Genomic DNA, 136,103 nt, shown 5'->3' with positions numbered 1-136,103 from the left:
TGCATCCTGACTGTAAAAAGTACAAATGGAATTCCTTGATCCCAATCCTCTGGATAACTCTGACAATAGGTCCCCAACATGGTTTTTAAAGTTTGATGCCACAGTTCTAACACTCTAGTTTGGATAAAGGATTGGTTAGCCAGCAAGAAACAGAGGGTAGGCATCAGTGGGTGATTTTCAGGTTGGCAAGGTGTGGTGAGGAGAGTACAGGTGGAACTCATATCAATAAGGCTGGGGTCTCAGTGTTAACACTTTGCATGAATGAGTTTAATGGAGGGACTGATAGTCTGGTTGCTAATTTTGCTGACACAAAGATGGGTCAAAATGGAACTTGCAAAGGGAGATGGAATAGATTCATTGGGGGCGATTCCCCCATTCTGACCCACTTAAGGAGACAATCAGGGCCTCCCAGGGGGTGGGGAAGTGGGGGATAGTGTCTCTGGTTATGGGCACCCTGACAGTGACAGCCTGTGCCTGTGGCACTGCCCATTAGGCATTGATTAGTGCCAAGGGAGTGGCACTTACTGTCACCAGGGTCCAGGGGGTGATCGTTGGGAGTGGGGGTCCTGCTGCCATACTGCCTTGGGATTGGTCAGGGGAGGTGAGCAACCGGGGCAGGTTGGGGAGGGGGTGGTCTGCCTCCTGGGGGGCGGGAGGGGTCTGACACCAGGGGGTTTCAGTAGGGGCTGGTCTGCCGGGGTGAGGGTGGTTGAGTTATAGTCACTGCTGGGGGGGGCTGGTCTGGACATCAGGCCACTCTGCAGTGGGTGGGGGGGGGGGGGGGCGGTCAGGGCTGGTCTGGGAATTATTGTGGGGGCTGTGATTGGGCCGGGGGGCGGGGGGGGGGGGGGGGCGCGGCTGGAAGGGCAGCACTGCAGAGTCCTGGGCCAGCGAATGGGAGTCTGACAGATTAGGGGTACTGTGCATGTGCAGAGTTGCAGAACTGTCCAACTCTGGGTCAAATCGACCCCAGCCCCCCGGGTTTTTAATGAGATTCGCGATTGGGACGTCTGCACGGAGTGTGGGGATTCAGGTGAGAAGCCGAACTGACAGAACAGGCGGGATTTAGAACAGTTTTCCTGCCAATTCAGCACTTTGGGAGAAACCATCCCCCCCCCCCCCTTGGGAAAGTGTAAATTTTGGCAGGAAGAACAGAGAAGCAGAATATGATTGAAGCAGAGAGGGATTACAGAACTCCAAGATACAGAGGGATCTGGGAGTCCTGACATGAATCAGAAAATGTTATAGATAGCATTTTAAATAAGATACATGTGAGTGTTTGAAACAAGATAGAGCTTTCAATTTAGTTTATAATGTTTTATTTATGTGTCAGGAAGTGTGAAACCCAAGTTTGTTTTTTGTCGAGAGTTTGTTTCGAGATAGATCTGGGGAGTCTCTCGGCTCTGTCTATATCGTCTAAATCAATAAGGCTTTATAACTATTGAATTGGAGAGATGGGTTACCGAGGGGTCATAGTATAGGGAAATTAAATCAAACACAAAATGTAGAAAAACTGGGCTATTGCCTAGTAAAGACTTCAAAGAGAAACTCCACACAGAGACGGGAAGGGTTTGTGGTGATAGGTTCAGTTGGTATGGATAACTCCCAGAATGAAGATAACATTGTCTAAGGCTCTGAAAGTGAAAATGATGGAAGAGTGCTGTAGAAATTGCCAAAAGATCTCATACTGTTCTCTAAAGTTAAAATGATCTTGAATTTAAAGTGAATTTTCTGGATCTCGAGGAAGACACCAATTTGAAAGGAGTTGATGAATGTTCAGAAATTCATTGGGAAATAAACCTCTCTGCAGCATAAACCATATCATAAAATCCTGGCAGTGCAGGAGGAGGTCATTCAGCCCATCGAGTCTGCACCGACCACAATTCCACCCAAGCCCCATCCCCATTACCCCATGCATTTGCTGTAGCTAGTCCCCCTGACACTAAGGGACAATTTAGCATGGCCAGTCCACCTAACCTGCACACCTTTGGACTGTGGGAGGAAACCTATGCATCACTGGGAGAAGATGCAAACTCCACATAGGCAGTGACCCAAGCCAGGATTTGAACCCCGGACCCTGGTGCTGTGAGACAGCTAACCACTGTGCCACCATCCTGGCCAAAGTGTAAATTGGCAATAAGAAGATACATATCCCGACGTCAGCAGTCACAATTCAAGTCAGATTTTGGGGGATTTTAAATATTTAATTAAAACATTTATTAAGAAAGCTTAAACACACAAGACCACATTTACATAGCTAAAATTACGGAACATGCCTCTACAAAGCCTTATTACTTTGTCAGATTCATAAATAGCCACCCCTTTAGGCAACAATCCCCAATGGATATTTAATCTATAAAAGTCCAGTGACATTATCACAGGCTGAATCCATTGTAGCTGCAGGAAAAGTGTATCATGAGGCCTGTCACTCACTCCAGCAGGAAGGAATATTCAAAACAAACCCTGCTTTGTGAAAAACACGCATTTTGTGATAGGTTGGCTGAAGACTGCCTCACTTTGCCTCTTCTCAGTTCTGCACAGAGCAGTTCTTCAGGAGGTTTTACATGACCCAACACATCTCTTATATCTCTTTAAATTGTCTCTTCTCTCCTTCATCCATAGTCCTGATCCTTCTTTGAAACTTACCTTTCCCAGAATGTAAAGTTCTTCGATGTTCTCCCTACTGCCCCCATTTTCAGGTCAAATAAAATTTAATGGCTTTACCTTATTAATTTATGACTCTTTCCCGGTTATAAACTGTTTTTTAAACTTTCCTTTGAAAGTTAACAAACAAAGACAACAACTGTTCTTTATCTCCCAATGCAAATTTCTACCTGGTGGGCAGTGTCAAGGTGCCCCCTGGGCATGGGCACTTTGCCCCTTGGACAGTGCCAGAGGGCACACATTGGCACTGCTGGGGGTCCATGCCCAGGGGTCACCATTCCTCACCCCCTCTGTCCAACCCACTGTGAGGCCGTTAGTTCCCCGAAAGTGGAGAGCTAGTCTGAGCCCCGCTGGAGTGAACTTCTCCTGGTGGAGTGAGAGATACTGAAACCGCCCTGAAACTTCAGTCCCGGGCCCGATAATTACATTTAAATTGTATTTTAAAGGCTATTTAAACATCAGCCCCGCCTCGCTGCTGATTTTCGGCACTGCACAGACACCGCAGGAAATCTGAGCCTGGGAGGTGCAATCACGATGCAAAAACTCACGGGGATCCGGCGAATCAGCCGATACGCGATTCACACGGCTCTCCGCACTAAAACATTATGGTGGCAGAATGAGAGAATCGGCTGCCAGTAAAATCTCTTCACCGGAATGATGAATGATTTATAGATAAAAATGGAGAGTTTGAGATTGAATTTTTTTTAAGGGGTATCTGTTTTGAAATCTTCTAAAACCTTTTGTTGTTTTATTATAATAGTTAATGTTGCTCTTTGCTAAACAAGAACATAAGAAATAGGAGCAGGAGTAGGCCATCCAGCCCTTCGAGCCTGCCCCGCCATTCAATAAGATCATGGCTGATCTGAAGTGGATCAGTTCCGCTTTCTCCCCATAACCCTTAATTCCCGTATCTATCAGAAATCTATCGACCCGTGACTTAAATATATTCAATGAGGCAGCCTCCACCACTTCAATGGGTAGAGAATTCCAGAGACTCACCAACCTTTGAGGGAAGAAGTTCCTCCTCAACTCCGTTCTAAACCGCTCCCCCCTTATCTTGAGGCTGTGCCCTCTAGTCCTGCAATCCCTTCTGAGCGGGAAGAATCTCTCTACCTCTACCCTATCTATCCCCTTCCTTATCTTGTAAGTCTCTATAAGATCCCCCCTCAGCCTTCTAAACTCCAACAAGTACAGGTCCAGTCTATTCAATCTCTCCTCATAAGCTAACCCCCTCATCTCCCGTATCAGCCTGGTTAACCTTCTCTGTACTCCCTCCAAGGCCAATATATCCTCTCGCAAATAAGGGGACCAAAACTGCACACAGTACTCCAGCTGCAGCCTCACCAGTGCCCTGCACAGTTGCAAGACCTCCTTGCTTTTATATTCTATCCCCCTCGCTATAAAGGCCAGCATACCATTCGCCTTCTTGATCACCTGCTGCACCTGCAGACTGGGTTTTTGCGACTCATGCACAAGGACCCCCAGGTCCCTCTGCACCGTAGCATGCTGCAGCTTTTCGCCTTTTAAATAATAATCCCTCCTACTATTATTTCTACCAAAGTGGATAACCTCACATTTGCGAACATTATACTCCATCTGCCAGGTCCTCGCCCACTCACTCAGCCTATCCAGATCCCTCTGCAGACTTTCCACACCCTCCGCGCAATTCGCTTTTCCACTCATCTTAGTGTCATCAGCAAATTTTGTTACCCTACACTCAGCCCCCTCCTCCAGATCATCTAAATGGTAAACAGTTGAGACCCCAGCACCGATCCCTGCGGCACTCCACTCGTCACCAACTGCCAACGAGAATAGCACCCATTGATTCCAACTCTCTGCTTCCTGTTAGACAACCAATCCTCTACCCCCAACTCCATGCACCCTAACCTTTTGCAGCAACCTTTTATGAGGCACCTTATCAAACGCCTTTTGGAAATCTAAACACCACATCCACCGGTTCCCCTCTGTCTACCGCACTAGTCACATCCTCATAGAAATACAATAAATTCGTCAAACATGACTTCCCCTTAACGAATCTGTGCTGCGTCTGCTTGATCAAACCATTCTTTTCTAGGTGCCTCGCTATTTCTTCTTTGATGACGGATTCTAGCATTTTTCCAACTACAGATGTTAAACTAACCAGCCTATAATTCCCTGCCTTTTGTCTACTACCTTTTTTAAACAGCAGCATAACATGAGCCGTTTTCCAATCTTCTGGCACTTCCCTGGAATCCAGCGAATTTCGGTAGATGATCACTAAGGCATCCACTATCACCTCTGCCATTTCCTTCAGAACCCTGGGATGCATTCCATCCGGTCCTGGGGACTTGTCTACCTTCAGTCCCATTAGTCTATCAAGCACTACCTCTCCAGTGACAGTAATCGCATTTAGGCCCTCAGCTCCTACCATCCTTCTATCTTTAATATTCGGCAAACTATTCGCGTCCTCCTCCATGAAGACCGATGCAAAAAACATATTTAAAGTCTCAGCCATTTCCTCGTTACCGACTGTTAAATCCCCTCTCTCATCCTCTAAGGGTCCAACATTCATTCTAGCCAGCCTCCTCCTCTTTATATATTTGTAAAAACTTTTACTATCATTTTTTATATTTAGAGCTAGTTTAGCTTCATAGTCTATCCTTCCTTTCTTTATCACCTTCTTAGTCATTCTTTGTTTTTTTTTAAATGTTTAATCAGTTTGTCCACAACTCTGCAGCAGATTCCTATCAATGTTCTGGAAATCCCTTCCATAGAACTAAATGGGATGGAATTCTCCCACTTTCCCTCTCAGCGGTCCGGCCGGTATAAAAGTGGGAATGATTCCTGCTACCTCTGGGAACGTCTGTCAGGTAGATTCACCCACGTGATGGATGCAAATTGACAAACCTGCGATTGACTCCAGCCAGACCCGCTGTTCAGAGACCGCCATCTCTGTATTCCAGGACAGGTCCCCTTCCCCTCCAAAATCCTAAATGGTAACCTCCCACCCCCTCCCCCTCCCCCACCCACACCAACCAGGGGAGCACCACCAACCACTCAAAGAGGGGCATCTACTCCTCAAACAACAGGTGGCACCCCCACTACACAGCTGTGAGGGTGATCTAACCCCCTCTCAGTCCTTCCATTCAGCCCCCTTTCCCATAGAAACCATAGAAAATTACAGCTCAGAAACAGGCCTTTTGGCCCTTCTTGTCTGTGCTGAACCATTTTTTGCCTAGTCCCACTGACCTGCGCTTATCCCGATAGGCATTTGAACAAATGGGGAATAGAGGGATACAGACTGGTTGGTCTAGATAGGTAATCAAGATAGGCGCATCTTGAAGGGCTGAAGGGCCTGTTCCTGTGCTGTACTGTTCTTTGTTGGAGAAACCGGAGCACCCTGAGGAAATCCACGCAGACACAGGGAGAACTTCACACAGACAGTGACTCAAGCTTGGAATTGAACCTGGGTCCCTAGTGCTGTGAGGCAACAGTGCCAACCACTGTCACTGCGCTGCCCTGTTTTGTTTATGGGATTGGTTTCTTTGCAACAGTGTTTAGCTGTTTGATGCAATATCATGATTGCTCTGTTTTTGTTTGTAATTGGTAAAAGGTATTGCCAATTTACTTTCTACACATGTTAACCGTATTCTTAAATAAACTTTGTTCGATAAAAGCTCCCTAATGGATCAGTTGAATCATACCTGAAGTGAATGCTGATCCTAACCAATTCAAATCGTAAAACTTATGATCCAGGCAGACTTCATAAACCACTTTGGAGTTTCTAACTCGAATTATACCACTCTATTTTGATGTTCTATGTTTTGGTGATGGAAAAATGGCCCATAAACCAATTCCAAATATAAAATAAACTAAGACATTTCTTGGTAAAAATTTAATTGACATTATTTCGCATTGACTATCTCAATAATTGTCAAGATTAAAATAAGCGATAGATGCATAAAATACACAGTAAGCAGTTTTATTGCTGCCCATTGTTGCATTGTACAGGACAACAGAGCGAACGTCACCACATTGAACAAAATAACGTGTAAATATTCAATATTCAGGGATGCCATTATGATAGTTCTTGCCAGAATCAACAAAAACACACCTTGAACTGGGTTCTATGCAGTATATCCTCCCTGTGTCCTTTCCTCAGGTACTGGGCAGAATCACCATTTGGGACTCTCAATGACAGTTGCAGCCTGTGCCCTGATTTTCTGTAACCGCTGCATTTTCATACTTTGCCCAAACTCAATACCCCCAGCTCAACAAAACAGAGACTGGACACCCCCTGTTTGTTACCCTTTATCACCATGTCCCGCCTTGTCCTGCCTCTGGTGTGTCAGAGCCTCAGAGCGGCACTGTTACTAAAATGAGGAACTGTTACACTGAATACCCTTTAACTGCACAGAACTCCAGTATATTTGCACTTTTAAAACATTTCTCCATGACTATTTTGCACCTGTTGTGTTAAAACATTTTAATGAATTAGTTTTATCAGAGCATTCCAAGATGCAGATATGAAAACTTTAACCAGGTTAATGTGACATGTCTATCATTCTTATCACAAACTCCAGCTTTAATTGCTCAGTGTCTGCTTCTGATTACTCAAGATAGCAATCACTTTATAATCTATCAGCTTCATAATGAGTGTGATATTGTTAGAAATTTATCACTCACCTCCAATTGTCCTTGAGAAGTTGTGGTGAGCTGCCACAACAGTACACATACTGCATGTACACCCTCTGTGCTGTTAGGGAGGAAATTCCAGGTTTTGGACCCAGTGACAGTGATGGTCTGTGCCTTGGAGGGAACCTCCAGGTGATCATGCTCCCAGGTATCTGCTGACCTTGTCCTAGACAGTAGAGGTTGTGGGTTTGGAAGGTGCTGCCTAAGAAACTTTGGTGAATTCCTGCAGTGCATCTTGTAGCTGGTACACACAGCTGCCACTGTCTGTCAGTGGTGGAGGGGGTTAAATATTTGTGGAAGGGGCTGTTTTGCCCTGGATGGTGTTGAGCTTCTTGAGTGTGGTTGGAGTTGCATCCATCCAGGCAAGTGGAGAGTATTCCATCACCCTGCTGACTTGTGCCTTATAGATGGTGGACAGGCTTTGGGGAGACAGGAGATGTGTTACTTGCTACAGGATTCCCAGCCTCTGACCTGTTCTTGTAGGCAAGTTTTTATATGGCTGGGTTCAGTTTAATTTCTGATCAATGGTAACCCCCAGGACGTTGACAGTGGGGGATTCAATGATGGTTACACCATTGAATGTCAAGGGGCAGGGGTTAGAATGTCTCTTATTGGTGATGGTCACTGCCTGGCACTTGTGTGGTGCGAATGTTACTGTCACTTGTCAGCCCAAGCCTGGATATTGTCCAGATCTTGCTGCATTTGAACATGAACTGCTTCAGAATCTGAGTCATTGTGAATGGTGCTGAACATTGCACAGTGAACATCCCCACTCCTGACCTTATAAGAACATAAGAAATAGGAGCAGGAGTAGGCCATCCAGCCCTTCGAGCCTGCCCCGCCATTCAATAAGATCATGGCTGATCTGTCGCTGCTCAGTTCCACTTTCCCGCCCTCTCCCCATAACCCTTAATCCCCTCTCCTATCAAAAACCCATCAACCCGCGTCTTAAAAATATTTAGCGAGGCAGCCTCCACCACTTCAACGGGCAGAGAATTCCAGAGATTCACCACCCTTTGAGTGAAGAAGTTCCTCCTCAACTCCGTTCTAAACCGCCCCCCTTTTATCTTGAGGCTGTGCCCCCTAGTCCTATTGTCTTTTTTGAGAGGGAAGAGTCTTTCCACCTCTATCCTATCCATCCCATTCATCATCTTATACGTCTCAATGAGATCTCCCCTCATTCTTCTAAACTCTAACGAGTACAAGCCCAGTTTATTCAGCCTCTCCTCATAGCTCAACCCCCTCAACTCCGGTATCAGCCTAGTAAACCTCCTCTGCACTCCCTCCAAGGCCAAAATATCCTTGCGCAGGTGCGGCGCCCAAAACTGCACACAGTACTCCAGTTGCGGCCTCACCAATGCCCTATACAGCTGCAGCAAGACCTCCCTACTTTTATATTCAATCCCCTTCGCTATGAAGGCCAGCATCCCATTCGCCTTCCTGACCACCTGCTGCACCTGCAAGCTGGGTTTTTGCGACTCATGCACAAGGACCCCGAGGTCCCTCTGCACCGTCGCCTGCTGCAGTTTTTCGCCTCATAAGTAATAGTCCTTCCTACCATTTTTCCTACCAAAGTGGACCACCTCACACTTGCCAACATTAAATTCCATTTGCCATTTCCTGGCCCATTCGCCCAGCCTATCTAGATCCTTCTGCAGACTCTCCACACCCTCCGCACAATTTGCCGTTCCTCCAATCTTGGTGTCATCAGCAAATTTCGACACCATACACTCGGTTCCCTCCTCCAGATCATCTATATAAATGGTAAAAAGCTGAGGTCCCAGCACCGACCCCTGGGGCACTCCACTAGTCACCATCCGCCAATCCGAATAGCACCCGTTGACCCCCACTCTCTGCCTCCTATTTGACAACCAATCCTCTATCCACGCTAACACCCTACCCCCAACTCCATGTCCCTCGACCTTCTGCAATAACCTCTTGTGAGGCACTTTGTCAAACGCTTTCTGAAAATCTAGAAAGACCACATCCACCGGCTCTCCTCTATCCACCACCCTAGACACATCCTCATAGAACTCCAGTAAAAAGGAAAGGTTATAACAAAGGAAAGGTCATTGATGAAACAGCTGAAGATTGTTGGGTCAGGACGCTAACCCTGAGGATTCCTGCAGAGATGTCCTGGAGCTGAGATGACTGACCCTCCATAACCATCTTCCTATGTACCAGGTATGACTCCAACCAGCGGAGTGTTTGTCCCCAGTACCCATTGGTTCCAGTTTGGCTCAGGCTCCTTGCTGTCACACTTGGTCGAATGTGGCTTTGATGTCAGGGGCTGTCACTCACCTCTGGAATTCAGCTCTTTTGTCCGTGTTTGAGCCAAGGCCGAACAAAGAAAATTCCAGCACAGGAACAGGCCCTTCGGCCCTTCCAAGCCTGCGCCGACCATGCTACCCAACTGAACTAAAACCCCTGACCCTTCCGGGGATCATATCCCTCTATTCCCATCCTACTCATATATTTGTCAAGACGCCCCTTAAAGATCACAATCGTATCCGCTTCCGCTACCTCCCCCAGCAGTGAGTTCCAGGCACCCTCCACGCTCTAAAAGAAATTGCCTCGTACATCTCCTTTAAACCTTGCCCCTCGCACCTTAAACCTGTGCCCCCCCAGTAATTGACTCTTCCACCCTGGGAAAAAGCTTCTATCCACTCTGTCCACGCCTCTCATAATCTTGTAGACTTCTATCAGGTCTCCCCTCAACCTCCATCGCTCCACTGAGAACAAACCAAACTTTCTCCAAACTCTCCTCATATCTAATGTCCTCCATACCAGGGCAACATCCTGGTAAATCTTTTCTGTACCCTCTCCAAAGCCTCCACATCCTTCTGGTAGTGTGGCGACCAGAATTGAACACTATATTCCAAATGCGACCTAAGGTTCTATAAAGCTGCAACATGACTTGCCAATTTTTAAAACTCAATGCCCCGGCTGGTGAAGGCAAGCGTGCCGTATGCCTTGACGACCTTCTCCACCTGCATTGACCTGTATACCTGTACACCCAGATCCCTCTGCCTATCAATACTCTTAAAAGGTTCTGCCATTTACTGTATATTTCCTATCTATATTAGACCTTCCAAAATGCATTACCTCACATTTGTCCAGATTGAAATCCATCTGCCATCTCGCCACCCAAATCTCCAACTGATCTATATCTTGCTGTATCCTCTGATGGTCCTCATCGCTATCCACAAATCCATCAACCTTTGTGTCATCCGCAAATTTACTAATCAATCCAGTTATATTTTCCTCCAAATCATTTATATATATTACAAACAGCAAAGGACCCAGCACTGATCTGAGGAACACCACTTGTCACAGCATAAGAACATAAGAAATAGGAGCAGGAGTAGGCCATCTAGCCCTTCGAGCCTGCCCCGCCATTCAATAAGATCATGGCTGATCTGAAGTGGATCAGTTCCACTTTCCCGCCTTCTCCCCATAACCTTTAATTCCCTTGTCTATCAGAAACCTATCTACCTGAGACTTAAATATATTTAGCGACTGTTTATGTAAATGCTTCTAAAATGTTGTGAGGGTTCCCGCCTCTATCACCCTTTCAGACAGTGAGTCCCAGATTCCCACCAAGCTCTGGGTGATTACACTTGAATGTAATCACTTCCTTCTGATAGTGTACCCACCAGAACCGCGCACACTACTCCAACTTTGGCCGAACCAGCATTTTGTACATCATAACCTCCCTGTTCTTGTATTCCGTACCTCAGTTAATAAAAGCAAGTATCCCACTTCCCTTCTTAACCACCTTATCTACCTATCCTGCAGCCTTCAGTGACCTGTGGACATGCACTCCATTTTGGATTAAAGAAATTAGAATTAGAAATTGGAATTGTATGTCACCGCCACCCCCCCCGCCCCGCTCCCCTATACTAGACTTGCTATTGGGGAATGAGCTGGACTGGGTGATCAATGTTCAGTGAGGGAGCATTTTGAGTTGAGTGACCATAATTCCATAAGATTTCAGGTAGTGATGGATAAGGACAAGGGTGGCCCTCAGGTGAGCATGCTTAATTGGGCGAAAGCCAATTACAGCCAAATTAGACAGGAATTGGGAGCAGCTATTTGAGAGCAAGTCCGCACCTGGAATGTGGGAGGCTTTTAAAGGCTGGTTGATTGAAGTACAGGCCAGGCATGTCCCCACAAAAGGATAGAAATGGCAGGGTTCGGGAATCATGGATGAGAAGGGGAATTGTAATCTTAGTTAAAAGGAAAAGCAAGGTCTAGGCATCTAAAAACTGACAAAGCCCTGGAGTACAGTGAAAGTAGGAAGGAACTTAAATCTGGAATTAGGATGGCTAAAAGGGGCCATGAAATGTCTTTAACAAACAGGATCGAGGAGAATCTCAAGGCTTTTTATGCATATGTTAGGAGCAAGAAGGTAGCGAGAGATAGAATAGGCCCATTCAAGGACGATAGAGGGAAATTATGGGTGGAGCCACAGAAAACGGGTGAAATCCTGATGAGTGCTTTGTATCAGTATTCACCAAGGAAAAGGACATGACGGGTGTTGAGATCAGGGATAGGTGTGGGATTGCTCTAGAGAATGTCAATATATCAAAGGAGGAAGTGTTGAGTATCCTAAATTGCATTAAGGTAGACAAGTCCCCAGGGCCAGATGGGATTTAGAACATAGAACATAACAGCGCAGAACAGGCCCTTCGGCCCACGATGTTGCGCCGACCAGTTAAAAAACAATGACCCTCTAACCTAAACCAATCCCTTTCCATCCATAAACCTATCCACGGATCTCTTAAACACCCCCAAACAAGGCGCATTTACAACTGCAGCAGGCAGGGCATTCCAATCCCTCACCACCCTCTGGGTAAAGAACCTACCCCTGACATCCGTCCTATAACGACCCCCCCTTAATTTAAAGCCATGCCCCCTCGTGCTAGCTTTCTCCATCCGAGGAAAAAGGCTATCACTATCCACCCTATCTAAACCTCTAATCATCTTATATGTTTCAATAAGATCCCCTCTTGGCCGCCTTCTTTCTAACGAAAACAACCCCAAATCCCTCAGTCTCTCCTCATAGGACCTCCCCTCCATACCAGGCAACATCCTGGTAAACCTCCTCTGCACCCTCTCCAAAGCCTCCACATCCTTCCTATAACGTGGGGACCAGAACTGCACACAATACTCCAAGTGCGGCCGCACCAGAGTTGTGTACAGTTGCAACATGACGCTGCGACTCCTAAATTCAATCCCCCTACCAATAAACGCCAAGACACCGTATGCCTTCTTAACAACCTTATCTACTTGATTCCCAACTTTCAGGGATCTATGTACACATACACCTAGATCCCTCTGTTCATCCACACTATTCAGAGTCCTACCGTTAGCCCTATACTCGACACATCTGTTATTCCTACCAAAGTGAATTACCTCACGCTTCTCCGCATTAAACTCCATCCGCCACCTCTCGGTCCAGCTCTGCAACCTAAGTCTCCCTGCAAACTACGACACCCTTCCTCACAATCTACCACACCTCCGCCTTTGGTGTCATCAGCAAATTTACTAATCTACCCAACTATACCCTCATCCAGATCATTAATAAAAATTACAAACAGCAGTGGCCCCAAAACAGATCCCTGAGGCACACCACTCGTAACCGAACTCCATGACGAATATTTACCATCAACCACCACCCTCTGTCTCCTATCTGCTACCCAATTCCTGATCCAATTTCCTAGATTACCCTCAATCCCATACATCTGCAATTTCTGCAGAAGCCTACCATGGTGAACCTTATCAAACGCCTTACTAAAGTCCATATATACCACGTCAACTGCCTTACCCCCATCCACCTCTTTGGTCACTTTCTCAAAAAACTCAATAAGGTTAGTAAGGCACGACCTACCCGCTACAAAACCATGCTGACTATCTCCAATCAATTCATTACTCTCCGAATAACTATAAATCCTAGCCCTAATAATTTTTTCTAAAACCTTGCCCACAACAGAAGTAAGACTCACCGGTCTATAATTCCCGGGGAAGTCTCTGTTCCCCTTCTTAAACAATGGGACAACACTTGCTATCCTCCAATCTCCCGGTACTATACCTGAGATCAACGACGACCTGAAGATCAGAGCCAGAGGCTCTGCAATCACCTCTCTTGCCTCCCAGAGAATCGTAGGGTAAATCCCGTCCGGACCAGGGGACTTATCTATTTTCAAACCCTCAAGAATATCCAGCACATCCCCCTTATCAACTGCAATACTGTCTAGTTTACACCCCTGCAACCCAGTGTTCTCCTCAGCTACATTCATGTCCCCCTGCGTGAACACTGAAGAGAAATATTGGTTCAATGCCTCTCCAATCTCTTCCGGTTCCACACACAACTTCCCTCTGCTGTCTGTAACTGGCCCTAATCTTGCCCTGACCAACCTTCTGTTCTTAACATACCTATAGAACGCCTTAGGATTAAGGAGAATCCTATCAGCCAAAGTCTTCTCATGTCCTCTTTTAGCCCTTCTTAACTCACTCTTCAACTCCCTCCTAGCCAATCTAAAGCTTTCTAGTGCACTACCCGAGCCCTCAAGTCTCACCCGAACATAAGCCTCCTTTTTCTTTTTAACCAACGAATCAACTTTTTTAGTGCACCACGGTTCCCTAGCTCTACCAATTCCTCCTTGCCTGACAGGGACATACCTATCAAGGACTCGCAGTAGCTGCTCCTTGAAAAAACTCCACATTTCGGATGTTCCCAGTCCCTGTAGTCTCCTTGTCCAACCTATGCTTCCTAATTCTCTCCTAATAGCCTCATAATTACCCTTCCCCCAGCTAAAACTACTGATCCGAGGTTCCCAGGTTACTGGGGGAGGCAAGGAGAGAAATAGCTGGGGCCTTAACAGATATCTTCACATCCTCTTTGACTACAAGCGAAGTTGCAGGGGACTGGAGAATAGCCAATGTTGTTCCCTTGTTTAAGAAAGGAAGCAGGGATAATCCAGCAAATTATAGGCTGGTGAGCCGGACATCTGTGGTAGGAAAGCTTTTGGAGAAGATACTGAGGGACACGATATTTGAAGGAAAATAGACTAGTTCGTGACAGGCAGCATGGTTTTGTACAGGGAAGGTGACATCTCACCATGAACCTTAAGTAAGGCGTTTGACAAGGTCCCACATGGCAGACTGGTACAAAAACTAAAATCACAGGGGATTCGGGTGGACTGGCTAGATGGAAACAGAACTGGATATAGAAGACAGAGTAGCAGTGGAAGGGTTTGTTTCAGAATGGAGATCTGTAGCTTGTGGTGTTCCGTAGGGATCAGTGCTGAGATCTCTGTTGTTTGTAGTAGATATAAATGATCTGGAGGAAAATGTGGGGGGTCTGATTAGTAAATTTGTGGATGACGTGAAACTTGGTGGAGTTGCTGATTGTGCCGGAAATTGTCAGAGGCTACAACAGGATATCGATAGATTAGAGACTTGGGCACAGAAATGGCAGATGGAGTTTAATTCAGACAAACGTGAGGTGAAGCATTTTGGAGGATAAAATTTAGGTGTGAATTATACTGTAAACTTGATTGGATTTGATTTATTATTGTCAAATGTATTAACATACAGTGAAAAGTATTGTTTCTTCCGCGCTATACAGACAAAACATATCATTCATAGAGAAGGAAGTGAGAGAGTGCAGAATATAGTGTCACAGTCATAGCTAGGGCACAGAGAAAGATCAACTTAATGCAAGAAAAGTCTTTTCAAAAAGCCAAACAGTGTGCCTTAATGACTATCGACCAGTGGCTCTGACATCCATCATTGTGAAGTGCTTCAAAAGGTTAGTCATGGCACGAAAAGCTGTTCTTGAGTCGGTTGGTACGTAACCTCAGACATTTGTATCTTTTCCCTGACGGAAGAAGGTAGAAGAGAGAATGTCTGGGGTGCGTGGGATCCTTAATTATGCTGGCTGCTTTGCTGAGACAGTGGGAAGTGTAGACAGAGTCAATGGATGGGAGGCTGGTTTGTGTGATGGATTGGGCTACATTCACCTCCTTTAGTAGTTCCTCGCAGTCTTGGGCAGAGCAGGAGCCCATACCAAACTGTGATACAACCAGAAAGAATGATTTCTATGGGGCATCTATAAAAGTTGGTGAGAGTCGTAGCTGACATGCCAAATTTCCTTAGTCTTCTGAGAAAGTAGAGGCATTGGTGGGCTTTCTTAACTATAGTGTCAGCATGGGGGGGACCAGGGCAGGTTGTTGGTGATCTGGACACCTAAAGACATGAAGTTCTCGACCCTTTCTACTTTGTACCCGTTGATGTAGACAGGGGCATGTTCTCCTTTACGCTTCCCGAAGTCGATGACAATCTCCTTCGTTTTGTTGACAATGAGGGAGAGATTATTGTTGCTGTACCAGTTCACCAGATTCTCTATCTCATTCCTGTGCTCTGTCTCATCATTGTTTGAGATCCGACCCACTACGGTGGTGTCATCAGCAAACTTGAAAATTGAGTTGGCGGGGAATTTGGCCACACAGTCATAGATGTATAAGGAGTATAGTAGGGGTCTGAGAACACAGCCTTGTAAGGCACCAGTGTTGAGGATAATCATAGAACACTACAGCGCAGTACAGGCCCTTCGGCCCTCAATGTTGCGCCGACCAACGGAACCAATCTAATGACCCTCTAACTTAAACTATTCCAATGTTATCCATTTCCTATGCACTGACGATTTGAACGCCCTTATAGTTGGTGTGTCCACAACTGCTGCAGGCAGGGCATTCCACGCCCTTACTACCCTCTGAGTAAAGAACCTACCTCTGATAGACTTGGGCAGAGATAGCAGATGGAGTTTAATCCGGACAAATGTGAGGTAATGCATTTTTGGAAGGTCTAATACAGATAGGAAATATACAGTAAATGGCAGGACCCTTAAGAATATCGATAGGCAAAAGAGATCTGTGTGTCCAGGTACATAGGTCACAAAGTAGCAATGCAGGTGGAGAACATAGAACACTACAGCACAAACAGGCCCTTTGGCCCACGAGTTGCGCCGATCACATCAACACCTATCTATAACCCCCAATCCCATAAAACCCCATATACTCATCCAGAAGTCTTTTAAAAGACCCCAGCGAGTTCGCCTCCACCACCACTGACAGCAGCCGATTCCATTCACTCACCACCCTCTGAGTGAAAAACTTACCCCTAAGGTAGTCAAGAAGGCATACGGCATGCTTGCCTTCATTGGCCGGGGCACTGAGTTTAAAAATTGGCAAGTTATGACGCAGCTTTATAGAACCTTAGTTAGGCCGCACTTGGAATATAGTGTTCAATTCTGGTCGACACACTACCAGAAGGAATGTGGAGGCTTTGGAGAGGGTACAGAAAAGATTTACCAGGATGTTGCCTGGTATGGGGGGCATTAGCTATGAGGAGAGGTTGGAGAAACTTGGTTTGTTCTCACTGGAGCGATGGAGGCTGAGGGGAGACCTGACAGAAGTCTACAAGATTGAGAGGCATGGACAGAGTGGATAGTCAGAAGCTTTTTCCCAGGATGGAAGAGTCAATTACTGGGGGGCACAGGTTTAAGGTGCGAGGGACAAGGTTTAAAGGAGATGTATGAGATAGGTTTTTTTTTGTTTACACAGAGGGTGGTGGGTGCCTGGAACACGCTGCCGGGGGAGGGAATGGAAGCGGATACAATGGTGAGTTTTCAGGGGCGTCTTGACAAATACACGAATAGGATGGGAATAGAGGGAGGGTTAGGGAGTTTTAGTTCAGATGGGGGCAGCGTGAACGGTGCAGGCTTGGAGGGCCGAAGGGCCTGTTCCTGTGCTGTAACTTTTTGTTTTAAAATATTGAATTCATCTGAAGCTTTGTTCTTATCAGTTAAGAGGTTTACTCGCTATATTTTACAAATATCCTTGAAGTAAGGCGTTCAGATGGCAGCTGTGAAAATGTAAACAGAACAGAATGGAACATTGACCTTTATGGGAAAGGAGGCTGGAATACAATCCGGTGAATGTTTTATTCCAGTTCAGCTCTCTAAGAGCTCCATAAAACACACAAAATACAGAAGAGAATGATTACTGAAAATGTAACTAATAATAAGGATGAACTGATGACATTCTAGAACATTCCAGTTGAAATGCTCCTGTTTGTATTAGGAATGATATTATGAATGACTTGTGATGAAGTGGGTAAATGGTCACTTTTACTTATTTATGCATCAGGTTAATCAGATGGAATGCAATTTCAAAAACCTAAAGAATGACTTTCTATTATTTGCAAATATGTAATGTTGAAATGAAGTGTGAGCCAGATAATCAAATCCCAGCTTGGAATCAGTCACAGCTGAACAAAAGAAAGGGAAATAATTCCCCAGTTCCTTTAAAAACATCATTACAACTGGGGGAAATTTTATTACCCGTTTAACTCGTTGTTTAGGTCAACTAACAATTACTGCCTCAGGTAAAACCTCCCTTGGAAACTGCATCCCTGAAGTAACTCTGCCCCCCCCCTCGCCAGGGATAACCCACCACCCCCCCCACCACCTCGCCAGGGATAACCCACCACCCCCCCCACCACCTCGCCAGGGATAACACCCACCTGGCTTTACTCACAACACCCCCCCCCCACCAGGTAAGACCAGTACCTCCTGCCTCAACTCCACCTTTTAAACTGATTCACCAAAACAAATTCCACTAGACTCGAAAGCTCACCATTCCAGCAGCTTCTCTGTGTATTTTTAAATAGTCACCCAGGTTCTGCAAAGTCCTGGTAAAGAAAGTTATGCCATTTGTTACAGAACAGGATGAGAAACCCCAGTGTTTGTTATGAAGCCAGACTCGACTCCAACTATTTTCTATTTTGACATTAGTCTGAAGATACGATGTTTTACTCCAGGCATGATTCTACTGACACACTGAGAAGCTTTTATTAAAACAAACTTTATTTAACAACAGAATTTAACTATAAAAGTTAACATTTACCAATTAAATAATACTTAAACATGACAAGATAGAGTGCTTAACTGCCAATCACCTCAATTGGTTGTAATTCAAGCAATATTCATCTGATAGACAAACTCCTTTTCAAATTCAGTTAGTGCTGGTCATTGTTAACAGTCCTACAAGCTCTTTGAACACTCTGGAGACAGAGAGAAACAGAGAGACATCTGTCTTCTGACAACCCCAAACAGCAGCCTCGAGGGAGGGAGGGAGGGAGGGAGGGAGAGAGAGAAAGAGAGAGAGAGAGAGAGAGAGAGAGAGAGAGACAGACGAGAGAGAGAGACAGACGAGAGAGAGAGAGACAGACGAGAGAGATACTTGCTTCTTTCAGGCTCAGGTAGAAACTAACCATTTCAACAAAAACTAAGTTTAGCTCTGCCCATTAACACATGACCATCTGTGCCAACCAATCTAACCAAAACCCTATTCTGAAATCCCTGCGGAAAACACAAAAAAAATTAATGCAGCTTTAAACAAATGCATCCCTCGCTAGATCAATCATTAGCCTGTTTCAGTACGTGATCTGCCTAGTGCAGACAAATGGGCACCATATAAAACAGAGCTGAATTTTAAACATGCCTCTTACAATACACATGATATAAAAACATTTCAAGGCACAATCTCATCATACATTCGACAGTCCATTTGTATAGATATAAATGTGCAGTAGCCATCAACTCAACAGATGTGATTTGACACCAGTGAAGTATGAAAACGAACACTGAAGAATATTTTTACATTACCTAACACACAGAATCAAACAGTAGCAATCCAGATCGAAATTCCTCTTCTCTAAAGGGACACAACCAAATGGTTAATCTGAATTTCACATGCTCCTTTCCTGAATATTTGAATTTGAGGTTTGATTTCTAGTTTTTAATTGCAGTTTATATTAGCAGAATCCCTATTACTAAATTACCATGTACCAAATTTAAGGAAAATACAGTATTTAGAAAAATACAATTTGATAAAATGTTATAAAAGTGTGCGTTAGAGCGTGTAACTGCACTAATCAAATACTAACAAATGAATTCATGCTTCAAACATCTCCAAAACACTCAACTAACTAAATATACGAATACCCAATCCACCAAGGCAGTTCTCTTTACATCTTGAATTGTAATTTGGAATACTGGAATGTCTGGTGTCGTTTTTATATTGAAAGATTGTACAGAAAGATCCCACAAACCGCAGTGAGGTGAATGACGGATTTGTTACAAGGATTAAATATGGGAAGAATATGACTGATGTGGCTGTAAAACACCCACCTGGAGAATCATCACTTCATCCATCAAATCAGGCAGATAGTTTCCTTCAGCTGTATTAACTCCGTCAAAGTGTTAACTACCTGTGTGTGATCAATGACTCTTGTGGAGAGCCACAAACAGCAGATCCGGTTGTAGGTGTCGGGATGGTGAACACTGATCAGAATGAAGCTTTGAACAAAGTCTTTGAGTGGAATTTAAACCCGTACTCTACAAATCAAAGGGTTAAATGTTATCAGTTAATATGTGATAATTACACAAATGAAACTTGTAACTAAATAGAACACAATAATAAACAGTGGCTGCAATAAGCTTTGCGTAACATTTCTCCTCAAATTAATATCTGTATTTATCTGGAAGGATACTGTAAATATTTACGCTGGCATGTGGAGAGGTTTTAGCTAACATAAGTACGTATTCAGTGCGAATTTGAGAAGGAGAATTAATGGAACATAAAGGAACAGTCCTTGCAGTTAAAAACTGTTCATTTTCTATCCAGATATTCAAAGGTTCTGTCCAGTAGATATCAAGGCTGTTGAAGCGATTGATTATTTGATTCACCGAGCAGCAGCGATGAGTCGCCAGAAGATCTTCGACTGACAGGAATCTCACTGACAGGAATCTGAGTAAAAATAAAGTTCTCTGTCAAATGGTAAACATGTTTTAAAAAGGAACATTAATTAATGCATTGAATGCCAAACAAGATGCACAAATATTTCATCATAAACTTCAAACGTGCATGGAAATATCAGAGTAAGCAAACACATGACATTTTATAAAGATTTATTGGAAGTTGCTCAGTAGATTAGTTATGGACCCGGCAGTAAAACATTGATTGGTGGGATTTGCAAACCTCGAGATATTATTGCAGTAAAAAGTCTCAACAATTGATCAAATGTAATTAAATGCTTGGATAATGAACAAGGGGCCAGTTAAAGGTGTTACATGCTTTGAGCTGGTGTTTTAAAATATAAGTATTGCAGATTTAATTGTTGAGTTGCTGGAGCTAAATAAACTTGCAGAGCCTTGGGGATAGAGTAGGGGATTAGAACAGAATGAAGAGCTGGCAAAAGCCCGATGGGATGAATGGCCTCCTTGGGTTTTGTAATGACTATGAGCTTATTTTGTAGCTCACAATTTCAAAAGAGTTTTACAGGAAAAGTGAGTGAGAATTTGGGCTAAAGTGCATTGTCAAGCTGTAAACCTCTCAAAGATAGTTATTCAGACGGGCAAAGGATAGGAAGTGTCCGTGTTGGAGCAGAGTTTTCACATAACTTCTGGATTCTGAAAACCCAGAAACCATTTAAAACGTGGCATCAGAATAGAATCATTGGACACAGCCCCACCGCGGCTGCACCGTGACCCCCAGCCCCACCGCGGCTGCACCGTGACCCCCAGCCCCACCGCGGCTGCACCGTGACCCCCAGCCCCACCGCGGCTGCACCGTGACCCCCAGCCCCACCGCGGCTGCACCGTGACCAGTAAATGAAGCAGTGTGTCATTCTCACTGCTGCCTGTTGGTCACAGTCAGTGTGACATTTTCACAAGTGTTTCTCGCTGCTTGAAGTTTAATTTCTCTTTCTCACTCTCAGTGAAGCAATATTACATTAGAGAAAGTCATCGTGCATCACGTCATCAAGGAACGGTGGATTTAAGGCACTCAAACGCTCCTTTAGTCTGTGTTTCTCGTTAATATTTTTACTCTATTTATTTCCCCTCGACTGCAATTATTTGAATTTCTCACCAGCCCCAGCCCAATGTTTTGGACAGTTTGCAGAGGGCAATGCTTTGCTCTTCAATCTCGCTAAGGACAGAAACAACAATAGAGAGACAGCCATCAATAACTAACCTCACTACACTTTCCCCACTCTGTCACAGTAAACATTGTTCCAAGGAGATTGCTTCAAATTCATCCAAGGAAATTATTTTGGATAAATTCCCATTTGGAATGTAATTTTCCTGTCTCCAATTGACGCCCTCAATCTCCTGAATTCAATTATACAAAAACACAGCAATCTTTCTTGTTAATAACTTTACAGGCCAATGATTTAAAGATTATAAACTGTTTAAACATTCTCATCTGCTTCCAGTTAACAAAACGTCTTTATTTTCGAGGATCTTTCTTGTGCCCAAGTCCAATTTCAGTTCAAAATGGTCTCAAATCGGAAAGAACGCCCTTTTTGAACTGGGAAAGTCCTGTCAATTTTCTGTTTTATTTTTCCATTTTATTGAGGCAACACAGTGGCGTGGGTGTCACACTGACACAGTGGGTTAGCACTGCTGCCTCACAGCGCCAGGGACCTGGATTCGATTCCCAGCTTGGGTCACTGTTGGTGTGGAGACTGCACGTTCTCCCCGTGTCTGCGTGGGTTTCCTCCAGGTGCTCCAGTCTGAAAGACATGTTGGTTAGGGTGCATTGGCTAAATTCTCCCTCAGTGTACCCGAACAAGTACCAGGGTGTGGCGACCAGGGGATTTTCACAGTAACTTCATTGCAGTATTAATGTCAGCCTGCTTGAGACACTAATAAATAAACTTTAAGGGGAGCGAATTCTGGTCCAGGGATATTATCAGCCATTTCCAAACACCCACTTATTTGTATTTCCTGAACCTGGGAGTGTGACAGAGTTTAATGGGCAGCAATTTACAACACAAGTCTACACGAAAACACTTTTAAACCTTTACCTACCTACAGAGACTTCAACCTCCAGCTTCTCGTTAAAAGTCACACGATTTGACTTTTCAGAACTGAATGATTTGTCTTCAGTGCATAGTTTATTAGTCGAAAATAAAATGTTTTTGTCCTATAAAGCAATCACTCAGACTTTATAGTAACATGTCAAATTGTTTTAAATCAAGAATATGAGTTATGAACAGTTAGCTTGTGGTGTGTTTTAGTTTTGTTTGTTTAAAGTGCAGCATTTAAGAATCACGCACAGGATTACTTTATCAAGCTGCCATTATTTAATCATATTTAAAACCTATCAAATGTTTTATTGATTTTATTCATTGTTACGCTTCTTTAAACCACTATTAGAATGCAGCCATTCGGTCCACCATCGCTGCACTGGCTCTTTTAACAAGCAACCTAATTATTAGCACACCCTTGCACACTCCGTGTTGTCTTGTAGAAGCGTATCTTTACCAGTATTTAGAACATAGAACATTCCAGCGCAGTACAGGCCCTTCGGCCCTCGATGTTGCGCCGACCAGTGGAACCAATCTAATGACCCTCTAACCCAAACTATTCCAATATTATCCATATGCCTATCCACTGACCATTTGAACGCCCTTAAAGTTGGCGAGTCCACAACTGCTGCAGGCAGGGCATTCCACACCCTTACTACCCTCTGACATCCATCCTATAACTACCATCCCTTAATTTAAAGCTACATCCCCACGTGTTAGCCGTCACCGTCCGAGGAAATAGGCTCTCACTATTCACCCTATCTAACCCTCTGATCATCTTGTATGCCTCAATTAGGTCACCTCTTAACCTTCTTCTTTCTAACCAAAATAACCTCAAGTCCCTCAGCCTTTCCTCATAAGACCTTCCCACCATACCAGGCAACATCCCGGTAAACCTCCTCTGCACCCTTTCCAATGCCTCCACATCTTTCTTATAATGCAGCGACCAGAACTGTACGCAATACTCCAAGTGCGGCCACACCAGAGTTTTGTACAGTTGCAACATGCAATTTATCCAATGCCCCTTTGAAAGCCGACACTGAATCTCTCACTATCAAACTGTGAATAGCAGGTAACTACTTTCTAAAACATTTTTTATCTCCTTGGTATCTGTTTTGCCAATTATCTGAAATCTGCATTTTCCAGTTACAGACCCTCCAGAAACTGTTTCTCCCTATATAATTTATTGTGCTCACCCCAGTCCAACACCGGCATCTCTACATCATATCTAATCTAGCAAACCTCTCTTAATTCCAAACACTTCTATTAAATCCATCTTTAATTATCTATTTTCTCTGGAAAGACATCATCAAATGCACAATTTTCAGGAGCCTTAACTATAGATTCCCTTGTGCGTCTTATTGTTTTAAACAGACAGAGTGTGATTATTGAATGCGGAACTGCAGGCTTGTTCTGCGCATCTCTGTAAATAAATGCTATTGAACATTGTAGCGATTCTCTCTAGTTTGATTCTTTAACACTTGGCTCTCTAGATTATAACATGGTGGCAGAGAACAATTAACTAAAAGTGATAAGTTCAGAAGCATGGTTTTTTTGACAGAAAATGAAAATTCCTAATGGAAAATGTCAGAATGTAAATAATCAGGGTGAGGTTCTCCTCTCAGTGTTTGAACATAAAGACTGAGCTGGGTACATGCAGATGTGATATGTCCCTAGCAAAGAGAAACCTCAGAATCTTGCAGTGCACAAGGAGGCCATTCGGCCCATCATTTCTCTCCATGTCTGCAACTCCTTTGGTGCCATCCTTCCTCATCTCTCTGCACATCATTCCTTTGCAAACTCTCAAGCCTTATTGAAGACCTTGACTGAATCTGCCTCCACAACCCTCTCAGGTATAGTCTGTCACTCAGAAGATTCACTTGGCTAACCCTGGAATGAAGAGGTTGGCCTCTGAGGGTAGGCCCACCTCCCTTGAGTTTAGGAGAATGAGAGGTGACTTTGCAGAAATATACAAGATTGAGGGGGGATTGGTAGGGTCGGTGCTCAGGGAATCTAGAACTGCTACGGTGGGTGGGGTGGGGGAGAGGCACCTTTTAAAGCTGAGGGGCCTCCTAGAAACAAGAGGAATTCCACCTTTCAGAGTGCGGTTGGCCTTTGGAATTTCCCATTCAAAACACCTGTTCAGCTAGGAAATTGTACATTTGAGTCTTAAACGAAGCAGCACCCATCCCCATGTTGATACTGGAGATGTTTGTCTCAGGTTTATAGATTTGTTTAACTGAGCAGCAGATGCTCAAACTGGCTGTCTGAGATACATTCTCATCCAATAACCTTCAACTGTCCAGGGCCAAGGATTCTCAGCTCCTCACTTTTAGGTGAATGCAAGTTAAAGAGCTGGCACAGTGGGTTAGCGCTGCTGCCTCACGGCGCCAGGGACCTGGGTTCAATTCCCACCTTGGGTCACTATCTGTGTGGACTCTGCATGTTCTCCCCATGTCTGCATGGGTTTCCTTTCGCAGTCTGAAAGGCGTGCTGGTTAAGTGGATTGACCCAAACAGGCGCTGGAGTGTGGTGACGAGGGCATTTTCACAGTAACTTCATTGCAGTGTTAATGCAAGCCTACTTGTGACACTAATAAATAAACTTTAACTTAGAAATTAAAAGCAAAGAAAGATTGGAAAAGTAGGACAACATTGTAAAACTAAATAACACTGAACTAAAGGTGTTGGATCAGCAGGTTTCTCACTCCCAGGAGGACAGAGAAGAGAAGAGAGGACAGAGAAGAGAAGAGAAGACAGAGAAGAGAGGAGAAGAGGAGAGAAGAGAAGAGGAGAGGAGAGGAGAGGAGAAGAGAAGAGAAGAGAGAACAGAAGAGAAAAAGAGAAGAGGAGAGAAAAAGAAGAGAAGAACTGCCGGAGAGTTGGTGTGGTACCGAGAGAGGCCGGTGAGATCAGGACAGAGCGTCACGGTGGACACAATGGCAGCTGGGTACAGAGGCAGGATGTGGGAAATCCCAGCCCACTCCCCCATTCTTAGAAAGGCTTCCTCATCCCTACATATCCCCCTTACTCCTATACACCCCCTCAGCCCCTAAAACACTCCCCACAAGACCCTGCACCCCCCTCAGCCCCTACATGCCCCCCCCCCCAACCCTTCAGGGAGGCTTTGGGAGAGGGTACAGGCTGTGGAGAGGGTACAGAAAAGATTTACCACAGTGTTGCCTGGTATAGAGGGTATTAGATATGAGGAGAGGTTGGAGAAACTTGGTTTGTTTTCATTGGAGTGACAGAAGTTGAGGGGAGACCTGATAGAAGTCTACAAGATTATGAGAGGCATGGACAGAGTGGATAGTCAGAAGCTTTTCCCAGGATGGAAGAGTCAATTACTAGGGGGCACAGATTTAAGCTGAGGGGGGCAAGTTTTAAAAGAGATGCTGTTTCTGTGTCTAAGTCTCCAATCTATCTCTATCCTGTTGTATCCTCTGACAATCCCTGGCACTATCAACAACTCCACCAATCTTCATGTCATCCATAAACTTACCGATCAACTACACTTTCCTCCAGATCATTTATATATACTACAAACAACAGAGGTCCCAGCACTGATTCCTGCGGGATGCCACTAGCTACAGATCTCTATTCTGAAAAGCACCCTTCCACCATTACTCTGTCTTCTATATCCAATCCAATTCTGTATCCATCTAGCCAGTCCACCTGAATCCCCTGTGATTTTACTTTTTTTTAACCAGCCTGCAATGTGGGACCTTGTCAAGTACCTTACTAAAGTCCATATAAACTACATCCACTGCCCTTCCCTCATCAATTATCTTTGTCACACCTTCAAAAAACTCAATCAACTCGATGAGATATCACCTTCCCCGTACAAAACCTGTCACTAACTAGTCTATTTTCCTTCAAGTATCCTGTCCCTCAGTATCTTCTCCAAAAGCTTTCCTACCGCTGATGACCGGCTCACCGGCCTATAATTTGCTGGATTATCCCTGCTTCCTTTCTCAAACAAGGGAAAAACATTGGCTATTCTCCAGTCCTCTGGAACTTCACCTGTGGTCAATAAGGATGTGAAGATACCTGTTAAGGTCCCAACTATTTCTCTCTTTGCCTCCCCCAGTGACCTGGGATAAATCCCATCCGGCCCCAGGGACTTGTCTACTTAATGCAATTTAGGATACTCAACACTTCCACCTTTGATATATTGACATTTTCTGGAGCATTCACACAGCTATCTGACCTCAACGTCCGTCATGTCCTTCCCCTTGGTAAATACCGATACACAGCATTCATCAAGGACTTCACCCACTTCCTGTGGTTCTACACATAACTTCCTGTCTAAAGCTTTTCCCAACATTATCACAACAGTTTGGTGGTCTGTATCCCACCTCCACCAGTGTTTTTTGCTCCTTGTTGTTCCTTAATTTGATCCACACAGATTCCACATCATCTATGCTAATATATTTCCTCAATATCATCTCTGATCAACAATGCAACTCTCCCACCTTTTCCTTTGTCTGTCTCTCCTAAACACGGAATAACCTTTATTTATTTCCTATTCTTGGTCACCACGTCTCCGTAATGCCAACTATAGCACACCCCTTTAACAATTTGCCCCTCTCCCCAAATCATTTCAGCCCTATCACCATCTTCAATGAAACTCAGCAACATTAATCCTTTCTATAGCCCAGGAAATGAAGCAGAGCCTGACCAGTCACTAAATCACTCAGTTCAGAAGGAATTACGTCATTTGGCTTTAGTGTTGCACATTTGAGAAATGCACAACAATGGATAAAGTCACTTTTATTAATTTAACACAAGAGCAGAAGCCACAGATTCTGGATTTATGGAATCATAGACACCTTACAGTGCAGAAGGCAGCCATTCGGCCCATCGAGTCTGCACTGAAGTTAAAAACAGAAAATGCTGGTCATGCGACATCTGTGGAGAGAACAAAGCTGCAGTTTGATGATCGATCTTTCATTTGAACTGGGAAAAGTTCAAGTTGTAACAGGGTGTTGGCAAGCAGAGACAGGGAAAGGATGGAAGGGAGGAAAGAACAAAAGGGGAATGTCTGCAATGGAAGCCAGGAAAGATTAAATAACAAAAGGGATATTGGCACAAGGAAATGGGACAAATAAAACAACAAAAGATGGATCTAGAGGAGGTGTAAATGGTAACAGCAGAATCATCACTAACACCCACTGTCCAAAACACTGGGGAGGAGTGGTTATGATGTGAAACTGTTGAGCTCAGAGTTGAGTTGGGATGGAAGAGTCTCTGAGCTTCCTTTGATCTTTCTTTCTTGTTCCTCAGTCAAGGACCAACATAATGGACAAGATCCTCTTCCCATTTTTTGCTCCCCCATTCCCCAATTAATGTTTGATAAAAACATAATTATGAGCAGGAATAGACCATTCGGCCTCTTGAGTGTGCTCTGTTATTTGATGAGATTATTCCCTGTCTCTTCCACATCTCTCTCAATTCCCTGAAAAACTTCCTCTCTCAGCCCTGAATATGCTTAACGACTAATCATCCACAACCATCTAGGGGCAGGGAGCTTCAAAGATTCACAACCTTTGATCGAGGAAATGAATCCGCATCTCAGTCCGAAATGATTCCTTATCCTGAGGTTGTGACCCCATGTTCAAGACTTCCCATTAGTGGAAACAATCTCTCAGTGTCCACCCTACCAAATCCTTCAGAACTTTGTCTCCTTCTAAATTCTACAGACATAACTCCAGTTTTCTCGGCCTCTCATTATAGGCAACCCCTCATCCCAGGAACCAACTGATCGATCCTTTGCTCCACTGCTTCCAATACAAGTGTTGCTTCCCGAAATATGGCAACAAAATCTGCATATAGTATTCCAGATCACCAAATGCCTTTACACCTGCAGCATGATTTCCTTATTTTGCATTCCAATCCTGTGTAAAAAAGGCCAACATGTAAATGCCTGTAGATTCTGTCTCTCAGAATACCTTCTAACAATTTACCTACTACAGATGTGAGGCTCACTGGCCTATAGGTCCCAGCTGAGGATAAAGACGTCAAAGTGGGATGGAGAATTAAAATTACAGAATATTCTGGTCAGCCTATTGTAGAAAGGATATTATTAAACTAGAAAGAGTGCACAAAAGATTTACTAGGATGCTACCAGGACTTGATGGATTGAGTTATAAGGAGAGGCTGAATAGACTGGGACTTTTTTCTCTGGGCCCTAGAAGGCTGAGGGGTGATCTTATAGAGAGCTGAAAGATAATGAGGGGCACAGATCAGCTAGATAGTCAATATCTTTTCCCAAAGGTATGGGGAGTCTAAAACTAGAGGGCATAGGTTTGGGGGTGGGGGGTGGGGATACAAAAGTGTCCAGAGGGGCAATTTTTTCACACAGAAGGTGGTGAGTGTCTGGAACAAGCTGCCAGAGATTAGTAGTAGAGGTGGGTATAATTTTGTCTTTTAAAAAGCGTTTAGATAGTTACATGGGTAAGATGGGTGTAGAGGGATATGGGCCAAATGCAGGCAATTGGGACTAGCTTCGGGGTTAAAAAAGGGGTAGCATAGACAAGTCGGGCCGAAGGGCCTGTTTCCGTGCTGTAAACCTCTATGACACCAGCATGGATTCAGAGTTAGCATCACATCTTTCCATTAGCCACATGCAACTTTCCCAACTCTACACCAAGCTCAACAATTTCAATCATAACCACTCCTCCCAGCATTCTGGCCATTGGGTGTTGGTGATGATTCTGCTATTCTGAATCCATGTTGGTGTCAAAGAAGAAATAGCGAGGCACCTAGAAAAGAATGGTTTGACCGAGCAGACGCAGCACAGATTCGTTAAGGGGAAGTCGTGTTTGACGAATTTATTGGATTTCTATGAGGATGTGACTAGTGCGGTAGACAGAGGGGAACCGGTGGATGTGGTGTTTTTAAGATTTCCAAAAGGCGTTTGATAAGGTGCCTCACAAAAGGTTGCTACAGAAGGTTAAGGTACACGGAGTTGGGGGTAAGGTGTTAACATGGATAGAGGATTGGTTGTCTAATAGGAAGCAGACAGTTGGTATCAATGGGTGCTATTCTGGTTGGCAGTTGGTGACTAGTGGAGTGCTGCAGGGATCAGTGCTGGGGCCTCAACTGTTTACCATTTACATAGATGATCTGGAGGAGGAGACTGAGTGTAGGGTAACGAAATTTGCTGATGACACGAAGATGAGTGGAAAAGCAAATTGCGTGGAGGATGTGGAAAGTCTGCAGAGGGATCTGGATAGGCTGAGCGAGTGGGCGAGGACCTGGCAGATGGAGTATAATGTTAGCAAATGTGAGGTTATCCACTTTGGCAGAAATAATAGGAGGAAGGATTAATATTTAAAAGGCAAAAAGCTGCAGCATGCTACGGTGCAGAGGGACCTCGGGGTCCTTGTGCATGAGTCGCAAAAACCCAGCCTACAGGTGCAGCAGGTGATCAAGAAGGCGAATGGGATGCTGGCCTTTTATAGCGAGGGGGATAGAATATAAAAGCAGGGGAGGTCTTGCTGCAACCGTACAGGGCACTGGTGAGGCCGCAGCTGGAGTAGTGTGCAGTTTTGGTCACCGCACTTGCGGAAGGATATATCGGCCTTGGAGGGAGTGCAGAGGAGGTTCGCTAGGCTGACACCAGAGATGAGGGGGTTGGACTATGAAGAAAGACTAAATAGACTGGGTCTGTACTTGGAGTTTAGAAGGATGAGGGGGGATCTTATAGAGACGTATAAGATAATGAAAGGGATGGATAGAGTAGAGGTAGAGAGATTCTTCCTGCTTAGAAAGGATAGCAGGACTAGAGGGCACAGCTCCAAGGGGTGGGGGGGCCGTTTAGATCAGAGTTGAGCAGGAACTTCTTCACTCAAAAGGGTACTGAATCTCTGGAATTCTCTGCCCGTTGAAGTGGTGGAGGCTGTCTCACTAAATATATTTAAGTCACGGGTAGATAGGTTTTTGATAGACAAGGGAATTAAGGGTTATGGGGAGAAAGCGGGAAAGTGGAACTGATCCACTTCAGATCAGCCATGATCTTATTGAATGGCAGGGCAGGCTCAAGGGGCTAGATGGCCGACTCCTGCTCCTATTTCTTATGTTCTTATTACCATTTACACCTTCTCCAGATCCATCTTTTATTTCTTTATTTACTGCATCACCATGCACCACTATTCCAACAGGACTAGACAGGATAGATTCAGGAAGGATGTTCCTGATAGTGGGGATGCCCAGAACCAGGGGCCACAGTCTGAGGATACTGTTTAGAATAAAGATGAGGAAAAATTTCTTCACGCAAAGAGTCAGTGGAATTCACTACCACAGAAAGTAGTGAGGCCAAAACATTGAATGCTTTACAAAATCAAAGGTAAATGAGAGGGTAGGAGTGCAGGTTCAGAAGTGATGTTAGGGGTAAGTTTTTCACTCAGAGGGTGGTGAGTGAATGGAATCGGCTGCCGTCAGTGGTGGTGGAGGCGAACTCGCTGGGGTCTTTTAAAAGACTTCTGGATGAGTATATGGGGTTTAATGAGATTGAGGGTTATAGATAGGTCTGTAGGTTGGTAGGTGATGTGGTCGGCGCAACTTGTGGGCCGAAGGGCCTGTTTGTGCTGTAGTGTTCTATGTTCTATGTTCTATGTTAATGATGAGGACATTCAACTAGTTAAAAGAGTCGAGGGCTCGGAGAGGTTAGTAACATTTCCAGACCATGTAGTAGGACAGAGAGTATAGAAGGTGGCAAGAATCTAACCTCAGATAGAGTAGAGTAAAAAAAGGTGACAAGCACAAGAAGGGAGATGGTCAACGCAGTGCAGGGAGATGGTCTGGGGATGGATAACCAGTCTGTGACAGGAAGGGACAGAGCATGCAATCACAAGAACGCACTAACAAATCAGGTCCAGATAAGAAAGACTAAAAGACATTTTACCTGAATGTACATAGCATTTGAAACAAAGTGAATGGCACAAATCAAAACAAATGGGTATGAGATCTAGTGGCCATTACAGAAACGTGGTTGCAGGGTGTCAGGGACTGGGAGCTGAATGTCCAGGGGCATCAGGTGTTTAGGAAGGATAGACAGGAAGGAAAAAGGGGGTGGGGTAGCTCTGTTAATTAAGGATAATATCAGGGCGGTAGTAAGGGAAGATATAAGCTCCAAAGAGCAAAATGTGGAATCGTTGTGGGTGGAGATAAGGAACAGTAAGGGGAGGAAGACCCTGGTGGATGTGGTCTATAGGCCCCCAAATAATAACTTAAAGGTGGGGCAGGCTATAAACAAACAAATAACAGATGCGTGTAAAAACGGAACAGCACTAATCATGGGGGATTTTAACCTGCATATTGATTGGTCAACTCAAGTCGGACGCGGTGGACTTGAGGAAGAGTTCTTAGAATGCTGTCAGGATAGTTTCCTTGAGCAGTATGTTACAGAACCTACGAGGGAGTGAGTTATCTTGGATCTGGTCCTCTGTAATGAGACAGGTAAAAATAATAATCTTGTGAGGGATCCTCTTGGAATGAGTGATCACAATATGGTTGAATTTCTAATACAGATGGGGGGTGAGAAAGTAGGGTCCCAAACCAGTGTCTTCTGCTTGAACAAAAGGGAGTATGATAGGATGAGGGCCGAGTTGGCTAATATAGACTGGGAGCGTAGACTAGTTGGTGGGACAGTTGAGGAACAGTGGAGGATTTTTAAGGAGATTTTTCTCAGTACTCAGCAAAAATATATTCCGGTGATAAAGAAGGAATGTAAGAAAAGGGAAAACCAGCCGTGGATAACTAAAGAAAAAGGAGAGTATCAAATTAAAAACCAATGCGTACAGAGTGGCCAAAATTAGTGGGGAATTAGAAGATTGGGAAAGCTCTAAAAAAAACAAAGAACTACTAAGAAAGCAATAAAGTAAAGATAGATTATGAAAGTAAACTAGCACAAAATATAAAAACTGATAGTAAAAGTTTTTACAAATATATAAAAGGGAAAAAAAGAGTGGCTAAAGTAAACGTTGGGCCCTTAGAAGGTGAGAAGGGGGATTTAATAATGGGAAACGAGGAAATGGCCGAGGCCTTAAACAAGTTTTTTGTGTCGGTCTTCACGGTAGAGGACACAAATGGCTTACGGAAAATTGGCGGTCGTGGGACTGGAGGGGGTGAGGTCCTTAAACCGATTAGTATTACTAAAGAGGTAGTGCTGGGTAGGCTAATGGGACTAAAGGTAGACAAGTCCCCGGGTCCGGATGGAATGCATCCCAGGGTACTAAAAAAAAGGCAGAATAGCAGATGCGTCAGTTGCAATTTATCAAAATACGCTGGACTCTGGGGAGGTGCCAGCTGATTGGAAAACAGCTAATGTGATGCCACTGTTTAAAAAAGGAGGTAGACAAAAGGCAGGTAACTGCAAGCTGGTTAGCTTAACATCTGTAGTTGGGAAAATGCTGGAATCCATCATTAAGAAAGAAATAGGACACCTGGGAAAGAATGGTTCAATCAAGCAGATACAGCATAGATTCATGAAGGGAAAGTCACATTTGACAAATTTATTGGATTTTTATCAAGATGTGACTAGTGCGGTTGACACAGGGGAACTGGTGGATGTGGTGTTTTTAGATTTCCAGAAGGCGCTCGATAAGGTGCCTCACAAAAGGTTGCTGCAGAAGATTAAGGGACATGGAGTTGGGGGTAAAGTGTTAATGTGGATTGAGGATTGACTGTCTAACAGGAAGCAGAGAGATGGAATAAATGGGTGCTATCCTGGTTGGCAGTTGGTGACTAGTGGTGTGCCGCAGGGATCGGTGCTGGCGCCTCAACTGTTTACAATTTACATAGATGATCTGGAGGAGGGGGCTGAATGTAGGGTAATAAAGTTTGTGGATGACACCAAGATGAGTGGGACAGCGAATTGCGTGGAGGACACGGAAAGTCTGCAGACAGATTTGGATAGGCTGTGAGGATCTGGCAGATGGAGTATAACGTTGGCAAGTGTGAGGTTATTCACTTTGGAAGGAATAATAGTAAAATGGACTATTATTTAAGTGGTGAAAAATTACAACATGCTACACTGCAGAGGGACCTGGGGGTCCTTGTGCACGAATCACAAAAACCCAGTCTGCAGGTGCAGCAGGTGATCAAGAAAGCGAATGGAATGTTGGCCTTTATAGCGAGGGGGATTGAATATAAAAGTAGGGAGGTCTTGCTGCAACTTAGATTCCCGCTTAGAAAGGATAGCGGGACTAGAGGGCACAGCCTCAAGATAAGAGGGTGGGGGCAGTTTAGATTGGAGTTGAGGAGGAACTTCTTCACTCAAAGGGTGGTGAATCTCTGGAATTCTCTGCCCATGTGTTAATCAACACTCTCAACCCATATATTTAAGTCACGGGTAGATAGGTTTTTGACAGACAAGGGAATTAAGGGTTATGGGGAGAAAGCAGAAAAGTGAAACTGATCCACTTCAGATCAGCCATGATCTTATTGAATGGCAGGGCAGGCTCGAAGGGCTAGATGGCCTACTCCTGCTCCTATTTCTTATGTTCTTATGTTCTGTACAGGGAACAAATAGGAGGCAGAGAGTGGGGGTCAACGGGTGCTATTCGGATTGGCGGATGGTGACTAGTGGAGTGCCCCAGGGGTCGGTGCTGGGGCCTCAGCTTTTTACCATTTATATAGATGATCTGGAGGAGGGAACCGAGTGTAGGGTGTCGAAATTTGCTGATGACACCAAGATTGGTGGAACGGCAAATTGTGCGGAGGGTGTGGAGAGTCTGCAGAAGGATCCAGATAGGCTGGGCGAATGGACCAGGAAATGGCAAATGGAATTTAATGTTGGCAAGTGTGAGGTGGTCCACTTTGGTAGGAAGAATGGTAGGAAGGACTATTACTTACGGGGTGAAAAACTGCAGCAGGCGACGGTGCAGAGGAACCTCAGGGTGCTTGTGCATGAGTCGCAAAAACCCAGCTTGCAGGTGCAGCAGGTGGTCAGGAAGGCGAATGGGATGCTGGCCTTCATAGCGAGGAGGATTGAATATAAAAGTAGGGAGGTCTTGCTGCAGCTGTATAGGGCATTGGTGAGGCCACAGCTGGAGTACTGTGTGCAGTTTTGGGCGCCGCACCTGCGCAAAGATATTTTGGCCTTGGAGGGAGTGCAGAGGAGGTTTACTAGGCTGATACCAGAGTTGAGGGGGTTGAACTATGAGGAGAGGCTGAATAAACTAGGCTTGTACTCGTTGGAGCTTAGAAGAATGAGGGGAGATCTCATTGAGACGTATAAGATGATGAATGGGATGGATAGGATAGAGGTGGAGAGACTCTTCCCACTGAAAAAAGACAGTAGGACTAGGGGGCACAGCCTCAAGATAAAGGGGGGCGGTTTAGAACGGAGTTGAGGAGGAACTTCTTCACTCAAAGGGTGGTGAATCTCTGGAATTCTCTACCCGTTGAAGTGGTGGAGGCTGCCTCGCTAAATATTTTCAAGAAGCTGGTTGATGGGTTTTTGATAAGAGAGGGGATTAAGGGTTATGGGGAGAGGGCCGGAAAGTGGAACTGATGATCTTATTGAATGGAGGGGCAGGCTCGAAGGGCCAGATGGCCTACTCCTGCTCCTATTTCTTATGTTCTTATGAACTGGTGAGGCCACAACTGGAGTACTGTTTGCAATTTTGGTCTCCTTATTTGCAAAAGGATATATTAGCTTTGGAGGGAGTACAGAGAAGGTTCACCAAGTTGATTGCAGAGATGAGGGGGTTAACTTATGAGGAGAGATTGAATAGACTGGGCCTGTACTCAGAGTTTAGAAGGCAGGGGGGTGATCTGAAAGAGATATATAAGACAATGAAGGGGCTAACAGGGTAGAAGCAGAGAGATTATTTCCACTTAGAAAGGAAACAAGAACTAGAGGGTACAGCCTCAAAATAAGGGGGAGTTAGTTGAGAACAGAGTTGAGGGGGAACTTCTTCTCCCAGAAGGTATTGAACCTTTGGAATTCTCTGCCCATTGAAACAGTGGAGGCTACCTCCATAGATGATCTGGAGGAGGGGGCTGAGTGTAGGGTAACAAAATTTGCTGATGACACGAAGATGAGTGGAAAAGCAAATTGCATGGAAGGTGTGGAAAGTCTGCAGAGAGATCTGGATAGGCTGAGTGAGTGGGCGAGGACCTGGCAGATGGAATATAATGTTAGCAAGTGTGAGGTTATCCACTTTGGTAGAAATAATAGTAGGAGGGATTACTATTTAAAGGGCGAAAAGCTGCAGCATGCTACGGTGCAGAGGGACCTGGGAGTCCTTGTGCACGAATCGCAAAAGCCCAGTCTGCAGGTGCAGCAGGTGATCAAGAAGGCGAATGGGATGCTGGCCTTTATAGCGAGGGGGATAGAATACAAAAGTAGGGAGGTCTTGCTGCAACTGTACAGGGCACTGGTGAGGCCGCAGCTGGAGTACTGTGTGCAGTTTTGGTCGCCGCACTTATGCAAGGATATTTTGGCCTTGGAGGGAGTACAGAGAAGATTCACTAGGCTGATACCAGAGATGAGGGGGTTGGACTATGAAGAGAGACTGAATAGACTGAGTTTGTACTTGGAGTTTAGAAGGCTGAGGGGGGATCTTATGGAGACATAAGATAATGAAGGGGATGGATAGGGTAGAGGTAGAGAGATTCTTCCCGCTTACAAAGGACAGCAGGACGAGAGGGCACAGCCTCAAGATAAGGGGGGGAGCAGTTTAGATCAGAGTTGAGGAGGAACTTCTTCACTCAAAGGGTGGCGAATCTCTGGAATTCTCTGCCCGTTGAAGTGGTGGAGGCTACCTCGCTGAATATATTTAAGTCACGGGTCGATAGGTTTCTGATAGACAAGGGAATTAAGGGTTATGGGGAGAAAGCGGGAAAGTGGAACTGATCCATTTCAGATCAGCCATGATCTTACTGAATGGCGGGGCAGGCTCGAAGGGCCAGATGGCCTACTCCTGCTCCTATTTCTTACGTTCTTATATTCAAGGAGGAGTTAGATATAGCACTTGGAGTGAAGGAGATCAAAGGGTATTGTGCAAGGGAGGGGGATTGGGAGAAAGGAGGATTAGGCTATTGAGTTGGATGATTAGCCATGATCATATTGAATGGTGGAGCAGGCTCAAAAGGGCCAAATAGCCTCCTCCTGCTCCTATTTTCAATGTTTCTGTATCCCTTTTGTCATTAAACCATCCTCAATCCTAACTCAGACCTTCCCTTTGGTTCTTTACTCCTCTGCTGCCTTACCTTGCCTCTGTACTTGCTTAAAAACATACAATCCCAATGAATTACAAATAGGAAAAAGCCATTTGGCCCCTCGAGGCTGCACTGCCATTCAATAAGACCATGACTGATCTGATTTAAACCCCGCTTTCAGCTGACCCCCAATAACCTTTCTCACCTTTGTTAATCAGGAATCTATCGAGCTCTACCTTAAAACTATTCAAAGACTCTGCTCTCATTGCCTTTTGAGGAAGGGAGTTACAAAGACTCTCCACCCTTTGATAAAAAGGTCTGTCAAACTTTTGCAGCGTTGATGTAAGGTCATTGAGCTGAAATGTGAGCTCTGTTTCACTCCATAGACACCGCTTGGCTTCCAGAAATTTCTGTTCATTCATTTTAATTCATTTAGTACGGGGCAAAACATAATGGATTATTTTTAGATTTACTGGTTGTTTCTAATTTAACATTTATTTAAAACACTGCACTATTTACAGAGTATCATTTTGCTGTTGTTTTATACTTTCATTAATGATTGAATGATCTTACCTGCCACTTCCAGCTCACGGTTCCAAGAACTGCAGCAATTAGTATGAGCAGGCAGCCCAGAGACATCAGGCTGTACTGCAGATATTCAAAAACATCTGGCACCAACACCAGGAACTTGTAGAAATTGTGTAAAAGTGGGCCATCGATATATCCCATCTGCAAACAGGAAAGCAAAGTTCAATTTGCATGGTTCGCTAGCTGAGGGGAGGGGATTATCTTTTATTTGTCTCGGGGTGTGTGTAACTGGCTGGGCCATCATATACCGTGTGAGTGGTTACCTAGGCCATTTTCAGAGGGCAGTTTAGAGTGAGTTTGGAGTCACTCGGAGGACAGGCCTAATGGACATTACTGAGCCAGATGAGTTTTAATGACAATGGTTTCATGGTCATCATTTGACTTAATTCCAGAGTTCAGATTTCACCATCTGCCATGGTGGGATTTGAACTTGGGTCCCCGGGTCACTAATCCAGTGATAATACTGCCACCTTGATCTACATTCCAAACGTGTAACCAGCTGTATCTTTTTTTTACAACATAGCTCAAAACCTTTTAGAATTTTACAGTTTCAGGTTTATTTATAGAAGAAATGTTTTACAAACAGTTCATTAAAGTTTGTTTTTTCCCCTCAAACCCAGTGAATATCCCACAGCAACAGTGATTCCCCGAGCCTGCATCAGGAGGATCAGCACAGGGTGAGAATTTGAAGCAATTGAGAGTGAATTTGATGTGAAAGGCTGGATATAATCCGTTTCTCGTGCCCCCCAACAGACCCCAATAAAATCCTGAAACATTCCTATACATCCTATACTTAAGTGGAATTGTTTTTATCATCTCACCTCATCAAACCAAAGTAACGGCAGCAACACGGGCTGAATATTCCCCGTTTCCCTTTCAACATAAAATACAAAAAACATCATTAGTACAAAACCTACTGTACCTCTTGCAATCCCAACACCATCCTGAGTTCAACAGCCAACAAGTCCTGGTCAGGACAAGGAGGAACTTGACCTTACATCCTGTAGGCTGCCCCTAGCTGAAGTGTAACACAGCCAGTGGTTCGGATCTGGAATGGGTGTGGATTTAACACTAAGAATGGGAAAGGGTTTTGACGTTGACAGTGTTTCTTCACATTGAGATTGATCAGGAATTGAACCTGTCACCCATGGAGACTCTGTTGCAATGTAATCAGCAGAAAACGATTCAATGGTGATGAGAAATACTCACGTTATTCCACGCACCGCTTTCACAAACAAATTCAGCTGTAATTTGATGGAGACATTTAAAGGAATTCCAGTTAACTGAAAGGAAGAAATAATACAAATTTTACCTAAAGACTACAACAGCAGGGCCACGTGATCTTTGCAAATAGGAACCACACTTTTTCTGCTCAGGCTAGAAATATGCTCCAACTGTATAAAACACCACAAATAGGCCATTCTCCAAGAGTGCCAGTCCATCCATGGCTACAAGAGCCCTAACAAAATGGTAATATCACTGAATTAGTAACCCAGAGATCCAGACTAAAGGTTCAGTGACACAAGCTCAAACCCACAGCAACAGGAAGGTGTAAAATCTGGAATTAAAAGCAAGTGTCGCGAATAGTGTTTGTGGATTTTTGTAAAAGCAGCGTATGGGGATTTCCACTTCTGCTCACATTGTCAACAGAAGCAGAAAATATCACTAAGTGCAAAGTGGTGTTACACACCAGCAACAAACAAGGCAACTGTCCCTCCCTCGTCCCTGACGAAACGTGCTGAATGTTGGAGCTTCATTTGAATACATTAACATGTCATAAGAACATAAGAAATAGGAGCAGGAGTAGGCCATCTAGCCCTTCGAGCCTGCCCCGCCATTCAATAAGATCATGGCTGATCTGTTGTGGCTCAGTTCCACTTTCCCGTCCTCTCCCCATAACCCTTAATCCCCTCTCTTATCAAGAACCCATCAACCCGCTTCTTAAAAATATTTAGCGAGGCAGCCTCCACCACTTCAACGGGCAGAGAATTCCAGAGATTCACCGCCCTTTGAGTGAAGAAGTTCCTCCTCAACTCCGTTCTAAACCGCCTCCCTTTTATCTTGAGGCTGTGCCCCCTAGTCCTACTGTCTTTTTTGAGCGGGAAGAGTCTCTCCACCTCTATCCTATCCATCCCATTCATCATCTTATACGTCTCAATGAGATCTCCCCTCATTCTTCTAAACTCTAACGAGTACAAGCCTAGTTTATTCAGCCTCTCCTCATAGCTCAATCCCCTCAACTCTGGTATCAGCCTAGTAAACCTCCTCTGCACTCCCTCCAGGGCCAAAATATCCTTGCGCAGGTGCGGCGCCCAAAACTGCACACAGTACTCCAGCTGCGGCCTCACCAATGCCCTATACAGCTGCAGCAAGACCTCCCTACTTTTATATTCAATCCCCCTCGCTATGAAGGCCAGCATCCCATTATGAGGCCCAATCAATCCTCCCCAACCACGATAGTTTGAGGACACAGAACAATGCATGATTAGTTTCCGAAGGTGCAGCTTTCCCACTGATCTCCGGGAAAACCCCAGCCAACATCTTTTGTGGGAAATCTGTTATTTTAGAACATAGAACACTACAGCACAAACAGGCCCTTCAGCCCACAAGTTGCGATCACATCCATACCGACCAAGCCATAGAACTATCTGTAACTTCCAATCCTATTAGATCCCACATACTCATCCAGAAGTCTTTTAAAAGACCCCAGTGAGTTCGCCTCTACCACCATCGATGGCAGCCGATTCCACTCACTCACCACCCTCTGACTGAAAAACTTACCCCTAACATCTCCTCTGTACTTGCTCCCCAGCACCTTAAACCTGTGTCCTCTCGTAGCGACCATTTCAGCCCTGGGAAATAGCCTCCGAGAATCTATACGTCTCAACATCTTATAAACCTCTATCAAGTCGCCTCTCAACCTTCGTTTCTCCAGGGAGAAGAGACCTAGCTCCCTCAGCCTATCTCCATAAGGCATGCCTCCCAATCCAGGCAACATCCTTGTAAATCTCCTCTGCACCCTCTCAATAGCTTCCACATCCTTCCTGCAGTGAGGCGACCAGAACTGCGCACAGTACTCCAAGTGGGGTCTGACAAGGGTCCTATAAAGTTGCAGCATTACCTCCCGACTCCTCAACTCAATCCCTCGATTAATGAAGGCCAGTACACCGTACGCCTTCTTGACCACATCCTCCACCTGCGAGGCCGATTTAAGAGTCCTGTGGACCCGGACCCCAAGATCCTTCTGCTCTTCAACCCAGCTAAGACTCCTACCCTTGATATTGTACTCCTGCATCCCGTTGGTCCTGCCAAAATGGACCACTACACATTTATCCGCGTTGAAGTCCATCTGCCACTTCTCCGCCCAGTCTTGCATCCTATCTAGGTCACGCTGCAACTTCTGACATTCCTTCAGACTATCCACAACACCACCAACCTTTGTTTCTTACTAACCCATCCCTTCACTTCCTCATCTAGGTCATTTATGAAAATGACAAACAGCAAAAGGTCCTAGAACACTGTACACTGCTGTCAAGTATCTTGGTCCATACAGACGTTATGACAACCAATGAACGAACACCGCTCGACAATCACCAAGACTGTTCCTTTCCTGTTGAGGAACACTTCAGTGGTCACTCCCAGCCTTGTGATTGCCCTCTTTTTGTTTCAAGTTCCATGCATATGGCCTCAGTTGAGGATCCTGCTAAAATATCATCCCTCCTCACAGCAGTAATGGATTCCTTGATCAATATCGTGACACCACCTCCTGCCTCATCTGAGGGTTCTATACCTCAGAATATTGAGCTGCCAGTAATGCCCCACCCTCAGCAATGTCTGTGTCAGCAATAATGTCACACGCCCATGTGTTAATCAACACTCTCAACCCATCTGCCTTACCTCACGGCAAAATAAACGCCATCCAGCCTTGCCATATTCCCATGTGCCTTTCAGATGGACTTGCTTTTCCTGCTGGAGCATCACCCCCTACTGTACCCCCACACTATGACCCAAGCCTGCCTAAACCGCCTCCCCAACAACACTAGCAAACTTTCTCACAGGATGTTGGTCACTTGTTGGTTCAGGTAAAACCCGTCTGACTTCTACAGGTCCCATCTTCCCCAGAAATAAAGCAAGTGATCTGGAAAATTAAAGCATCAGCTCTTCAGCCACACATTCATCTGCTCCATCTGCCTATTCCTGTATTCACTGGCATGTGGCACCATCTAATCCAGAAATCAAAACCTTTGAGATCCTGCTTTTCAATCTGCTATCCAGCTCCCCAGTTCCTGTTGCAGGATCCTCATCCTTTTTACCAATGCAAACCATGACCTCTGACCATTCGCCCTTCCCCTTCAGGATGCCCTGCAGCCAGTGACATTCCTGATCCTTGTACCTGGTAAGCAACACACCATCCTAGAGTCCTGTCTGCAGTAGTAGAAACACCAATCGGCACTCCTCACTATCAAGCCTCCGATCACTATTGCTCTTACTCCTCCTTCATTGCACATCTAAGCCCCCCTCCCCGGGTGCCATGGGCGTGGCTCTGGCTGCCCTCTCCAGAGGACCTGTCACTCTCACTGTTTCAAACACAGAGAATGAAAAGGTATTTATTGATAGAGACAAACAAGGTATAGGACAATTAGCCGAAAAACCGTTGGAGAAAATGTTTGGAATTTGTCCCACAAAGTAGTTGAGGCCAAAACACCAAATGTTTTCAAGACGGAGTTAAACACATAGCACTTGGGACGAAGAGAATCAAAGAATATGGTGGGGATGTGCGGGGAAGGCGTGATCAGGCTGTTGAGTTGAATGATTAGCCATGATCATAATGAATGATGGCGCAGGTTCGAAGGGCTGAATGGTCTCCTTCTGCTCCTATTTTCTTTCTTTCTGTGTTACAGCCTTTATAAAAGATGTTACAACACGGTACTTCGATAATCTCAACGTAATCAGGCATGGTTTTGTGAAATGGAAATCATGTTTAACCAACTTATTGGGGTTTTTTGAGGAAGTAGAACGTCCCAACTATGTTAGGGGTTGTGGATTTTAACCAAAAGAAGAAAGATGTGGTTTGCTTGCATAGATTCAACGTAACAGTTTATTGAAAGAGGTGTTCTCTGCACAGAACAGAAAATGAAACGAAGAAGAAGCCTGTGAAACACCATAACGGCCTCATGATCAATTCATCTGATCTGCTCGGAAAACAATCATGCAATCGCTTAAATATATAACTGGAAGCAACATGTGTGTGGATAAAAGGGAATGGGTGATGTACTGTACTTTGATTTCCAGAACATATTTGACAAAGTGCCACATCAAAGGTTATTTTGGAAAATAAAAGTTCATGGTGTAGGGGTAACATATTGTTTGAAGTTTATGTATTATTGTCACAAGTAGGCTTACATTAACACTGCAATGAAGTTACTGTGAGAATCCACCCGTCACCATAGTGTACTTGAACAGGCACGAGAGTAAGGGAGAATTTAGCATGGCCAATGCACCTAACCAGCGCATCTTACAGACTGTGGGATGAAACCAGAGCACCTGGTGGAAACTCACGCAGACACGAAGAGAACATGTGAACTCCGCACAGACAGTGACCCAAGTCGGGAATTGAACCCAGGTCCCTGGCTCTGTGAGGAAGCAGTGCTAACCATTGTGCCACCCATGTGGCACAGATAGGAGATTGGCTAGCTAACAGGAAATAAAGTTAACATGAAAGGATCTTTTTTCTGGTTGGCAGGATGTGGTAAGTGGAGGGCCATGGGGATCAATGCTAGGACCTCAACTGTTTATAATTTATATAAATGACCGGATGAAGGGATTAGATATATTTTTGTGAATTTGTTGATGACAAAAAGGTAGCAAAGTAATTTGTGAAGAAGGCAAAGAAGCTACAAAAAGATATAGATAGGTTCACTGAGAAGGCAAAGATCTGGAAAATAGAGTCTAATGTGGAAAAATGTGAAATTGTTCATTTTGGCAGGAAGAATAAAAAAAGTTCATTATCTAAACGGTGAGAGATTGCAGAACTCAGATGTAGAGGGATCTGGGTGTCCTAGTGTATGAATCACAAAAGACTATTATACAGGTACAACAAGTAATCAGAAAAGCTAATAGAATGTAGTTGTTCATTGTGAGGGAAATTGAATAGAAATGTAGGGAGCTTATGTCTCATTCGTATAGGGTATCAGTGAGACCACAGGCGGAGTATTGTGAACAGTATTGGTCTCATTTAAGGAAAGAAGTTAATTGTTGGAAACAGTTTAGAGAAGGTTTACTACACTAATAACAGGAGTGTGCAGGTTGTGTTATAAGGAAAGGTTTGACAGGCCAGGCTTGTATCCGCTGGAGTTTTGAAGAATATGAGATGACTTGATTGAAACTTTCAGATCCTGAGGGATATTGACAGGGTGGATGTGGAGAGGATGTTTCCTCTTGTGGGAGGATTGGAACTAGGGGGTCACTGTCTAAAAATAAGGGGTCGCTCATTCAAGATGGAGAGGAGGAGAATTGTTTCCACTCACCAGGGCAGGGAATATCTGGAACTCTCCTCCCGAAAAGGTGTGGGAGGATTCGAATATTTTACGGTAGAGCTGGATAGATGTTTTATAAGGGGCTGGGGATGCAGTTACTATCAGCCATGATCTTACTAAATCGTGGAGCAGGCACGAGGGGCCGAATGGCCTACTCCTGCTTCAAGTTCATATGTTTGTAATTAATGATCATGAATCATTTGGCTTCAATAACCAGTTCCATGGCACTGGCTCGAAACAGACTCTTTCTTCTCCTCTGTAGCCAGTCGCTTTAATGTGGTTGAAAGATTTCTGTGCTCTGATGATTCTTAGGCAATGCTGTCAGGAGCTACCTGCTCCTGGGAGACCCACTGATGTCAAGATTGCGGAAATACTGAACAAAGTGCGGTCCAAACACTTCACTGACAAAACAGACGATATCTGACTGAGTGCCCGGGATGGGAAAGAGGCTCCAGTGGAACCAAGCACCTGGCCATTTTACTTTGACACCTCACTGAAATCCTTCCGTATCGTGTGGATCAATGACGCCATCACAAGGCCCCTACATTAAAGTCCCATTTGCCAAGTGCTATGGTGTTGGAGGATCAGTAATCAGGTCAGAGCTGTGAATCTGGAAGTTTCTGATCATGAATCTGCACAGACATGAAGGCGCTTGGACACACATGTTGAGACCAGGGTGCCTGCACGCAGCAAGTCCTGGAGAACATTCACATTTAGGCTAATAAGTGACAAGTAACCTTTGTACCACACACATGCCGGATACGAGACAATCTAATTGTCTCCCCTTGACATTCAATGTCATTATCCATGGGAACACCACCAGCAGGTTCCCCTCTAGGGAACACCACTATCTGGAGGTTCCTCTCCAAGCCACTCACCATTCTGACTTGGAAGTATATCACCATTCCTTCACTGTCACTGGGTCAAAATCCTGGAACTCCCTCCCTGACAGTGGGTGTAGCTACACCACACAGCCTGCAGCAGCTCAAGGTGGCAGCTCATCACCACCTTCTCAAGCACAATGAACAAAAAAATATGGTGATGTCTACGTCCATATGGGCAGAAAGTTATTCAAAATCACAAGGGATCGGGACAGAGTAGATGGGGAGAACTGTCCCACTTGTGAAAGGGTCAAGATTGAGAGGGAACTGATTTAAAATAATTAAAGGAAGCAGTAGTGATATGAAGAAAAATATTCTCCTCCAGCGAGCAGTTAAAGTGTGGAATTCACTGCCCGACAGCTGGAGGCAGGCTCAGTGGAAACATTCAAGATGGAATTAAACTGATTGGAAAAGGAAGGTGTGCAGGGTTAAGGGGTGAAGTAGGGGGAGTGGAAGTTGGCAAGTTGCTCCTTTGGAGAGCCAGTGCAAAAACAATGGGTCAAAGGGTCTCCTTCTGCATCGTAAAAATTCTGAGATTTAATCTTTCTTGCAACAATAACGCAAACTTTCTATTGGCAGATTCCCTCAGGTGCGGTAATAACTAATCACACCGAACTCTTCAACCCCAACCGGCTGAAGGTCAAATCAAGGCAAGTGCCACTTCTGAATAGAAAGATGTTCAAGTCAGTGTTCCAGCTGAAGTACTACAATGAGCGCCTCAGACTTGTCCGGAACACCAGGAAGACGAAAGTCCTCCATCAACTCACACGAACTGTATCAAATCCATGCCTTCAACTGAGATTCATAATGAAATGGTAAAGATGTTCCTCAGTTCCCACATCTTGGGAGTTGTCTATCTCAAAAAGCTGACTTTGTGAATTGAAGTCAGTAATGTTTCTCTTCATCAAAAGTAGTCAGGATGTGGAGATGCCGGCATTGGACTGGGGTAAACACAGTAAGAAGTCTGACAACACCAGGTTAAAGTCCAACCAATTTGGACTTAAACCTGGTGTTGTCAGACTTCTTACTGTGTTCAATTCACAAACTTAGCCTATGGTAATCTACGATATCAGACCTGACATTGAATTCAGTTTATTGGTAAGTGGTTCTCCAAGTTTCCTCAATGTGCAGGAGTTTGCACATCACAGTCACTGAACATCGTGTCTTTGCAGGATCTTGCAAATTGAGTGAGAGAACAAGAACAAATAACTTCTCCCAAGATACAAACATGCCAAATGTAGAAGGCAAAAGAAAATCTCCCATCAGCTGAGATGAATGAGACATGTTGTTATCAGAATGCCTAACTCAATACTACCCAGAAACCTGGTCTATATTTACAGAACACTGCAGATCTTTTGCAATCTGCAATAAGAAGCAAGTGAAAGATGTAAAATTAATGCCCAATAAGGACATCTAAACATTGCTGGCCTACAACACTTACAGGATGAATGTCAATGAAGAGTGCGTGGTCTTCCTCATTTGGATTTAATCCATCAACAGCTTCCCACAGGACTGGGTCAGCATTGTAAAAATGTGGGTGAGAGATAAAAACTTGAGAATCTGAAAAACAGATGAAATAACCAGAAGTCCCAGTTACACAAAGTTTGTGAAGCTTTTCAATGAATAAAAGCTGGTGACTGAAGCAGAGATCATTGCAAGTGTTAACAGGTTAAAAAGATCACAAAAGATAATGGGTGAAGGAGACCTGTTCTGATCAGTAGCACTCAGATATACAAGTACCAGACAATGAGCATCAGCACGAAGAGAACGTGACCAGTGCTGAACCATCAGCATTCGGGAGACAGGAGTGCCTTCACTGACAAGAAGATGGCTCATCACTAGCTCTCAAGGGCAATTAGGAACAGACAATAAATTCTGGTCTAGCCAGTGAAGTCCACAACCCTTGAATTAATAAGGAAACTGAACTGGATTAGCCACATAAATACTGTGGCTGCAAGAACTGGTTAAAGATTGGAAACCCCTCCTGACTTGTCAAAGCCTATCCACCATCTATAAAGCATAAATCAGGAGTGTGATGGAATACTGGCCACTTGCCTGGACGAGTGCACTCCAACAACACTCAAAAAGCTCAATACCATCCAGGATAAAACAGCCCACCTGATCGACAGCCCATTATAAACATTCACTACCCCCCACCACCGACGCAGCCATGTGTATGATCTACAAGATGCACTGCAGCAACCCATCAGGGTCCCTTGGGCAGCAACTGCCATGCGTGTTATTTCTACCACCTAGAAGAATAAGAGTAACAGATAGCTGGGAACGCCGCTACCTGAGGTTCTCCTCCAAGCAACTCATCATCCTGACTTTGAAAAATATCACCGTTCCTTCACTGTCACTGGCTCAAAATCCTGGAATTCTCTCCCTAACAGCACTGTGGGTCTACCTACACCACAGAACTGCAGTGATTCAAGAAGACAGTTCACCATCACCTTCTCAAGGGCAATTAGGGATGGACAATAAATGCTGTTCTGCCCAGTGACACCCACATCCCCTAATGGACAATAAAAAAAAGACATCTCACTTCAAAATGTAAGTCATTGAAAATAAAGCACTTTGAGGACTCAGAAACACAAATAAATCCAAACCTTTATTACTGTGTCACATGTAAAGAGGCTTATATACTCACTGTATCTACACGTGCTGACGTTCAGCACTCCGGACTGTCTACATGGACAGAAGCCTTCATTGGGGGGGTACACTGTCCCATTCGCAAACATCGTCTTTGGAGCAATGTATCGGTAAGAAGGTACGTCAAAAGTCCAACCAGATTTCTGATAAATTAGTTCCAAAGTTCTGTTTATTAAAAAAAACATTCAATAATTTTGTGACTAAATTTCCTTTTATACTCAGGAAATGACCCTTTGCAAACTCTCAACTCAAAGCTAAGTGAATAGAAAGACCCAACATAAACATTCAGTCCATCAGATCTTCAGTGATTTTATCCAACTGATCTGCAAAGGGAAATCTCATCTTTCTCACGCATCATCTAGTTCTACACACGCCCAGCACTGTCCAACTTATAAAACATGTAGGATGTAAGGACTAGTATGAGGACCCTAACCCTATCATTAACTTGAGTCCATGACCCTAACCCTGAACCACAATCCTAACCCAAATGCACAGCCCTAGCCCCTCAAGTCTGCTCCAATACTCAATAAAAATGTAACTGTTCTTTACCTCTTTCCACTTCCTCATCCATATTTTTTGATGCCTTGAGACCAAAAATCTGTTTTTTTCACCTTAAATATATTCAGTGGTGGATCATCCACTACCCCTCCAGGGTAGAGAACTCCAAAGATTCACAACCCTGTGAATAAATAAATTTCTCTTCATTTCAGTCCTAGATGATTGAGTTGAGAATATGACCCTTTGCTGTAGATTCCCCAGGCACACAGTCTGCCTCTCAGTGTCTACTGAGAGCTCCTTCACAATCTCACATATTTGAAATGTGATCACTTCTCATTCTTCTAACTTCCAGAGAATAGAAGCCCAGTTTTCTCAGCCTCTCACAGGAACAGAGAAATTCGGAGTGAGAATGGGCCATGCAGCCCTTCTAACCCATTCTACATGATCATGGCTCATCTCCATTTCGTCCTAACTTCAATTTCCTGCTTTTTTCCCCTAAAGCCCTTTATCCACTTTAATCAAATATTTATCTATCTCTTCCTTGAATCCACTGACTGATTCTGCATCCACTGCACTCTGGGTTCCATAAATTCACAGATTCTCTGTGAGAAGTTGCTTCTCCTTATGTGTCTTGAACCTCTTCCCTCTTATGCTACAACTATGACCTCTTGTCCTACAACTATGACCTCATGTCCTAGACTGTTCTAGAAGGGAGAACATTTGATTAATATTTATTTTATCAATCCTGTTGAGTATTTTTTATACCTCAATCAAATCCCCCCTCATTCTTCTGTACTCCGGCAAGTACAAGCCCAAGTTACTCAACCAGCCCTCATATACCAATCTCTTCACCCCTGGAATGAATTGAGTGAAGCTCCTCTGAACCACCTCCAGTGCCACCACATCCATCCTTAAAGAAGGTGACCAAAATTGAACACAATATTCCAAGTGTGATCTCATCAACACCTTATACAGTTGTAACAACACTTCTCTACTTATAAACTTCAGACCCTTTGCAATAAATGCCAAGATTCCATTTGCCTTCCTTATCACATTCTGCACCTGTATACCCACTTTCAGACTCATGCACAAGGACACCTAGATCCCTCTGCACAGACGCCTTTTGAATCTGTTTCCCATTTAAATAGTAATTTGCCCTTTTATTTTTCTGGCCAAAAGGATAACCTCGCATTTATTCACATTAAACTCCATTTGCCAGATTCTGGCCCATTCCCCTAGCCTGACAATAGCCATTTGTAAACTTTTTATTTCCTCATCACAGCTTGCTTCCCCACCTATTTAACGCCTCATTGTTCCAGAGGAGCAGTTGAAGGGGTGATTCAGTGAAGAGAGCTGGTAGGTAAGAGGGATTTTTAACTTTTTTTTCCAGAGTTTTTTCTAAGGCAGCTGGGAATGCAAAACCGGAAGTAGATCCCAGTGAGACCTGGAAAGTTTCTGTTTCGCCCAATAAATTTGAATGGGGCGAAAACCGAGTCACCCACTCTCCCCCCTCCTCTAATCTAAAAAAAGACTTGGAGTGAGAGCAGGTAAGCTTTCCTCTTTTTTTTTTAGCTTATTCCTCCAACCTAAGGGAGTGAGGGAATATCAGGCAAGATCTTTCTTTTTATCGAGAGGGAATGGCAGTGAAAGCAGTGAAATGTTCCTCCTGCAGAATGTTTGAGGTGAGAGATGCCGTCAGTGTCCCTGCTGATTTCACCTGTGAGAAGTGCACCCATCTCCAGCTCCTCAAAAACCACGTTAGGGAACTGGAGCTGGAGCTGGATGAACTTCAGATCATTCAGGAGGCAGAGGTGATCATAAATAAAAGCTTCAGGGATTTGGATACTCCGAAGAATGAAAATAGATGGGTAATGGTGAGAGAAGCTGGGAGGAAGCAGCCAGTGTGGGGATCCCCTCTGATTGTTCCCTTCAGCAACAAATATACCACGTTGGATACTGTTGAGGGAGATGACCTACTAGTGGTAAACCAGGGTGACCAGATCTTCAGCACTGAGTCCGTCCCTGTGCCTTAGGAGGGAACATAAGAACATAATAGGAGCAGGAGTAGGCCATCTAGCCCTTCGAGCCTGCCCCGCCATTCAATAAGATCATGGCTGATCTGTCGTGGCTCAGTTCCACATTCCCGCCCTCTCCCCATAACCCTTAATCCCCTCGCTTCTCAAAAACCCATCAACCCGCGTCTTAAAAATATTTAGCGAGGCAGCCTCCACCACTTCAACGGGCAGAGAATTCCAGAGATTCATCACCCTTTGAGTGAAGAAGTTCCTCCTCAACTCCGTTCTAAACCGCCCCCCCTTTATCTTGAGGCTGTGCCCTCTAGTCCTACTGTCCTTTCTGAGCGGGAAGAGTCTCTCCACCTCTATCCTATCCATCCCATTCATCATCTTATACGTCTCAATGAGATCTCCCCTCATTCTTCTAAACTCTAACGAGTACAAGCCTAGTTTATTCAGCCTCTCCTCATAGCTCAACCCCCTCAACTCCGGTATCAGCCAAGTAAACCTCCTCTGCACTCCCTCCAAGGCCAAAATATCCTTGCGTAAGTGCGGCGACCAAAAGGAAGGAGGAGAGTAGGAGAGTAATAGTAATTGGGGATGCGATGGTTAGAGGGATAGATAGGAGGTTCTGCGGCAGCAAAAAAGAGACTCACGGATGTTACGTAGCCTCCTGGGTGCAAGGGTCCGTGATGTCTCGGACCGTGTTTTCAAGATCCTTAAGGGGGAGGGGGATCAGTCGCAGGTCGTGGTGCACATCGGTACCAATGATGTAGGGAGCTAGGATGGAAGCTGAGATCCAGGACAAAGCATGTTGTCATCTCTGGTTTGTTGCCAGTGCCACATGCTAGGTGAGTTGAGGAACAGTGAGAGAGTGCAGATTAACATGTGGCTGCAGGGATGGTGTAGGAGAGAGGGTTTCATCTACATGGATAACTGGAGCACATTCTGGGGAAGGTGGGACCTGTACAAACAGGACGGTTTGTACCTGAACCAGAGGGGCACTGATACCTTGGGAAGGAAATTTGCTATGGCTCTTTGGGGTGGGGGGGGGGGAGCGGAGGAGAAGACAGCGGTTTAAACTAATTTGTCAGGGGGATGGGAAAACGAGCTGGAGCCCAGAAGCCAGTGTTGAGGGTCCTGAGGAAGGTATCAAGGTCGCAGGAGTGTACTGGCAGACAGGATGGTGGGTTGAAGTGTATCTACTTCAAATGCAAGGAGCATCAGGAATAAGGTAGGTGAACTTGGAGCGTGGATTGGTACTTGGGACTATGATGTTGTTATTACGGAGACATGGTTAGGACAAGGACAGGAATGGTTGTTGGCAGTTCCGGGATATAGATGTTTCAGTAAGAGTAGGGAAGGTGGTAAAAGAGGTGGAGGAGTAACATTGTTAATCAAAGACAGTTTAACGGCTGCTGAAAGGCATTTCGAGGGGGATCTGCCGACTGAGGTAATATGGGCTGAAGTTAGAAATAGGAAAGGATCGGTCACGTCATTAGGAGTTTTCTATAGGCCCCCAAATAATAATAGAGATGTGGAGGAGGAAATGGCAAAGCAGATTATGGATAGGTGTGGAGGCCACAGGGTAGTTATCATGGGTGACTTTAACTTTCCAAATATTGATTGGAACCTTTATAGGTCAAATAATTCAGATGGGACACTTTTTGTACAGTGTGTGCAGGAGGGTTTCCTGACACAATATGTGGATAAGCCAACAAGAGGTGGGGCCACGTTGGACTTGGTACTGGGTAATGAACTGGGCCAAGTGTTAGATTTGTCTGGGGGAGAGCACTTTGGAGATAGTGATCATAATTCGGCGTCCTTCATTATTGCAATGGAGAGGGATAGGGTCACACAACAGGGCAAGGTTTATAATTGGGGGAGGGGTAATTATGATGTGATCAGACAAGAATTAGGGAGTGTAAGATGGGAACAGAAACTGTCAGGTATGGACACAAAACGAAAAGTGGAGCTTGTTCAAGGAACAAATACTGCGTGTCCTTGATAGGTATGTTCCTGTCAGGCAGGGAGGAAATGGCCGAGTGAGGGAACCATGGTTTACAAAGGAGGTTGAATGTCTTGTCAAGGGGAGAAAGGAAGTGTATGTAAGGATGAGAAAACAAGGTTCAGTTGGGTCGCTTGAGTGTTACAAGGTAGCTAGGAATGAGTTAAGAAGAAAGGGCTTAGGAGAGCTAGGAGGGGGGCATGAGAAGTCCTTGGTGGGTCAGATCAAGGAAAACCCCCAAGGCTTTTTACTCTTATGTGAGAAGTAAAAGAATGACCAGGGTGAGGTTAGGGCCGGTCAAGGATAGTAGTGGGATCTTAGAACATAGAAAACTACAGCACAAACAGACCCTTCGGCCCACAAGTTGCACTGATCATATCCCTATCTACTAGGCCTACCTATAACCCTCAATCCCATTAAATCCCATGTACTCATCCAGAAGTCTCTTAAAAGACCCCAACAAGTTTGCCTCCACCACCACCGACGGCAGCCGATTCCATTCACCCACCACCCTCTGGTGCATGGAGTTAGTAGAGATAGGTGAGGCGTTGAATGAATACTTTTCTTCAGTGTTCACAAAGGAGAGGGGCCATGCTTTTGAGGATGAGTACGTGATGCAGGCTGATAGGATGGAGGAGGTAGATGTTCTGAGGAAAGGTGTATTAGCAATTTTGAAAAACTTGAGGGTGGATAAGTCCCCTGGGCTAGATGGGATACATCCTAGGATACTCTGGGAGGCAAGGGATGAGATTGCAGAACCTTTAGCTTTGATCTTTGGGTCCTCACTGTCTACAGGGATTGTGCCAGAGGACTGGCGATTGGCGAATGTTATTCCTCTGTTCAAGAAAGGAAATAGGAATGACCCTGGTAATTATAGGCCAATTAGTCTTACTTTGGTGGTCAGTAAGTTAATAGACAGGGTCCTAAGGGATAGGACGTATGACCATTTGAAAAGGTGCAGTTTAATCCGGGATAGTCAGCACGGTTTTGTCAGAGGTAAGTCTTGCCTCACAAATTTGATTGAATTCTTTGAGGAGGTAACTAAGTGTGTAGACAAAGGTAGAGCAGTTGATGTCATATACATGAATTTTAGTAAGGCTGTTGATAAGGTTCCCCATGGTAGGCTCAAAGTAAGGAAGGAGGTGTGGGATAGAAGGAAATTTGGCCGATTGGATAAGGAACTGGCTGTCTTATAGAAACAGAAAGAAGTTTCACAACACTAGCTTAACAGGTTTAAACCTGCTGGACTTTAAGCTGCTGTTGAGAGACTTCTTTCTGTTCTTACCCCAGTCCAATGCCAGCATCTCCACATCTCATAGAAGACAGAGGGCGGTGGTGGAGGGAAAATTTTCAGACTACAGGGGTCAGTGTTGGGTGCTCTGTTATTTGTGATTTTTATCAATGACTTGGAAGAGGGGGCTGAAGGGTGGGTTAGTAAATTTGCTGATGACACCAAGATTGGTGGAGTAGTGAATGAGATGGAGGGCTCTTGTAGGCTGCAAAGAGACACTGATAGGATGCAGAGCTGGGCCGAAAAGTGGCAAATGGAGCTTAACCCTGATAAGTGCGAGGGGAAGTCATTTTGGGAGGACAAACTTGAATGCGGATTACAGGGTCAACGGCAGGGTTCTGAGGAATGTGGAGGAACAGAGAGATCTTGGGGTTCATCTCCACAGATCTCTGAATGTTGCCACTCAAGTGGATAGAGCTGTGAAGAAGGCTTATAGTGTGTTAGCATTTATTAATAGGGAGTTGGAGTTTAAGAGCTGTGGGGTTATGCTGCAACTGTACAGGACCTTCCAAATGAGACCTCATTTGGAATATTGTGTGCCGTTCTGGTCACCTCACTATAAGAGGGATGTGGAAGCATTGGAAAGAGTGCAGAGGAGAAAAAGGAAGCATTTGTCAAAGCTAGGAGGCTGGGAACGCAAGGAAAGTAGAAAGGAACTTAAGCAAGGAGTAAGAAGAGCTAAAAGGCTTCATGAAAAAGCATTGGCCAGCAGGATTAAGGAAAATCCCAAGGCTTTTTTTATACATGTATAAAGAGCAAGAGGGTGGCCAGGGAGAGGGTTGGCCCACTCAAGGACAAGGGAGGAAATGTGTGTGTGGAGCCAGAGGAAATGAGCAAGGTATTAAATGAGTACTTTGTCAGTATTCACCAAAGAGAAGGACTTGGTGGATGACGAGTCTGGGAAAGGATGTGTAGATAGTTTGAGTCATGTTGAGATCAAAAAGCTGGTATTGGGGTTCTTGAGAAACATCAAGGTAGACATGTCTTCAGGGCCTGATGGGATATACTCCAGAATACTGAGGGAGGCAAGAGAGGAAATTGCTGGGGCCTTGAGAGAAATCTTTCTATCCTCACTGGCCACAGGGGAGGTCACGATCTTCATCATTTGCTACCAAAAAACCAGTTGGACTTTAACCTGGTGTTGTGAGACTTCTTACAGGGAGATCCCAGACAATTGGCGAATAGCCAATGTTGTTCCTTTGTTTAACGAGAGTATCAAGAATAATCCAGGTAATTACAGGCCGGTGAGCCTTACATCAGTGGTAGGGAAATTATTGGAGAGGATTTTTCAAGACAGGATTTACTCCCACTTGGAAATAAGTGGGTGTATTAGTGACAGGCAACATGGTTTTGTGAGGGGGAGGTCGTGTCTCACTAACTTGATCGAGTTTTTCGAGGAAGTGACAAAAATGATTGATGAGGGTAGGGCAGTGGATGTTGTCTTTATGGACTCCAGTAAGGCCTTTGACAAGGTCCCTCACGGCAGACTGGTGCAGAAGGTGAAGTCGCATGGAATCAGAGGTGAGGGGGCAAAGTGGATACAAAACTGGCTCGGTCAAAGAAGACAGAGGGTAGCAGTGGAAGGGTGTGTTTCTGAATGGAGGGCTGTGACAAGTGGTGTTCCTCAGGGATCAGTGCTGGGACCTTTGCTGTTTGTAATATATATAAATGATTTGGAGGAAAATGTAACTGGATTGATTAGTAAGTTTGTGGATGACACAAAGGTTGGTGGATTTGTGGATAGCAATGAGGACCATCAGAGGATACAGCAGGATATAGATCAGTTGGAGACTTGGGTGGAGAGATGGCAGATGGAGTTTAATCCAGACAAATGTGAGGTAATGCATTTTGGAAGGTCTAACACAGATAGGAAATATACAGTAAATGGCAGAACCCTTAAGAGTATTGATAGGCAGAGGGATCTGGGTGTCCAGGTACACAGGTCACTGAAAGTGGCAATGCAGGTGGGGGAGGTAGTCAAGAAAGCATACGGCATGCTTGCCTTCATCGGCCAGGGCACCGAGTTTAAAAATTGGCAAGTCATGTTGCAGCTTTGTAGAACCTTAGCGAAGCCGCACTTGGAATATAGTGTTCAATTCTGGTCACCACACTGCCAGAAGGATGTGGAGGCTTTGGAGAGGGGACAGAAAAGATTTACCAGGATGTTGCCTGGTATGGAGGGCATTAGATGTGATGAGAGATTTGAGAAAATTGGTTTGTTCTCACTGGAGCGACGGAGGTTGAGGGGAGACCTGATAGAAGTCTGCAAGATTATGAGAGGCACGGACAGAGTGGATAGTCTGAAGCTTTTCCCCAGGGTGGAAGAGTCAATTATTCGGGGGCACAGGTTTAAGGTGCGAGGGGCAAGGTTTAAAAGAGATGTACGAGGCAGATATTTTACACAGAGGGTGGTGGGTGCCTGGAACTCGCTGCCGGGGGGAAGGAGTGGAAGCGGATACGGTAGTGACTTTTAAGGGGTGTCTTGACAAATACACGAATAAGGGATACGGTACCCAGAAGTGTTGGGCAGCATGGTCAGTACAGGCTTGGAGGGGCCGAAGGGCCTGTTCCTGTGCTGTAATTTTCTTTGTTCTCTTTATTGTCTCCTTGGCTTCCCTCTATTTCTGTTACATAATTCATTTATTCTCTGTGAATTCTACCCATGCATTTGGGTTGAGAGAGATGACAATTGTCACCGAACGTGAGGTCAGTGCATCGCACATCCAGATACTGAAATGTGGCAACTTTGCTTCTTGGATCAACATAATTGCAGCACAGCAGCAGGAGCAAATCCAAGTGGATAATTAACCCAATGCTGTGCTTCACCCCACACATCTCCAAACACAAGCATTCTATCCAGCCTGCAGTTGTATTGGTTTTAAATCGGCCAAATCTTGCGACAAGAAACGTGAACTTGTGCTTTGGATCATTGGTTGCTACCTGCAGGTGTCGGGACTGTAAAACGTTAATGAGTCAGATGGATCCATGAAGGGTGGCCACATTTCGCCTGCTGTCCCATTGATCATATTGCACTGTTCAGAATGCCAATAGTTCACCTGGATTTACAAAGAAAAGGATAACAAATTGGCGTCGAGTAGGTGCTGCATCGCCGTATATAATATAAAGTGTCTTATCTCCTACGTTATCCCAGTCAGTAGAAGATTCACCCGAGTTCAATAAACATGACACGTCCCTCAGTTCCGTGTGGAAACACGGTCTGGCCAATACTTCCCTCATTAACACAGATGACCTACACAAAAAGAGCTGACCTGACCTCAAAGATAGCCAGAGTTCAAAGGGCAATTGACCAATTGTTGGCCCAACTGTGGAACAACTGCTCAAGCAACATCGTTCAAATCATTAAGCACTGAACGTTCTGGCTAAAGGTCATTGACCTTAACCTTAACACAGTTGCTCTCTTCACAGAAACTACTTAATCTGACGGATTTGAACATTTTTCGGTTTTTATTTCCTATTCCCACAGTATTTCATTTTTGTATTGAACAGTAATATTTTATTTCATTGCACTTTCAGAACCATAATCAAGTCATAATTGTCAATTGAGTTGTGCAAGGCTCCTTAGGGATGAATGACCAGAATAGAATTCTTCATCAATATGGAGAGTGACAGAGTTAATTCTGAGGCAAGGCTCCGGGATCTAAATAAAGGAAACTACAATAGTATGAGGCATGAATCGGCTACGTTGGATTAGGGAACGTAACTTAAAGGTTACCTAAAAGTATTATCTCCAAATTTACAGATGACACAAAGTTGGGTGTGAGGGTGAGCTGTGAGGAGGATACAGAGATGCTTCAGTGTGATTTGGACAGGCTGAGTGTGTGGGTATCGGCATGGCAGGTGGAGTATAATGTGGAGAAATGTGAGGTTATCCACTTTGGAAGCAGTGATAGGAAAATAGATTATCTGAATGGGTGAAGATTGAAAGGAGGGTGTGCACCAGTTGCTGAAAGTAAGCGTGCAGGTGCAGCAGGCAGTAAAAAACTCAAATGGTACGTTGGCCTTCATAGTGAGAGGATTCAAATACAGAAGCAGGGATGTCTTGCTGTTACATATACAGCTTTTTGGAGTAGTGTGCGCAGTTTTGCTCTCGTAATCTGAGGAAGGATGCCCTTGCTATGGGGGGAGTGCAGAGAAGGCTTACTTGGCTGATTCCTGGGGTGGCAGGACTGACGTAAGAGGGGAGACTGAGTTGATTAGGATTGTATTGCTGGAGTGTAGAAGAGCGAGAGGGGATCTCATAGAAACTTAGTAAATTCTGTCAGGACTAGACAGAGTAGATGCAGAATGTGCCAGATGGTTGGGATGTCCTGAACCAGGGGTCATAGTCTAAGATACGGGTAACAATTTAGGACCGAGGAGAAATTTCGTCCAGAGAACCGTAGAATTTTTACATTGCAGAAGGAGGCCATTTGGTCCATCAAGTTCGCACCAATTCTCTGTAAGAGCATCCCACCTAGGCCCTCCCCTCTCTCTCCTTTCTCCTCTTCCATCTCCCATACTGATGCAGGGTAATCAAAAGCTTGGTCAAAGAAATCAGTTTTAAGGAATCACATAAGGCAGGAAAGCAAGGGAGAGATGAAGAGATTTGTGAAAGGGAGTGCATGGGTGTGAACAACATTGCACCAAAGCAGCTAAAGGCTGCCAGCAATGTTGGATGATTCAAATTGGGGGACGTGCAAGTGGCCAGATTAGAAGAGACTCGATGTCTCAGAGGGTTGTGGCAAAGGAGTTCTAATCACAAACATGGCATATAAAGACACAAACTCAATTTACAGAATAATGATTGGAATGTAAATCTTTACAGCTAATCAAGTCTTACAGGTACAGACAATGTGAGTGGAGAAAGGGTAAAGCACAGGTTAAAGAGATGTGTATTGTCTCCAGACAGGACAGTGAGTGAGATTTTACAAATCCAGGCAAGTCATGGGGGTTACAGATAGTGTGAGATGAATCCAAGATCCGCATTCCAACCATTATTCTGTAAATTGAGTTTGTCTCTTTATATGCCCTGTTTGTGATTAGAACCCCCACTCACCTGACGAAGGAGCAGCGCTCCGAAAGCTAGTGGTTTTTGCTACCAAATAAACCTGTTGGACTTTAACCTGGTGCTGTGAGACTTCTTACTGTTTACACCCCAGTCCAACACCGGCATCTCCACATCATGACAGCGGAGTTTAACAGAGGTGGGAAAGGATGAGACCAGGGAGGGTTTTGAAAACCCAAGGAGGAGAAATCTTTCATTCAAGACGCTATTTAACTTAGAACTGGGGAGACAGTAGTAATCGATTAGTAGGGTTTGGTGCAATTTAGCAGACAGATAGCAGAGTTTTATTTGAGCTAGAGTGTGCCAGGGGAACACCGAAATAGTCAATACTGTTAACTGAACGTTGGTAGGGGGATTGAATTTAAGAGCCGCAGCGTCATGTTGCAACTGTACAAAACTCTGGTGCGTCCGCACTTGGAGTATGGTGTGCAGTTCTGGTCCCCACATTATAGGAAGGATGTGGAGGCTTTGGAGAGGGTGCAGAGGAGGTTTACCAGGATGTTGCCTGGTATGGAGGGGAGGTCCTATGAGGAGAGACTGAGGGATTTGAGGTTGTTTTCATTAGAAAGAAGGCGGCTGCGAGGGGACCTTATTGAAACATAAGATGATCAGAGGTTTGGATAGGACAGTGATAGCCTTCTTCCTCGGATGGAGAAAGCTAGCACGAGGGGACATAGCTTTAAATTAAGGGGTGGTAGTTATAGGACGGATGTCAGGGGTAGGTTCTTTACCCAGAGGGTGGTGAGGGATTGGAATGCCCTGCCTGCTGCGGTTGTGGATGCGCCTAGTTTGGGGGCGTTTAAGAGATCTGTGGATAGGTTTATGGATGGAAAGGATTTGGTTTAGATTAGTGGGTCATTGTTTTTTTAACTGGTCGGCGCAACATCGTGGGCCGAAGGGCCTGTTCTGTGCTGTAATATTCTATGTTCTATGAACGTGGACTTCACTGGAAAGGCCAACAATTATTTATAATTCTTGACATTAGCAAAGTTCTCAAGTTTCATCACAATTTAACAGACTGATGATTATTCTTATTGAAATCAGCTTTGCTTCAAAACAAATTTAGTGTTTTGGGCTGGAGATGTGAGAGATTAAATATCATTGGATATTATGGAGATGCCATATCATTGGATGGGTATGAACGCACTGGAAGAGGTTGCAGAGGAGATTCACCAGGACGTTCCCTGGGATTTAAATTATAAACAGAGGTTGGATAGGTTTTCTCTGGAGCAGAGGAGACTGAGGGATGACCTGATCAAAGTCATAGGAGGTTAACAGCAAGGAAACAGGCCCTTCGGCCCAACTTGTCCATGCCATCTTTTTTTCTTAAATCCCTAAACTAATCCCAATTACCCGCATTTGGCCGATATCACTGTATACCCATCGTACCCATGTAACTGTCTAAATGCTTTTGAAAAGATAAATTGTACCCACCTCTACTATCATCTCTGGCAGCTTGTTCCAGACACTCACCACTCTGAAAAATTGCCCCTCTGGACCCTTTTGTATCTCCCCCCTCTCACCTTAAACCTATGCCTTCTAGTTTTAGACTCCTCTACCTTTGGGAGAAGATATTGACTATCTATCTGATCTATGCCCCTCATTATTTTATAGACCTCTAAGATCATCTTGCAGCCTCCTACGCTCCAAAGAAAAAAGTCCCAGTTATCCAACCTCTGCTTCTAACTCCTGGTCCTGGTAGCATCCTAGTAAATCTTTTCTGCACTCTTTCTATAAGAGGGTGACCAGAATGGCACACACTATTCCAAGTGTGGCCTCACCAATGTCTTGTACAACTTCAACAACTCCTGTATTCAGTGTTGACTGATGAAACCAAGCATGCCAAATGCCTTCGTCACCACTCTGTCCACCTGTGACTCCACTTTCAAGGAGCTATGAACATGTACCCCTAGATCTCTTTGTTCTGTAATTCTCCCCAATGCCCTACCATTAACTGAGTAAGGTGTACAAGATTGTAAGGGGCATGGACAGGATGAATAGGGAGCTGCTGTTCCCCTCAGTTGAAGGTTCAGTCATGAGGGACACAACTTAAAAGTGAGGGATGGGAGGTTTAGAGGGGGATTTGAGGAAAAGCTTTTTTACCCAGAGGGTGGTGAGGGTCGGCAATGCGCTGCCTGGGAGGGCGGTGGAGGTGGGATGCCTCACGTCCTTTAAGAAGCATCTGGATGAGTACTGGGCACATTGTAACATTCAAGGCTATGGGTCAAGGGCTGGCAAGTGGGATTAGTTTAGGGGTTAAAAGAAAGGTGGCATGGACAAGTTGGGCTGAAGGGCCTGTTTCCTTGCTGTTAACCTCTATGACTTTATGACTCTATGATCTTGATCAGGTCATCCCTCAGTCTTCTCTGCTCCAGAGAAAACAAGCCCACCTATCCAACATCTGCTTATAATTTCAATCCCAGGGAACATTCTGGTGAATCTCCTCTGCAACCTCTTCCAGTGCATTCACACCCATCCAATGATGTGGCAACAAGAACTGCACACTACTTTAGCTGCAACCTCACCAAAGTTCTGTAAACTCCCACATGGCTTCCCTGCTTTTGTAGTCTGTGCCTCGATTGATAAAGGCAGCTGTCCCAGATGCCTTTTGAAAGGGTCTGCAGTGGTGGAGATTCATTGGGCCGAAGGGCCTCTTCGATTCAACTCCAAGTTTATGTTGTGCATTCTCCTGGTTGAAATGCAACCAATTATTCAAGTGTCTCACTTTTCCTTTTGCGTGTTCCCAGAAAATGGGAGGGAAATGCATTTTTGTCACTTTCCCAACCCTAGGATTGGCCAAATAGACTTCCAAAGTGACACCGTTTCCTCCTAAGAGATCAGTCTCAGTTCCAGTGTAACCAGCGAGAAACAAGCTTCAAGTGTTTACAAGGTAGGAATTGTTTCTTTGACATCCAATGACCCCAGCCTCGGTCTGTGAATTTTTTAAAACCCAGATTCAATGCTTGAAAACATTTTTCCCAAAACAAAACAATTCCTGCAACTTGACATTTGCAATGTATGTCCTGGAGGGGAGTTAAAGCAAGTCAAATGGACAGAAACCACTGAGTAAAAGTACATCTGGAATCATCTCAATCTCAAAAATAACTCTTCCTCTGAAGCAAAAGACTTTGAGGAACATCTTTAAAAGCACTTTCTTTATTGAAAAGCATTTTAAGGTTAATGTGACTAAATAGAAAGCCGATTGAAAAGACAAATGTCTTTAGTCAAAAATGAAAAAAAAAACTTAGCCTGAGTAAATAACAATTCTTAATTCACAAACCTCTTTAATACCGTTCCAGTTGTCTACAAGATGAACTTTAGTAATATTATCGACTCCTGTATAAACCGTGAATAACCCAGTATTTGAGTTGTTCATCTGAAAATAGGAAAGTCAGCATCAACTATAACTTTCTTACAATACAAACATCTACAATTATGTTGTTCTGGGCTTCACGGTGGAACTTACAAATTGCAACATAAAAAGCCTATTCAGTTCAGTCAGTTCATGTTGGGGTCTCATCTTCAATCTCAATAGTAATCTTCTTCCAAAAGTCTCATTTAACCAACCTTGTTGAATTATTTGAAGTACTATCAAAAGGAGCAGATAATGGCACTCCAGGGACATGTTTCTTGGTTTTGGGTTTAGTTCTGTGATTTATCAGAGGTAGACAGACAGTGAGCTATCAGAAACCAAGGATGTTTCCTGATTTGGAGTCATGATAAGAGAGGGGATTAAGGGTTATGGGGAGAGGGCGGGAAAGTGGAACTGAGCCACGACAGATCAGCCATGATCTTATTGAATGGCGGGGCAGGCTTGAAGGGCCTGATGGCCTACTCCTGCTCCTATTTCTTATGTTCTTATGAAAGCTGTGAGGCCCATGCTTGAGCTAAAGCGTCCACAATCACGAGATGTTGAAAAGTTAGACGGTTCACCAAACAAAATTATATATAGTGGAAGGACCCAAAAAATGTCAGAGACAGCTGTGCCACACCCTGACTTGGTTCCAAAGTGAAAAAAACGCTCAAGATCCTGAAGTGTAGAACTCTCTGGTGGAACTAAAAGCAGACCAGGTAGTGTGCTGTTGAGATTTTCTGGTGTAAAATATAAATGTTTGCAAAAAAAAATACAGCTGAATTTTCCTGCAATTTGACAGACTGTGAAAGCAGGCTGGAAAATTGCCATTTAACCAGCTGGCAGGCAGGTTTTTATGCTGTAGTTTTAGGTTCGCTAAGAAGCAGGTTCTCCACCAGGCCAGGGCTTTTATCCTGCTGCCATAGGTGGCCTCCGATTCCTCCATCCTATTGCTGGCAGCGTGTGCATTGGCAGCACTGCTCAGATACTTCAAGGTCCAAAGCAGCGGACAGCTGATAAGCAGTCTGCCCCCTCAGCAGGCTGTTGGATGCCATGGAGCAATCTTGTGAGGTCCTCTACCCGCAAACAAGGAGGATACCAGCAAGCAAGGAGACAAACCTAGATGGGAGGCAGTGGCAGGTGTACTCAGTGCCAACTCCCTGAAGGAGGACAGGTGTCCAAAGGATGAACGGTCTTCTCCGTTCCTCCGCAGGAACTCTCCGTTCCTCCTTCCTCCTCTACAGAGGAGATGTTAGGAGTAAGTTTTTCACTCAGAGGGTGGTGAGTGAATGGAATTGGCTGCCGTCGGTGGTGGTAGAGGTGAACTCGCTGGGGTCTTTTAAAAGATGTCTGGATGAGTATATGGGATCTAATTGTTCCTTGGGAGCAAATCAGAGAGGGAGAGACTGGTGAGAGGAGAGCTGGTGAGTAAGCTACTGTGTGTCTTTTTTTTAAACTAACGTCTCTAGCTTTTTTTAAAATTTAAATCGGATACAGAAAGTGGTCATAGGGAGGTCTAGGAAGTAGTTTTTTTCTTCTCCCTCTGGACCCCCATAAATTGGAAAGGTGAAGTAACCCGATACTCCACACTTGTAGAGTATCCCATCCTACCCCCTCCTCTAACCTAAAAAAAAAAGTGACTTGGAGTGAGAGCAGGTAAGTTTAAGTTTATTTTTGTTTCTTGGTAAGGGAAGTAATAGGGATGGCAGTGCGATGTTCCACCTGTGGGATGTTTGAGGTGAGGGACACTGGTAGTGTCCCAGCTGATTACACCTGCAGGAGGTGCATCCACTTGCAGCTCCTTGAGGACCGTGTTAGGGACCCGGAGCTGGAACTGGAGGAACTAAGAATTATTCGGGAAGCAGAGGCAGCTATTGACAAAAGTTACAGGGAGATAGTTACTCTTAAAAGTGATGAATGGGTGACTGCTAGAAGGGGTAAGAAGCAGTCAGAGCAGTGATCCCCTGAGGCTGTTCCTCCCCAAAATAAGTCCTCTGTTTTGGACGTTGTGGGGGAGGAAGACTCAACCGGGGTAAGCCATGGACTACAGGTCTCAGGGGTAGAGCCTGTCCCTGATGCTCAGGTGGGAAGGGGGAAAGAAAAGAACAGGATTAGTGATTGGGGATCCATAGTTAAGGGGATAGATAGGAGAGTCTGTGGGAAAGAGAGAGACTCGCGGTTGGTATGTTGCCTCCCAGGTGCCAGGGTCCATGATATCTCTGAGCGAGTGTTTGAGATCCTTAAGGGGGAGGGGAACCAGCCCCGAGTTGTGGTTCATGTAGGCACCCATGACATAGGTAGGAAAAGGGACGGGGATATAAAACAAAAATTCAGAGAGTTAGGGTGGAAGCTCAGGGCTAAAACAAGCAGAGTGGTTATCTCTGCTTTGCTACCTGTGCCGTGGGATAGCATGGAGAAGAATAGAGAGACAGAACATTTGAACTTGTGGCTAAAGGGATGGTGCAGGAGGGAACGGTTCAGATACTTGGACAATTGGGGCTCATTCTGGGGTAGGTGGGACCTCTACAAGAGGGATGGCCTGCACCTGAACCAGAGGGGAACTAATATCTTGGGGGGAAAATTTGCCAATGCTATTCAGGGGGGTTTAAATTGATTGAGGGGGGGATGGGAACCTGAACTGTAGCTCCCACGTTCAGGAGGATGAGAACAGGGAGGTCATGGATAAGGTTTCTAGGTCACAGCAGTGTATTGGCAGGCGGGAGGGTGGTTTGAAGTGCGTATACTTTAATGCGAGGAGCATACGCAATAAAGGTGGATGAGCTTGCAACCTGGATTGGTGCCTGGGACTTCGATGTTGTGGCCATTACAGAGGCATGGATAGAGCAGGGACAGGAATAGTTGTTGCAGGTTCCAGGGTTCAGATGTTTCAGTCAGAGCAGAGAAGGTGGTAGAAGAGGGGGAGGCGTGGCATTGTTAGTCAAGGACAGTATTACGGTGGCAGAAAGGACGTTTGACGTGGACCTGTCTATTGAGGTAGCATGGGCTGAGATTAGAAACAGGAAAAGGAGAGATCACACTGTTGGGAGTTTTTTTTAAATAGGCCTCCAAAAAGTCCCAGAGATGTAGAAGAAAGGATTGCAAAGATGATCCTGGATAGGTGTGAAAATAACAGGGTAGTTGTTATGGGGGACTTCAGCTTTTCCAATCAATATTTGTAAAGTTATAGTTCAAGCACGTTAGAGGGGTCAGTTTTTGTCCAATGTGTGCAGGAAGATTTCATGACACAGTATGTAGATAGGCCAACAAGAGGTGAGGCTACATTGGATTTGGTACTGGGTAATGAACCAGATCAGGTGTTAGACTTGAAGGTAGGTGAGCACTTTGGTGACAGTCACCACAATTTGGTCACGTTTATCTTAGTAATGGAAAGGGATAGGCATATACCGAAGGGCAGAAGTTACAGCTGGGGGAAAGGTAATTATGAGGCTATTAGGTGAGATTTAGGATACATAGGGTGGAGTAGGAGCTGGGAACATCTGAAATATAGAGCTTATTCAAGGAGCAGCTACTGCGAGTCCTTGATAAATACGTACCTGTCAGGCAGGGAGGAAGTGGTCGAGCGAGGGAACCGTGGTGCACTAAGGAAGTTGAATCTCTGGTGAAGAGGAAGGAGGAGGCTTATGTAAAGATGAGACGTGAAGGCTCAGTTAGGGCACTGGAGAGTTATGAAATAGCCAGGAAGGAGCTAAAGAAAGAGTTAAGAAGAGCTAGAAGAGGACATGAGAAGACTTTGGCGGATAGGATCAAGGAAAATCCTAAAGCTGTCTACAGGTATGTTAAGAATAAAAGATTGGTTAGGGCAAGATTAGGGCCAGTCAGAGACAGCAGTGGGAAGTTGTGCGTGGAGCCTGAAGAGATAGGAGAGGCACTGAATGAGTATTTTTCGACAGTATTCACGCAGGAAAAAGTCAGTGTAGTCGAGGAGAATACTGCGATACCAGGTAGTAGACTAGACGGGATTGAGGTACATAAGGAGAAGGTATCGGCAATTCTTGAGAGTGTGAAAATAGGTAAGTCCCCCGGGCTGGATGGGATTTACCCTAGGATTCTCTGGGAGGCTAGGGAGGAGATTGCAGAGCCTTTGGCTTCGATCTTCATGTCGTCATTGGCTTCAGGTATAGTGCCGGAAGACTGGAGGATAGCAAATGTTGTCCCCTTGTTCAAGAAGGGGAGTAGAGACCGTCCTGGGAATTATAGACCAGTGAGCCTTACTTCTGTTGTGGGCAAAGTTTTGGAAAGAATTATAAGGGATAGGATTTATAATCATCTAGAGGGAAATAAATTGATTAGGGATAGTCAACACGGTTTTGTGAAGGGTAGGTCGTGCCTCACAAACCTTAGAGTTTTTTGAAAAGGTGACCAAAAAGGTGGATAAGGGTAAGGCAGTTGATGTGGTGTATATGGATTTTAGCAAAGCGTTTGATAAGGTTCCCCATGGTAGGCTACTGCAGAAAATACAGATGCATGGGATTGAGGGTGATTTAGCAGTTTGGATCAGGAATTGGCTAGCTGATAGAAGACAGAGGGTGGTGGTTGATGGGAAATATTCAACCTGGAGTGCCGTTACAAGTGGTGTACCTCAAGGATCTGTTCTGGGGCCACTGCTGTTTGTCATTTTCATAAATGACCTAGATGAGGGTGTAGAAGGATGGATTAGTAAATTTGCTGACGATACCAAAGTCGGAGGAGTTGTAGACAGTGAGGATGGATGTTACAGTTTGCAGAGGGACATAGATAAGCTGCAGAGCTGGGCTGAGAGGTGGCAGATGGAGTTTAATGCGGAAAAGTGTGAGGTGATTCACTTTGATAAGAGTAACAGGCGTACAGAACATAGGGCTAATGGAAGGACTCAGTAGTGTGGACAAGCAGAGGGATCTTGGGGTACATGTGCATAGCTCCCTGAAAGTTGGCAACCAGGTTGATAAGAAGTGGTACGGCGTGTTAGCTTTTATTGGTAGAGGGACTGAATTTCGGAGCCGTGAGGTCATGTTACAACTGTACAAAACTCTGGTGCGGCCGCACTTGGAGTATTGTGTACAGTTCTGGTCGCCACATTATAAGGGTGTGGAGGCACTGGAAAGGGTGCAGAGAAGGTTTACCAGGATGTTGCCTGGTATGGTGGGAAGGTCTTATGAGGAAAGGCTGAGGGACTTGAGGTTATTTTCATTGGAGAGAAGAAGGTTACGAGGTGACCTGATTGAGGCATACAAGATGATCAAAGGATTGGATAGGGTGGACAATGAGAGCCTTTTACCTCAGATGGTGATGGCTAACACAAGGGGACATAGCTTTAAATTAAGGGGTAGTAATTATAGGACGGATGTCAGAGGTAGGTTCTTTACTCAGAGGGTAGTAAGGGTGTGGAATGCCTTGCCTGCAGCAGTTGTGGACTCGCCAACTTTAAGGGCATTCAAATGTTCTGTGGATAGGCATATGGACAACATTGGAATAGTTTAGGTTACAGGGTCATTGGATTGGTTCCACTGGTCGGCGCAACATCGAGGGCTGAAGGGCCTGTACTGCGCTGTAATGTTCTATGTTCTAATGGGATTGGGGGTTATAGATAGGTCAATGGCTTAGTAGGTATAGATGTGATCAGCGCAACTTGTGGGCCAAAGGGCCTGTTTGTGCTGTAGTGTTCTATGTTCTATTTTGCCCGAAAACCACTCTTCCCATCACTCTCAACTCTCACACTCACCCATTACACCTCCACCAGGATCTCACTCACAGCTGGTTTAAGACACTCCAGCACTCTCTCTCCCACACACAGCTTCATCTTCCCTGCAGGTCACGTCCTCATTGTGCCCACACACCATCCACATGGTGAGGCCGCAGCTGGAGTACTGTGTGCAGTTTTGGGCGCCGCACCTGCGCAAGGATATTTTGGCCCTGGAGGGAGTGCAGAGGAGGTTTACTAGGCTGATACCGGAGTTGAGGGGATTGAGCTATGAGGAGAGGCTGAATAAACTAGGCTTGTACTCGTTAGAGTTTAGAAGAATGAGGGGAGATCTCATTGAGACGTATAAGATGATGAATGGGATGGATAGGATAGAGGTGGAGAGACTCTTCCCGCTCAAAAAAGACAGTAGGACTAGGGGGCACAGCCTCAAGATAAAGGGGAGGCGGTTTAGAACGGAGTTGAGGAGGAACTTCTTCACTCAAAGGGTGGTGAATCTCTGGAATTCTCTGCCCGTTGAAGTGGTGGAGGCTGCCTCGCTAAATATTTTTAAGAAGCGGGTTGATGGGTTCTTGATAAGAGAGGGGATTAAGGGTTATGGGGAGAGGGCGGGAAAGTGGAACTGAGCCACAACAGATCAGCCATGATCTTATTGAATGGCGGGGCAGGCTCGAAGGGCTAGATGGCCTACTCCTGCTCCTATTTCTTATGTTCTTATGTTCTTACATGTGCCAGGCATCCTCAGCATCTGCCCTAGCACGCGCCCTGCGTATGCTCTCTCCAGCTGTATTCACGCAGGGAAAGCTGAGATACAACAAGAGGAAGAGATTCTAGAGGGACGCCAACATTGGAAGTCCTCTCAGAATTTGAGAAGAGAGCACTCCAGCTGGCTGGAGAGGAAATTGGCCACTCCTGCACCAATAAACCATCCGTCTCAGCAAACTAAGCTGAATGCTCATCAGGGGAGCTGGCATCCACCAGTCACATGCGATTCCACCCCTGAGACCAGCTGAGGGGGTTTCTGGGGAGTGAAGATTGAGGGACATCACAGCTTTTACCTCTACCCTCCAACCAGCACAGAGACGCACACCTTAGTATTAAAGAGACCTCTGGGTCAAAATCTGTGAACAACTGATTCTCTCTGATCCACAGCAACCAGCCAGGCAGGGATAATCCAGGGTGCTGGTACTCGTAGCATTGCTGGAGGACAAGAATCTGCTGAGGTCCAGTCAAACAATGTGCCTGTGGACTCGACCAAGCCTCAAAACAAAGTTGGAAACGTAAGGAAAGGACATCAATGACACTGCTCTGATTGAAAGACAGCATGGAGGACTCTGTCCAAGGAGATAGTGCCAACAGCCTAAGACAGCCAGATCAATACACCAAGAACAGCAGCCACAGTGGAGAACTTGGTGCAAGAGTTCTGTTCTGTACTGGTGCAGGACATGCACTTGACAGCTAGGCACATATGAGCATCCACAAGTGCCAACTCCAGAGATGTAAATAGGAATAAAGGAACCTTGGTTCTCGAGGGGGATTGCAACATTGATTAAGAGGAAGAGAGAGTTGTATGAAATGTACAAGCAGCAAGGAAAAGATCAGATGCTCGAGGAGTATAAAAAATGCAATAAGCTTCTTAAGAGGGAAATCAGGAGGGCTAAAAGTAAGCATGAGGTTGCTTTGGCAGACAGAGTGAAGGAAAATCCAAAGAGCTTCTATAGGTATGTTAGGAGCAAAAGGACAGTGAGGGATAAAATTGGTCTTCTTGAAGACCAGAGTGGTAGACTGTGTATGGAACCAAGAGAGATGGGGGAAGATACTAAATGGGTTTTTTGCTTCCATATTTACTGAGGAATCTGCCATGGAGTGTATGGAAATAGGGTAAACAGGTAGGGAGGTCGTGGAACCTTTACAGATTAAAGAGGAGGTGGTGCTGGCAGTCTTGAGACAAATCAGAGTGGATAAATCCCCAGGACCGGACAGGGTATTCCCACGGACCTTAAGGAGGCTATTAGTGAGCTTGCAGGGGCCCTGGCAGACATATTTAAAATGTCAGCATTCACAGGGGAGGTGCCAGATGATTGGAGGGTGGCTCATGTTGTTCCATTGTTTAAAAAAGGTTTCAAAAGAAATCCGGGAAATTATAGGCCAGTAAGTTTGACGTCGGTGGTTGGCAAGTTATTGGAAGGTGTGATAAGGGGTAGGATCTACAAATATTTGGATAGACAGGGACTTAAGGAGAGTCAACATGGCTTTGTGTGTGGTAGCTCATGTTTGAGCAATCTATTAGAGTTTTTTGAGGAGGTCACCAGGAAATGGATGAAGGGAAGGCGGTGGATGTTGCCTACCTGGATTTCAGCAAGGCCTTTGATAAGGTCCCTCATGGGAGGTTAGTTAGGAAGGTTCAGTCGCTAGGTATAGATAGGGAGTTGTAAATTGGATTAGACACTGGCTCAATGGAAGAATGATGTGGAGATGCCGGCATTGGACTGGGGTAACGCCGGCATCTCCACATCATGACAACTATTGACACCGCAAACTGCCGGATCCAAGTGGAGAGGATCTCCAAGAAGATTGCGCATATTGACACAGACATCAAGTTTTCAGAGATTCAAGAAAGCAGACAAGATACTTGAATAGCAGGTTAGGTGTAAAGATTCGCATTCTAATCAGTAATCTGTAAACTGTCTGTGCTTTATATGCTCTGTCTGAGGCCAGAACTCTCCATTCACCTGACGAAGAGTTTAACCTCGAAAGCTTGTGAGTTTACTATCAAATCAATGGAAGGAGCCAGAGAGTGGTTGTGGAGGATTGCTTCTCTGAGTGGAGGCCTGTGACTAGTGGTGTGCCACAGGGATCAGTGTTGGGTCCGTTGTTGTTTGTCATCTACATCAATGATCTGGATGATAATTGTGGTAAATTGGATCAGCAAATTTGCTGATGATACGAAGATTGGAGGTGTAGTGGACAGTGAGGAAGGTTTTCAAAGCTTGCAGAGGGATTTGGACCAACTAGAAAAATGGGCTGAAAAATGGCAAATGGAATTTAACGCAGACAAGTGTGAGGTATTGCACTTTGGAAGGACAAACCAAGGTAGAACATACAGGCTAAATGGTAGGAGTCAGAGTGCAGATGAACAGAGGGATCTGGGAATACAGATACAGAATTCCCTAAAAGTGACGTCACAGGTGGATAGGGTCGTAAAGAGTGCTTTTGGAACACGGGCCTTTATAAATTGGAGTATAGAGTGTTATGCTAAGATTATATAAGGCATTAGTGAGGCCGAATTTAGAGTATTGTGTATAGTTTTGGTCACCTAGTTACAGGAGGGAAATAAATAAGGTTGAAAGAGCGCAGAGGTTACAAGGATGTTGCCAGTACTTGAGAAACTGAGTTACAGAGAGAGATTGAATAGGTTAGGACTTTATTCCCTGGAGTGTAGAAAAATGAGGGGAGATTTGATAGAGGTGTATAAAATTATGATGGGTATGATAGAGTGAACGCAAGCAGGCTTTTTCCACTGAGGCTAGGGGAGAAAAAAACCAGAGGGCATGGGTTAAGGGTGAAAGGAGAAAAGTTTAAAGGGAATATTAGGGGGGGATTCTTCACACAGAGTGGTGGGAGTGTGGAATGAGCTGCCAGATAAAGTGGTAAATGTGGGGTCACTTTTAACATTGAAGAAAAACTTGGACAGGTTCATGGATGAGAGGGGTGTGGAGGGATATGGTCCAAGTGCAGGTCAGTGGGACTAGGCAAAAATGGTTCGGCACAGACAAGAAGGGCCAAAAGGCCTGTTTCTGAGCTGTAAATTTTCTACATGCAAGTTAGGTGAACTGACCATGATAAATTGCCTCTTAATATTTGGGGGATTAGCAAGGTAAATGTGTGGGGTTACAAGGATGAGGCCTGGGTGAAATTGTTGCCAGTGCAGATTCAATGACCCAAATGGCCTCTTTCTGCACTGTAGAGATTCCATGATTCCAGGAGGATGACAGGGATTCTCAATCTCAGTCCACCTATCCCTTTCCCCCAACGAGAAAGCCAGAGGCCTCAGGCACTGATAGAATCCCGACAGTGCAAAAGGAAGACATCGAGTCTGCACTGTCTCTCCACCTGGCCAGTTTGTTCCCTCTATCCTATCCCTGTAACCCCACCTTCAACATGGCCAATCCACCTAACCTGCACATCTTTGGACTGTGAGAGGAAGCCAGAGCACCTGGAGGAAACCCACGCAGATACAGGGAGAACATGCAAACTCCACAAAACAGTGACCCAAGGCCAGAAATGAACCCAGGTCCTTGGCACTGTGAGGCAGCGGTGGTGGTGTACAGCCTGGGACCTACCATCCTGGTGACTCAGTGTCCAGCCCAACTGAATTCCGATTCTGCTCCAGCACCACAGACACTGCCATATAAAAGGAACCTGAAACAAGGCTGAAACTTGGAAGGTTCCAGCCATTTGGAAGAGAACTGCCAAAGTCGTCACAGAGAACAGGGCGTGGCAGACAGCAGTCTGATTCCATCTCGCTGTGGATCCTGGGGATGCACCAATGCGTGGCAGGGTTAGAAAGGTTAAAGGTCTAGTCAGGTAACATGGGCAATTACACAGGTAATAATCACCTATGTAAATAAGCACACACTCCGCCAACACACTCAGTTATTGTGCCCTTTCCAAGTTTCAGTGTCACAAGTAGGGTTATGTTAACACTGCAATGAAGTTACTGTGACAATCACAGTACATGCCCATGGTCAAGGATTGGATTCAATCTACTGGGATTCTCAAGTGACTTTTGATAAGGCCCTGAGTGAGAGGATGGTAGTTGGGAGCTGAAAGGGGTAAGAGATATTAAACAGACTGAATCGTACAGCTCCAGGCAGGCAACTATGAAAATTAATTCGATAGGCTCACTGAGGAATAAGAGCAATCTTTGACCAATTCTAAACTGGTTATAGGATTAATTTTAAACTTTTCTACAACGCATGAGGAAAGGTTTAAATCCAATTTAAGTTACACTTTGGACAGGATTTGCCTGGAACACAAACAGTTGCTTATTTTAGATTTATATTCTCCGATTACAAAAAACTTACCTCAACAAACCAACCAAACTTTCCCTTAAATGGAATAATGCCGGGAAATATTCTGTTGAGGAAGTCAACAAGTGGATCATCATATCCCCACATTATCTCCTTCACAGATTTTGTAATGAACGGCATCTCATTGAAAGTCTTCAAGGCCGTGCTGAAGATAAGTTTCAAAGCGTAGGGCAAATCTTCCACCATTAAAGCTGCACCCTGCAATTAAACCATAAAAAAAGCATCAAACTAAGATGTGACCAGTGTTCCTGGATTAATAGCCCCTTTCTAATAACCCTAACCCCTAATAGCCCCTTTCTTTAGGGGTCTCTGGCTTGGTTTTTACCACTAGGATAATCTGATCAGGTCAGCGAAATGATTTCTGGTTTCTCCTAACAAATGACAACAGCTCAGCACGGGGTTTGGCAGGGTTAAACATTGCAGACCTTACTGCAACCTTTACCCATCATAAGAGTTAAAATGTCAGAGAAGTGGTGAAAGTTGCTGCTCTGACAAACATTATCTTAATTTTCCAAGTACGGCACCAAGTAACTTTCATAAAACTGTATCAATGGTTGTTGTGGGGTGTTCGGAGGAAACCCTACTTTAGGTGCCATTATCAGAGGGAGAGAGAGAAACAGTGGCCGCTGAAGGTGTCACTCCTCAGGCTAGTGTTAGAACCAAAAGATCTTATGCTGCTGATAGATATTCCTTCTGTCATTATCCAGGAGCATGAGGGTTCCAATATTGATGTCTATTCACTATTCTGATAATACAGTAAATATTTAGAACATGACATTCATCGTTCCTCGGAAGCACTGAAGAGAGGCAGTGATTTGTAAGAGGAGAGCCTGTGGGTAACTTAAGGCGATTTTTAAAATTAACTTTGCCAGTTTTTAAAAAAATTTTATTCTGGAAACTGGAAGTAGTTTGCAAAGGGACTTGGGTAGTTTTTTTTCCCTTACTATAAATTGGACTGGTGAGGAATCCCGATACTCTACACAGGTAGAATACCCCACCCTCCCACCTCCTCTAACCTAAAAAAGAGAGGGGCTCGGAGTGAGAACAGGTAAGTTTGTTTTTGTTTTTTTTGTGTGTGAGCTGGAAGGGCTTTGGCTGACAGGGCCTAAACAAAAAGGGTGAGGCAAGGTAAGTTTATAAGTTTTTATTACTTTTTTCTCTGTATTTCTAAAAAGGGCAAGTATGAGTGTGAGGCCAGTATGTTGTTGCCAATGCAATATGTGGGAGGTCCTGGAGGCTCCTGGTTTCCCAGACATCCATATCTGTGCTGGGTGTGTGGAGCTGCAGTCCCTAAGGGACCGGGTTAAGGAACTGGAACTGCAGCTCGAGGACCTTCGTCTCATTAGAGAGAACGAGGAGGTAATTGACAGGAGCTACCGGCAAGTGGTCACACCGGGGCAATGGGAAAAAGGCAAGTGGGTAACAGTTAGGAAGGGGAAAGCTCACGTGATGGAGAGCACACCGGTAGATGTCCCCCTTCAAAATAAGTACTCCTGTCTGAGTACTGCTGGGGGGCGACAGCTCACCTGGGGGAGGAAACGGTGGCCAGGTCTCTGGAGTGGAGCCTGACACAGTACTTCAAAAAAGAAAGAAAAAGAGCAGCAAGGCAGTGTTAATAGGGGACTCCATAGTGAGGGGATCAGACAGGCATTTTTGCAGACGCAGACAGGAGTCGCAGATGGTGGTTTGCCTCCTTGGAGCTGGGATCCGGATGTCTCTGGACGCGTCCCAGTCATCCTGAAAGGGGAGGGTGAGGAGCCGGAGGGTGTGGTACACATAGGTACTACTGACATAGGCAGGAAGAGGGAAGGGGTCATGAAAAGGGATTATAGGGAATTAGGTAGACAGCTGAGAAAGGGGAACGCGAAGGTAGTAATCTCAGGATTGCTGCCTGCGCCGCGGGAGAGTGAGAGCAGGAATGGAATGAGGTGGAGGGTGAATGCGTGGCTGAGGGACTGGAGCAGGGGGCAGGGATTCTGGTTCCAGGATCATTGGGACCTCTTTAGGGGCAGGTGTGACCTGTACAGTAAAGACAGGTGGCACTTGAATCCCAGGGGGACCAATATTGTGGCGGGAAGATTGGCTAGGGCTACTGGGAGGGCTTTAAACTAGAAAGGTTGGGGGGAGGGAATAGCGATGAGGAGACAGAACGAGGAGGTTAGCTCCCAGGTAGAGAAGGACTATAGACAGTACGAGAGGGAGGTTAGATGGGTGATGGAGAAGGGAAGCGCCCAGACCGAGGGTCTGAGGTGTGTCTATTTTAAACGCCAGGAGTGTAGTGAATAAAGTAGATGAGCTTAGGGTGTGGACTGCTGCTTGGGAACGTGATGTGGTGGCCATTACAGAGACTTGGATATCTCAGGGACAGGACTGGGTACTTCAAGTGCCGGGATTCAGATGCTTCAGGAAGGACAGGGAGGGGGGCACTGTTGATCAGGGACAGTGTCATGGCTGCAGAGAAGGTGGATGCCGTGGAATCTGTCTACGGAGTGTCTGTGGGTGGAAGTTAGGAACAGCAAAGGGTCGATAACTTTGCTGGGTGTTTTCTATAGGCCGCCCAATAGTGACAGGGAAGCTGAGGTGCAGATAGGGAAACAGATCCTAGAGGGATGTAGTAATAACAGTTATCGTGATGGGAGACTTTAATTTCCCAAACATAGAACATTACAGCGCAGAACAGGCCCTTCAGCCCACGATGTTGCGCCGACCAATTAAAAGCAATGACCCTCTAACCTAAACCAATCCCTTTCCATCCATAAACCTATCCACGGATCTCTTAAACGCCCCCAAACTGGGCGCATTCACAACTGCAGCAGGCAGGGCATTCCAATCCCTCACCACCCTCTGGGTAAAGAACCTACCTCTGACATCCGTCCTATAACTACCACCCCTTAATTTAAAGCTATGCCCCCTCGTGCTAGCTTTCTCCATCCAAGGAAAAAGGCCATCACTGACCACCCTATCTAAACCTCTAATCATCTTGTACGTTTCAATAAGGTCCCCTCTTATCCGCCTTCTTTCTAACGAAAACAACCGTAAATCCCTCAGTCTTTCCTCATAGGACCTCCCCTCCATACCAGGCAACATCCTGGTAAACCTCCTCTGCACCCTCTCCAATGCCTCCACATCCTTCCTATAATGTGGGGACCAGAACTGCACACAATACTCCAAGTGCGGCCGCACCAGAGTTTTGTACAGTTGCAACATGACGTTGCGGCTCCTAAATTCAATCCCCCTACCAATAAACATCGACTGGAATATCCCAAGGGTAAGGGGTTTGGATGGGGAGGAGTTTGTTAGGTGTGTTCAGGAGGGTTTCCTGACACAGTATGTGGATAAGCCTACGAGAGGAGAGGCTGTACTTGACCTGGTGCTGGCTAACGAACCTGGACAGGTGACGGATCTCTCGGTAGGAGAGCATCTCGGGGATGGAGATCATAATTCTATCTCCTTCACGATAGCACTGGAAAGAGATAGGATCAGGCAGGCTAGGAAGGTGTTTGTCCGGAATAAGGGGAAATATGAAGACATCAGGCAAATAATTGGATGAATAAACTGGATGGAGGCGTTCTTGGGGAAAAGTACAGAAGGAAGGTGGCGCATTTTCAAGGAATGTTTGACTGGACCCCTGCACGACAACGTTCCGATGAGACAGGGAGGTTTTGGTAGGTCGCGGGAACCATGGTGCACGAAGGTTGTGGTGAACCTGGTCAGGAAGAAAAGAAAGGCGTACAAAAGGTTCAGAGAGCTAAGAGATGCTAAGGAACTAGAGGAGTATAAGGCTTGTAGAAAGGAGCTTAAAAAGGAAATTAGGAGAGCCAGAAGGGGTCACGAGAAGGCCTTGGCGGGTAAGATTAAGGAGAATCCCAAGGCGTTCTACAAATATGTGAAGAGTAAAAGGATGAGAAGTGAAGGGATAGGACCTATAAAAGGTGAAGGGGGAAAAGTCTATGTGGAACCGGAAGAAATGGCAGAGGTGCTTAATGAGTACTTTGCCTCGGTATTCACAGTGGAAAGTGATCTGGGAGGTCCTACTGCAGGTTTGCGGCAGACTGAAAAGTTTGAGTATGTGGATGTTAAGGAAGAGGATGTGTTGGAACTTTTAAATTCTGTCAAGATAGATAAGTCGCCAGGACCGGATGGGATGTACCCCAGATTACTGTGGGAGGTGAGGCAAGTGATTGCAGAGCCCCTGGCGATGATCTTTGCATTGTCGATGGAGACGGGAGAGGTTCCGGAGGATTGCGGATGTGGTTCCTATTTTCAAGAAAGGGAACAGGGATAGCACGGGAAATTAGCGACCGGTGAGTTTGACCTCAGTGATTGGTAAGTTGGTGGAGAGGATTCTGAGGGACAAGATTTATGAGCATTTAGAGAAGTTTAGCATGATCAGAAATAGTCAGCACGACTTTGTCAAGGGCAGGTCGTGCCTTATGAGCCTAGTTGAGTTCTTCGAAAATGTGACTGAACACATTGACGAAGGAAGAGCGGTGGATGTGGTTTACATGGACTTCAGCAGGGTGTTTGATAAGGTCCCCCATGCAAGACCTCTTGAGAAGGTGAGAGGGCATGGGATCCAAGGGGCTTTGGCTTTGTGGATCCAGAACTGGCTTGCCTGCAGAAGGCAGAGAGTGGTTGTGGATGGGTCTTTTTCTGCATGGAGGTCAGTCACCAGTGGAGTGCCCCAGGGATCTGTTCTGGGACCCTTGCTGTTTGCCATTTTCATAAATGACCTGGATGAGGAAGTGGAGGGATGGGTTAGTAAGTTGGCTGACAATACGAAGGTTGGTGGTGTTGTGGATAGTCTGGAGGGATGTCAGAAGTTGCAGCGTGACATAGGTAGGATGCAAGACTGGGCGGAGAAGTGGCAGATGGACTTCAACGCGGATAAATGTGCAGTGGTCCATTTTGGCAGGACCAACGGGATGCAAGAGTACAATATTAAGGGTAGGAGTCTTAGCTGGGTTGAAGAGCAGAAGGATCTTGGGGTCCGGGTCCATAGGACTCTTAAATCAGCCTTGCAGGTGGAGGATGTGGTCAAGAAGGCATATGGTGTACTAGCCTTCATTAATCGAGGGATTGAGTTTCGGAGTCGGGGGGTAACGCTGCAACTTTATAAGACCCTTGTCAGACCCCACTTGGAGTACTGTGCGCAGTTCTGGTCGCCTCACTACAGGAAGGATGTGGAAGCTATTGAGAGGGTGCAGAGGAGATTTACAAGGATGTTGCCTGGATTGGGAGGCATGCCTTATGAAGATAGGTTGAGGGAGCTAGGTCTCTTCTCCCTGAAGAGACGAAGGTTGAGAGACGACCTGATAGAGGTTTATAAAATGTCGAGAGGGATAGATAGGGTGGATACTCGGAGGCTATTTCCCAGGGCTGAAATGGTCGCTACGAGAGGACACAGGTTTAAGGTGCTGGGAAGCAAGTACACAGGAGATGTCAAGGGAAAGTTTTTCAGTCAGAGGGTGGTGAGTGAGTGGAATCGGCTGCCGGTGGTGGTAGAGGCGAACTCACTGGGGTCTTTTAAAAGACTTCAGGATGAGTATATGGGATTTAATGGCATTGGAAGTTACAGATAGTTCTATGGCTTGGTAGGTATAGATGTGATCGGCGCAACTTGTGGGCTGAAGGGCCTGTTTGTGCTATAATGTTCTATGACCTGGATAATGTCCAATAATCGGTTAGCTAATGGCAGGTAACATTAGTCCATGTCCAAGTGACACATTCATCATCTGTCAATGACCATCAACATGTTGAATGTAACCTGGATAAGAAGCCAAAGTGATCCAACAGCATTAATGCCGTGGGCCTCCTCCTGAGCTGTAACAATTCTATGATTTTGTGAAGAGCTAGTCAGAGCTTGGGTTCTCTGGACAAATGGCCCATATCCTGACTCTCCAAAGGCTCATGATGTGGATGTGCTGTCCGAGGCCAGAAATCTCCATTCACCTGACGAAGAGGGAGTCCCCTCGGAAGCTTGTGAGTTTACTATCAAATAAATCGGTTGGACTAAAACCTGGTGTTGTCAGACTTTTTACTCCAAAGGCTCATCATCATCGTCAAGCCTTTTGGGCAGGAGTTGAAAGCAACTGGAGGTCACAGGTTCAAGCCCCACTCCTGCTCCACAGTGGGAGGTCAGTGCTGTTGGAAGGCAGGACGGAGGATGCACTGTGGTATGGGAGCTGCCATTTTTCAAATCAGTTGTTAAACACAGGTCCCAACTGCCGTGTTGAATAGGCACAAAGCATAATATTATATTCAAAGCTGGAGAGAGTATTTTTCCAAGTGTCCTGACTAACATTTGCCCAGTAGAAAGTCTGACAACACCTGGTTTCAGTCCAACCGTTTTATTAGATAGTAAATTCACAAGCTTTCGGGTTAGCCCCTTCGTCAGGTGAATGGAGAGTTCTGGCCTCGGACAGAGCATATAAAGCACAGACAGTTTACAGATTACTGATTAGAATGCAAATCTTTACACCTGACCTGCTGTTCAGGTCTTAAAAGTGGCTAACAATGTGCGTGGAAGGAGCACTGATCACAGGTTAAAGAGATGTGTATTGTCTCCAGACAGTACAGCGAGTGAGGTTTTGCAAACCCAGGCAAGTCACAGGGGTTACAGATTAAGATTTGCATTCCAATCAGTAATCTGTAAACTGTCTGTGCTTTACATGCTCTGTCTGAGGCCAGAACTCTCCATTCACCTGATGAAGGGGCTAACCCGAAAGCTAGTGAATTTACTATCAAATAAATCGGTTGGACTGAAACCTGGTGTTGTCAGACTTTTTACTGTGTTTACTTCGGTCTAACGTCGGCATATCCACATCATAACATTTGCCCCTCAAACATCAAAGTTGATGACTTTTACAAACTAAATCATTCAGTCTATTTAAACATGATTCCAACATTAACAGATGCTCTTCTTTCTTTGAGAAAATTTTTAAAAAGTGCTTTAAGTAAATAAACCGAGGAAAGTAAATCTCACATTTTCAACACAATCTGACTAATAGGAATTTTAGAAAAATCATGAATCCCTCAATAGAAACACCCCTTTGGTGGAAGAATCTGGGAATTGAAGTGTTGTTTCTACCCAGCTGAGCTTAGAGATTTCCTTTCTCTCCACTGTTGCTGCATCAATTTGCAATCTCTTTTCACTCACACTCTATGGAGTGAATGTTATCCTAACGAGAAAGGCTGTCAATATAACATTCTGCTGGAACGTTTCCATCAGCACTTCCTCCTGTCAGATCTCTCCTCATGTTTTTGATTCTAAAGAACATAAGAAATAGGAGCAGGAGTAGGCCATCTAGCCCTTCGAGCCTGCCCCGCCATTCAATAAGATCATGGCTGATCTGTCGCGGCTCAGTTCCGCTTTCCCGCCCTCTCCCCATAACCCTTAATCCCCTCTCTTATCAAAAACCCATCAACCCGCGTCTTAAAAATATTTAGCGAGGCAGCCTCCACCACTTCAACGGGCAGAGAATTCCAGAGATTCACCACCCTTTGAGTGAAGAAGTTCCTCCTCAACTCCGTTCTAAACCGCCCCCCTTTTATCTTGAGGCTGTGCCCCCTAGTCCTACTGTCTTTTTTGAGCGGGAAGAGTCTCTCCACCTCTATCCTATCCATCCCATTCATCATCTTATACGTCTCAATGGAGATCTCCCCTCATTCTTCTAAACTCTAACGAGTACAAGCCTAGTTTATTCAGCCTCTCCTCATAGCTCAACCCCCTCAACTCCGGTATCAGCCTAGTAAACCTCCTCTGCACTCCCTCCAAGGCCAAAATATCTTTGCGCAGGTGCGGCGCCCAAAACTGCACACAGTACTCCAGCTGCGGCCTCACCAATGCCCTATACAGCCGCAGCAAGACCTCCCTACTTTTATATTCAATCCCCCTCGCTATGAAGGCCAGCATCCCATTCGCCTTCCTGACCACCTGCTGCACCTGCAAGCTGGGTTTTTGCGACTCATGCACAAGGACCCCGAGGTCCCTCTGCACCGTCGCCTGCTGCAGTTTTTCACCCCGTAAGTAATAGTCCTTCCTACCATTCTTCCTACCAAAGTGGACCACCTCACACTTGCCAACATTAAATTCCATTTGCCAGTTCCTGGCCCATTCGCCCAGCCTATCTAGATCCTTCTGCAGACTCTCCACACCGTCCGCACAATTTGCTGTTCCCCCAATCTTGGTGTCATCAGCAAATTTCGACACTGAGCATTTATCTCCACCTGGAGAGGTAAAGCTTGACCAGGGATAGTCAGCATGGCTTCATCAGAGAGAGATCACATCCAAATTTGATTGAATTCTTTGGAGTTGACCAGGTGTGTAGAGGAGGGCGGTGCAGTCATTGTAATTCACATGGATTTCAGCAAAGCCTTTGACAAGGTCCCACATGGGAGCCTTGTGAAGAAGGTAAATTCACAGGATACAGTATAATTTGATAAAGTGGATTCAGAATTGGATCAGTTGTAGGAGACAGAGTTTAATGACAGAAGGCTGCTTTACTGACTGGAAGCCAGGTCCAGTGGCATACCACAGGGACCTGTACTGGGCTCCCAACTATTCATCATTTCTATAAATGACATTGATGACTACGTGGGGGGGGTAGGATTAGTAAATTAGCTGATGACACAAAGATTGGACGAGTGGTTAACAGTGAGATGAAGTGTCTTGGGCTACAAGAAGATACAGACGGAATTAGTCAAATGGGCAGATAAGTGACAGATGGAATTTAACCCTGAAAAGTGTGAACAGGTCACTTTGGAAGGAATAATTTGACAAGAAAGTACTCAATGAATGGTAGGACACTAGGAAGTTCTGTGGAACAAAGAGACCTTGGTGTATTTGTCCACAGGTCTCTGAAAGCAGAAGGGCATGTTAGTCGGGTGGTAAAAAAGGCACACGGGACATTGTCTTTATCAATCGAGGCACAGATTATAAAAGCAGGGAAGTCATGTTGGAATTGCATGGAACTTTGGTAGGACCACAACTAGAGTACTGTGTACAGTTCTGGTCACCACATTATCAGAAGGATGTGATTGCACTGGAGGGAGTGCAGAGGAGATTCACCAGGATGCTGCCTGGGATGGAACATTTAAGTTATGATGAGAGCAGAGAAGACCGAGGGGTGATCAGATCGAGGTACACAATATAATGAGAGACATGGACAGAACGGGTAAGGAGTAGCTGTTTCCCTTTAATTGAAGGGTCAGTCGCGAGGGGACATAGGTTCAAGGTGAGGGGCAGGAGGTTTAGGGGGGGATGTGAGGAAAACCTTTTTTACCCAGAGGGTGGTGAGGGTCTGGAATGTGCTGCCTGGGAGGGTGGTGGAGGCACGATGCCTCACGTACTTTGAAAAGGATCTGGAGGATCACTCGGCACATTATTACATTCAGGGCTACGAGCCAAGTGCTGGCAGATGGGATTAGGCGGGAGTTCAGGTGTTTCTAATATATCAGTGTGGACTTGATGGGCTGAACGTCTCCTGTATTTTCTTGGCTGCCCAGGCCAAAGGGTAATATTTTTCTTTTTCTCCCCACAAGAAATATTAAAAAGTGTGTTGCACTTTAAATACCACAGAAGGTACGTCACAACACCAGGTTAAAGTCCAACAGGTTTATTCAGTAACACAAGCTTTTGCACTCACCTGATGAAGGAGCAGCACTCTGAAAGCTCGTGCTACCAAATAAACCTGTTGCACTTTAACCTGGTATTGTGAGGCTTCTTACTAAGATTTTGCAAGCTCAGGCCAAACGGTGGGGGTTACAGATAGTGTGACATAAACCAAAGATCTCGGTTGAGATCGTCCTCATGCATGCAAAACTTGACTATCAGTTTCTGCTCAGCAATTCTGCGCTGTCGTATGTCGTGAAGGTCGCCTTGGAGAACGCTTACCCAAAGATCAGAGGGTGAATGCCTGTGACTGCTGTAGTGTTCCGACTGGTGACTGTCGATTTTGGTTTGTGTGAGAGGCGTCACTGAAATCAATTTTATATTCTTAGGATCAAGCAAAGACAGGTTTCTTCAGTTCCCTCATCTTTGGAAGCATCCGCATCTTTTGGTGAGGACCCAGCCTGGTTGACTGAAGCACTTTCTAAATCGGATTGCTGGTGCAAAGTAATGTCAGAACGACACTACGGTGCAGCGTTTGCACCCCGCTGTGTAGGTCAATAGTGTGGCAGGGCAGGGTGGGAAATGTTAGAAGGATGTTATGAATGGGAATCGGCCTAGTATCGGGTTGGTGCAATTGTCCCAGGCCATTTACTGACATAACCAGCCTTGTACCCACGAAGCAGTCCCTGCAGAAATGCAGCTTTCACGTCGACTGTCTCACACTCCTCAAAACATTGCCAAAGAGCCAAACAATATTTCAGATTAACCTTCCCAGCTGTGGATCAGCACTTTCCAAATTTTTTTAATCTGCTGAAGATTCTTCAAAACCCTAGGCCACAAACCAAGCTTTGGCCATTGGTGGGACCCAACACTGGCTAATCCCTGTTTGGGATTTCTGAATAAACCCTTCCACCCATCCTGCTGCCTGTGTTTTGCCTCCCATTTAGCTTCATCTCCTAACTTGGTGACCGTTACAAAATGCTCTTGGTCATGGGAACTATTTTGGGGGTGGTGGTTCTCCATTCTACATTGTCACCCAGCCACACTGAGAAACCCTACTCAATGCTCAAAGTCTTTACAGGCTGTTGCTGCCAGATCCCTGACCAAAGTGCACGAACACTTCCTTAGACAAGATTCGTCACCTGAACCCAGCATCAGTTTCTGCTCTCAGACTGCGTCATCCAACTCCGCTGCCTTCACTGTCCTGGACCTGCATCCAATTCTTGCATTTCCCAATGGATTCTCCTGACATTCCACTCTTGTTACATTGCCTCCAGTTAGTTGGAAAATCAGATTGACAGGATGCCCAGGAAATGGCCCCTTCCTCTTCACCACAATCAACCTCTTAATGTCTAACTCCTATCTATCGCACTCCTTTCTTCTGGCTCTGCACCACAAAATACATCAGGATGCAGTGCACTTGGTGCTTTGTCATCTTCTATCACACTGTCAGTATTTGAAAATTATTCATTCCAAAGGTGCGAGAGGAACAGGCTTTTATGGTTTTGATTGACATGTTGAATAATCACAGCTTCCCCCTGCTGTCTTATAACCTTCCCCGAGCCTCTCCAATCCCTTTGCCCCTCTCTCTTATAACAAACCAGATCAAATTAGTGTCAGACGGGCTAATGCAATGTGGTAATGCTCCTCTAACTCTGCAAAACACCAGCCTTGTTGAAAGCTTTCCTGTCAGTGGGCAAGGCATTCACACGGACAAAGCAGACCATGCGACTGGTCATTACTTCAGGAGCAGGGGAAGCATCTGACAGCCAATCATACCAACTGGTACAGGTTACAGTGCCCCATCCATTTGCAGAGAATTTCTAGAATGTGCTGCCCATGCCAATGTTGCGATTCAGTTGATTGGCCAGTACCTTGTGCAACACATCATCAATTACTGAGAATTCCTCCACAGGAACGGTCACTCAACAAACTCTTAGACAGTGTTCATGATTAAAATATTCCAATTCTCTCACATCCCAGAATGAATCATTTGCAAATTCTCCCCCATTATCCATCAAAAATTTCACTACTTTCCTAATCCAATACCTATCCATTTGCCCATCACCTTGTCAACATCAGTATGTTTGTCTTTGCCACTGATTATCACAGGTTGAATATAGTGACAAGCTTTAAACTAAGAATATAATAAAACAGGACCTCAATCCTGGTCCCACAGCTTTATGTCCATTGTAATGACATCATTAAAAACTCTGGCCAGCGGAACAAGGTGCACCGAGTCCTCCGATATTTCACACAACTTCCCCACCCACTACTCAAGCGTCCCGCAAAAACCATTTTCAATTTCTGTGACAAATGGTGAGATTTGTCTATGCAATTTCAAAATAATTCTTCTCATCAACTAAACCCTTATCCCTGAAGTCAACAATACAAACTGAACTTTTCAATAAGGAATACCTGACTTCCTCAATGGAATGCAGTAATAAGCTAATCAAAAATGAAAAGCACGCTTTCCAGAATGCGCTGTTGCTGTGGTGTATATAGATTCTCAAAAGATATTTGATAAAGCGCCATACATTCATTCATGGGACATGGGCATCATTGGCTGGCCAACATTTATTGCCCTTCCCTAGACACCAACAGGCAGTTAAGAATCAACCACATTGCTGTGGCTCTGGAGTCACGTGTAGGCCAGACCAGGTGAGGATGGCAGATTTCCTTCCCTAAAAGACATTAGGGAACCAGATGGATTTTTCTGACAATTGACAATGGTTTCATGGCCATCCGTAGATTTTTAATTCCAAAATTTTTTAAAATGGAATTCAGATTCCACCATCTGTTGTAGCGAGATTCGAACCCAAGTCCCCAGGACATTAGCTGAGTTACCTCAGTCAAAGCAGATTTAATTGAATTTTTCAAAAGGAGATTGGGTCATTATCTGAAAAGGGAAATTTACAAGGTTATGTGAAAAAGGCAAGGCAGGGGGATGAGGTGAATGGCGCTGTCAGAGAGCCAGTACAAGCATGATGGGTCAAAGAGCCTCCATTCTCTGATTTCAAAGACAAAGTCTATCTGAGAATATGAATAAATCACTGAAAACTCGCAACAGGAGTTAAGATCAGAGAGCTGAAACAAAGTACAGGATTCAAGAGGAACAATAAAAAGTGGCAAGACTTAGGATTTGAGCTAGCCTCTCCAAGGAGTGAGGAGCCAAAAACTCTGGGGCTGAACCTTTCCAGACTATAGATTCAGACAGATTGGAGCGTATAGTGTCTCCATATTTCAAAATCAATCACAAGAATGCCAATGTCAGAGGAAATGATATTATACTGTATGGGAAGAAAGTGCTGAATGTTTGGAAACTGGATCCTGGTAGCGATGTTACCAGAGAATGCACCAGTTGATGGTGACTGACAGTTAACTTCCAAGTGCATTGCGCCTGTTTCAGCTGAACAAAATAAGTGACAGCCATTTACCGGTTCATTCCTGAGGGTAATGCTGTAACAAGAATCATGTTGTCTGCTTTAAATTCTAAACAATGTTTGACAGTTAACTGTCAGTTACTATTGATGGTACATTCCCCATGGCAATGTCTCTAACAGACTCCTATTTTTTTTAAGGATACATTATGGGCATCGATGACTGGGCCAGCATTTATTTCCCCATCCCTAACTGCCCCTCTTTTCACGGGGTTCCTTTCATTGTCTGCTGTACCTGCGTGCTTACTTTCAGTGACTGGTGTATGAGGACACCAAGGTCTTGTTGAGTATCCACCTCCCTCAATTTACAGCCATTCAGGTAATAATCTGCCTTCCTATTATTGCTACCAAAGTGGATAACCTCATTCATCCACATTATACTGCATCTGCCATGCAGATACCCACTCACTCAGCCTGTCCAAATCACACTGAAGCTCAAGAACATCACACTCTGGTTTCTCTTGATCCTATAAATTTAAATGTTTCACAAGCAAAACGTGGAGGAGAGGGTGAATAAGCAAGTTGAAGTTTGAACATTTCCACCAGTTGGTGTTGCCTGTCCAGGGGAAGCTCTGAAAGATGGTTCAGTGCCGTCTACAAGGTAATGAAGAGTTGGTAAAGTAAATTGACAAACACTTCAGGGAAAACGATCAGCTGTGGCACAGCAACGTGTTAAAACAATCCCATTGTGAGGAGGAGCAGCTGCTATGTGAAGGGCATTAGCGATTGAGAAAGGCAGTAAGAGCGAAGGCGGCGATTTACACTGTTGATAAACTGAACCTCCTACTGTCCCATCAGCTAACACTTAGAGTTAGGGCAATGAGGAGGCTTAGTCAATGAATTGGTACAGATAAATTTTTAGTTAAGAAGAGAGGCTGGATAGATTGGGGTTGTCTTCCTTAGAGCAGAGGAGGCTGAACAAGGACCTGACTGAGGCCATAGATAAAGGTGGTTGGAATAAACTTCTCCCCTTAGAACATAGAACATTACAGCGCAGAACAGGCCCTTCGGCCCACGATATTGCGCCGACCAGTTAAAAAACAATGACCCTCTAACCTAAACCAAACCCTTTCCATCCATAAACCTATCCACGGATCTCTTAAACATCCCCAAACTAGGCGCATCCACAACTGCAGCAGGCAGGGCATTCCAATCCCTCTGGGTAAAGAACCTACCCCTGACATCCGTCCTATAACTACCACCCCTTAATTTAAAGCTATGCCCCCTCGTGCTAGCTTTCTCCATCCGAGGAAAAAGGCTATCACTGTCCACCCTATCCAAACCTCTGATCATCTTATATGTTTCAATAAAGTCCCCTCGCAGCCGCCTTCTTTCTAATGAAAACAACCTCAAATCCCTCAGTCTCTCCTCATAGGACCTCCCCTCCATACCAGGCAACATCCTGGTAAACCTCCTCTGCACCCTCTCTAAAGCCTCCACATCCTTCCTATAATGTGGGGACCAGAACTGTACACAATACTCCAAGTGCAGACGCACCAGAGTTTTGTACAGTTGCAACATGACGCTGCGGCTCTTAAATTCAATCCCCCTATCAATAAACGCCAAGACACCGTATGCCTTCCTAACAACCCTATCTACTTGATTCCCAACTTTCAGGGATCTATCTACACATACACCTAGATCCCTCTGTTCATCCACACTATTCAGAGTCCTACTGTTAGCCCTATACTCTACACATCCATTATTCCTGCCAAAGTGAATTACCTCACTTTTCCACATTAAACTCCATCCTCCACCTCTCGGCCCAGCTCTGCAACTTGTCTAAGTCTCCCTGTAGGCTAAGACACCCTTCCTCACTATCTACCACACCTCCGACTTTGGTGTCATCAGCAAATTTACTAATCCACCCAACTATACCCTCATCCAGATCATTTATAAAAATTACAAACAGCAGTGGCCCCAAAACAGATCCCTGAGGCACACCACTCGTAACTGAACTCCATGTCGAATACTTACCATCAACCACCACCCTCTGTCTCCTATCCGCCAGCCAATTCCTAATCCAATTTCCTAAATCACCCTCAATCCCATACATCTGCAATTTCTGCAGAAGGCTTCCATGGTGAACCTTATCAAACGCCTTACTAAAGTCCAAATACACACGTCAACTGCCTTACCCCCATGCACCTCTTTGGTCACTTTCTCAAAAAACTCAATAAGGTTAATAAGGCACGACCTACCCTCCACAAAACCATGCTGACTATCTCTAATCATTTCATTACTCTCCAAATAACTATAAATCCTATCCCTAATAATTTTTTCTAAAACCTTGCCCACAACAGAAGTAAGACTCACCGGTCTATAATTCCCGGGGAAGTCTCTGTTCCCCTTCTTAAACAATGGGACAACATTCGCTAACCTCCAATCTTCTGGCACTATACCGGTGACCAACGACGACCTGAAGATCAGAGTCAGAGGCTCTACAATCTCCTCCCTTGCCTCCCAGAGAATCCTAGGGTAAATCCCGTCCGGCCCAGGGGACTTATCTATTTTCAAACCCTCAAGAATAACTAGCACATCCTCCTTGTCAACTGCAATACTGTCCAGTTTACAACCCTGTAACCCAGTGTTCTCCACAGCTACATTTATGTCCCCCTGCGTGAACACCGGAGAAATATTGGCCCCTTAGAGGTGTCAATAACCAGGGGGGCATAGATGTAAAGGTAAGGGATAGCTAATTTAGAGGAAAAACTTTTTCACCCAGAGTGTGGTGGGAATCTGGAACTCGGTGCCTCAAAAGGTGGTAAAGGAGGGAACCCTCACACCATTTAAATGAGCTCTTGAAACACCATAGCAGACATAGCTATGGACCAATGGAAAACGAGATTGGAATAGACAGATAATTGATGGCCAGGATGGGCCAAAAGCCCTCTTTCTGTGCTGTAAAACTATATGTCTCTCTGGCACTGCGGACGTACCCAGGCCACATGATTTAAGGGGGAGATTCACTCCCAAGTTCTCTAGGGCAAAGGGAGATGGGCAATAAATTCTGGTCTGGGTGCAGTGCCCAGATCCTATGAAAGAACTTTTTAATTTTTTTAATGGGAAGGTGGTTTTCACTTGTTTTCCTGAATAAGAGTCGTCAATACAAGGTGGCCAATTAACATAGCAAATTAAGGAATTGGGATACTTGTGTTTCTAGAGTTGAGAGAATGTGGGATTGGCAGCCACACAGTATCACGGACCGTTGATATGTTTGCATTAGCAGCAAGTGGAGTGTAAACATGAGGGAGAAATCAATGGGAAAAGATCATTAGCTGATAAACCAGTTAGAGTTCTGTAAACTCTAATCCATCATACATCTCTGCAGAACAAGTTAAAAGTGAGTGGTGGGAGGATTGGGGGTGGGGGGGTTGGTGGGGATGTGAAGAAATGCTTTTATTACCCAGAGGGTGATGATGGTCTGGAATGCGCTGCCTGGGAGGGTGGTGGAAGCAGGATGCCTCACATTCTTTAAAAAGTATCTGGATGAGCACTTGGCACGTCAGAACATTCAGGGCTATGGGCCAAATGCTGGCAAGTGGGGTTAGAGGACAAGTCTGGACATTTTATCGGTGCAGACCCGATAAGCCTCTTCTGCACTGTGATTTTGTGAAAACTTAAGCCACTGATATTTAACCTTGTTATTCATCCCAATTAACTCTTACTAGCATCAGAGAACTTGAGTAAAGCACTTACCAGAGCAAGCATGTTTGGCAAGACAATCTCATCACTCTCGTTGCCAATTGACCGTTCAGGACAGAAATAGTAGCGCCGATACTCGCGGTACGAGACAGTGTAATTATTGTGAAAGGTTATGTTGTTTTTCTGTCTGTATTCTCTGGAAATCAGGATGGATAATCATTACACTGAAAGCAAAACATGTCCAAACAGTTAAAGAACTAAATACACAAACATCAAACATGAATTCAGCCGGACTGTAACAATGCAGTTGTTTCCTTTAGGTACTAGATGACTTGCAGTTAATCCCACTCCAGTGAGTCCGTTTAGCTCAATGGGCTGAGTGGCTGGTTCGTGATGCAGAGAGATAATAACATGTAGATTCAATTCCTGTACTGGCAGAGGTTATTGACAGAGACCCCGCCTTCTCAACCTTGCCCCTTGCCTGAGATGAGCTAATCCTCAGGTTAAATCATCATCAGTCAGCTCTTCTCCTCAAAAGGAGGACCGCCCATGGTCATCTGGGACTGCGGAGACTTTTGCATTCATCATACTGGTGTGGGAAAGTCGCCACTTTGGAGTCAGACTTGGAGGAGGTTCAAACAGTTTTATTCAGACAAAGCTTTGGGAGAAGCGCTGGCACTCCGCAATACAAGCAGTCACCTTCTCAAATACACAAAAGGTAGTTGAGCATCTTTTATACTTTTTAGATAATAGACAGTACGGACATTAGCCATTAGCACATTGTTACACGTCGAGGAGACAAGTACGGATATTGACAGTTATCACATTGACGTACATAGAGTAGATACATTTATGTCCCCCCATCAGTGGCTGATCTTGTTATCAAACTCATTGTTCTGGGTCTGCTCTTATCTCAGGTTTAAGGTGCCTCAAGGTCTGACCTATTTCCTGCAGTAATTTAAACACTATAGATTTTAACTCTGTACTGTCTGTGCCCAAAGTCAGTGTCTCTTAATGTCTTTTCCCAAAGTCCATTTTGTGCCAGGTAACCATGTTGTGTCCTTTAACTTTGATTTCACTCCAACAATACAAAGAAATTAAGATTCAACATTAAGTCACATAGAAGCCCAGAATGGTTTGGTTATGCGTAGCAGGATTCCCTCACTTTAGGGTGCTTATAAAAATCCAAAAACTTCACAGTTACTTTTACTGAAAACATCTTTTTATTCCCAACTTATTTAATTTTGAACAGAATACTAAGTTCTCAAACTACCACAGCAGGACTCAAACTTGCATCTTGTGGATTATAAACGCATTCCAATTCCTTAACCAAATCCGTTTTCTTCCTCGTAAAACAGAAAGTCAGTCGCCCATAACAGAGATGCTTGCAACAAGATATAACCGTAATCATGTTAATTTAAACACAGATTGGACAAAATAAATCAAGAAAGAGGAGCTCCTAGAGTGTGAACATGGTGGTGTTTTTAGATCAGTGTATTGAAGAATCAACCAGGCTTTTCGCGACTGCGTACTGGGCAAAGATAAGGATTAATAAACAAACTTGGGCAAGAGTGACCATAATATGATAGAATTTTCATTAAAATGGAGAGTGAAGTAGTTGAATTTGAAAATATGGTCCTGGATTTAGTCATGGCAGAAGTGCCTGTTGCTCAAAGCTGTGGTTTGCTCCTCCTGCTTGATGTGGGAAATCAGGAAATGTGTTCAACTGCAGCTCCTGAAGCTTGGGTTTCAGAGCCGTGAAGTCAGCAGGGGACACTGAAATAGCAATAGAGAGGTGGTCACACCACAGCTGAAGAGGATTTGAGGAAGGAAGGAAAGCATGACAACCAGGCACTTTGAGATTTAGGTTTGATTCCAGCCTTGGTTGACTGTGTGGAGTTTGCACGGGACTTCCTCTGGGTGCTCCAGTTACCTCCCACAGTCCAAAGATATATAGACTAGATGGATTGGCCATGTTAAAAATGCAATGGGTTGCATGGAAAGTGACGTGAAGCTGATTTAAGACACCTGGGCTCACTCACACTTACCCCCTCACTGTTTGAGCTTCACACTGGTGAGAATCACAGCTGGTCTCCATCACCCGACCACATTCTGCATGCCATCCTTTTCTTTTTCACTTGTGTACTCTAGGAAAAGCATGTTTTCTCTCTACAGCTCGCAAGAAACAATACTTTTCACTGTATCTCAGCATAAGTGACAACAATAAATCCAATCATATTACTGGAGACCAGATGTGATGATCTCACTGGGTGCACTGGAGGTCACTGAAGCCCCTGGGTTAGGGGCCAGTGCCTACAGGGCACCCTGGCATCATAACTGTGCAAAGAACAGTGCCAAGGGGGTGGAGCCTGAGTTAAGGGTAGAGCAATGACAGGGGAAGCTCTGCAAGGGGTGGTGATCAGCTGGTAGGAGGATAATTCTGCAGACGGTGGTGGGGGTATTGGGGGGTGGGGGGGGGGGGGGGCGGCGGTGGAACTGAGATAGGATCAATGAGGTGCAGGAGGGGTAGGACTAGCACAGGGAGTGATAGGTGGCGATGGGTTGGGATTGTAGTGTGCAGCAGGAGGTCTCAGTTCACTGGGAGATCAGGGCACCTGTGCAATGGCACCAAGTGCTCTGCAGCCGGTTTTACCGGCAAGCTTAGGCTTTGCCCTCCTATTGGCGAGATTCACGTCCTGGCTGTTTTTTTGCATTAAGTGATTGTGACTCATCAGTTCTCTTGCTCATTCGGCACTTCAATTTTTTTCCATAAAATCGTGAATCTTTTCATCGAGAACAGTTTGTGGCACTTGATTCTCTGAAGTTGAATTTCGACCTTGTTTACAAGTCTTTTGACAGGGAGGGTGGTGCTGCTGGCTGGTGTACCTTATTGCAGCGGCCGAGTACAAACTCGGCCATTTCTTCCCACTTCCCTCTGTACCACACCACCATCACTGAACTTCAGGCCATCGTTCCCAAGATTTTCATTGATCTCGTCACCCTTGGAGATCATCCCAATTCCGCGTACCATCTCATAGTCTCCATTGTTCAGCTTCCATGGTCCACTGCCACAGAATTTCACAAGCTTACCTCCCCGCAGGAAAAAAACTCTCATCTTCACTTTGAGGGCCTCCTGTTTTTAAACTGTGTCCCCTAACTGAGTCTCTACCCCATCGTCCCCACCCCCAACTAAACATCCACCCCATCTAGTCCCCTAAGGATCTCAGATGTTTCAAAATATTTATCTCAGTTCTATCTGCACAATCTTTCCTTATATCCCACGGAGCAGTTGAGCGAATGGTCTCCAAATTGCTTTGAACCTTAATATGTCCTTTCCCAAACAGAGCAATCAAAACTGTGTTCTCACCAATGCCCTGTACAGTTGCAGCAAAACATTTAAATTCCTTTCCTCTCGCAATAAAGGTCAACATTTTATTTGCCTTCCAAATCTCTTGCTGTACCTGCATACTAACTATTTACCAGGTACTAAGAAACCCTGAATCACTCAGCAACACCAAGTTCAGCAGTCCCTCAGTTCTGAAGAAGATTCATTTTACAGCTCAAAATATTAACTTGAGTTTCTCTCTCTGCAGATGCAATGTTTTTGCAGCAATTTCTTTTTACGACGTGTCTGCTTGTCCTGGTATCAGCGAAAGGGAACTTTTTTTCCTGGCTAATCACATGGTAACGATCTGAATGGGGCCCTTGAGGTTGTCCTCGGAGTACGAGCCCCCTGATTGAGGTATTCACTGCCTGCCCAATTGGGGAGCCTCTGATTGTGTACCAGAATGGAATAGCATTTGTAAATAAAGGGAATCTGGTGAAGGGACACTGGCCTTTGAGGAGTTGTTTCAGTGGCGACAAGGATAAAGAACGCCCCTCAGGAACTTGCTTGCTAACAGCCTGCTTTGCTTGCCAGTAAGCCATTCTCAGGCATCTTGCCTCTGCTCAGGAAACTGGACTCTTTTGGACCACGTCCTCCACAACTGGGTCAACGTGTGTAATGCATGTGTTAGCTTTTTAGGGTTAATGACAAAGTGGCAGCTGAAATGCAACAAGTCATTCTTCTGACCACTTGTGGACCATCAGCATTTACCCATTGAGTGCAGCTTAATTTTCCCAAAGACACCTGACCCAGCACAGGCAGCAGAGGATTCTGGGAGAAGTAAGTCCTAACATAAAAAAAAACATACCAACAACCTGTCCTGGTCCTCCATGTTGACACTATAATTAAAGAAAGCCCCACCAACACCTCTACTTTCTCAGAAGACTAAGGAAATTTGGCATGTCAGCTACGACTCTCACCAACTTTTACAGATGCACCATAGAAAGCATTCTTTCTGATTGTATCACAGCTTGGTATGGGCTCCTGCTCTGCCCAAGGCTGCAAGGAACTACAAGTCATGAGTGTAACCCAATCCATCACAAAGCCTCCCATCCATTGACTCCGTCTACACTTCCTGCTGCCTCGGCAAAGCAGCCAGCATAACTAAGAACCCCACACACCCCGGACATTCTCTCTTCCACCTTCTTCCGTCAAGAGAAAGATAGAAAAGTCTGACGTCATGTACCAACTGACTCAAGAACAGCTTCTTCCCTGCTGCTGTCAGGCTTTTGAATGGATCTGCCTCGCATTAAGCTGATCTTTCTCTATACCCAGCTGTGACTGTAACACTACATTCTGCACCCTCTCCTTCCCTTCTCTAATGTATGGTAGACTCTATTTGCATCGCGTGCAAGAAATAATGCTTTTCACTGTAATACATGTGACAATAATAAATCAAATCAAATTAAAAAACCAGAAACACTACATTGGTTAAAAGAGGAGGGGGGGAAAGCACCAAAAAAAGCACTGTGAGGAGGACAAGTAAAGTAAAAATAAGGTAAGATTATTATTTTTATATCTTTCTTAAGTAGACAAAAGACAGATGGCAGTTAGGGCAGTGATATGGTCCTCCTGCCAAACGTGGGAGATCAGGGAGCTTTCTGGTCTCCCTGATGACTGTGTCTGCAGGAAGTGTCCAGCTACAGCTCCTCACAGACCCTGTGGATATGAGGTGCCAGTTGGCCTTACTGGATTGGGGAGAGTTACTTAAAGGGATGAAAGTGGATAGGCAATAGCAAACATTCAAGGAACGCATGGGGGAAACTGCAGCAACTGTTTGTTTCTGTCTGGCACAAAAGCAGAATGAGTAAGAGGGCCAATCTATGGCTCACAAAGGGAATTAGAGAGAGGATCCGATCCAAGGAAGAAGCATACAGATTGGCCAAGAAAAATAATAGATCTGAGGATCGGGGACAGTTTAAAATTCAGCAAAGAAGGATCAAGGGATTGATGAAGAAGGGGAAAATCCAGTGCGAAAGTAAGCTAGCAGGGAACATAAAGACTGACACTAAGAGTTTCTACAGATATGTAAAGAGAATGAGGTCGGTGAAGGAAAATGCATCTCCCCTACAGATAGAAACGGGGGAAATGTATAATAGGGAACAAAGAAATGGCCCGAGAAACTGAATACTTTGATTCTGTCTTCATAAAAGAGGATATAAATCAGATTCCAGAAATGTTGGAGAGTGCAAGATTTAGGTGAGAGGCGAGAACTGAGGGAGATCAATATTAGCAGAGAAATGGTGCTGGGAAAATTGATGAGATTGAAGGCGGATAAATCCCCAGTGCCTGATAATCTACATTCCACAGTACTTAAGGAAAATAACTCTAGAAATAGTGGATGCATTGGTGGTTATCTTCCAGGATTCTACAGACCCTGGAACAGTCTCTGCAGATTGGAGGGTAGCGAATCTCACTCCAATATTCAAAAAGGGAGGTAGAGAGAAAACAGGGAATTACAGACCAGTAAGCTTAACATCGGCAGTGGGGAAAATTCTCAAATCCATTATCAAGGACTTTATAGCAGAGCATTTAGAAAGCAGTGGCAGGATCAGACAGTCAGCATGGATTTATAAAGGGGAAATCATGCTGGATAAATCTGTTGCAATTCTTTGGAGATTAACCAGTAGAGTTGACAAGGATGAGCCAGTCGATGTGGTATATTTGGATGTTCAGAAAGCGTTTGACAAAGTCCCGCACAAGAGATTCTCATGTAAGATGAAAGCGCGTGGGATTGGTGGGGGGCGGGGTAGTGTATTGAGATGGTTAGAAAACTGATTGGCAGAGAGGAAACAAAGAGTAGGAATTAATGGGTGCTTATCTCATTGGCAGGCAGTAACTAATGGAGTGCCACAGGGATCGGTGCTGGGACTCCAGCTATTCACAATATATATTAATGATTTGATTGAAGATACAACATATAGCATCCAAGTTTGCAGATGATACTAAATTGGTTGGAAGCGTGAACTGACGAGGATGCAGAGATCCTTCAGAATGATCTGGACAGGTTGGGTGAGTGGGCTAATCGATGGCAGATGCAGTTTAATTTGGATTTTATATTCAATCCCCCTCGCTATGAAGGCCAGCATCCCATTCGCCTTCCTGACCACCTGCTGCACCTGCAGGCTGGGTTTTTGCGACTCATGCACAAGGACCCCGAGGTCCCTCTGCACTGTCGCCTGCTGCAGTTTTTCGCCACGTAAGTAATAGTCCTTCCTACCATTATTCCTACCAAAGTGGACCACCTCGCACTTGCCAACATTAAATTCCATTTGCCAGGAATTATAGGCTAGTGAGCCTGATATCAGTCGTGGGGAAGCTTTTGGAGAAGATACTGAGGGACAGGATTATGCACATTTGGAGGAAAATGGGCTAGTTAGTGACAGGCAGCATGGTTTTGTACAGGAAAGGTCATGTCTCATCAACTTGATGGAGTTTTTTTGAAGAGGTGACATAGATAATTAATGAGGGACATGGCTGTGGATGTAGTTTATATGGACTTTAGTAAGGCGTTTAAAGAAGTCCCACAGAATCAGAGACACATGCCCCTCGTTCCAACTTGTCCATGCTGCCTAGCTTTTACCAATAAGCTAGTCCCAATTGCCCACATTTGGTCCATATTCCTCTATCCCCATCTTACTCGGGTAACTGTTCAAATGCTTTTTAAAAGACAAAATTGTACCCGCCTCTACTACTACTTCTGGCAGCTTGTTCCAGACACTCACCACCTTCTGAGAAAAAATTGCCCCTCTGGACACTTTTGTATCTTTCCCCTCTCACCTTAAACCTATGTCTCCTTAAACCTATTTCCCCTCTCACCTTAAACCTTTTGGTGACAGTGACCACAATTCAGTTACGTTCACCTTAGTGATGGAAAGGGATAGGCAGGAACCTCGGGTCAGTAGTTTTAGCTGGGGGAAGGGTAATTATGAGGCTATTAGGAGAGAATTAGGAAGCATAGGTTGGACTAAGAGACTACAGGGTCTTGGAACGTCCGAAATATGGAGTTTTTTCAAGGAGCAGCTACTGCGAGTCCTTGATATGTATGTCCCTGTCAGGCAAGGAGGTATTGGTCGAGCTAGGGAACCGTGGTGCACTAGGAAAGTTGATTCGCTGGTTAAAAAGAAAAAGGAGGCTTATGTCCGGATGAGACTCGAGGGCTCAGATAGTGCACTAGAGAGCTTTAGATTGGCTAGGAGGGAGTTAAAGAGAGAGTTAAGAACGGCTAAAAGAGGACATGAGAAGACTTTGGCTGATAGAACACCTTAGGATTAAGGAGAATCCTATAGATACATTAAGAACAGAAGGTTGGTTAGGGCAAGATTAGGGCCAGTTAGAGACAGCAGTGGGAATTTATGTGTGGAACCGGAAGAGATTGGAGAGGCATTGAACCAATATTTCTCTTCGGTGTTCACGCAGGGGGACATAAATGTAGCTGTGGAGAACACTGGGTTACAGGGTTGTAAACTGGACAGTATTGCAGTTGACAAGGAGGGTGTGCTAATTATTCTTGAGGGTTTGAAAATAGATAAGTCCCCTGGGCCGGATGGGATTTACCCTAGGATTCTCTGGGAGGCAAGGGAAGAGATTGCAGAGCCTCTGGCTCTGATCTTCAGGTCGTCGTTGGTCACCGGTATAGTGCCAGAAGATTGGAGGTTAGCGAATGTTGTCCCATTGTTTAAGAAGGGGAACAGAGACTTCCCCAGGAATTACTTCTGTTGTGGGCAAGGTTTTAGAAAAAATTATTAGGGATAGGATTTATAGTTATTTGGAGAGTAATGAAATGATTAGAGATAGTCAGCATGGTTTTGTGGAGGATAGGTCGTGCCTTACTAACCTTATTGAGTTTTTTGAGAAAGTGACCAAAGAGGTGCATGGGGGTAAGGCAGTTGACGTGTGTATTTGGACTTTAGTAAGGCGTTTGATAAGGTTCACCATGGAAGCCTTCTGCAGAAATTGCAGATGTATGGGATTGAGGGTGATTTAGGAAATTGGATTAGGAATTGGCTGGCGGATAGGAGACAGAGGGTAGTGGTTGATGGTAAGTATTCGACATGGAGTTCAGTTACGAGTGGTGTGCCTCAGGGATCTGTTTTGGGGCCACTGCTGTTTGTAATTTTTATAAATGATCTGGATGAGGGTATAGCTGGGTGGATTAGTAAATTTGCTGATGACACCAAAGTCGGAGGTGTGGTGGATAGTGAGGAAGGGTGTCTTAGTCTACAGGGAGACTTGGTCAAGTTGCAGAGCTGGGCCGAGAGGTGGAGGATGGAGTTTAATGTGGAAAAGTGAGAGGTAATTCACTTTGGCAGGAATAATGGATGTGTAGAGTATAGGGCTAACGGTAGGACTCTGAATAGTGTGGATGAACAGAGGGATCTAGGTGTATGTGTAGATAGATCCCTGAAAGTTGGGAATCAAGTAGATAGGGTTGTTAGGAAGGCATACGGTGTCTTGGCGTTTATTGGTAGGGGGATTGAATTTAAGAGCCGCAGCGTCATGTTGCAACTGTACAAAACTCTGGTGCGTCTGCACTTGGAGTACTGTGTGCAGTTCTGGTCCCCACATTATAGGAAGGATGTGGAGGCTTTGGAGAGGGTGCAGAGGAGGTTTACCAGGATGTTGCCTGGTATGGAGGGAAGGTCCTATGAGGAGAGACTGAGGGATTTGAGGTTGTTTTCATTAGAAAGAAGCCGGCTGCAAGGGGACCTTATTGAAACATATAAGATGATCAGAGGTTTGGATAGGGTGGACAGTGATAGCCTTTTTCCTCGGATGGAGAAAGCTAGCACGAGGGGGCATAGCTTTAAATTAAGGGGTGGTAGTTATAGGACGGATATCAGGGGTAGGTTCTTTACCCAGAGGGTGGTGAGGGATTGGAATGCCCTGCCTGCTGTTGTGGATGCGCCTAGTTTGGGGGCATTTAAGAGATCCGTGGATAGGTTTATGGATGGAAAGGGTTTGGTTTAGGTTAGAGGGTCATTGTTTTTTAACTGGTCGGCGCAACATCGTGGGCCGAAGGGCCTGTTCTGCGCTGTAATGTTCTATGTTCTATGTCCTCTACTTTTAGACTCCCCTACCTTTGGGAATAGATATTGACTATCTACCTTATTTATGCCCCTCATTATTTTATGGACCTCTAAGATCACCTCTAAGTCTCCTACACGCTAAGGAAAAAAGTCCCAGTCTTTCCAACCTCTCCTTATATCTCAAACCATCAACTCCCAGTAGCATTTTTGTAAATCTTTTCTGCGCTCTTTCTAGTTTATGGCAGACTAGTACAAAAACTAAAATTACCTGGGATTCGGGGTGGGTTGGTTAGATGGATAGAGAACTGGATTGGATGTAGAGAATAGCAACGGAAAGGTGTTTTTCAGAATGGAGATCTGTAGCTAATGGTGTTTCGCAGGGATCAGTGTTGGGACCGCTGTTGTTCACAGTACATATAAATGAACAGGAGGAAAATGTCAGTGGTCCAATTAGTAAGTTTATAGATGATGTGAAGATTGGTGGAGTTGCTGATAGTGCCAGGGATTGTCAGAGGATGTAACAGGATAGAGATAGATTGGAGACTTGGGCACAGAAATGGCAGATGGAGTTTAATCCAGACAAATGCAAGGAGATGCATTTTGGAGGATCAAATTTAGGTGTGAATTATACTGTAAATGGCAGAACCCTGAGGAACCTTAACATACACAGGGATCCACAATTTCCTAAAAGTGGCAACACAGGTGGCCAAGGTGATTAAGAAGGCATCTGGCATGCTTGCCTTCATCAGCTGGGGCATTGAATACAAATCATGTTGCAGCTAAATAAAACGTTGGTCAGGCAGCATTCAGAGTATTGTGTGCAATTCTGGTCACTACACTAATAGAAGGATGTGGAAGCTTTGGAGGGAGTGCAAAGAAGCTTCCCCAGGATGTTGTCTGGTCTCGAGGTCATTGAACCTCTCCTCAGTCAATAAACTAGGACTGTTTTCACTGGAAAGACAAGAGGCTGAGGGGAGACCTGATAGAGGTCTACAAAATGATGACAGGCACAGTGTGCATAGTCAGAGGCTTTTTCCCAGGGTGGAAATGTCAATTACAAGGGGGCACAGGTTCAAGGTGAAAGGGGAAAGTTTAAGAAATGTGAGGAGGAAGTTTTTCCACACAGAGAGTGGTGGGTGCTGGAATGTACTGCCAGAGGAGATGGTGGAAGCAGACACATTAGCAATATTTAAGAGACATCTGATGAGTACATGGATAGGGAGGGAATAGAGGGATAAGTAAAGGCAGCAGGTTTAGTTAGGACATCTTGATCAGCACCTGCTTGGAGTGCCAAAGGGTTAGTGTGCTGTACTTTTCTTTGTTCACCAGAACAGTCCAGGAATTGGTCGCTACAAGCCACCTCCCAGCATGAGAAGATACTGGTTTTACTTGGCACTCCGGGAGATGGAGAGTCTCTTACTGGTTTCCTAGCAAGGTTGAGACATCTGGTGGAAGCATTTGAATTTGGGTTGACGCTTAATGAGATATTTAGAGACCATTCGGTACATGGGATAAAATAATGTAACTAACCAAAAGCGGCAACAGACAGAAGCCCACCTGGACTTCAAACAGGAACCACAGCTGGCCTTATCATCGGAAAATGCAGCAGGTGGAGCGTATGGTTTGCAAGATATCCTGATGGAAGTGGACATCCACACCATCAACTGAGTGCGGGGATCTCCTCTCGAGTTCACAGGAGATTACATATTCTCATTCAGACCCAGGTCTGCCCACAAAAACAGCCCCAAAGCAAATCCAAGCTTTGACCAGACAGTTAACAGTCCCTTCAGAATCCCTCCTGGCAAGGCATTGCAACTGTTGCCCGTACGCAGAAACAGAACAGCAAAGCCTTCAAGGCTAGGTACTGTTTGCTTGAAGGAAAAATGTGGAAACAGAAATTAGAAGACTGGGAAGCGAATGTATCATAAAAGCTGTCCAGTGTGTGGAATGGGCAGCACCGCTGCTGCCTGTTTTCAAGCCAGATGGTTCAGTCCACGTTTGCAGAACTTTAACAAACATTTTCCACAACTGGACAAAGATCCAATTCCCTGGATTGAAGATTTATATGCAAAGTTGACAAGGGGACTCATTTTCGAAATTAGACACAAGTGATGCTTATTTGCAGTTGCAACTGGATGAGGATTCACAGAAAACTTCCTCCATCAATACTCGAAAGGAACTGCATCAATAACAAGGTTACCTTTTGTGGTATCGTCAGCCTGCTCGATCTTCCAGAGAAGATCTTACAAGGCTTGCTGCAGGTGGCCATTTAATTTATTAAGTATTTATTAATTAATTCTCATTAAGTAATTAGTTAAAACAAAGGCGGAATACCTACAGAGCCTAGTGGAAGGTCTTAGCCATTTCTCAAGAGTCAGCACATGGTCAAGGAAGGAGCAATGTGTCTTCCTGGTAACTCAAGTGATCTATCTGGGTTACAAAGCGGACAAGTTGGGTCTACATCCTTTGGGGGACCAGGTGCGAGCAATTAAAGATACCCTGGCTCCCGAGTCTATCCAGGAGTTACTGTCACTTCTAGGGCTGGTAAAGTACCGCAGGAAGTTTATATGAAACGTAGAACACTATAGCACAAACAGGCCCTTTGGCCCACAAGTTGTGCTGATCACATCTACACCTACCAAGCTGTAGAACTATCTGTAACTCCCAATGCCAATAGATCCCATATACTCATCCAGAAGTCTTTTAAAAAAACCCCAGCGAGTTCGCCTCTACCGCCACCGACAGCAGCCGATTCCACTCACTCACCACCCAGTGACTGAAAAACTTTCCCCTGACATCTCCTGTGTACTTGCTTCCCAGCACCTTAAACCTGTGCCCTCTCGTAGCAACCATTTCAGCCCTGGGAAATAGCCTCCGAGAATCCACCCTATCTATTCCTCTCAGCATCTTATAAACCTCTATCAGGTCGCCTCTCAACCTTCGTCTCTCCAGGGAAAAGAGACCCAGCTCCCTCAACCTATCTTCATAAGGCATGCCTCCCAATCCAGGCAACAACCTTGTAAATCTCCTCTGCACCCTCTCAATAGCTTCCACATCCTTCCTGTAGTAAGGCGACCAGAACTGCACACAGTACTCCAAGTGGGGTCTGACAAGGGTCTTATAAAGTTGCAGCATTATCTCCCGACTCCTAAACTCAATCCCTCGATTAATGAAGGCCAGTACACCATACGCCTTCTTGACTACATCCTCCACCTGCGAGGCCGATTTAAGAGTCCTATGGACCCGGACCCCAAGATCCTTCTGCTCTTCAACCCAACTAAGACTCCTACCCCTTGATATTGTACTCCTGCATCCCGTTGGTCCTGCCAAAATGGACCACTACACGTGGTCCATCCACGTTGAAGTCCATCTGCCACTTCTCCGCCCAGTCTTGCATCCTATCTATGTCACGCTGCAACTTCTGACATCCCTCCAGACTATCCACAACACCACCAACCCTTGTATCGTCAGCGAACTTAACTCTACTACATCAACTGCTAAAATAGAGCCAGGATTGAGAATGGCCCACTCATCAAGACCTTGCTTTTTAGAGAATAAATTACAGCTGTCATCATCAAGTGTCTCAGCACATTCCGATTCTCAAAAACAGAGTTAATGCTGACCTGCAATACGTCTCCATTCAGCATCAGGATGGTATTGAATACAGATGACTAAACGGAGAATAACACCCAATAGCAAATACTTCGAGGACCTTGGCTATAGCAGAAAGAAAGTACGCCCGTGTAGAAAAAGGGTTGGTGGTAATATTTGGAGTGAAAAGTTCCATCAATATCATTACGGGTAGAAATTTGAGATTGTCGCCGATCATAAACTGCTGCTGGGGCTACTGAGAGAGGACAAAGCAATGCCAGCTATAGCATCAGTCCATATCCAACAGTGGGCTTTGTTATTGGCTGCCTGCATCTGGAGCTCTGGCTGGGAAGTTGAGTGGCCTTATGTAGGCTGCTTTTAGCAGAGACCCATCAATGGCGCTCTAAGCAGATGAGATAGTAATGAACATGAATTTTCTGGCCACCCTCCCTGTGCCCACACATATGTTTTTGGATGCAAAAGGACCCGGTACTCGTAAATGTTAAACAAGTGTTGATGGAAGTAATGGAAATGCCAGTACAGCCCCAATTCCATCCTTACTGGAATAGAAGGGAGCAGCTCACAGTAGAAGATGGGATATTGCTATGGGGAGCATGTTTGATTTTTGCAAGGTGATGACGAAGGAGATCGATGAGGAAGGAGCAGTGGATGCTGTGTGCATGGATTATCGTAAGGCTTTCAACAAGGTCCCTCGTGCTACGCTCATCCAGAAGATTAAGATGCATGGGATCCAAGATAACTTGGTCACTTCAATTCAGAACTGCTTTGCCCAGAGAAGTCAGAGTAGTGGTGAAAGGGTGTTTTTCTGGCTGGAGGTCCGTAGCTAGCGGCGGTTCGCAGGGATCAGTACTGGGACCTCTTCTGTTTGTAAAAAATATAAATGACTTGGATGAAAATGTTGATAGCAGTTAGTAAGTTTGCAGATGACACAAACATAGGTGGAGTTGTGGATAGTGCAGAAGGCTGCCAAAGGATACAGTGGGATGTAGATCAGCTGCAGATATGGACAGAGAAATGGCAGATGCAGTTTAATCCATCCAAATGTGAGGTGCTGCACTTTGAGAGATCAAATGTTAAGGGTAAGTGTACAGTTTATGGCAGGACCCTGAACAGCACTGATGTACTGGGTTCAAGTCCGTAGCTCCCTGAAAGGGGTCACACAAGCAGATAGGGAGGTAACGCTTGCCTTTATTGGTCAGAGCATTGAGTACAAGAGGCAGGATGTCATATTGCAGCTTTCTGAAACTCTGGTTAGGCTGCACTGAGAATATCAGTTCTGGCTGCCACATTACTGGAAGGATGTGGAAGCTTTGGGCAGGAGAGGTTTATCAGGATGCTGGAGTAGAGGATTTGAGCTATAAGGAGACGCTGGACAAACTAGGGTTGTTTCCTCTGCAGCGGCGGAGGCTGGGGGGAAGGGGGGGCAGCGGGGAGAGATCTGATAGAAGAATATAAAATGATGAGAGGCATGGATAGAATTAACAGTCAGAATTTTTTTCCCCCAGAGTTTAAATGCCTAATACTAGAGCGCATTCACTTAAAGCGAGAGGGGGAAGTTCAAAGGAGATGCGAGGTGTTTTTATACACAGAATAATAGATATCTGGAACGTGCTGCCAGGGATAGAGATAGAGACAGAGGTGGATACAATAGAGGCGTTTAAGGGCCTTTTAGATAAGCACATGACAATGCAAGGAACTGGGGAATATGGACCAAGGGCAGGTACAACTTCATGGGTGGAGGGCCTGTTCTTGTGCAGTACTGTTCTATGTTCAGTATACTTACCAGCTGCTCATTGTCACATAAATGTGATATTTCCTGTTAGTGCTACTGGTTTGCAGGAATATTGCTGCCATATAATGGAGTGGTTGTTCCGGGTCAGGCTGCTGTGCCATACTGACCAAAATAAATCACGGCCACCCAGGAGTATCCAAATTGAAGGTGCAGATACGTTTGGTGGCTCAGAATGGACACAGACACAGCAGCACTCATAGGTCCGTGCCAGGAATGTCTACAGGAACAAAAGCTCCCTACACCCATGGGAATGGTCAGGCAGAGCAGGATCACAGACTATCTGCCATCAAATGGGCTCGCAGAGAGAGCGACCACATTTTAAAAAGCTAGGTCAGCATCAGTGGACACTAAGTTTTCCTGTTGGTTATTTAATTGCAAGCAACGACCCATGCCACTATGAGAATAGCATCTGCAGAGTTGTAGAAGGTGGGACCTGAATCGTACAAAATACGTGTGGGTGAGACCATCCAAAAACAGCATCTGGACCAGCTATAGGTCTCAAAATCACAGTTCATCCCAGGGCCAACACTGCCCAGTAGGGTGAGAGTCGAGGAAAATCCCCCCTGCCAGACCAGCCTCTCCCAGCTCTGTCTTCCATGATTAGGGCTCGAGTCCACAATGGATACTGCGGACAAAGCCTCAGCGACTCCTCTGCCTCCTGAGCAAAGGAGTGAACTGGAACTCTGGCACTTGCAGAAGAGATGAGTGTCTGCTAGATACACTGCTCCTACCGGATAAAGCTGGAGGATCCAGGCCTGTTGCTGAAATATGGTAATGGACTCAGGCATGAGGCACCAAGATCCCACAGGAGGAGGAGTGCAGTGACCTCAACAAGGCATGAGTTGGCTTCTTGCTCCCTGATTGAGGCCATGATTGCATGCCCAGAGTCTGAACTGTGTATATAATGTGGAAATAGAAAATAAAGGCAGGAGTAGGCCATTTGGTCCTTTGACCAGGCTCCACCACTCATTTGATTTCCCCCTCCTCCCTATATCCCTTTAGCCCCAAGAGCTATATCAATTTCTTCTTGAAATCACACATTTTGTCCTCAACTAAGTTCTGTGGGACTGAATTCCACACATTCCCCACCCTCTGGGTGAAGAAATTTCTCCTATGGACCTGTAGACAGTCCTAAAAGGTTTAACCCTTATCCTCAAACTGACCCCCTAGTTCTGGACTCCCCCACCATCAGGAACCTTCTTTCTGAATCTACCCTGTCTAACCCTGTTAGAATTTTATAAGTTTCTATAAGATCCCCCCTCACTCTTGTAAACTCCAGTGAATGTAATCCTAACCGATTTAGTCTCTCCTCATATGACAGACCTGCCATCCCTGGAATCAGCCTGGTAAACCTTTGCTGCACTCCCTCCACAGCAAGGGCATCCTTCCTCAGATAAGGAGACAAAAACTGCAAACAATACTCTCGGCCTGGCCTCACTAATGCCCTATATAATTGCAGGAAAACATCCCTATCCCTAAACTCAAATCCTCTCGCTATGAAGGCTAACATACCATTTTCCTTCTTTACTGCCTGCTGTACCTGCGCACTTACTGTCAGCGGCTGATGCACGAGGACTCCAAGATCTTGCTAAGTATCCATCTCTCTCAATTTACACCCAAATAGTAGTCTGACTTCCTATTATTGCTACCAAAGTGAGTAGCCTCACATTTATCCACATTATGCTGCATCTGCTACGCAGATATACTTGAGAGAAATCTTTGTACCCTCACTGGCTACAGGGGAGGTCCCAGAGGATTGGAGAATAGCCAATGTTGTTCCTTTGATTAAGAAGGGTAGCAAGAATAATCCAGGTAATTACAGGCTAGTGAGCCTTACATCAGTGATCGGGAAATCATTGGAGAGGATTCTTCGAGACAGGCTTTATTCCCACTTGGAAATAAGTGGACGGATTAGTGAGAGGCAACATGGTTTTGTGAGGGGGAGGTCGTGTCTCACAAACTTGATTGAGATTTTTGATGAAGATGATTGATGAGGCAGTAGATGTTGTCTACATGGACTTCAGTAAGGCCTTTGACAAGGTCCCTCATGGCAGACTGGTGCAGAAGGTGAAGTCGCATGGGATCAGAGGAGAGGGGGCAAGGTGGATACAAAACTAGCTCGGTCAAAGAGAGGGTAGCAGTGGAAGGGTGTGTTTCTGAATGGAGGGCTGTGACAAGTGGTGTTCCTCAGGGATCAGTGCTGGGACCTTTGCTGTTTGTAATATATATAAATGATTTGGAGGAAAATGTAACTGGATTGATTAGTAAGTTTGTGGATGACACAAAGGTTGGTGGATTTGTGGATAGCGATGAGGACCATCAGAGGATACAGCAGGATATAGATCAGTTGGAGACTTGGGTGGAGAGATGGCAGATGGAGTTTAATCCGGACAAATGTGAGGTAATGCATTTTGGAATGTTTAATAGAGATAGGAAATATACAGTAAATGGCAGAATCCTTAAGAGTATTGATAGGCAGAGGGATCTGGGTCTCCAGGTATACAGGTTACTGAAAGTGGCAATGCAGGTGGAGAAGGTAGTCAAGAAGGCATGCGGCACGCTTGCCTTCATTGGCTGGGGCTTTGAGTTTAAAAATTGGCAAGTCATGTTGTTGCTTTATAGAACCTCAGTTAGGCCGCTCTTGGAATAGTGTGTTCAATTCTGGTCGCCACACTACCAGAAGGGTGTGGAGGCTTTGGAGAGGATACAGAAAAGACTTACCAGGATGTTGCCTGGTAAGGAGGGCATCAGCTATGAGGAGGGGTTGGAGAAACTTGGTTTGTTCTCACTGGAGCGATGGAGGTTACGGGGCGACCTGATAGAAGTCTACAAGATTATGAGAGGCATGGACAGAGTGTATAGTCAGAAACTTTTTCCCAAGGGTGGAAGAGTCAATTACTAGGGGGGCACAGGTTTAAAGGAGATGTATGAGGCAATTTTTTTTTTTTTACAGAGTAGTAGGTGCCTGGAATTCGTTGCCGGGGAAGGTAGTGGAAGCGGATACGGTAGTGACTTTTAAGGGGCGTCTTGACAAATACATGAATGAGATGGGAATAGAGGGATATGGTACCTGGAAGTGTAGGGGGTTTTAGTTAAGTCGGGCAGCATGGTCAGTGCAGGTTTGGAGGGCCAAAGGGCCTGTTCCTGTGCTGTAATTTTCTTTGTTCAGATGCCCACACACTCAGTCTGTCCAAATCACACTGAAGCATATCTGCATCCTCCTCACAGCTCACCCTCCCACCCAACTTTGTATCACCTGCAAATTTGGAGTTAATACATTCAGTTCCCTCTTCCTGGTCATTAATATATAATGTGAACAGTTGGGGGTCACAGCACAGATCCCTCTGGAACCCCACTAGTCACTGACTGCCAATCAGAAAAAGACCCATTTATGCCAACTCTTTGCTTCCTGTCTGTTAACTGACTTTGACAATCCATGGTTTGGCCACAATTCCCTTTCCACTCTTGTGCCAAACAGAAACAACTAACTTCTGGAATTCATCTACTCATTCTTTAAATGCCTGCCGTTGCCTGTCCACTGTCTTTCCTTTCAATAACGTTTCCCATGAGTCCGTCATGGCCAATTCATGCCTCGTACCAGGTCAGTCAGGTCCACTTCCACTCTGGATTCTGACCGTGTACTTGAAGCACTCGAGGAGTGGAATAGAGTTTGTTAATGAAGGGAATCTGGTGAAGGGACACCGGCCTCTGGAGTTCAAAAATGTGAAATAATTCCTCAATGTCCTTTACTTCAAAGAAAGCCTCACCAACGTACCCTCGCTGCTAAAATCCCTCACAGGTAAAAACACTTCAATAAATTTCCTTTACACATACCAGTGGAAAAGGCAAATTGTAATAGTTGCTTTCAGTAAAAAGAAACACGTGTACTTGGATCAGAGAGTCACCAATGGACTAACTATTCTTTGTGGCAATGGTAACCATGCTACAATACTCCAACATCTAAAGTATGGTGTCTAGAATTGGAGCCAGTACTCCAGATGAGTGATTTGTAAAGATTTAGAACAAGGTCATTGCGTTTGACTTTGATAATACAGTCCTGCACCTAATGGAATGAGGGGGACAGTTAGCTCGATTGGCTAATACATGGGATCAGATCAACTGCCAACAGCATGGGTTAGATTCCAATTCTGGCTGAGGTAGACTTGGAACCTGCCTCCTTATGCTGTTCTTGATTGTGGAAGGCAATAGCAAACCACCGGGATAAAACATTAATAGACAATTGACAAAGGAGCTGCTTTGTCGCTAAAATATATTTAAGTCATGGGTGGATAGGTTTTTGACAGACAAGGGAATTAAGGGTTATGGGGAGAGAGCAGGGAAGTGGAACTGATCCACTTCAGATCAGCCATGATCTTACTGAATGGCGGGGCAGGCTCGAAGGGCTAGATGGCCTACTCCTGCTTCTTATGTTCTTATGTTTGGACTGACCACAAAGAACAAAGAAAATTACAGCACAGGAACAAGCACGCATCCACCATGCTGCCCAACTGAACTAAAACAAATGAACGAGAGAGAAAGTGTTCTTTCAGGAAGGTGCTTCAAAAAAAAAGATAAGAGTATCCGCGTGAAATAGAGGTATTCATGCTTTCCCACATGCAGCAATGGGATTAGATTTGGGTCAAATGTACAGGATACTCTTTCACTCAAATGGAAGACAACAAGGAAGAAGAAAAACTGATCACGTATGAGTTATGTACCTGCTGCGGAATCACATGCTGCTTTTTCACATGCAATTTACTTACTTTTGTTTTTAAATGGATTAAACAAAAAAAAAATTGTTGTATGGACAAAATGTAGTGAAACAATCCAACCAGGCAATTCATTTGATTTATTATTGTCACATGTATTAACATACAGTGAAAAGTATTGCTTCTTGCTCACTATATAGACAAAGCATACTGTTCAGAGAGAAGGAAATGAAACAGTGCAGAATGTAGTGTTACAGTCATAGCTAGGATGTAGAGAAAGATCAATTTAATGCAAGGTAGGTCCATTCAAAAGTCTGACAGCAGCAGGGAAGAAGCTGTTCTTGAGGCGGTTGGTACATGACCTCAGACTTTTGTAATTTTCCCCCGACGGAAGAAGGTGAAAGAGAGAACATCCAGGGTGTCTGGGGTCCTTAATTATGCTGGCTGCTTTGAGAAGGCAGCGGGAAGTGTAGACAGAGTCAGTGGATGGGAGTCTGGTTTGCATAATGGATTTGGTTACATTCACATCCCTTTGTAGTTCCTTGTGGCCTTGGGCAGAGCAGGAACCCATACAATGATACAACCAGAAAGAATGCTTTCTGTGGTGCATCTGTAAAAGGTGGTGAGAGTTGTAGCTGTCATGCCAAATTGCGTTAGTCTTCTGAGAAAGTAGAGGCATTGGTGGGCATGGGGGAACCAGGGCAGGTTGTTGGTGATCTGGACGTCTAAAAAACTTGAAGCTCTTGACCATTTCTACTTCGCCCTCATTGATGTAGATAGGGACATGTTTTCCACTATGCTTCCAATTGATGACATCAATTCTCCACAATCTACAACCGCATGGCTCGACAACACTTGAGCAGCTCGATACCATCCAGGACAAAACAGCATGCTTGATTAGCATCCCTTCCACCAACATTCACCACCACCAAACAGTAGCAGCCGTATTTGCCATTTACAACATACAATGCAACAACACACCAAGTTCCCTTTGACATTAACATCCACGACTTCTACAACCTAAAAGGACAAGGGTAGCAGACACATGGAAACACCACCTGCAAGTTCCCCTCTAAGCCATTCACCATCCTGACTTTGAAATATATCACCTCTGCTGGGTCTGTCCAGCCAGTGGGATGGGACATACCAGGAATGGTGATGAAGAAGTCTTGGGCATTATCTGCAACCTATGATTCCAAAATGGAGTGCTGCAATCACACTGTTGGGGTTGTACGACAAACTTCCCAAAAATGGGGGAACTGATATGTCAGCAGATTATGGGAAGATGTAAAAACAACAGGGTTGTTGTGATGGGCGATTTTAATCTTCCCAACATAAACTAGGATTCCATTAATGCCAGAGGCTTGAGCAGGGCACAGTTTGTTCAGTGTGTCCAAGAGTGCTTCTTGAGGCAATATGTAGATAGTCCCTTCCTGAGTTAGGCCATCTTAAACCTGGTTCTGGGAAACGAGCCTGGACAGGTGGTTGATGTCTCAGTGGGGAACCACTTTGAAAATAGTGATCACAATCCTATCAGTTACAAGATGTTTGTAGAAAAAGATAGAAGTAGTCCCAGAGTGAAAGTACTAAACTGGGGGAAAGGCTAACTACGACATATTAGGCAGGAGCTAGGGAGTGTAGACTGGGGGCTGCTGTTTGAGGGCAAATCCATATTTGGAATGTGGGAGTCTTTTAAAAGTCATTTGTTAATAACTCAGGACAAGTGTGTCCCTGTAAAAATGAAGAATAAAAGATGGCAAGATTCAGGAATCCTGGATGACAAGAGAAATTGTGAATTTAGTGAAAAGAAGAAGGTGGCATTCATAAATTTCAGGAAATTAAAAACAGATAAAGGCTCTTGAGGAAAAGAAAGATTACAGAAAAGCTTAAACAGGGATTTGGGAGGGCAAAAGGGGGTCATGAAATGTTCTTGGCAGGTAGGATTAAGGAGAATCCAAAGGCTTTTGATGTGCATACAAAGAGGAAGAGGGTAGCTAAGGAAAGGGTAGTTTCACTTATGGACAGTGGAAGAAATTTGTGTGTGGAGTCAGGTGAGATGAGTGAGGTCCTAAATGAGTACTTTGGATCAGTATTCAGGATATGGTGGATGGTGAGCGTACAAAGAAGGATGTTGACATTCTAGGACACTAAGATAAAAAGAAAGGAGGTATTGGAGGTTTTGAGAAACATTAAGGTGGACAAGTCCCCAGGGCCAGATAGGGTCTATCCCAGAATACTGAGGGGGGCGAGGGAAGAAATTGCTGAGGCCTTGGCCAAAATCTTTGTATCCTCTTTGGCCATGGACGAGGTACCAGAGGATTGGAGAGTAGCTAACATTGTTCCTCTGTTTACGAAAGGCAGAAGAGACAATCCGGCAAATTACAGGTCTGTGAGCCTTACATCAGTGGTGGGAAAATAACTGGAGAACGTTCTTAGGGACAGGATGTGCTCACATCTGAAGACTTAGGCTTATTAGCGATAAGCAGCACGGTTTTGTGAAGGGGAGGTCGTGTCTCACAAACTTAATTGAGTTTTTTGAGGAAATGACAAGAAAAATTGACCAGGGCAGGGCAGTGGATGTTGCATATTCAGTAAAGCCTCAGATAAGGTTCCTCATGGCAGACTGATACAGAAGGTGAAGTCATATGGGATCCGAAGTGAGCTGGTAAGATGGATACAAACTGGCTTGGGCATGGAAAGCAGAGAGTAGCAGTGGAAGGGTACTTTTCTAACTGGAGGTCTGTGACAAATGGTGTTTCCACAAGGATCAGTGCTGGGGCCCCTGTTGTTTGTAATATATATAAATGATTTGGAGGTAAATGTCAGTGGTCTGATCAGTAAATTTTCAGATGATAGAAAAATTGAGTAGCAGATAGGAGGAAGATTGTCAGAGGATACAGCAGGATATAAATCAGCTGGAGACCTGGGCTGAAAGATGGCAGATAGAATTTAACCTGGACAAATGTAAGGTGATGCAATTTGGAAGGTCAATTGCAGAAGGAAAGTATACAGTAAATGGCAGAGTCCGTAGAAATATTACTATACAGAGGGATCTAGACGTGCAGACCACAGTTCCTGAGGTGGCAACTCAGGTGGACAATGTGGTCAAGAAGGTGTATGGCATGCTGGCCTTCAATCAGTCAGAGCGTTGACAGAGGAGATATCAGGGGTAAGTTTTTCACTCACAGGGTGGTGGGTGAGTGGAATCGGCTGCCGGCGGTGGAGGAGGCAGATTCGATAGGGTTTTTTTTAAAGGAGGCTTCTGGATGAGTACATGGGACTTAGTAGGATTGAGGGTTATAGGTAAGCCTAGTAGGTAGAGACATGATCAGCACAACTTGTGGGCCGAAGGGCCTGTTTGTGCTGTAGTTTTTCTATGTTGCAGCTGTATAAGACTTTGGTTAGGCTGCACTGGAGTATTGTGTAAAATTCTGGTCAGCACACTACTGGAAGGATGTTGATGCATTGGAAAGGGTGCAGAAGAGATTTACCAGGTTGTTGTCTGGTTTGGAGGATATGGATGAAGAAGAAAGGTTGAACAGATTGTTTTCATTGGAGCAGAGAATGACGGGGGGACCTGATGGAGGTTTACAAGATTATAACAGGCTTGGATAGAATGGGTAGTCAGTGTCTTTTTCCCAGGGTCGAAGGGGACACAGGTTGAAAGTGAAAGTGAGAGGGGAAAGTTCAAGAGATGTAAGCAGCAAGTTTCCCACACAGAGGGTGGTGAATGCCTGGAATGTGCTGCTGGAGGTGGTGGTGGAAGCAGATTCTATAACAGTGTTCAAGAGACTCCTGGATAGATACATGAACAGGCAAGGAATGGAGGGATATGGACCACTGAGAGGCTAGAAAACTTGTGACTCAGTCAACATTGTCTGCCTGATACACTGCTATTCTCTTCTTCTTTATAAACTTCTAGAAACTTCTGGTGTCAGTTTATGTTTGCAGTGAACTTTGTTTCATCGTCTATTTTAGACAGTGCACTTAGCCGCCTTTTGTTTGCATTTGAGGTTCTCCCAATCCTCCACACTACACTAACTTTTGCAGTATTATATGCCCTTGTTTTTGCCCTGATATTATCCTTGATTTCCTTATTAAACCATGGATAATTTTTCACCCTTTCACAATTCCTCTTTGGAATGTATCTTAGCTGAGATGTCTTTAATATCTCCCTAAATAACTGCCATTGTTCTTCTACCATCTTCCCCTTTAAAATTCTTGCCCAGTCCACTTGGGTCAGCTCTTTCCTGAGACTTGCACGATTACCTTTGTCCAACTCAAATGTGATTCCTGTCCTCTCACTTCCAATCTGAATTTGAAATTTTATCATGCTGTGATCACTGTTTCTAAGTAGATTCTTAATTACAATCCTTCCTCATTAGATCATACCAGATCTAAAGTAGCCAGTTTTCTGGTTGGTTCCATAACATGCTACAATCCCACATACACTATGAACCCTTCCTCAAGGCTACCCTTACCAAGCTGATTAATCCAGTCAAATGCATGTTAAATTCACCCATAATTACCATGTGCCCTTTCACAAACCTGCCTAATTTCATGATTTATACTAAGCCTTACTGTGTTGAACCTAGTCAGGAGGAAAAGGAAGGTGTACAAAAGGTTCAGGGAACTAGGAGATGTTAAGGATCTTGAGGAGTATAAGGACTGTAGAAAGGAGCTTAAAAGGGAAATTAGGAGAGCCAGAAGGGGTCATGAGAAGACCTTGGCGGGTAAGATTAAGGAGAATCCCAAGGCCTTCTAAATTTTAAATGTAAATTCTAACAAATTTACTGGAGTTCTATGAGGATGTGTCTAGGGCGGTGGATAGAGGAGAGCCGGTGGATGTGGTCTTTCTAGATTTTCAGAAGGCGTTTGACAAAGTGCCTCACAAGAGGTTATTGCAGAAGGTCGAGGGACATGGAGTTGGGGGTAGGGTGTTAGCGTGGATAGAGGATTGGTTGTCAAATAGGAGGCAGAGAGTGGGGGTCAACGGGTGCTATTCGGATTGGCGGATGGTGACTAGTGGAGTGCCCCAGGGGTCGGTGTTGGGGCCTCAGCTTTTTACCATTTATATAGATGATCTGGAGGAGGGAACCGAGTGTAGAGTGTCGAAATTTGCTGATGACACCAAGATTGGGGGAACGGCAAATTGTGCGGAGGGTGTGGAGAGTCTGCAGAAGGATCTAGATAGGCTGGGCGAATGGGCCATGAAATGGCAAATGGAATTTAATGTTGGCAAGTGTGAGGTGGTCCACTTTGGTAGGAAGAATGGTAGGAAGGACTATTATTTACGGGGCGAAAAACTGCAGCAGGCGACGGTGCAGAGGGACCTCGAGGTCCTTGCGCGTGAGTCGCAAAAACCCAGCTTGCAGGTGCAACAGGTGGTCAGGAAGGCGAATGGGATGCTGGCCTTCATTTGATGGGTTTTTGATAGGAGAGGGGATTAAGGGTTATGGGGAGAGGGCGGGAAAGTGGAACTGAGCAGCGACAGATCAGCCATGATCTTATTGAATGGCGGGGCAGGCTCGAAGGGCTGGATGGCCTACTCCTGCTCCTATTTCTTATGTTCTTATGTTCTTCTATTCTTATATAAATATGTGAAAGGTAAAAGGATGAGAAGAGAAGGGATAGGACCTATAAAAGGTGAAGGGGGAAAGGTCTGTGTGGAACCGGAAGAAATGGCAGAGGTGCTTAATGAGTACTTTGCCTCAGTATTCACAGTGGAAACTGATCTGGGAGATTTTGCTACGGATTTGCAGCAGATGGAAAAGATTGAGTATGTGGATATTAAGGAGGAGGATGTGTTAGAGCTTTTGAATTCTATCAAAATAGATAAGTCGCCGGGACCAGATGGGATGTACCCCAGGATACTGTGGGAGGCGAGGGAAGTGATTGCAGAGCCCCTGGCGATGATCTTTGTGTCGTCAATGGAGACGGGAGAGGTTCCGGAAGATTGCGGATGTAGTCCCTATTTTCAAGAAAGGGAACAGAGATAGCCCGGGAAATTACCGACCAGTGAGTCTGACCTCAGTGGTTGGTAAGCTGATGGAGAGGCTTCTGAGGGACAAGATTTACGAGCATTTGGAGAGGTTTGACATGATCAGGAATAGTCAGCATGGATTTGTCAAGGGCAGGTCGTGCCTTACAAGCCTAGTTGAGTTCTTCGATAATGTGACTGAACACATTGACGAAGGAAGTGCCGTGGACGTGGTGTACATGGACTTCAGCAAGGCGTTTGATAAGGTCCCCCATGCAAGACTTCTTGAGGTGAGAGGGCATGGGATCCAAGGGCCTTTGGCCTTGTGGATCCAGAACTGGCTTGCCTGCAGAAGGCAGAGAGTGGTTGTGGATGGGTCTTTTTCTGAATGGAGGTCAGTCACCAGTGGAGTGCCCCAGGGATCTGTTCTAGGACCCTTGCTGTTTGTCATTTTCATAAATGACCTGGATGAGGAAGTGGAGGGATGGGTAAGTAAGTTCGCTGATGACACGAAGGTCGGTGGAGTTGTGGATGGTCTGGAGGGATGTCAGAAGTTGCAGCAGGACATAAATAGGATGCAGGACTGGGCGGAGAAGTGGGAGATGGACTTCAATGCGGATAAATGTGTAGTCGTCCATTTTGGCAGAACCAACGGGATGAACGAGTACACTATCAAACGCAGGAGTCTTAGTAGTGTTGAAGAGCAGAAGGATCTTGGGGTCCGGGTCCACAGGACTCAAAGCGGCCTCGCAGGTGGAGGAGGGATTGAGTTTAGGAGTCGGGAGGTAATGCTGCAACTTTATAAGACCCTTGTCAGGCCTCATTTGGAGTACTGTGCGCAGTTCTGGTCGCCTCACTATAGGAAAGACGTAGAAGCTATTGAAAGGGTACAGAGGAGATTTACAAGGATGTTGCCTGGACTGGGAGGCATGCCTTATGAAGTTAGGTTGAGGGAGCTGGGACTCTTTTCCCTGGAGAGACAAAGGTTGAGAGGCGACCTGATAGAAGTTTATAAAATGTTGAGAGGAATAGATAGGGTGGATTCTCAGAGGCTATTTCCCCGGGTTGAAATGGTCGCTACGAGAGGACACAGGTTTAAGGTGCGGGGAGGAAAGTACAGAAGTGATGTTAGGGGTAAGTTTTTCACTCAGAGGGTGGTGAGTGAGTGGAATCGGCTGCCGTCAGTGGTGGTAGAGGCGAACTCGCTGGGGTCTTTTAAAAGACTTCTGGATGAGTATATGGGGTTTTATGGGATTGGGGGTTATAGATAGGTCTATAGATTGGTAGGTGTTGATGTGATCGGCGCAACTTGTGGGCCGAAGGGCCTGTTTGTGCTGTAGTGTTCTATGTTCTAAAGTTCAGAGGCCTGTAAATTATTCTGAGCAATCTGTTCTTTTCCTTGCTTCTTATTTCTACTCAGACTGACTCAACATTTCGGTCTCCAATGCCAATATCTTTTCTAAATGCAGCCTTGCTGTCATCCTTAACCAATGGGGCAATTCTACCTCCGGCTCCTTGTCATCTGTCCTTCCAGAACACCTGAATATCCTTGGGCATTCCACTCCCAGTCCTGATTCTCTTGTAACCATGTTTCAGTACTCCCCACTGGGTCATACCCATTAACCACTATTTGTGCTGTCAGCTCATCCTGTCTCAAATACTGCATGCATTTAAGTATAAGGTCTTAAATAACTCTTATGGATTAGTCTTTCTCTCTCTGTCTGCCCTTATTCATTGATCCCTAGAGAGAAATAAATCGATTAGGGATAGTCAACATGGTTTTGTGAAGGGTAGGTCGTGCCTCACAAACCTTAAGAGTTTTTTGAAAAGGTGACCAAAGAGGTGGATAAGGGTAAGGCAGTTGACGTGGTATATATGGATTTTAGCAAAGCATTTGACATGGTTCCCCATGGTAGGCTACTGCAGAAAATGCAGATGCATGGGATTGAGGGTGATTTAGCATTTTGGATCAGGAATTGGCTAGCTGATAGAAGACAGAGTGGTGGTTGATGGGAAATATTCAACCTGGAGTTCAGTTACAAGTGTGTACCTCAAGGATCTGTTTTGGAGCCACTGCTGTTTGTCATTTTTATAAATGACCTAGATGAGGGTGTAGAAGGATGGGTTAGTAAATTTGCTGACCAAAGTCGGAGGAGTTGTAGACAGTGAGGATGGATGTTACAGTTTGCAGAGGGACATAGATAAGCTGCAGAGCTGGGCTGAGAGGTGGCAAATGGAGTTTAATGCGGAAAAGTGTGAAGTGATTCACTTTGGTAAGAGTGACAGGAGTACAGAATATAGGGTTAACGGAAGGACTCTTGGTAGTGTCGACGAGCAGAGAGATCTCGGGGTACATGTGCATAGATCCCGGGAAGCTGGCACCCAGGTTGATAAGGTTGTTAAGAAGGCGTACGGTGTGTTAGCTTTTATTGGCAGAGGGATTGAATTTTGGAGCCGTGAGGTCATGTTGCAACTGTACAAAACTCTGGTGCGGCCGCACTTGGAGTATTGCGTACAGTTCTGGTCGCTGCATTATCAGAAGGATGTGGAGGCATCGGAAAGGGTGTAGAGGAGGTTTACCAGGATGTTGCCTGGTATGGTGGGAAAGTCTTATGAGGAAAGGCTGAGGGACTTGAGGTTGTTTTCGTTGGAGTGGAGAAGGTTGAGAGCTGACCTAATTGAGGCATACAAGATAGAGGGTTAGATAGGGTGGATAGTGAGAGACTTTTTCTCTCGGATGGTGACGGCTAACATGAGGGGACGTAGCTTTAAATTGAGGTGTGATAATTATAGAACGGATGTCAGAGGTAGGTTCTTAACTCAGAGGGTAGTAAGGGCATGGAATGCCCTGCCTGCAGCAGTTGTGGACTCGCCAACTTTAAGGGCGTTCAAGTGGTCAGTGGATAGGCACATGATAACATTGGAATAGTTTAGGTTACAGGGTCATTACATTGTTGCACTGACCAGTGGAACCATTGAGGGCCAAAGGGCCTGTACTGCGCTGTAATGTTCTATCCTCCATTTGCCAACTTTTTGCCCACTTACTGAACCAATGTCTCTGAACTGCGTGTATTCCCCTCACAACTTGCCCTTCCATCTAGTTTTGTGTCATCTGTAAATTCGGCTACAGTACATTCACTTCCTTCCTTCAAGTCCTTTGTAAATACCCACTGGTTACAGGTCACCAACCTGAAGAACATAGAACATTATAGCACAGTACAGGCCCTTCTGCCCTCAGTGTTGCAATGACCTGTGAAACCAATCTAAAGCCCACCTAACCCACACTATTCCAATATCATCCATATGTTTATCCAAAGAAGAACCCCTTACCCCTGCGTATTGTTTCCTGTCCATTGGCCAATTCTCTATCCATGTCAATAAACCATCTCCCACACCATCTCATGACTTAACCTTTTGAGAGGTATCTTCTGGAAGTCCAAATACAACACATCTATTGATTCTCCTCTATGCACTCAGGTTACGACTTCCTCAAAAAACTTAGTCAGACACAATTTCTCTTTCGTAAAGCCATGCTGACTCCGCTGGATTAGACTATGACTTTTCAGGCGTGCCGCTGTGACTGCCTTAGTAACAGATTCCAACATTTTTCCAACAATAGATGTTCAGCTGATAGTTACTCGCTTCTTGCCTCCTTCCCTTTTTGAACAGGAGTGTCACATTGGCAGTTTCCCAATCCTCCGGTAATTTTCCAAAAATCCTTGGATTCTGGAAAATTACAAGTTTGCTTGTAAGCTTTATTTTGCTTGTATGTTTGCTTTGACCTCTCCCTTTTATATAGTTAAAGAAGCTCTTATTGTCCATTTATATATTCCACACCAGTTTGCCCTCATAGTTTATTTTCTCCATTATCTTTTTAGCCTCTGTTGCTCAATTCTGAATTGATCCCAGTCTTTGGGGCTGTCACTGACTTTTGCCTCCTTGTATGCTTTTTCTTTCAATTTAATACTCTCTTTAAATTGCTTGGTTAGCTATGGTGGGTTTATCCACCTCTCAGAATCTTTCCTCCTTACTGGGATTTAATTTTTGCTGAGAGTCATGAATTACTTCCTTAAATGTCTGCCATCGCTTATTGTTTTTCCTGCTAACCTATCTGCCCTGCCCACTTTAGCTAACTCTATCCTCGTTTCATTGTAATTCCCTTCATTAACAAAGTTAAACAAAGTTGTTTCTGACCCAAGTTTCTCTCACTCAAATTGAAAATTAAATTCTGTCATGTTATGATCACTACTTTTTAAGAGGATCTTTTACTCTGAAGTCCTTATTAAATCTACTTCATTACCCATTACTAGATCCAAAATAGCCTCTTCCCTGATTGGCTCCATGATATATTACACTAGGAAACTATTCTAATGCAGTCTATGAATTTGTTAACTATTCCCACACTTTCTCCTCCTCTCCTGTGCAACAGGGCCAACTGTAGTACAATGAATTGGGTTGTTACTGCTTTCCCCCTAGAGGCCATTCATCTCAATAGTGCCAAAATCTGTCTCTATGTTCTGCAGGGAAATAGTGCAGGAATCTCCTGTGGCTATCTGCCCAGTTCCCTTACTTTGCCCAGTGGCCATCCATTATTTTTCTGCCTATGGAGTCTTAGCTGTGGTGTGACCACCTCTCTATACGGGTATCCATGATCTGCTTTGCAGATGCTGCACAGCATCCCCAAACGTCACTCCAGCTCCAAAACTCAGGCTTCCAGGAACTGCAGCTGGGGGACTTTCTGCTCACATGCTGGCCCCAGGCATTATAAATGTCCCCAGCTTCCCAAATGGAGCACAAGGAACACACCACAGCTTTCAGCTCTTCTGCCATTACTTAGATTTGGCTTTTAAATAAATTATTCTAGGCTGCTTCTTTCCTGATCTTCATTACTACAGAATATACAAAGCAGAAATGTCAAACCAACCTTACAAACTATAAGTGCTAAAAACAGTAAATATTTACCAAACCTTACCCACTAATTGTCAAACAGCTCTCTCTCTCTCTCTCTGAGGCACGACTGCTGCAACAGGGTGAAACCACTTTCTGAAGATTTACAAGTTAGAAACCAAAAAAAAAGCAAAAAGCGCCTCTTCCCCTCTGCACGGAATTTGCACTGTGCTCCAAATTTCTGATAGCCACACTCACTCCTGCTGTGTCTCACTCACAATGTGTTCTCTCCCAATGATCGTGTGCAAGCTAATTGCTTGTGTGGTTCTAATGGTCACATTCTGCAGTGTGACAAGGCTGTCTATAGGGTGAATCTGAATCTGTTGGGCAGGGTATCAAATAAAAAGCTAGTTACATTTCACGTCAATGGGAAATACCAGGGCATACCCTTAAATGGCCCAGTTACCATTTGGGAATTAGAAACACAAGAGGCACGCACCTGTAAACATAAGGCCCACGCTGTTCCAGAACTGGTCTCTCACCAAGCAGAATCTCTTGTGGATTTTTAACCTCGAAGAAATAGACGGACATGTAGAATGGTACAGGAATGTCTCGCCACATGGTGTAAGCCAGGCCACTAGCTGGATCAATCTGAACTTTCTACATACAGCAAAACATGGACGCAAAAATTCAGTTCCCACAAATAAAAAAAAAACAAACTAAATTACAATGTTAGTATCTTCTCAAAAACCCTCAAACCAACATTAATTTTCCGATCATTTTTGACTATATCAATGTTTAAGTGCTAGGAACTAAGAGCAGGAGACTATTCAGCCCATCGTGCCTGTTCTAATATACAATACAATCATGACTAACCACTCAAAGCCTTTCCCCCATACTATCCCATACCCCTTTGGCAGATTTCCAAATGCCAATCAACACTTTAAACACATTCAGAGACTGAGCTTCCGCAGGGTCTGGGGTAGAGAATTCCAACGATTCACAAACCGTCTGCAGGGGCGGGGGAATGTTATGACAGCCACAGGGGATTATCAACACATCTCCCTGTGGGCCTTATAGGATATGAGCTGGCTTACTGAGTGAGTGGAGGCTTGGCCAATGAGAAGCAGCTAGCAGGGGGTTTTTAAACCAATCACTCTACCTGGACTGGAGTCGGAGGTCCCGAGGTGTCGACTACCTGACTGTAAACAGCAGGAGCAGGCTTTTCCTTTTGTACACAATAAAAGGGTGTTGTTGACGGAAACATGTAGAAACAGGAATAGGCTATTTGGCCCTTCAAGCCTGCTCCACCATTCATCTCGATCATGACAGATCACTGAATTCAATATCCTGACACCCTCCTTCTCCCCCATATCCTTCGATCCCTTTAGCCTCGAGATATATCTAATTTCTTCTTGAAATCACACAATGTTTTGGCCTCAAATACTTTCTGCGGGAGTGAATTCCACACATTCATCACCCTCTGGGTGAAGAAATTTCTCCTCACCTCAGTTTTAAAAGCTTTACCCCTCATCCTCAAACTATGACCCCTAGTTCTACACTCACTGGCACGTGGCTGAATTGCTAACATCTAGCAAACAAGAAATACACGGTTAGTGTAAACTGATCCTTTTCCTGAGTGGCAGGATGTGAGAGTGGTGTACCACAGGGATGAGGGCTGGGATCTCAACTGTTTATATAAATGTTTTGGATAAAGGACCAAAGGTATAGTTGCATCATCAGCAAGTTTGGCAGATATGTGTGACATGGGGTCCCAGCCTAGAAGACTTGTGTGCAAACCTGGCTGGGAGTCACATATTTTCCAAATTAGACATGAGCCATGCCTACCTCCAGCTAGAGCCTGAGATATCACCCAGGAAGAATGTCACTAAATACTCGAACGACTGGATGAGTATCTTTGGCTTGTGCCAATTTTCAAAGGCTGATGCAGAACATCCTTTAAGGGGTGCCAGAGTGACTGTCTATCTGGATGTGTTTCAATCTCAGGTACGACGGTGAACGAACATTTGGAGAAGACCTGGCAGTATTTTCTACATCTGGGAGACATCCTTTGTCTTCTTTGGTGAAAACAGACATTTGGCTTCCCTGCCATTTCTCTATTCCCCATTATGAATTTTCCGGACTCTTCCTGTAATGAACCCACATTTGTCATAGCCAAACCTTTCCCTTTCACATATCGATGTGAAAATTCTGTAACAGCCCAGATTTTCCTCACAATTATATTCATATCCTATTCACTGTTTCTTTATTGGTTTCTTTGTCTTCCTTTGCCAAATTCTACATTGCTGCCCTTCTGCAGCTTTACTGATATTTCTGGCAACTCTACAAACTTTTTTCTTTAAAAATCTTACACAATCCTTATATTACTTTATTAACTGGCTTTTCTTTTGAGTTGTTGTACCTTGAATGTATAATTGGGACCAGAGTCCTGGCGAATCGTATAACTAGGACTGTGGATAGGGCTTTAAACTAATTTGGGGGGGGGGGGGGGGGGGCGGTGTGAGGGTAGGTGAAATTACAGGGTCTAAAGTAAAGGAGAGGGTACAGGTACGGGAAGAGGTCAAGGATGTCCCAATAATAAAGGGAGTAAGGTTGGTAGCGTTCCTTCAAATAGGGTCCAGGTGAAGGCTGGGATGAAGACACTTTATCTGAATGCATGAAGCATTCGGGACAAAGTGAATGAGCTGGTGGCGCAGATCAGCACAAATGGATATGATCTGCTGGCCATTACAGAGACATGGTTGGAAGGTGACAGGGACTGGGAGCTGAATGTCCAGGGGTATCAAGTGTTTAGGAAGGATATACGGGAGGAAAAGAGGCGGTGGGGGGGGGGGGGGGCTCTGCTGATTAAGGATAGTATCAGGGTGGTAGTAAGGGAAGATATAGGCACCAAATGAGCAGAATGTTGAATCGTTGTGGGTGGAGATTAGGAACAGCAAGAGGAGGAAGACGCTGGTGGGTGTCGTCTATAGGCCCCCAAATAATGACCTGGAGGTGGGGCGGGCTATAAACGCGCAAATAAATGCTGCGTGCAGGAATGGAACAGCGATAATTATGGGGGATTTCAATCTACATATTGATTGGTTGACCCATGTTGGATGCGGTGGGCTTGAGGAAGAATTCTTGGAATGCTGCCGGGATAGTTTCCTTGAACAGTGTGTGTTGGAGCCGACAAGGGAGCGAGCTATCTTGGATCTGGTGTTATGTAATGAGGCGGGTAGAATTAGGGACCTTGTTGTGAAGGATCCTCTTGGGAAGAGTGATCATTGTATGGTGGAGTTTCTGATGCAGATGGAGGAGGAGAAAGTAGGATCCCGGACATGTGTCCTTTGTTTGAACAGAGGGGAGTACGATAGGATGAGAGGGGAATTGGCAAATGTTGATTGGGGGCGCAGATTGGGAGGTAGGTCTGCTGAGGAACAGCGGAGGATCTTTAAGGAGATCTTTCTCGGTGCTCAGCAGAAATTTATTCCGATGGTAAAGAAGGATCATAGGAGAAGAGATAATCAGCCATGGATAATGAAGGAGATAAAGGAGAGTATTAAATTAAAAGCTGATGCGTTTAGAGTGGCTAAGAGTAGTGGGCGAGAAGAGGATTGGGAGAGGTTTGAACATCAACAAAGAATGACAAAGAAGTTGATAAAGAAAGGAAGGATAAACTATGAATCTAGGCTAGTGCTAAATATAAAAAAGGATAGTAAGAGTTTTTATAAATATATAAAAAGAATGCTGGCTAGGGTGAATGTTGGACCCTTAGAGGACGAGAGGGGGGATTTAGGGGTGGGGGATGAGGAAATGGCTGAGGCCTTGAATAACTTTTTTGCTTCGGTCTTCATGGAGGAGGACGTGAATAGTTTGTCGGGTGTTAACGATGGAAAGATGGTAGGAGTGGAGGGCCTGAATGAGATCATTGTCATTAGAGAGGCAGTGCTCGACAGACTAGAGGGACTGATGGTGGACAAGTCCCCAGGACCGGATGGAATGCATCCAAGGGTTCTGAAGGAAATGGCAGAGGTGATAGTGGATGCCTTGGTGATTATTTTCCAAACCTCGCTGGATTCCAGGGAAGTGCCAGAAGATTGGAAAACTGCTAATGTTACGCCGCTGTTTAAAAAGGGTAGCAGGCAAAAGGCAGGGAATTATAGGCCGGTTAGTTTAACATCTGTTGTAGGAAAAATGCTTGAATCAGTAATCAAGGAGAAAATAGCGAGGCATCTTGAGAAGAATTGTTTGACAGAGCAGACACAGCACGGATTCGTTAAGGGGAAGTCGTGTCTGACGAATTTATTGGAATTCTATGAGGATGAGTCTAGTGCGGCGGATAGAGGGGAACCGGTGGATGTGGTGTTTCTCGATTTTCAGAAGGCATTTGATAAGGTGCCGCACAATAGATTGTTACAGAAGGTTAGGGGGCATGGAGTTGGGGGTAGGGTGTTAGCGTTGATAGGGGATTGGCTGTCAAATAGGAAGCGGAGAGTGGGGGTCAATGGGTGCTATTCGGATTGGCGGTTGGTGACTAGTGGAGTGCCCCAGGGATCGGTGCTGGGGCCTCAGCTATTTACCATTTATATAGATGATCTGGAGGAGGGAGCTGGGTGTAAGGTGTCGAAATTTGTTGATGACACAAAGATAAGTGGAACAGCGAATTGTGAGGAGGGTGTGGAAAGTCTGCAGAGGGATCTCGATAGGCTGGGCGAGGACCTGGCAGATGGAATACAATGTTGGCAAGTGTGAGGTTATCCACTTTGGTAGGAATAACAGTAGGAAGGACTACTACTTACAGGGCGAAAAGCTGCAGCAGGCTACGGTGCAGAGGGACCTGGGGGTCCTTGTGCATGAGTCATAAAAATCCAGCCTACAGGTGCAGCAGGTGGTCAGGAAGGCTAATGGGATGCTGGCCTTCATAGCGAGGGGGATTGAATATAAAAGTAGGGAGGTCTTGCTGCAACTGTACAGGGTACTGGTGAGGCTGCAGCTGGACACTGTGTGCAGTTTTGGTCACCGCACTTGCACAAGGATATTTTGGCCTTGGAAGGAGTGCAGAGGAGGTTCACTAGGCTGATACCGGAGATGAGGGAGTTGAGCTGTGAGGAGAGGCTGAATAGACTGGGCTTGTACTCGTTAGAGTTTAGAAGGATGAGGGGAGATCTCATTGAGACATAAAAGATGGTGAAAGGGATGGACAGGGTAGAGGTGGAGAGGTTCTTCCCGCTCAGAAAGGACAGCAGGACTAGAGGGCACAGCCTCAAGATAAGGCGGGGGGGGGGGGGGGGGGGGGGGTGGTGGTGCGGAAGAGAGTTTAGATTGGAGTTGAGGTGGAACTTCTTCACTCAAAGGGTGGTAAATCTCTGGAATTCTCTGCCCGTTGAAGTGGTGGAGGCTACCTCGCTAAATATATTTAAGATGCAGGTGGATAGGTTTTTGGTAGGCAAGGGAATTAAGGGTTATAGGGAGAAAGCGGGAAAGTGAACTGAGCCACTTCAGATCAGCCATGATCTTGTTGAATGGCGGGGCAGGCTCGAAGGGCTAGATGGCCTCCTCCTGCTCCTATTTCTTATGTTCTTACGTTGTGGCAAACTATGTAATTATTATTTAGAGACTATTTATTGCCTCTGTTCTGCCATCTTTTTCCCCAATCCATCTCAGCCAATTTGTCCCTCTAACCTTCATAATTTCCTTTAGTCAATTTTAACAGCCCAATTTCAAAGAACAAAGAAAATTACAGCACAGGGAAAGACCCTTCAGCCCTCCAAGCCTGCACTGACCATGCTACTTGGTAAAACCCCTACCATTCCGGGGACCACATCCCTCTATTCCCATCCTATTCATGTACTTGTCAAGACGCCCTTAAAGTCACTATCATATCTGCTTCCATTATCTCCCCAGCAATAAGTTCTAGGCACCCGCTACTCTCTGTACGAAACATCTGCCTTGTACGTCTCTTTAAAACCTTGCCCCTCGCACCTTAAACCTATGCTCCCTAGTAACTGACTCTTCCAGCCTGGGATAAAGCTTCTGACTAGACACTCTGTCCATTCCTCTCATAATCTTGCAAACTTCTATCAGTTCTCACCTCAATCTCCGTCACTCCAGTGAGAACAAACCAACTTTCTCCAAACTCTCCTCATAGCCGATGCCCTCCATACCAGGCAACATCCAGGTAAATCTTTGCTGTACCCTCTCCAAAGCCTCCACATCCTTCTGGTAGTGTGGCAACCAGAATTGAACACTATATTCCAAGTGCGGCCTAGGGTTCTGTAAAGCTGTAACATGACTTGCCAATTTATAACCTCAACACCCCGGCCGATGAAGGCAAGCATGCCGTATGCCTTCTTGACTACCTTCCCCACTGCATTGCCACTTTCAGTGACCTGTGTATCTGTACACCCAAATCCCTTTGCCTATCAATACTCTTAAGGATTCTGCCATTTATTGTATATTTCCTACTTGTATTAGACCTTCCAAAATGCATTAATCCAGACAAACGTGAGGTAAACTCCATCTGACCACCTCTCCACCCAAGTCTCCAACTTGTCTATATCTGCAAATCCAAAGTTTGTGCCATCCGCAAACTTACTAATCAATCCAGTTACATTCTGCTCCAAATCATTTGTACTACAAACAGCAAAAGGTCCCAGCACTGGTCCCTGAGGAAAGCCACCTTGTCACAGCCCTCCATTCAGAAACGCACCCTTCCACTGCTACCTTCTGTCTTCTTTGACCGAGCCAGTTTTGTATCCACCTTGCCAGCTCACCCCGATCCATTGCAACTTCACCTTCTGCACCAGTCTGCCATGAGGGACCTTGTCAAAGGCCTTACTGAAGCCCATGTAGACAACATCCACTGCCCTACCCTCAATCATCTTCACCACTTCTTCAAAAAACATGATCAAGTTCAGGAGACATGACCTCCCCTTCACAAAACCATGTTGCCTCTCACTAACACACCCACTTATTTCCAAGTGGGAATAAATCCTGTCTCGAAGAATCCTCTCCAATAATTTCCCTACCATTGATGTAAGGCTCACCGGCCTGTAATTACCTGGGTTATTCTTGCTACCCTTCTTGAACAAAGGAACAACATTGGCTCTTCTCCAATCCTCTGGGACCTCCCCTGTAGCCAGTGAGGATCAAAGAATTCTCTCAAGGCCCAGCAATTTCTTCCCTTGACTTTCTCAGTATTCTGGGGTATATCCCATCAAACCCTGGAGACTTGTCTACCTCAAATGTTTCTCAAGAACCCCAATATCACCTCCTTTTTGATCTCAACAAGACTCAAACTCGCTACACATCCTTTCCCAGACTCATCATCCACCAAGTCCTTCTCTTTGGTGAATACTTGATGCAAAGTTCAGATTGAATTTCCTCATTTTCAAACAGAGGGTAAAATTATAGTCTTTCATCCTAAAGATTCTATTATAACAAAATCATCAATTCACTTTTTTTCCCCTCACATAAAATCTACATCTAAATTAAAAACACAGAAACTAGAAGCAGCAATAGGTCATTTATTACAATCATCGAATTTGATATCCTGATCCCACCCCCCACCCCCCCGCCAAATATCCCTTTAGCCCCAAGAGCTATATCTAATTTCTTCTTGAAATCACACAATGTTTTGGCCTCAACTACATTCTGTGGGAGTGAATTCCACACATTCACCACCCTCTGGGTGAAGAAATCTCTCCTCACCTCAGTTTGAAAAAAGTTACCCTTTATCTTCAAACCGTGACCCCTAGTTCTGGAATCCACCATCATTGGGAACATTCTTTCTGAATCTACCCTGTCAGAATTTTATAAAAGTTTCTTTGAGATCCTGTATTCCAGTTGATTCTTCAATATTTTGCTCTAAAAAAAAAACCATCCTGACATACTCCAGAAACCTGTCCTCCACATCATTAAAGCTAGTCTATGTACAGATTGGGCTCACCCATGGTTACAGTGTGGCCTATGGTCCTTGCTTCTCCAACACCATCCTCCTTTTCCTTTCTGTCTGTCTTTCCAAAGTGTCAAATATCTTTTCAATATTCCATTCCTAGTCTTGGTCACTTTTGTGGATTGAAAAGCCAGAATTATCCCAACATTTCTCCGCCAGGCCACCTCAGCATCAACTCTTCACACAAGCAGCTAATCCTCTTTACATTTACCCATCCTCCGTCCAGGTTACATTTTCATAACCATCTTCCTTAACCTACTTAAATTTTGAATGTTATTAACAGATGGCCTTTTACTTTAGTTTATTCTTAACACAAGCCACACTGCAATTCAACCTTGAAACTTCAAACAAAATTCCTGAATAAAATACCATTATTAAAATGTTCTACCTCAATCATTAGTTGTGGGAATAAACCCACACCCTCAAAGAAAGTGTTATGCTTCCTCAATTTAATCTTATATTTGCAGTCCTTTATTCTGGGCCCCTCCAGCATGGAAACAGGTCCTGCTTCCAACTGCCATCAGGATTTCCCAACACCCCTTGGAACTCAACCAGGTACAGAACTAGGCCAAGCCTGACATCGAAATCTAATAGGTCTTCTGGACAGATTAGAAAGTGAAGCTGAGCTTGCTTAATAGTCCAGTGTGTCAAAACAATCTAAAATCAGTAGACGTTTGTTACAGAGATTACATGCAATACGCTGGTACGGACGGCACTGCCAGGCTCTGGGAGCAGTGCACCAAAGGCGATCAATATCTTTCAGGCAAAATGTTAAACAAAGAGCCCGAATGCTCTCAGTTGGATCTAAAGGCACCATTTCATTGCTTCAGAAGGCTAGGGGGCATGGAGTTGGGGGTAGGGTGTTAGCATGGATAGAGGATTGGTTGTCTAATAGGAGGCAGAGAGTAGGTATCAATGGGTGCTATTCTGATTGGTGGTTGGTAACTAGCGGAGTGCCGCAGGGATCGGTGCTGGGGCCTCAGCTATTTACCATTTATATAGATGATCTGGAGGAGGAGGCTGAGTGTAGGGTGACGAAATTTGCTGATGACACGAAGATAAGTGGAAAAGCAAATTGTGCGGAGGGTGTGGAAAGTCTGCAGAGGGATCTAGATAGGCTGAGTGAGTGGGCGAGGACCTGGCAGATGGAGTACAATGTTAGCAAGTGTGAGGTTATCCACTTTGGTAGGAATAATAGTAGGAGGGATTACTATTTAAAGGGCGAAAAGCTGCAGCATGCTACAGTGCAGAGGGACCTGGGGGTCCTTGTGCATGAATCACAAAAACCCAGCCTGCAGGTGCAGCAGGTGATGAAGACGACGAATGGGATGCTGGCCTTGATAGCGAGGGGGATAGAATATAAAAGCAGGGAGGTCTTGTTGCAACCATACAGGGCATTGGTGAGGCCGCAGCTGGAGTACTGTGTGCAGTTTTGGTCGCCGCACTTGCGCAAGGATATTTTGGCCTTGGAGGGAGTGCAGAGGAGGTTCACTAGGCTGATACCGGAGATGAGGGGGTTGGACTATGAAGAGAGACTAAATAGACTGGGTCTGTACTCATTGGAGTTTAGAAGGATGAGGGGGGTATCTTATAGAGACGTATAAGATAACAAAGGGGATGGATAGGGTAGAGGTAGAGAGATTCTTCCCGCTCAGAAAGGACAACAGGACTAGAGGACACAGCCACAAGATGGGGGGGTGGGTGGCGGGAAGCAGTTTAGAACTGAGTTGAGGAGGAACTTCTTCACTCAAAGGGTGGTGAATCTCTGGAATTCTCTGCCCGTTGAAGTGGTGGAGGCTACCTCACTAAGTATATTTAAGTCACGGGTAGATAGGTTTTTGGTAGGCAAGGGAATTAAGGGTTATGGGGAGAAAGCGGGAAAGTAGAACTGATCCACTTCAGGTCAGCCATGATCTTATTGAATGGCGGGGCAGGCTTGAAGGGCTAGATGGCCTCCTCCTACTCCTACTTCTTATGTTCTTATATTCTTATTTCAAAGAACAGGGGTTCTCCTCAGTGTCCTCACCAATATTTATCCCTTAACCAACATATCTCCAAAAAAAACCTCAGCGCATTTTTTGTTTTTGGGATCTTGCTGTGCACAATTAGCTGTATTACAACAGTGACTACTCTCAGAAGTACTTAACTGGCTGTAAAAGGTGGCACATTAACGTTAGTTTCTGTTTGCACAGAGGAGTTCCAAGCCTCAGGACAGTCTCTCTCTCAGCAATGGTCAAAACTAACACATTAAAATATTACTGACAAGTTTGTATTTGATAACAGTGTAATATGAATGACAAACCCACTGATAATAAGGGACATCAGTACAAAATGTAAAGCATTGGGCTGTAGAAATATAATACACTAGGTTAGCTCAGTTGGCTGGACAGCTAGTGAGTAATGCCAACAGCATGGGTTCAATTTCCATGCTGTCTGAGGCATGGTGACCCACAGGTTAAATCACCACAGCAAAAAGGAGCCTTTTATTTGATGGCCACCTGGGACTGCGTCAACTTTACGAGTCCAGCTGTAACCCAAATATTTTAAAGAGTCACCCACAATAACAAGGTAGATGCCAATTTCACAACTCAGAAACATTGGACATGCCGAGTTCTAATTCTCTACAAAGAATCGGAAGGTATAATGCAATAATAATCCAGCAGAACATCGAAAACAGGCATCTGCAGGAAAACACAAATCTAAAATGACAGCGATACCTCAAATCAATAGAGAGAGAGAAAAAGAGGGGTAAAGAGAAAGAGAGGGAGAGACAGCAGCAGAGAGAGTCAGGGGATTAGTTGGCAGGGCAGGGTGCTGATACTCACCTCTGTTACCTGTTGCTGTACAATGATTGGGACAGTGAAGATGCTGATCAGAGAGAAGAGCAACAGCAAAGCCCCTGCCACCCCTACAATCCAGGGCCGGAGCTTCATATCGCCCAGTCAGTGCCTCTCATGGAGCAGCGATCATTAGGACAGCGGAACTAGTCTGAGCATCGGCTTCTCCGCAGCTCTATATAATCCCAGAGCCCGGGGAACCTCTCCCCGGCTCAGCACGGTCCCGTCACAGAGACACTCTCACTCACATAGAGAGAGACACTCACTCACTCACACAGACAGACATGAGAAGGTCCGGGAAAAGACACTCTGTCCTGTGTCCCGGCAAACAAAATCATGTGACATCTAATCAGCTGACAACACTTGCTGATCACATGACATTAAAAATGCGGGTGGCAGCATTTTCACTCCGACATCCCAGAATCCAAACTTTCCTCAGCTAATTGATTTGAACTTTTCCATCAAAAGCTGCAGTAACTGACAGATCTGAACTAGCCCCAAAGATTAGACGCAGGAAGAGAGGGAGTTTGTGAAACTTCTCTCTCTGCCGCTCTCCCAGTTCAGTTTGTGTTGAAATATGCTCTGTTTGTGAACACAACTCCCATTCACCTGATGACGGGGCGATGCTCCGAAAGCTGGTGCTGCCAAATAAACCTGTTGGACTTTAACCTGATATGGTGAGACTTCTTACTGTTCTCTCCCACTTGCCATGTCAGCTCTTTAGGAAATATATGTGTGGAGTAGGATTAGTAAATGTGGCGATAACACAAAGATTGGCCAGGTGGTTAACAGTGAGACGGAATGTCTTGGGGTAAAGGAAGTGATAGAGGAATTGGTCAAATAGGCAGATATGTGGCAGATGGAATTTAACCCTGAAAAATGTGAGGTGATACACTTTGGAAGGAATAGTTTGTCAAGGAAGTGCTCAATAAATGATAGGACATGAGGAAGTTCAGTGGAACAAAGAGACCTTGGCATGTTTGTCCACAGCTCTCTGAAAGCGGAAGGGTATGTTAATAGGGTGGTGAAAAAGGCATATGGGACATTGTCTTTATCAGTCGAGGCATAGATTACGAAAGCAGAGAGATCATGATAGAATTGTATCAAACTTTGATGAGGCCACAACTAGAGTACTGTGTGCAGTTCTGGTCACCACATCATCGGAAGGATGTGATTGCACTGGAGGAGGTGCAGAGGAGATTCACCGGGATGCTGCCAGGGATGGAACATTAAAGTTATGAACAGAGGTTGGGTAGGCTTGGGTTGCTTTTGTTGGAGCAGAGAAGACTGAGGGGCGACCTGATCAAGGAGTAGGCCATCTGGCCCCTCGAGCCTGCTCCGCCATTCAATAAGATCATGGCTGAACTTTTCATAGACTCAGCTCCACTCACCCGCCTGCTCACCATAACCCTTAATTCCTTTACTGTTCAAAAATTTATCTATACTTGCCTTAAAAACATTCAATGAGGTAGTCTCAACTGCTTCACTGGCATAGATTCACAACCCTTTGAAGAAGCTCCTCCTCAACTCAGTCCTAAATCTGCTTCCACTTATTTTGAGGCCATACGTCCTAGTTCTAGTTTCATCTGCCAGTGGAAACAACTTCCCTGTTTCTATCTCATCTATTTCCTTCATAATCTTATAAGTTTCTATAAGATTCTCCCTCATTCCTCCGAATTCAAATAAGTATAGCCCCAGTCTACTCAGACTCTCCTCATAAACCAACCCTCTCAACTCCGGAATCAACCTAGTGAATCTCCTCTCTACCCCGTCCAGTGCCAGTATATCCTTTCTCAATAAGGACACAAAAACTGCACAGTTTTATACAGCTGCAACATAACCTTGCTGTTTTTAAACTCCATCCCTCTATCAATGAAGGACAAAATTCCATTTGCCTTCTTAATTACCTGCTGCACCTACAAACCAACTCCTTGAGATTCTTGCACAAGGATACCCAGGTCTCTTTTAGAAGAATGAGGGGAGATCTCATTGAGACATATAAGATGATGAATGGGATGGATAGGATAGAGGTGGAGAGGCTCTTCCCGCTCAGAAAGGACAGCAGGACTAGAGGGCACAGCCTCAAGATAAAGGGGGGGGCGGTTTAGAACGGAGTTGAGGAGGAACTTCTTCACTCAAAGGGTGGTGAATCTCTGGCATTCTCTGCCCGTTGAAGTGGTGGAGGCTACCTCGCTAAATATATTTAAGATGCGGGTTGATAGGTTTTTGATAGGCAAGGGGATTAAGGGTTATGGGGAGAGGGCGGGAATGTGGAACTGAGACACGACAGATCAGCCATGAGTAAGTCAGTAAGTCACCGTAATACTAATTCAAGTGAGCTCCTAAACTTTTAAGTTATTTTAGATGAGGTGTCTATGACTTGTACCTAGGCAACACTTCTAGCATGTGACCAAATGACAAATTATTATAATTGTAAATTCCACGAGAAAATAGACTCTGGTTCTAAAAGAAGTGAAAAGATGAATGAAATTTCGAATTTTTTACCCTAATTATATTCCGAAGCTTATTGAATGGCGGGGCAGGTTCGAGGGGCTAGATGGCCTACTTCTGCTCCTATTTCTTATGTTCTTATGTTCTCTGCACTGCAGTGTGCTGCAATATTTTACTATTTAAATAATAGTCCTACCAAAATGGATGACCTCACATTTACCAACATTGTATTCCATCTGCCAAACCCTTGCCCACTCATTTAGACTATCTATACCCCTTTGCAGACTTTCAGTATCCTCTGCACACTGCTCTTCCACTCATCTTAGTGTCATCTGTGAATTCTGACACATTACACTTGGTCCCCAATTCCAAATCATCTATGTAAATCATAAACAATTGTGGTTCCAACATTGATCGCTGAGGCACACCACTAGTCACTGATCGCCAACCAGAAAAACGCCCATTTACCCCCACTCTTTGCTTTCTGTTATTTAACCAATCCTCTATCCATGCTAATACATTACCTGTAACTCTGTGCACCTCTGTCTTATGTAGCAGTCATTGGTGCGGCACCTTGTCAAATGCGTTCTGGAAATCCAGATACACCACATCCACAGATTCCCCATTGTCCACTGCACATGGAATGTTCTCAAAGAATTCCACCAAATTAGTCAAACATGACTTTCCCTTCATGAACCCATGCTGCATCTTCCCAATGGGGCAATTTATATCCAGATGTCTCACTATTTCTTCCTTGATGATAGATTCAAGCATTTTCCCTACTACAAAAGTTAAACTAACTGACTTATAGTTACCTGCCTTTTGTCTACCTCCTTTTTTAAACAATAGCGTCACATTTGTTGTTTCCAATCTGTGGAAACCACCCCAGAGTCCAGCGAATTTTGGTAAATTACCACTCGTGCATTTGCTACTCCTCCCGCCATCGCTTTTAGTACCCTGGGATGCATGCCATCAGGACCAGGAGACTTGTCTATCTTTAGTGCCATTAATTTGCCCAACACTATCTCTTTCGTGATAATGATAGTTTCTAGGTTCTCACCTGCCTTCCTGTCATCAATTTTTGCCATGTTATTTGTGTCTTCCACTGTGAAGATCGACACAAAATACCTGTTCAATGCCTCGGCCATTTCCTCATTTCCAGTTATTACATCCCCCTTCTCATCCTCTAAAGGACCAATGTTTACATAAGCCGCTCTTTTTTGTTTTATATATTTGTAGAAACTTTTGCAATCTGTTTTTATATCCTGAGCTAGTTTACTCTCATAATCCATCTTACTTTTCTTTATAGCTTTCTTCATGGCTTTCTGTTGACCTTTAAAGATTTCCCAATCCTCTAGTTTCCCACTAATCTGTGCTACTTTGTATGCATTTTCTTTCAATTTTCTTCAATCTGATATCCTCCTTTATTTCCTTAGATATCCAAGGCTGATTATCTCTTTTTCTACAGTCCTTCCTTATCACTGGTATATACTTTTGCTGAGCACTGTGAAAAATCACTTTGAAAGTTCTCCACTATTCCTCAGTTGTCCCACCATAAAATTTATGCTCCTAGTCTATCTTAGCTAATGCCTCCCTCATCCCTTTATAGTCTCCTTGGTTTAAGCACAAGACACTGGGATTGGATTTTACCTTCTCACTCTCTATCTGTATTTTAAATTCAACTATACTGTGATCGCTCCTTCCGAGAGGATCCCTAACTGTAGGATCATTAATTATTCCCGTCTCATTACACAGGACCAGATCTAGGATAGCTTGCTCCCTTGTCGGTTCCATTACATACTGTTCAAGGAAACTATCGCGGATACATTCTATGAACTCCTCCTCAAGGCTGCCTTGACCAACCTGGTTTGACCAATTGATACGTAGATTAAAGTCCCCCATGATAATTGCTGTACCATTTTTACATGCATCAGTTATTTAGAACATAGAACATAGAACCCTACAGCACAAACAGGCCCTTCGGCCCACAAGTTGCACCGATCACATCTATACCTACCAAGCCATAGAACTATCTGTAACTTCCAATCCCATTAGATCCCATATACTCATCCAGAAGTTTTTTTAAAAGACCCCAGCGAGTTCGCTTCTACCACCACCGACGGCAGCCGATTCCACTCACTCACCACCCTCTGAGTGAAAAACTTACCCCGACACCTCCTCTGTACTTGCTTCCCAGCACCTTAAATCTATGTCCTCTCGTAGCGACCATTTCAGTCCTGGGAAATAGCCTCTGAGAATCCACCCTATCTATTCCTCTCAATGTTTTATAAACCTCTATCAGGTGGCCTCTCAACCTTTGTCTCTCCAGGGAGAAGAGACCTAGCTCCCTCAACCTATCTTCATAAGGCATGCCTCCCAATCCAGGCAACATCCTTGTTTCTTTGTTTATTTCTCGCCCCACCGTGATGTCATTATTTGGTGGCCTATAGACTACACCTATCAGTGACTTTTTCTCCTTATTATTTCTAACTTCCACCCAAATGGATTCAACCTTTTTTCCATAGAACCTATATCATCTCTCACTACCACCCTGATATCATCCTTAAATATCAGAGCTACAGAACCTCCCTTACTTTCCTGTCAGTCCCTCCGAACAGTCTGATACTCTTGGATATCCAACTGCCAGTCATGACCATCCTGCAACCATGTCTCTGTAATAGCCACCAACTCATACTCATTCACCATGATCTGTGCCGTCAACTTATTTACCTTGTTTCAAATCCTATGAGCATTCAGATAAAGTGCCGTCATGCTATTTTTTATACCTTCTTTTTGAATTCCAGCACCTCCATTAATTCTAACACCTCTGCTGTTTAAGAAGATTGGGAGGCAGCAGATGGGAAATTATAGGCCGGTTAGCCTGACTTCAATCATTGGCAAGATTTTAGAGTCCATTATTAAAGATAAGATTGCGAAGCACTTGGAAATGCATGATGAGGTCATATCTGACAAATCTGTTAGGGTTCTTTGAGGAGGTAAAATGGAAGTTAGATAAAGGAGAACCAGTGGATGTGATTAATTTAGATTCCCAGAAGGCCACTGACAAGGTGCTGCATAGGAGACTGTTAAATAAGAGCCCATGGTGTTAAGGGTAAGATCCCGGTATGGATGGAGAATTGGCTGACTGGCAGAAGGCAGAGAATGAGGATAAAGGTGTCTTTTTCAGGATGGCGGCTGGTGACTATTGGTGAGCCTCAGGGATCAGTGCTGGGACCACAACTTTTCACAATCTACACTAACAATTTGGAGGAAGGAATTGAAAGCACTGTTGCTAATTTTACCGATGATACAAAGATATGTAGAGGGACAGGTAGTACTGAGGAAGCAGGGGGACTGCAGACGGACATGGACAGGTTAGGAGAGTGGGCAAAAAAGTGGCAGATGGAATACAATGTGGAAAAGTGTGAGGTTATGCACTTTGGAAGGAGGAATGGAGGCGTAGGCTATTTTCTAAATGGGAAAATGTTTCGGAAATCAGAAACACAAAGGGACTTGGGAGTCCTTATTCAAGATTCTCTTAAGGTTAACGTGCAGGTTCAGTCGGCAGTTAGGAAGGCAAATGCAATGTTAACGTTCATGTCTAGAGGGCTAGAATACAAGAACAGGGATATACTTC

General features: G+C 44.9%; 1 protein-coding gene across 2 annotated transcripts; it reads right to left on the bottom strand.

Annotated features, from left to right (window-relative positions):
- Window positions 1-18,253: 18,253 nt before the first annotated feature.
- On the bottom strand, window positions 18,254-130,332 carry scarb1 (scavenger receptor class B, member 1). 2 transcript variants are annotated; one of them, XM_080207914.1, is made up of 13 exons: window positions 130,004-130,332; window positions 119,721-119,881; window positions 88,882-89,023; window positions 72,124-72,327; window positions 61,267-61,362; window positions 55,862-55,977; window positions 47,108-47,274; window positions 45,899-46,017; window positions 38,250-38,323; window positions 37,862-37,913; window positions 37,026-37,181; window positions 22,283-22,397; window positions 18,254-20,216 (listed from the first exon to the last, which is right to left on the bottom strand). In XM_080207914.1, the coding sequence occupies exons 1-13, from the start codon at window positions 130,109-130,111 to the stop codon at window positions 20,203-20,205; spliced, it is 1,524 nt and encodes a 507-aa protein (XP_080064040.1). In that variant the 5' UTR covers window positions 130,112-130,332; the 3' UTR covers window positions 18,254-20,202. The 2 variants fall into 2 exon arrangements, with proteins under 2 accessions (XP_080064040.1, XP_080064041.1); XM_080207915.1 differs by lacking the exon at window positions 22,283-22,397 and having other exon boundaries at window positions 130,004-130,331.
- Between the last annotated feature and the right edge of the window lie 5,771 nt (window positions 130,333-136,103).

The sequence above is a fragment of the Carcharhinus amblyrhynchos genome, chromosome 20, assembly GCF_965287045.1.
Source record: "Carcharhinus amblyrhynchos chromosome 20, sCarAmb.v2.hapA, whole genome shotgun sequence".
Lineage (NCBI taxonomy): Eukaryota > Metazoa > Chordata > Chondrichthyes > Carcharhiniformes > Carcharhinidae > Carcharhinus > Carcharhinus amblyrhynchos.
Note: the sequence above shows the minus strand (reverse complement) of the source record. Positions and strands in the feature narration are given on the sequence as shown.

Bases quoted from the DNA above. Each gene is read 5' to 3' on its own strand.
- scarb1 (XM_080207914.1), bottom strand. From the start codon at position 130,111: ATGAAGCTCCGGCCCTGGATTGTAGGGGTGGCAGGGGCTTTGCTGTTG. The intron at 55,978-61,266 runs GTTTGTGAATTA...TTGTAAATCCAG, and splicing joins ACTGGAACGGTATTAAAGAG to GTGAACTATTGGCATTCTGA. The intron at 46,018-47,107 runs GTGAGTATATAA...TCTGTTTTTCAG, and splicing joins CGTCAGCACGTGTAGATACA to ATTCTCAAGTTTTTATCTCT.